At 44.6% G+C, this 121,896-nt stretch overlaps 1 protein-coding gene across 1 annotated transcript; it reads right to left on the bottom strand.

Moving 5' to 3' along the window:
- Nucleotides 1-253: 253 nt before the first annotated feature.
- ecel1 (endothelin converting enzyme-like 1) lies at nt 254-92,824 on the bottom strand. The gene is made up of 17 exons (XM_078410079.1): nt 91,974-92,824; nt 75,341-75,409; nt 67,776-67,886; nt 63,294-63,386; nt 63,071-63,195; nt 51,122-51,344; nt 50,914-51,012; nt 43,303-43,377; nt 40,911-41,014; nt 40,545-40,603; nt 37,610-37,661; nt 37,432-37,499; nt 32,527-32,651; nt 29,982-30,047; nt 29,800-29,895; nt 15,253-15,329; nt 254-634 (listed from the first exon to the last, which is right to left on the bottom strand). The coding sequence occupies exons 1-17, from the start codon at nt 92,727-92,729 to the stop codon at nt 535-537; spliced, it is 2,298 nt and encodes a 765-aa protein (XP_078266205.1). The 5' UTR covers nt 92,730-92,824; the 3' UTR covers nt 254-534.
- Nucleotides 92,825-121,896: the final 29,072 nt, after the last annotated feature.

The following is a 121,896-nucleotide window of genomic DNA, read 5'->3' as shown; positions in this document are numbered from 1 at the left end:
CCGTGAGAAACGTAAAACAAATCATTAGCTATACGTTCAGTTTTATCACAACCTTTGTAAAACTGTGTACTTCAGGTTTCTCAGTATTTTTTTCTTTCTGCTGTGTATTTAAAGTGACAAGAATCCGTTGATTTTCTTTTTGACATTTTTATTCATATGCTTTAGTAAAGTGCACAAAATAATCAACCAATTTAAGCCTCTTGGTTGATTTGTAATGGTTGATACACATTGAAATAGGATTTTGCTATGGCAACATGAACAGTGCAATTATGAGAAAAAACATATTGATCTCTTGGACCAGAGGAGTGACTTATTACAAGGCATGGTGAAACAAAATATATTATTTGAACAGAAGAACTGCTTACACAAAGATTTTCTTACCAAGTAATTAATAGAAGTATTCTGTTTTTCTTAATAACTAGAATTCATGTGTTTTTATTTTAGAAATTAAAAATGCAATCAAGACAATAAAAAGAACCAACCACATTTTATTGGACACTTAAAAAAACTGTTTCAAAGTATGCAAATTTGAAATCACCACACTGAACACTTTTCAATGGGATTCATTGGGGCTCCTTTTGGACAATGGAACACTCTTCCAAATTCATCAAATTGGGAAACACTTCCAAAAACCCTGTTAAAATAAAAAAGGAAAGTAACTACCTGTGCAAATATAACTGATTTTTCTAAATTTGTGCTTTGCCAACTCCATGTTTATAAACAACAACAAACATACCCAAGATAGATACAAATTGTTGGATTAACTCAGCGGGTCAGCAACATCTCTGGAGAAAAAGGATGGGTGACATTTCGGGTCGAGACCAGTCTTCAGACTTTAAAGAATCTAAGGACTCTAAAGAAGAAAGGTCCCGACCCGAAATATCACCCATCTTTTTTCTCCAGAGAGGTAGCCTGACCCACTGAGTTACTCCGGCATTTGTCTATCTTTGGTATAAACCAGCATCTGCAGTTATTTAGTTATTCGTTTCAACACACATACCTAGTTGAACTCTGGAAATGAGAGAGGTTTCATCCTGATCTCTTTTGGTTGAAAGAAGACGCATTACAATGGACCGTAGGAGGCAAAAGACACAGCTTCAAAGTTCCCAGTGTTAATTAGCAACCTCTGATGTAAGAGGTTATTGTGTGGGAAAACAGTTGAGCTTGGATGTCTTCCCCAGTCTGCTGACATGTAGACCTGTGTTGTGCTAACTGACAGTCAACAGGGCACTGGGGTTCAGTTAAACATGTCTCACCACATCCCAAACCATCACAGATGCATGGTGAAGGGCAAAGTTCTGAATCAAGCTGGAGGTCAGATACAAACCATATTGATCACTGAATTCACCATTTATTCACAAAATGCTGGAGTAACTCAGCAGGTCAGGCAGCATCTCAGGAGAGAAGGAATGGGCGACGTTTCGGGTCGAGACCCATACTTCATCTTCAATCGGTTAACCACTTGCATATTAATTGTGCTCTACTGCCTGATCGTTTGGCCCCTTTGTAAAGTTTCCATGCTCTGATGAGATACTTCATTGTGTTTTAGATTGCTTAAGAAAAACAGATGGGGAACGCAACAATGAAAATAAACTTGGGAAATAAAAAATTCTTACGAAGTATAAATTAGTTATAGTTAAGTAATCCACTTCATGTTTTATAGTTACAGGTATCAGTTTCAGGTTTCCCTGCTGTTAACAGGGGAAATTGGAATTCATAAAAAATTGGAGAGAAAAATACTTACCTGAAATTTGGTACTGATTTTGTAATCTAAGACCTATCTTTTAAATTATAGGAGAATTAAAGTGAAGAAGCAGGTCATTTAGCTGAACTTGTATGCTAATTGAATGGCCATACTGTCAGAGAAACAGAAAAATCAGCTGTGGACAACAGGACAGCATTAGCCGAGAAATGTAGATGTCATGCAGTCTCGTTACAGTCAGTCAGATGCACCAATTTTTACCAAATGATATATAATTCATGCTGCTAAATGCTTGGGCTTCTAACTTGTTATTTATTTTAAATAATTATTTTTTCTCTCATTTCAGAGTATTTAAGTAGATTTTATTAATAACTAAATATGTTAAGAACATTCTTCGCTAGTTCAATAAAATATTGATAAATTGATAAATATTTCAGTGAACTAGCAGATAAGTGAGGTGTTGCATTTTAGGAAGTCAAACCAGGGCAGGACCGACAGTGTATGGCAGGGCCCTGGGGAGTGTTGTAGACAGAGGGATTGAGGAGTGCAGGTACATAGTTCCTTGAAAGTGGCATCACAGGCAGATAGAATGGTGAAGAAGTTTTGAGTACATTGGTCTTCATCAGTCAAGATATTATGGAAAGACTTTGGTATGTTGGTATACATAACATATGGCCTCATACATTGATGAGGCCATATTTGGAGTATTGTGTTCAGTTTTGGAAGGATGTTATTAAGCTGGAAGGAGAGCAGAGAAGATTTATGAGGATGTTGCCAGACTTGAGGGGATGAGCTATAGGGAGAGGTTGGGCAGGCTAGGACTATATTCCTTGAAGCACAGAAGGATGAGGGGTGATCTTATAGAGGTCATAGTCATAATCATAGAGTCATACAGCACAGAATCAGGACCTTTGGCCCAACTCATCCATGCTGATTAAGATGCCTCATCTAAACAGGTCCCTTTGGCCCATATCCTAAACTTTTCCTATCCATACCTGTCCAAGTGACTAGGGATTAAAGTAAGAGGCTGAGGCGACGTGAAGTTTAGATGTAGGTTTGCGTGATGGACTGGGTTGCATCCTGTGCAATTTCCTGTGGGCTTGGGTTGTGTTATTGCCATAGCAAGCTACCATAGTATTCTGATAGAATTCCTTTTATGGTGCATTGGTGGAAGTTGGTAAGTCATTGGAGATATTTAGAAGGCGCTGGTCAGACTGCATTTGATATATTGTGAACAGTTTTGGGCCCCTTATCTGAGGTAGGATGTGCTGGCGTTGGAGAGGGTTCAGATGAGATTTACAAAAATTATCCTGAGATGGCGGCATGGTGGCGCAGCAGTAGAGTGCCGCATTGCAACGAATGCAGCGCCGGAGACTCAGATTCGATCCTGACTACGGGCGCCGTTTGTACGGAGTTTGTACGTTCTCCCCGTGATCTGCGTGGGTTTTCTCCGAGATCTTCGGTTTCCTCCCACACTCCAAAGACGAACAGGTATGTAGGTTAATTGGCTGGGCAAATGTATAAATTGTCCCTAGTGGGTGCAGGATGGTGTTAGTGTGCGGGGATCGCTGGGCGGCGCGGACCCAGTGGGCCGAAGGGCCTGTTTCTGCGCTGTATCTCTAAATCTAAAATCTAAAAAATGACTGGGTTAACATATGATAGCATTTGACAGCATTGGGCCTGTACTCACTGGAGTTTAGAAGGATGAGGGGGGGGGACCTCATTGAAACTTACCGAATAGTAAAAGGCCTAGATAGAGTGCATGTGGAGAGGATGTTTTCACTAGTGGGAAAGCCTAGAACCAGAGTGCATAACCTCAGAATAAAAGGACATACCTTTAGAAAGATAAAGAGGAATTACTTTTGTCAGAGGGTGGTGAATCTGTGGAATTCATTGCCACAGTTGGTTGTGGAGGCCAATTCATTGGGTGTTTTTAAGGTGTCTAGAGTTATGGGGAGAAGGCAATGGGGTTGAGAAGGAAAGATAGATAGATCAGCCATGTTTGAATGGTGGAGTAGACTTGATAAGCCGAATGCCTACTTCTGCTCCTATGATTTATGAACTTATTATGATGTAGAGTCATGGAACTCTACAACTTGGAAATAGGCCCTTCAGTCCAACATACCCCATCTACATTAGTCCCGCCTGCCTGTGTTTGGCCCATATCCTTTTAAACCTCTCCTTTGCATGTACCTGTCAAAATGTCATTTTCTTTAATGTTGTGATTGTACTTGCCTCAACTACCTCCTCTAGCAGCTCATTCCATATACCCACCACCCTTCATGTAAAAAAGGTGCCCCTCTTGTTCCTATTTAATCTTTCCTCTATCACCTTAAACGTATGTTCGCTGGTTCCTGATCCCCATATGTATAGTATCATGAGGAGAATGTGTGTAGGGGCCATTTATGTTTAGACCAGCTACTGTTGGCATATTATATTATTTTGTCTAGATATATCTTGCCATATTAATTTGGACACTTGGGGGCAGTCATTAGATGTACAGGGTGGTGTATATACATGGGCATAAGGGATAGGGAGTGCCGGACACAGGGAGGACGAGCATACAGTTCTCACCAGACCTAAACAGACCAACAACAGGACAGACCTGAGACTTGGGACCAAACCAGGGACAGAGCAGCCAGCTACGACTTGTATGTGAAATAAGTAAAGCCTGGTGTGTTCATGTCCTTGTTTGCACAACTACTTCAATAAACAACTAATTAAACTGGAAATAACGACTGGAAGATCTGTCTGTAGGGTCTGTGTAAGATCACTCCTACTTCCTGTGTAGTAATAGCAATTGGAAAGGAAGTCACTGGAAAAGTCCGGAAAGTTTCCATTACACTTTAAGTGAGATCTAGCTCTATGAGTGAGACTGGAGCTTGTGAATCAACTGGACGGAATAACGATTGTTTTATTTCACAAGCCTGACATCGCTATTCCTATTCCTCTGGACAAGGTCACCACCTGCGCTAATCTGACAAACGGAGATTGGAAACCCCAAAAGCCAACACGCAGGGAAAGTGAGTACGTACAGCATTAAACTTTATTGGAGAAGCTTGATGTGATATGCTGTATTGGAAAACGGCTACTGTAATGGAGAATTGAGAACAAAGAGGTGACCTTGAGAATCACAACGATATCAGTTGTTTGAAATATTTGTGCTGTCGGCTATGGCTTTCATGTCAATGTATCTTAAAGGGATAGTGTACAAGTATGTCTGCAGTCAGATCTGAGGCTCAGTCACAAGATGGCGATATCAGGAAGGATTCTGAAAAGGAAAAAAGGGTTATCAAATACACTGGCAAAGGCTTGGAATTGTTCATTCAAGTTAATGGAAATGGTGAAAGAGCTCATGAAATCAAAGGAAAATGTAAATGAAGTACAATCTAACCTGGTTGAATTAATCAAACTCTGATGAAGTCAAAGAAAATAACAAGTCATTGGTGCAGTTACCACTGCCTGAAGATAAACTCGAAAGGCAAAATCAGTGGATTCAACAAACAATGGAAGCTTTTAACGGTTTTATACAAGATGTAAAGGTGTGGTTGCCTGATGTTGGTCAGCAAACTACACACTCTATTGCTGGAAGTGCCATACAACAGAGTGTTGTAAACTCAGATGACATTTGACTTAATGACTGTTTCAATTGTGTCTTAAAACCTAAATTAAGCCACAAATCTAGTTCTTCATGTGCATCTTCAACGTTCTCTGGTCACATTAAAGCTCAGGCAGAAAAAGCTGCTCTCATGGAACGGGTGGCTGCCCTGAAAGACAAGCATGAGCTTGAGACACAAGAAGAACAATTGAAAAGAGAGGAAGAACAATAGAGAAGACAATTAAAAAGAAAAGAACAACTGAGAAGAAAGAACAATTGGAACCAGATACTGAACTGGCAGCAACCAATGCAAGAATCAATGTACTTGAGGCCATGGGATCAAGAAGCACCTCTAGAGTATCTGATGGGATAAACTCTTATTTGAGAAATGGAACTGCTCAAAAGGAAGCATCAGCTAAATTAGATCCACATGCAGATGAATACTTGCCTGATCAAGTGCAACAAAGCCAGAATGTGTTGATGGGAACTGAATCTTCCTCCCAGGAAAGGTTGTTTGACCAAAACAAACAATTCATGGACCATCCGCTAGAGCTCATGATAGGACTCATCTAACTCAATACTCTCTTCAAAGGCAAGACTCATATGCAAAAGGCTGTGCAGAAGCACTACCCCCCCCCCCCCCCCCCCCCCCCCCGCCCGTACTGAATGATGGAAACAGAGTTGATATCTGTAACCTAATTCAGAAGCAAAATGACAACACTGTTCTTCTGGCTCAAAAAAAATTCTCTTCTACTTTACCACCAAGAGGCATTCCTGTTTATGATGGTATGAAGTTTTCATCACGGCATTTGAGAGAGGAGTGGAAAGAAAGACTAATGATGCCAGTGACCGCTTGCATTTTCTACAGCAAAACACGAGAGCATCCAAAAGACTTAGTCCGTAGCTACTAACACTTGCCTCCAGGCCAGGGCTATCCAAGAGCAAAAGATCGGCTTAAAGAGCATTTTGGTAATGAACATAAGATTGCCACTGCATATATGGTCAAGGCATTTGCCTGGTCAGTGATCAGATTAGAGGATGTGAAAGCATTGCAAGCGTTTTCACTGTTCCTTGGAGGTTGTTGCAATGTTCTGGAACATCTCACCTATATGGAGGAAATGAATGTCGCTTCCAATATGAAGACTATCCTTCCAAAACTGCCTTACAAGCGCCCAGACAAGTGGAGGGATAGGGCATTCAGCTACAGGAAAAGTGTGAACATCAAGCTAAATTTGGTAGACTTCATGGAAAAACAAGTGAAGATACTATCAGATCCACGTTTTGGATATGTAGAACAATTAGGGGCCGGTGTGTAGGAGTCATTTATGTTTAGACTAGCTACTGTTGGCATATTATATTATTTTGTCTAGATATATCTCAAAATGGCGGCGCTGCACAGCGCAGCAACTGCGGCTCACCAGCAGTCTGTTTGTCTTTTGTGTTTTTTTTTGTTTTTTTGTCTTAATTGTAGTGTTTAAATGTGATGTAGTGTTTTTCGTGGTTGTGTACTATGTGTGTGGGGGGGGGGGGGGGGACTGTAAAATTGTCTCTTCCGAACGAAGACCCGACCCTTTTTTTCTGGGTCGTGTCTCCGTTCCTGCTGCGGCCTACCATTGGCCAAACACCTGGAGCTGGCGGCCTCCAGCTGGGACCACCTTGGCTCTGGTTCGCAGAGCCCATGGACCGGACTTACCATCTGCGGAGCTGGCTGCCTTCGGAGGCTGTGGTGGCGCTGCAAGAGCGGCTACGACTCGCCTTCGGAGGCTTCGGCCGCGGGCCGCGTGGATATCGGAAGCTCGCAGGCCCTGCCCTGGGTGGGGGCTGACATCGGGAGCTCCGGCAACGGCAGCGTCTTCGCCGGGGCTTGGGTCAGCCCAATGCGGGCCTTTCACCGTCTGGTGCGGCCTGAAATAGGCCGTGGGATTTTTCTCTGCCCGGCGGAGGCTTCAATGTCGAGAGCCAAGACCACCCCGACGTGCAGCGGTAGCGTCTTCGCCCGGCCCGAATCGCGGGGCTTGGGTCAGCCCGCTGCGGACCTTTCACCTGGACAGCGCAGCCTGGAACGTGGCAACTTCAACAGCTTGACTGCGGGAGAAGACGGCAGGGGAAGAGAAAAGACATTCTGGCCAACCATCACAGTGAGGAGGTGACTGGAGCAGGGCCGTCTTAACGCATGGGCCTGATGGGCACTTGCCCGGGGGCCCACGAGCATAGGGGCCCCATGCTGATCTGTGTATGTTAAGTGACTTGCAATAAATAAATACTACTTTAAAAATGTAGGTTCAATAAGTGCTTTTTTCGCAACATTTTCCATCCCTAAGTGCTTCTCACAGCAATCTGTAAGTGCTTTTCGCAACGATGAAGCACCCTAATTCCATCGCTAAGTGCTTTTCGGTGAGTGCTTTTCGCCGGCACGACGGGGGGGGGGGGGGGGGGGGGGGGGCTGGTAGGGAAAGGGGGGTGGGGGAGAGTAACGGTAGGGGCCCCAGTACACTGCTTTGCCCGGGGGCCCATAATGCTGTAAAAACGGCCCTGGACTGGAGGAGACCCCCTGTGATGGATGTTTCTTTTTTTTGTTTTGTGTTGGTTTGTGATTGTGTGTTTTATTGCTTATTTTTATTGCTCTTATTGTTCGACTGTGGGTAACAGAATTTCGTCCAAAAGACTTGTTTTTTTGGATGACAATAAAGGTTATTCTGATTCTGATCTTGCCGTATTATTTTGGACACTTGGAGGCGGTCATTAGATGCACAGGGTGGTGCATATATATGGGCATAAGGGACAGGGAGTGCCAGACACAAGGAGGGAGAGCATACAGTTCTCACCAGACCTGAACAGAACAACAACTGGACAGACCTGGGAACATATCTGGACAGACACGAGACCTGGGACCAGACCAGGGACAGAGCAGCCAGCTACGACTTGTATGCGAAATAAGTAAAGCATGGTATGTTCATCTCCTTGTTGTACAACTACTTCAATAAACAACTAATTAAACTGGAAATAATAACTGGAAGATCTGTTCTGTTGGGTCTGCGAAGATCACTCCTACTTCCTGTGTAGTGATGGCAAATGGAAAAGTCACTGGAAAAGTCAGAAAGTTGCCATTACAATATGACAATAGACAATAGGTGCAGGAGTAGGCCATTCGGCCCTTCGAGCCAGCACCGCCATTCAATGTGATCATGGCTGATCATTCACAATCAGTTCCTGCCTTGTCCTCATACCGCCTGACTCCGCTATCTTTAAGAGCTCTATCCTCCCTCTTGAAAGCATCCAGAGAATTGGCTTCCACTGCCTTCTGAGGCAGAGAATTCCATAGATTTACAACTCTCTGACTGAAAAAGTTTTTCCTCATCTCCGTTCTAAATGGCCCACCCTTTATTCTTAAACTGTGGCCCCTGGTTCTGGAGTCCCCCAACATTAGAGGCAGGAAACATGTTCGCAATATGCCCAATCCCTTAATAATCATATATGTTTCAAAAGATCCCCTCTCATCCTTCTAAATTCCAGCATATACAAGCCTAGTCGCTCCAGTCTTTCAACATACGACAGTTCCGGGAATTAACCTAGTGAACCTACGCTGCACGCTCTCAATAGCAAGAATATCCTTCCTCAAATTTGGAGACCAAAACTGCACACAGCACTCCAGGTGCGGTCTCACTAGGGCCCTGTACAACTTCAGAAGGACCTCTTTGCTCCTCCTCAACTCCTCTTGTCATAAAGGCCAACATGCCATTAGCTTTCTTCACTGCCTGCTGCACCTGCATGTGAATTTTAAGTGACTGATCAACAAGGACACCAGATCTCTTTGTACTTCCCCATTTCCTAACTTCACACCATTCAGATAATAATCTGCCTTCCTGTTCTTTCCACCAAAGTGGATAACCTCACATTTACCCACATTAAACTGCATCTGCCATGCATATGAATGAGTCTTTTACTCAGGGAGGGGGAATCTAGAATCAGAGAACACAGCTTTAAGATGAAACGGGAAAAACATTTAAAATACATTTGGACAGGCGAGACTAGTGTAAATGGAACAGCTTAGTTGGCATGAGCATATTGAGCGGAAGGGCTCGGCTGTATGACTCTAAACAGATAAGTTAGGCAAACAAATTCACAACAGCAATAACTAGCAGTTAACTTCTACCTTTGGTCTTGTTGCTGAGCAAATAAAGAGCTGATTTAATACACTGTAATGGAGGGAATGTTTTGAAACAATCAAGCTGATGTGATCAGTATCAGTTGTCCTTTATTTTTATTCTACCATGCTATCTGGTTTAGCCTATTCAATCCTATTATCTTGTTCTTTTCCACAATGTTTAAAACAAAACCGTCATCAATCAACTTCTAGTCTGGGCACCTCTGGGATCCACATGACCCCGTAAAGATCAGGAGTGAATCAAGTGCTTTCAAGCTGGAACAAATGTTTTCAGCTAAGGACTCTGGCATGATCTATAACTGTTATTTTGCTCTTGGTTTTTAAACAAAGGCCATCAGCATCTGCAATTTCTTGTCTGTCCATCATGATTTGAGAATGGCTGTGTAAAGAAAGACCATAGATTCAAGGAAGAACTGATCAATAACAGGACTGCTGATTATTTATTAAAGATGGTGCAGAAAAACAATTTTTAGTAAGCCTAAACAGATAAAAAAGAGAAAAAAAAGCATAGTTAAGAAGATATAGGTGCAAATAAAATAGCATAACAGGCATAAAAACAATTCTTTACAGAAAACTCAACTCATTTTGTTGGGCAAGAGACACAGAACAAATTTAGATGTCTCCAAAATGCTATCATGCTTTGAGTTAATTCTACTGCTCTTTCCAGATCATCGGCTTTATACCAACAAACTGAACTGTGTGTGCCACAAAACACGCAATAATTGAACACGAATAGTTTGCCAGAGTAAAAAGGTTTACAGGCCAGCGTTCCAAATTCTGGAAATTTACAAACACAAAGAAATGGAGACTGTCAGCAGATCAGGCAGCATGTCCAAGCACTCACAGGTACATAACTATCTGCACTTTAAGAAAAGCAATCCCTGCTGGGATTACATGCTATTTGGCCAAGAACCTTGGACAGGCATTCCCACATCAATAAATGTGCCGTACTTTGGTGCAATGTTGGGTGTGCTGGGATAAGAGCTGAAGTCACTCAGTGCTGAGAAGTGTGGAACAGAAGTGCACCTCATTGTTGGGTCCTGACATCTCCTACTTTGTAAGTTGAGAGACTTTTCGGATCCTGTTATCTGTATCATCACCTCATGTCCCACTTGCCTCTTCCCAACTGGACAGCTCTCTCCAGCTTAGATGTTTCAACAGTAATAAACTGAAGGATTCTCACTAGCTGTTGAGGTCTCCGTAGACAAATCTCTGGGCTGGTGCGAGTTGTGCAACCATGTGAGGAGGAGACAATCTTCCTTCACATCCAATAAACAATGAGAAAGAGACGCTAGGATCTGTGAGGTCTGAAACCCATAGAGCGGTTGCTGATAGATTAAATAATGGCTCATAGTTTAGAGATACAGCGTGGAAACAGGCCCTTTCGGCCCACCAGGTCCGTGCCAACCAGCGATCCCCGCACATTAACACTATCCTACGCCCACTAGGGACAATTTTTACATTTACCAAGTCAATTAACTTACAAACCTGTACGTCTTTGGAGTGTGGGAGGAAACCGAAGATCTCGGAGAAAACCCACGCAGGTCACGGGGAGAACGAACAAACTCCATACAGACAGCACCTGTAGTCAGGATTGAACCCATGTCTCCAGCGCTACATTCGCTGTAAGGCAGCAACTCTACCACTGTGCCGCCCTGGCCAGGTCTTTGATCTGGCCAGGGTACAGCCCTGGCCCCACATTTCAGCACTGGCCTGGCTAACATCAAGCCTCTCAGGTAGTGTGTCTACACTGAGTCATTAATGTGGGAATGTCAGCATAAGGCAGGAATTTCTGTGTGGTTCCATTTTAATATACATGAAGTAGCCTACATCGGTTGTATTACATAAAGAACATATCCATGAATTAGAATAACTGGATACCATGCAACTTGTACTGTAGGTGAGCAGCAAAGATTCACCAGATTGGTCTCAGTGATAACTCATCTGCCAAATGAAGCGAAGAATCGGGAGTTTAGAAGAACAAGAGGTGATCTCTTTGAAGCATACAAAAATTATTAGAAGGCTTGACAAGGTACATGCAATAAGGATGCTTTCCCCAGCTGAGGCACCTGGAACTCCATTTATCCCTTCTTTGAGGTCACTCCCTCAAAATAAATGATAAATCCTTTGGAAAAAGGTTTGTCACTCAAAGCATGTCAATTCATTGGAATTCTCCACTTCTGAGAGCTGTGAAGTTGTTACTGGTACATTCAGATCTGGGATCAATAGATATCTGAACATTGGAGAAAATGAGGGCCAGGCATAAGGTAAGCCACAGTCCATTGAATGGCAGTACTCCTGCACCTGTTTTTAGGTTCTCAAGTAATTAAAAAGATCACGTTCTGAAATGATGACAAGGACCACAACCCGATCATGAAAATTTGGTTGGGTTTTGAACATTATCAGGTGAAAAGGGAAAGATTTACTAGGAACCTGAGGGGCATTCTTTTCACTCTGAGGGTGAACACTTAAACTTGAGAAAATATTTGCCAAATGTTGCAAAAAGTAGACGTAATGAAAAAAGCACCAATATAAATATTAATTTCAACTTAATGAGATATCAAATTGATCTCAATAGAAAATGAAACCGAGAACAGTGCAGCACAAGAATTGGCCCTTCGGCCCACAATGTCTCAGCTGAACATGATGCCAAGACCAACCTTTATCTGCCTGCACATAATCCATATGCCTTCTATCCCTGCACATACACAAGTCTCTTATGCATCAACCACCCCCTGGCAGAACATTCCAGGCACACGCCACCCTCTGTGTAAAAAAAAACTTTCTTCACACATCTATATATACAGTGCATTCAGAAAGTATTCAGACCCCTTCACTTTTTCCACATTTTGTTACGTGGCACCCTTATTTTAAAATAGATTAAATTCTTTTTTTTTTAATCATCAATCTAGATACAATACCCCATAATAAAAAAGTGAAATCAGGTGTTTAGAAATTTTTGCAAAGTAATTAAAAAGAAATAACTGAAATATCACATTTACATAAGTATTCAGACCCTTTACTCAGTATTTTGTTGAGGCACCTTTGGCAGCGATTACAGCCTCAAGTCTTCTTGGGTATGACGCTACAAGCTTGGCACACCTGTATTTGGATAATTTCTCCCATTCCTCTCTGCAGATCCTCTCAAGCTCTGTGAGATTGGATGGGGAGCGTCGATACACAGCTATTTTCAGGTACCTCCAGAGATGTTCGATCGGGTTCAAGTCCGGGCTCTGGCTGGGCCACTCAAGGACATTCACAGACTTGTCATGAAGCCACTCCTGCATTGTTGTGGCTGTGTGCTTAGGGTCGTCAACATAGCAAAGGGTCTGAATACTTATATAAATGTGATATTTCAGTTATTTCTTTTTAATTACTTTGTAAAAATTTCTAAACACTTGTTTTCACTTCTTCATTCTGGGGTATTGTGTGTAGATTGATGATAAAAAAAAGAATTTGTAACAAAAAGTGGAAAAAGTGAAGGGGTCTGAATACTTTCTGAATACACTGTCACTAGAACTCTCATCTTGTACGTATGTTCCTGAAATACAGCCAAAACGGTACACGATAGCGCAACAATTTTAGGGGCACCTTACCATTCACCTGTGGTGTACTGTATCAAGTTTTGTTCAAATTGTTGCGCTCTCGTGTACCATTTTGGCTGTATATCGGGAACATACAAGATGAGATCGCTCGAGTCACAACGGGAACCCACCGGGTCGTGTGTGTGTGTATATATATATATATACACAAGATGAGTAGGAAATAACTACAGATGCTGGTGCAAATCAAAGGTATTACAAAATGCTGGAGTAACTCAGCGGGTCAAGCAGCATCTCAGGAGAGAAGGAATGGGTGACGTTTCGGGTTGAGACCCTTCTTCAGACTGAAGACGTTTCGGGCTGAGACCCTTCTTCAGACTGAAGAAGGGTCTCAACCCGAAACATCACCCATTCCTCGCCTGAGATACTGCTTGACCCGCTGAGTTACTCCCGCATTTTGTGATATATACAAGATGAGATCGCCATTTTGAGATCGCTGGTGTCACAACGGGAACCCAACGGGTCCACAGGTCGTCTAGTCTGCTTTAAATTTTGCCCCCTCACTTTAAAGTTATTCTTTCTAGCGTTTGATATTTACATACGGTTAAATTAGGTTCTGATGTCTACCCTATCCGTGCCTCTCATAATTTTATAAAGTCTCTCAGGTCTGCCTTCAACCTCCAGCGTTACAGAGAAAGCCATCCAAGTCTGTCCAACCTCATTTATATACAATACAAACAACAGAGGTCTCAGCACAGATCACTGAGGAACAAGGAACGATGACTTGAAGAGTTAAAGTGGGCGCAGTGAAACCTTGTCACTGAAGGGTCACGGCCCGAAACATCACCCATTCCTTCTCTCCAGAGATGCTGCCTGTCCAGTTGCGTTACTCCAGCTTTTTGTGTCTATCACTGAGGAACTCCACTGGTCACAGACTGCCAGCCTGAATATTGTCCTTCCACCACAACCTCCTATCTTCTATCAGTAAGCCAGTTCTGAATCCATGCGACCAAGTCATCCCGACCCTTTTAGATCAGCCTTACATGCAGATTTTATCAAATGCCTTTAGAAAATCCATGTAGACATCAAGCACTGCCCTACTCTCATTGATCACCTTCGTCACCTCCTCAAAAAACTCAGTGACGTTGATAAGACATGACCTACCATGTACAAACCCATATCGGCGATCCCTAGTTAATCCATTCTCTTCCATGGCATGAGAAGAAATTTGTCAAGGCACCTGCAATCTCCTCTCTTATCCCTTTGAATAACCTAGGATAATTTCCATTAGGTCCTGGGGATTTATCCACCATAATACTCTGCAAGAGCCCCAACACTTAATCTCAAACTGCCATTGTATTCTCCACTAATCTCCATTAAAATTCCCCACTGTCCTCTATGTTCTCCTTGGTGAAAACAGATGTAAAGTATTTGTTTAGTACCTCACCTACATTCCCTGACTCCAAGCACAAATTCCCACCTTTAAACTTGAGCAGACCTACCTTCTCCCTGGTTCCCCTCTTGTTTTCAATGAAGAAATAAAAAGCCTCAGGATTTTCTTTAATCCGATTTGCCAAATCCATTTCATGGCCCCTTTTAGTCCTTCTAATCACCTGCTTGTGGTATTTCCTCCTTTCTTTATATTCCTCAAAGGTCCAGTCTGATTCCATCCTCTTAAATCTTGAATGCACTTTTTCTTTTTGACTAAATTTACAACCTCTTTGGTCATCCAAGATTCCCTCATTTTTCCATCCTAATCCCGTCTCCATACTGGAACTTTCTGCTTTCTGCATACTGGAACAGTCCTGAACTTTGATCAACTGGCCTTTAAATGACTCCCACATGTCAACTGTGAACGTACCCAATAACAACTGGTCCCAGTATACCCTCCTGAGCTCCTGCCAAATAACATTGTAATTTGCCTTACGCCAATTTAGTACCTTCCCACAAGGTACTAAAACCTTCTTACTATTCAAAACAATCTTAAAACCTGTGGAGTTCAGATTATTATCCCCAAAAGGCTCTTCTTCAGACACCTGGCCAAGCTTACTTCCAGACACAGGGTTCAGCATGTTCCCTTTTCGGGTTGGACAATCCACGTACTGTTTCAGGGAACTCACATCTCATGTGCGGCTACATCTCCTGACTGATTCATGATCATTTGAGGAGTTCAGAATCTGCCATTATATTGCATGAAGCTGTTTTGTGCATTAGATAAAATGGTCAAACATATCATGACCGATACCTGTAGTGTTCTGGGGCATGTTTGTCAGTGAGTAGCTGTAAGTAGATGGATGGTGATCGCCTCTTCATGCACCAATTCTAGAGAGACAATGAAACAATTTAGAATACGATCAAGATTTAGTTGTGTCGCCTACATTAAATGCCATTATATCAAATTAAGGAACAAAACAATTTCAAATAAGTTATTTCTGCAGGAGATAGTTAACAGTTGTATAGTTACAGGCCCTCATCCGGTTATTAATGTCTAATTTATGAACATTATATTTACAAGCCCTCTCCGGTTTACTCATGCCCAGTGGACACCCCATATGTACGAGCAAGTGTTTGGCAGACTGGTGGGATGGATGGGGATGGATTTGCCGGCTACTGCGGGGCAGAAAGGCATCTTCTGCCGTGCAGGAATGGCACTTTTACTTGCCTTTCCTCCCCAACGCAACCCCTTGAACTTCAATAGTTGGGGGCTGTGTGGAGCCGAGCAGAACAAGGAGTTCTGGTCAAACTCGCTCCTCACTCAATGAGTAAGGCCGCTGACAGCTACTCTTCTCGCGCCTGTTCACTCTCCCGCCACTGATGTGTCTGATTCTCCTCACACACTGTTTTATTAATTTCCCACTTACCAACAGTTCTAGTTATGAACAGTTCTCAAGAACAGAACCTTTCGTAATAGAACCTTCACTTTGTAAAAGGTAAAATAAATTGCAAATTTCTGTATGCTCAGGTACTCCAGTGCTTCTCATGGGTGAGAGCATTACTGAAGCAGGTGGGATGAAGCATGGGACAGCATGCCCTGCACTGCATTGTACAATCCTACTTCAGGTAGCGTCTGGTGATGGCTGCTCCTGGGTCAACCTAGTGAGGTTCTCCTGATATTGCTCTGGATGTAGCAGTGCACCAGGAATGTGTTGGAAGGAACTGCAGATGCTGGTTTATACCAAAGAGAGACACAAAATGCTGGAGCAACTCAGCGGAACAGGCAACATCTCTGGAGAGAAGGAATGGGTGACGTTTTGGGTCGAGACCCTTCTTGAGACTCAAGAAGTCAGAAGAAGGGTCTGGACCCAAAACCACTAATTCCTTCTCTCCAGAGATGCCGCCTGTCCCACTGAGTGCCCCAGCAATGATCGTTTGTTACAACTATCAGACTGGAAAGTAGCCAGCTGTACTTCTGCAATGAAGTGAAGCAAGCTGGAAATGGTCATTAATGTGTCTCACTCGATGATCGGTATACTTTCAATTACAAAGCACTTAAGTAAATGTCACTGTATGACCTAATTTCTAGGTACACGATTGCATCTTCCAGATTTAAATTTCAAAGAGAACAAATCTAATCAATCTGTTGATATTCAGAGCTAAACAATGCTCTTTGGAATCACTCATGTTGTGTTCTCTGTCTGGTCTGCACTGTGAATCTACCAGGCTTAAACAGACCGGCTAGGCTTGGGGAAACATTGCAAGATTAATAATGTTAAGTGCTCTATATTCAAAAGTCAGTCATCCTCTTTGTCAGCTGGAATTTTATACTTGTTTGATTTCTGAGAAGCCTATCACAGTTTAGTTTCCTTTTACTAATCTAAATACCTTTGATAATCAAATTTACAGAAAGTGTAGCACAACTAAATAAAAACAAAGATAGACACAAAAAGCTGGAGTAACTCAGCAGGACAGGCAGCATCTCTGTAGTGAAGGAATGGGGGATGTTTCAGGTCGAGATGGCTGCCTCGCCAACAGTCTGTCTGTCCCTTTCTTCTTCGTTGTTTTTTTAGTATGTGTTAAATGTGTGTTTTTAGTGTTCTTTAACTTGTTTTATGTGGGGGTGGGGGAGGAGATTGAGGGAAACTTGTTCTAATCTCTTACATCGACGAAAATGTGATTTTTTTTCCATATCGTGTCGCCGTCCACACTGCGGCCTAACATCGAGGAGTTGGCGGCCTTTGCTGGAGACCAACGTCGAGAGTTCCACCGCGGGTGCCTGTGGGCATTTAACATCGCGGAGCTCGTGATCCCTTTGCCATGATCCACCTGAGATCTACCGCGGGAGCCTGCGGACTTTAACATCGTGGAGCTCGCAGTCTCTGGCTAGAGACCGACTTGGGGAACACCAAGCCGCAGGAGCTTCGACCGCCCCGACGCGGGACAATAAACAATAGGTGCAGGATTGGGCCATTCAGCCCTGCCATTCAATGTGATCCTGGCTGATCATCCACAATCAGTACCTTGTTCCTGCCCACTCCCCATACCCCCTGACTCCATTATCATTAAGAGCTCTATCTAACTCTCTCTTGAAATCATCCAGAGAATTGGCCTCCACTGCCTTCTAAGGCAGAGAATTCCACAGATTTACAACTCTGACTGAAAAGGTTTTTCCTCATCTCCTTTCTAAATGGCCTACCCCTTATTCTTAAACCGTGGCCCCTGGTTCTGGACTCCCCCAACATTGGGAACATGTTTCCTGCCACTAGCGTGTCCAATCCCTTAATAATCTTATATGTTTCAATAAGATCCCCTCTCATCCTTCTAAATTCCAGTGCATACAAGCCCAGTCGCTCCAGTCTTTCAACATACGACAGTACCGCCATTCCGGGAATTAACCAAGTGAACCTATGCTGCACTCCCTCAATAGCAAGAATGTCCTTCCTCAAATTTGGAGACCAAAACTGCACACAGTATTCCAGGTGTGGTCTCACTAGGGCCCAGTACAACTGCAGGAGGACCTCTTTGCTTCTATGCTCAACTCCTCTTGTCATGAAGGCCAACATGCCTTTAGCTTTCTTCACTGCCTGCTGTACCTGCATGCTTACTTTCAGTGACTGATGAACAAGGACACCCAGATCTCTTTGCACTTCCCCTTTTCCTAACTTGACACCGTTCAGATAATAATCTGCCTTCCTGTTCTTAGCAAATTTGCTAACGTTACTTTTAATCCCTTCATCCAAGTAATTAATATTTATTGTAAATAGCTGCGGTCCCAGCACCGAGCCTTGCAGTACCCCACTAGTCACTGCCTACCATTCTGAAAGGGACCCGTTAATCCCTACTCTTTGTTTCCCGTCTGCCAATCAATTTTCTATCCATGTCAGTACCCTACCCCCAATACTATGTGCTCTAATTTTGCCCACTAATCTCCTATGTGGGACCTTATCAAAGGCTTTCTGAAAGTCCAGGTACACTATATCCACTGGCTCTCCCATGTCCATTTTCTAAGTTACATCCTCAAATTCCAGAAGATTAGTTAAGCATGATTTCCCTTTGTAAATCCATGCTGACTCAGAACGATCCTGTTACTGCTATTCAAATGTTAGAAAATTACTTCTTTTATAATTGACTCAATCATCTTCCCCACCCCCAATGTCAGACTAACTGGTCTATAATTTCCCGTTTTCTCTCTCCCTCCTTTCTTAAAAAGTGGGATAACATTAGCTACCCTCCAATCCACAGGAACTGATCCTGAATCTATAAAACATTGGAAAATGATTACCAATGCGTCCACGATTACAAAAGCCACTTCCTCAAGTACCCAGCGATGCAGACCATCAGGCCCTGGGGATTTATCAGCCTTCAGTCCCATCAGTCCACCCAACACCATTTCCTGCCGAATGTGAATTTCCTTCAGTTCCTCCGTCACCCTAGGACCTCTGTCTACTAGTACATCTGGGAGATTGTGTCTTCCTTAGTGAAGACAGATCCAAAGTACCTGTTCAACTCGTCTGCCATTTCCTTGTTCCCCATAATAAATGCACCTGCTTCTGTCTTCAAGGGACCCACTTACAAAATTCTTAAGGGGTTGGACAGGCTAGATACAGGAAGATTGTTCCCGATGTTGGGGAAGTCCAGAACAAGGGGTCACAGTTTAAGGATAAGGGGGAAGTCTTTTAGGACCGAGATGAGAAAGTTTTTTTTCACACAGAGTGGTGAATCTGTGGAATTCTCTGCCACACAAGGTAGTTGAGGCCAGTTCATTGGCTATATTTAAGAGGGAGTTAGATGTGGCCCTTGTGGCTAAAGGGATCAGGGGGTATGGAGAGAAGGCAGTTACGGGATACTGAGTTGGATGATCAGCCATTAACATATTGAATGGGCGGTGCAGGCTCGAAGGGCCGAATGGCCTACTCCTGCACCTATTTTCTATGTTTCTATTTGTCTTAACTATTTTTTTCCTCTTAACATACCTAAAGCTTTTACTATCCTCCTTTATATTCATGGCTAGCTTACCTTCGTACCTCATCCTTTCTCCCTGTATTGCCTTTTTAGTTAACTTCTGTGGCTCTTTTAAAGTGTCCCAATCCTCTGGCTTCCCGCTCATCTTTGCTGTGTTATATTTCTCTTATTTTTATACTGTCCTTGACTTCCCTTGTCAGCCATGGTCACCTCTTACTCCCCTTAGAATCTTTCTTCCTCTTTGGAATGAACAGATCCTGCACCTTCTGTATTATTCCCAGAAATACCTGCCTTTGTTGTTCCACCGTCTTCCCTGCTGGGGTCTCTTTCCAGTCAGCTCTGGCCAGCTCCTCCCTCATGCCTCCATTGTCCCCCTTGCTCAACTGCAATACTCACACTTCCGATTTTCCCTTCTCCCTCTCAAATTGTAGATTAAAACTTATCATATTATGATCACTACCTCCTAATGGCTCTTTTACCCCGAGTCCCCTTATCAAATCTGGTTCATGACATAACACTAAATTCAGAATTGCCTTCTCCCTGGTAGGCTCCAGTACAAGCTGCTCTAAAAATCCATCTTGGAGGCACTCCACAAACTCCCTTTCTTGGAGTCCATTACCAAGCTGATTTTCCCAGTCTACCTGCATGTTGAAATCTCCCATAACCACTGTAGCACTACCTTTGCGACATGCCAATTTTAACTCTTGATTCAACTTGCACCTTATATCCAGGCTACTGTTTGGGAGCCTGTAGATAACTCCCATTAGGGTCTTTTTATCCTTACAGTTCTGTCCATACTGATTCTACATCTGATTCTATGTCACCCCTTGCAAGGGACTGAATATAATTCCTTACCAACAGAGCAACCCCACCCCCTCTGCCCACCTGTCTGTCTTTTCAATAGGTCATATACCCCTGAATATTCAGCTCCCAGTCCTGGTCCTCTTGCAGCCATGTCTCTGTAATTCCCACAACATCATACTTGCCAATATCTAACTGAGCCTCAAGCTCATCCACTTTATTTTTTTATACTTTGCACATTCAAATACAACACTTTAACTTCAGTATTCACCTCCCCTCTCTCACCAGTCACTATTGGCCCCGACCTTACTCTCTTATCCCTTCTCAAACTTTCCTTCCCATTAATTCAGGAGTCTTTTGCAACTTTTCCTGTAATCACTTCCCCTTTAACACCATCTTTATATTCCCAATTTGTCAATCCCTCCCCCCCACTATTTAGTTTGAACCCACACATGTAGCACTAGCAAACCTGCCTGCCTGCCAGAACATTGGTCCCCTTCCAGTTAAGGTGTAACCAATCCCTTTTGTACAGGTCACCCCTACTCCAGAAGAGATCCCAATGGTCTATAACTCTAAATCCCCTCAGCCATACATTCATATCTCCTATCTCCCTGCCCTCACCAGCACAAGGTACAGGAAGTAATCCAGAGATAACCACCCTAGAAGTCCTGCTTTTCAGTCTTCTTCCTAACTCTATAAACTCACAATGCAGAACCACCTTCCTTTTCCTCTCAACATCATTTGTGCCCACATGCACAACTACTTGTGGCTATTCACCTTCCCTCTTGAGGATGTTCTGAAGTCAGTCCATGACATCTTTAACCCTGGCACCAGGGAGGCAACAGACCATCCTCAAGTCTTGCCTGTCACCACTATGGCTCACCAGTCAATTGTCATCATTGGTATTGGAGCCACCGACCTGTCCACCATTCAGACTGGAAGCATCTTCTGCCCCAACAGGGTGTGTCTGTTCTCACTCAGCACAGCCACCAGGGTCTCCTGCTCTCCACTTGTACTGCCCTTTCGCACAGTCAACCACCTTTGCTCTTACTGTATCCTTGGCATGACAACCTCCCTGTAGGTCATGTCCAGGAAACTCTCATTTTCTCAGATGGATGAGGTCAACCAACTGCTTCGCCAGTTCCCCAACACGTTCACTCAGGAGCTGCACCTGGACACAATTCCTGCAGGTGTAGTTCCCAGACGCTGTTCCTAGAAGCTCCAGCAGTGTCCCTGCCTTCCCACATCCTGCACAAAACACACTGCACCAACATGCCTGCCATTTCTTCAGTGACAAAAATCACAAGTCAAAGTTCAAACAAAAGTAGTCTCCGTGCCTCAGCATCGAAGCCAAAGACTCACACTCCGCCTCCCGAGGCACTCTTGAGTCAAAGACTCGCCCTCCGCCCTCCGCCCTCCGCCCTCCGCCCTCCGCCCTCCGCCCTCCGCCCTCCGCCCTCCGCCCTCCGCCCTCCGCCCTCCGCCTCCACCTCCCCCAGACTGCTCCACTATAGCTGCACTTCCTTTTTATCTGCTACCCAATCAACTACTTTAGGGCTGATTAGTAAATTACCTGAACCTGGGTTTTGGTGCTCTTTTTAAACGGCCTTTATCTGTGAGTCACCTTCTTTTGTAACAAACTTTCCAGCCAATGAACTCTTTACTCTGTTTTTAAACTGCCTGCTTCTCTGAGCTCCATGCAAGTTTACGGGAGCCTCGATTGCCCTGACGTGGGGGCTTTGACCGCCGGCTGTGGGAGCTTCGATCCCCTCGATCGATGGTTCAACTGCCCCGACTGCGAGAGGAAAATGAGGGAAGAAGTTTAGACTTTATTGCCTTCGATCACAGTGAGGAATGTGGGGAATCCGCTGTGGTGGGTGTTTATGTTAACTTTTATGTAGTTGCGTGTCTTGTTGCTTTTTTAGTATGGCTGAATGGTAATTTGCATATCACTGTACCTTAATTGGTACACGTGGCAATTAAAGAGCTTTGAAACCTTTGACCTGAAACGTCACCCATTCCTTCTCTCCAGAGATGCTGCCTGTTCCACTGAGTTACTCTATTTTTTGTGTCTATCTGCAGTTTAAACCAGCATTTGCAGTTCCTTCATACACATAAATACATCCAAACCTTTGTTTAGATCACAAGTGTGTCAAATAACAGATTCCTCTCATTGTTCTGATGGGCCAGCCCTTCATGAACAGAGACTTCAAACATAAGTAAAAAAAGGAAAAAGGTTGTGTGTGTCCAGCAGACATTGCGCAACTTATCTCACAATGGGTTTAGTTTTGTTTATTGTGCGCAGACATGCAAAGGTTCAGGATAAAAATAAGAACTGAAAGTGTCAGAGTTATGGTAATAAAAGTTTAGCAGCAGACATGTTGTGCAAAAGACAAGAGACGCAGATAACAACATAGGCAAAGTGATGGATCAGTGTGGTTGCATGTGGACTGATGTCTGATCTTAGCTGCGATGTTGGTGGAAAGAATGGAGGAAGGTGTGAAGGGGAGGCCAGGTGTTTCCTGGATGGAACATTTAGTGAGTCACTAAACATTGCTTTGACACACCTCTCTGAATAGCCATTAATATTGAAAGGAGTGGGAAAGAGCTGCAAACATTTTGTCTGTTCCTGTGGGAGGGATGCAATTACTTTTGCAGGTTTCTGCAGAGCTTTGGTAAAAGGAGAACACAGAAGGATTTAGACTTGAATAAACATAGCTGCAATCTGATGTGAAAAACTAGTTTCCATTCATTTGAGGTTTTGTCCATGTTTTTCCTGGGAATTTGCATTTCCATGATCCTCCTAAGACCACTTAGTAAGGGCAGATATTTTCATTTAAGAGCCAACCTGCTGTCTTTTGGCTTGGCAAAGATGGAGAAATATTAAGATCTGAATAAAGGAAACTTAGACAATTTCTGCCAATCCTTTCACTGGATGAAGTCCTAAAACTGACTAATCTCAGTTCAATGATTGTACAGCATGCTCTTCTACCAAAAACTACAGCTATAGATTTGCTAGTGTGCCTAACAGTCGGACACAGGGGTGTTTAGTTAAACCTTGTACCTGTATGTCACTATACTCATACATAGGATAATTAGGGCGGCAGAGCAGTGCAGCTTGTAGTGCCGCTGCCTCACAGTGCCAGAGACCCAGGTTCGATCCTGACCTCAGGTGCTGTATGTGTGGAGTTTGTACATTCTCTCTATGATGGCGTGAGTTATCTCCAGGTGTTCCAATGTCCTCCCACATCTCAAAGATTGGCTCTAGTACGGAACATTGGAAACCCCAGCAGTACATTTACATTGCTGGTGTTAACTATACTCAAGGCTGTTGGAGTGTAAGGGAATTAAAGAGTATGGGTAAAGTGGAATTGAAACCAATCAACATTGCCATACTGGATGGAATAGCAAGCTGAGGGGCTCTATCCCTAACTCTGTCCTTGGTTCTTCAAATTTTGTATCCAGAATTTCTTGGGGGCAATTATTAGTTTCCTGACTTTCATCCCATCATAGGACTACAATTGCCAACATGTACTGAACACTCAACAGGTAATTCTGGATTTTTTAATCAGTCCTGGAAAAGTTTTTCACTGGTTATTTTTTGCCTCCATGTGCGGACATTACGCCAGAAAAGTTGAATAATTTGAAATAAAATGTGACTCTAAGACCTTGGTATAAAAGCTGCCTTCTTTTATTGAAGCAAGAGTCAGGGTCATTTCATAAGGCAGCACAGAGGCACAGCTAGTAGAACAGCTGCCTCCCAACGCCAGAGACACAGTTTCAATCTTAACCTCAGGAATTGTCAATGTGAAGTTTGTACGTTTTCCCTGTGATTGTGAGGAATTCCTCTTGGTTGAGCAGTTTCCTCCCACTTGCCAAACATCTTAACTGGACACTGTGAATTGCTCTTATTGTGTAGGTGAATGGTAGATTCTGGGGATCTGAAAAATATGTGGGGAGAATAAAAGAAAGTTATGTAAAATGGATGGTTGATGGTGGGTGTGGGCTCGACGGGCTGAAGGGTCTGTCCCCAAACTGGATCCATGAGTCATAACTACCACCGTTATGTTGATCAACTGTTTTAAAAGAAACATTCACAAAACTAGAAAAACCTGCTGGTTAAAAAAAAAAACCTTGGCCCAATGTCATCTGTTCCAAATAAGTACATGAAATGATTATGGTAAAAAGTATATATAAGGATTATAGGTTTGTCAAACGATTATCTCAATGGTGTCAGGTTAGGTATTATTATCTCAATGGTGTCAGGTTAGGTGTTATCTCAATGGTGTCAGGTTAGGTATTATCTCAATGATGTCAGGATAGGTAAGGGAAGTGCAGCGAGACCTGGGTGTCCTTGTACACCAGACGATGAAAGTTGGCTTGCAGGTACAGCAATGGCATGTTGGCCTTCATAACAAGAGGATTTCAGTATAGGAGTAAAGAGGTTCTTCTGCAGTTGTATAGGTCCTTGGTAAGACCACATCTGGAGTATTGTGTACAGTTCTGGTCTCCTAATTTGAGGAAGGGCATCCTTGTAATTGAGGCAGTGCAGCATAGGTTCACGAGATTGATCCCTGGGATGGCGGGACTGTCATATGAGGAAAGATTGAAAAGACTAGGCTTGTATTCACTGGAGTTTAGAAGGATGAGAGGGGATCTTATAGAGACATATAAAATTATAAAAGGACTGGACAAGCTAGATGCAGGAAAAATGTTCCCAATGTTGGGGGAGTCCAGAACCAGGAGCCACAGTCTTAGAATAAAGGGGAGGCCATTTAAAACTGAGGTGAGAAGGAATATTTTCACCCAGAGAGTTGTGAATTTGTGGAATTCTCTACCACAGAGAGCAGTGGAGGCCAAGTCACTGGATGAATTTAAGAGAGAGTTAGATAGAGCTCTAGGGGCTAGCAGAATCAAAGGATATGGGGAGAAGGCAGGCACGGGTTACTGATTGCGGATGATCAGCCATAATCACAATGAATGGCGGTGCTGTTTTTCTATGTTTCTATCTATGTTAAACTTTCGATTTATCTCAAGAATTATGTTTGTTATAATGTATGCAGATGGTTAAATGTGAAATGAACAATCCGCAAGTTAGTGGAAAAGTATATTCCAATTATTTTGCTATAAATCCTGGAGTAGGCAGTACAAAAATTGAGCAGGTTGCTGATAGTGAGGAAGGAAGCTATAGACAATAACTGAAATTGGCAAAGGGCATGAGGAAATTACTTTACAAAGGGGAAGTGAACACAGAAAAGGAACATACTGTCAATGATCAGATACTTAAAGATATACACTAAACAGGTGGTATTGTAGATAGTGAAGATGGTTGTCATAAATTGTGGCAGGATCTTCATCAGTTGGGCAGGTGGAGTGAGGAATGGTTTATGGAGTTTAATACAGAGAAGTGCAATGTGTTGCATTTTGGAAAGTCTAACCAGGGCAGGACCTACACAGTAAATGGTAGGGCTCTGGGAAGTGTTGTAGAGCAGAGGGATCTAAGAGTGCAGATACATATTTGCTTGAAAGTGTCATCACAAGTAGAAACGATGATCAAGAAGGTTTTTGCCACATTAGTCTTCATAGACAATAGACAATAGGTGCAGGAGTAGGCCATTCGGCCATTCGAGCCAGCACCACAATTCAATGTGATCATTCAAGATTCAAGATTCAAGAATGATCATAGCTAATCATTCTCAATCAGCACCCCGTTCCTGCCTTCTCCCATTCTGCATATTGAGTATATAAGACTGGAGGTCATGATACAGTTGTATAAGGCATTGGTGAGGCCACATTTAGAGTATTGGGTTCAGTTTTGGCCACCCTGTTCAAAAGAAAGAAAGACTTACATTTACACAAAGGCCTTCACACTATTTCTTCCAAAGCAGATTATAAGATCGTAAATGAAAGGAGTAGAATTAGGTCATTCGGCCCATCAAGTGTACGCCATTCAATTATGGCTGATCTATCTTTCCCTCCTAACCCCATTCTCCTACCTTCTGCCCATAACCTCTGTATTTGTACTAATCAAGAATTACAGATGGCAGTAGAGGCTAATTCACTGGATGAATTTAAAAGAGAGTTAGATAGAGCTCTATGGGCCAGTGGACTCAAGGGATATGGGGAGAAGGCAGGCACGGGTTACTGATTGTGGATGATCAGCCATGATCACAATGAATGGCCGTGCTGGCTCAAAGGGCCAAATGGCCTCCTTCTGCACCTATTTTCTATGTTTCTATGTCATCTATCTATCTCTGCCTTAAAAATATCCACTAACTTGGCCTCCACAGCCTTCTGTGGCAAAGAATTCCACAGATTCACCACCTTCTGACTAAAGAAATTTCAGTCCAGTGCCGACAAACAATAGGCAATAGACAATAGGTGCAGGAGTAGGCCATTCGGCCCTTCGAGCCAGCACCACCATTCAATGTGATCATGGCTGATCATTCTCAATCAGTACCCCGTTCCTGCCTTCTCCCCATACCCCCTGACTCCGCTATCCTTAAGAGCTCCATCTAGTTCTGTCTTGAATGCATTCAGAGACTTGGCCTCCACTGCCTTCTGAGGCAGTGAATTCCACAGATTTGCAACTCTCTGACTGAAAAAGTTTTTCCTCATCTCCGTTCTAAATGGCCTACCCCTTATTCTTAAATTGTGGCCCCTGGTTCTGGACTCCCCCAACATTGGGAACATGTTTCCTGCCTCTAACATGTCGAACCCCTTAACAATCTTATACGTTTCGATAAGATCCCCTCTCATCCTTCTAAATTCCAGTGTATACAAGCCTAGCCGCTCCAGTCTTTCAACACTCATCATAGGTTAATCTACTAATTCCTGGGATCATTCTTGTAAACCTCCTCTGGACCGCCTCCAGAGCTAGCACATCCTTCCTCAGATATGGTGCCCAAAATTGCTCACAATATTCCAAATGTGGCCTTACCAGTGCCTTATAGAGCCTCAGCATTACATCCCTGTTTTTGTATACAAACCCTCTTGAAATAAATGGTAGCATTGAGTTAGCTTTCTTCACAACCGATTTGACTTGCAGATTAACTTTATGGGGAATCTTGCACCAGCACTCCCCCATCTGTTCACACCTCCATTTTTGGATTCTCACCCCATCTACGCCTTTATTCCTTCTACCAAAATGCATGACTCCACACTTTGCTGCACTATATTCCATTTGCCACTTCTCTGCCCACTATCCTAACCTGTCCAAGTCCTTCTGCAGAGTCCCTGCTTTCTCTATACTACCTGCCCCTCCACCTATTTTCATATCATCCGCAAACTTTGCCACAAAGCCTTCAATCCCCTCGTCCAAATCATTAATATACAACGTGAAGTGTAGCGGCCCCCAGCATGCACTATTGCGGAACTCCAGTATTATAGGGAAGATGATGTTAAACTGGAAAAGGTGCAGGAAAGGTTGAAAAGAACAATTTTAGACAGGTACATGGATAGGATGGGTTTAGAGAGATATGGGCCAAATGCAGGCAGCTGGGACTAGTGTAAATGGGACTTTGGTCAGTGTGGGTAAGTTGGGCTGATGGGCCCGTTTCAACATTGTGTGACATTATAACTATGACTCGATGTGGGAATGCTTAGACGGGACATTCTCTAGTAAATCTAGCATCTGGTTATAGGTGATAGCTGGACCCACTGTCTGAGGTAGTGGAGGCAGAACCATAGTTAACAGGTACTGAGGTGTTTTAAACATACTGTGTTCTGGAGGGTAAGCGATGTATCTTTTAAATGATTGAGCATTTCATCACCTCATTTTCTCCATATTAACTGTTGTAGTGGTCTGGACTTGGCCAGAAATAGGCTAGGCGCCAGGCAGGTTTCAAAAGTTCTTTAATGAAGGTTGTGAGCATCCACTCACAACGGGTTCCACTGAAGGGATGAACCAATCCCCCAAAACCCCTGAGTAGAAACCCCATAGCCTGTGGGCAGTCCCTCATCCCTGTCCGTCAAGTGCCGAGGGGACTGACCCTAGGAGTGGCCTAATACCCAGGGACCGCCACAGGACCCCCCCCCCCCCCAAGAACCAGAGGCACGAAACGGACAGGAGGGCGCACGAGGCAACCAGCCTGGGTGCGCACCACGCCCGGCACAGGAACCGGCGACCGACCGACAGGTGGAGGGGATGGAGCAGACACTGCAGGAGGTAACCTAGATGGAGGGCGACCTTGCAGGCGGGGCCGCACAACCAGCACCGGCCGATCAATGTCAACATGCGCTGGCTTCAGCCGCGCAACCGAAACGGTCTCACTCCGACCCCCCCATGTCCAGGACGAATGTGGACAAGCCATGTTTCAGGACCTGGAAGGGGCCCTCGTACGGCTGCTGGAGAGGTGTCCAATGAGCGTCCCTGCGCAGGAAGATGAACTGGCAGTCTTGCAGAGCAGGAGGAATGTGCGGACGGAAGGACCCATGATGAGACGTGGGCACCGGCGCCAGCCTGCCCACCGTCCTGTGGCGGTAAGGTTTAACTCGCCTCGCAGTCGCCTGGTCCAGAGTGCCGACGACGTAGAAATATTTGGTTTCATCCAACGTCACGCCCTGCACAGCAAACTGTGCCTGTGCCTGCTGGAACCAGACATCAGGCTCTTCGGTCCACAAAGTTGGGAGCTTTAGCGTGACGGCTTTGAGGTCGACGGGACCGGGTTGTAAATCATCCTAGTCCATCACGACGCGTGATGAACGTCGGGGTCACCAGTTCAGTGGCCTGGACGTGGCCAGAAATAGGCTAGACGCCAGGCAGGTTTCGAAAGTTCATTAATGAAGGTTGTGAGCATCCACTCACAACGAGTTCTACCGAAGGGATGAAACACTCCCCCAAAACCCCTGAGTAGAAACCCCTTAGCCTGTGGGCAGTCCCTCGTCCCTGTCCGTCAAGTGCCGAGGGGACTGACCCTAGGAGTGGCCTAATACCCAGGGACGGACCGCCACACTGTAATGGTTATGGGGCATGAGGTGCTGTCCCATAGTGTGCATGGCCCTGGGAAGATATGATGGTACAGAGGCTAAAAATTGAGACTAAGCTGAATGCCTCCTTTTTTACTCAACACAGAGAAGATAAATTAAAATGGTGACACAAAGTGCTGGAGTAACTCAGCGGATCAGGCAGAGCATGAAAAAGGGTCCCAACCCAAAATGTCAACTGCCCATGTTCTCCAGAGATGCCGCCTGACCCACTGAATTACTCCAGCACTTTGTGTCCTTTTTAGTAAACTAGCATCTGCAGTTCCTTGTTTCTAAATTCATATGGTACCTTTTGCATAAAGATTTCCACACTTCCCCAAGTGTGTTTACTTGAATACATTGGTATATGACTTACCAAGCTTTGCCTTATGAATGGACCAGATCAATTCATATTATATGTAACCTTCTGAACTTTCTGAAAATGCTCCTCTTGAATCCCCTAAAACCCTTTTTATTGATTCAATCAATAACACTCAGAACAATTCGGACATGATTCTATTAATCCATAGGGATGTAAACAATTTCTTAGCAATGCTTTTCATCCTCAAGGCATTTTCATTCATTTAACAAAAATAAAAAGGATTTCATGGAAACCTTTTTTTTTTACCTGAGCAAATGCAATAAAGAGAAGTTGGTTGTGGTTGTATTTAAGGCCAGGAAGGAGACGTTCAGGACCATGATCTCGAATCCATTTCTGATAAGCCTGGAGTACAAAGGGGAAGGCTGTTGGCTTGGGTTCACACATTTATCAACATGACCACTTTGTACAACAACTGCAACTGTACTTACATAGTAGGCAAGTTTAAGGCCTCCCATGTCAGCGATGTTTTCTCCAAGTGTGAGTTGGCCATTGACCTGCAGAGGGAGACAAAGAGTGCTGAAGGAAATAGACCCAGGAACATCCTATAATGTACAATTATTCCCTTTCAAATCCAAATCGTTTTTTTAAAGATGACGCAAGCCTCCTGTAACTGTGTGTGGGTGCCGGGTGAGACAGGTATTTAATGTTGACTCAAATTCCTAGTTGTGCATGATCATTTCCATCTATTATGAAGAAAACTAGCAGATGATAGAGGTGTAGGAAACATAGAAAATAGGTGCAGGAGTAGGTCATTTGGCCCTTCGAGCCTGCACTGCCATTCAACATGATCATGGCTGACCATCCAAAATCAGTAACCCGTACCTGCTTTTCCTCCATAATCCATGGAAGGAACTGCAGATGCTAGTTATTGCAGAGTAACTGTAGATTTACTCCAGCATTTTGTATCCATCAGCAGATGATAGAGGTGGCTTTAGAGATTGTGGGGGGCTCATGTTGTCGACCTCCCCGTGGTGAGCCCTGTCAACTGACCTCAGTCAGGCGAACAACAACAAACAGCGACAGCAGAAGCAGCTTCATAACTTCTGCTGCCTCAAGAAGAAGAAGAGATTGTGGAGGTTCTGAAATAGGTGGCTTTAGAGATTGTGGAGGCATTAGCTGTGATCTTTCAGAGATCACTACAGTCAGGAATGGTTCCAGAGGATTGGAAAATTGCAAATGTTACTCCACTATTCAAGAAGGGAGCGAAGCATAAGGGGGGGATATGCAGTGAACTCTTTTCAGCTCACATTCTTCTATAGGTGTACTGTAGAGAGCATACTGGCTGATCACAACCTGGTTTGGTAAGGTGAACACCCAAGAATGAAAGAGGCTGCAGAAAGTGGTAGACATGCCCAGCCATCACAGGTACTGACTTCCCATCCATCGAAGGGATCTACAGGTGGCACTGCTTCAAAAATGCAGCTAATATCATCAAAGACCCACACCACCCTGACCACACTCTCATCTTTCTGCTACCATCAGAAAGATGGTACAAGAGCCTAAACAGCTTCTTTCCATCAACCATCGGACTCTTGACCACTGCACAACACTAACCACTACCTCAGTATTGATCTACTATAGAACTTTTACAGGTTGCAATTTGTATTTCAGCTTAGTTATTGAGTATAATTGATAATTTATTGCTCATTGCATATTTATTTGTTGTGTTGTTGCATTAAAGATGCTGCAAGTAATAATTTAATTATTCCAGTCCTGGTGCAGATGACAAACAACTGACTTTTTGCAATGTTGTTAAAAATAAATGATGAACAAATTCCATCGAAGCTTTATGACATCTGCACTCGGTGCTGTTTAATGTAAACAGAATACGGAGAAATTGGGCAATAATATTGTTTTACATAGAAAACAATATATGTGATCTGATATATGTGCCTTTTTTCGGTGTGGTAATAAATTGCGGCTCCACCCAATCACTTGAGTGGATGAAAAGATACCATGGATCTATTTCAGGGAAGAGCAGATGAGGGATTATCAGTGTCCTTGTCAATATTTAACCTTTAACCAAAACAGAATATTTGTTCATTTTCAGGTTGTTATTTGTGGGAATTCTCTCTATAGAAACTCAGACTCCAATATTTCCTACAATCGTGATTAGACCTCCAGAAGTACTTCATAATCTGCTTTGGAGAACATGAAGGCCTCTGTGTAAATGTAAGTCTTTCTTTCTTTGCTTTCCTTTAGGTAAATGATGGATTCAGAATGTAAGCTCAGATAATGAAAACAATGCAATGAAGCACAGATGCCAAAATGTGCACTGGGACATTTATGGTGTTGATTCCAGGGATATCTACCCACACTGCCCACACTATACAATATCAGGGAACTAACAAAGTTCGATGGCTTTGGTCATGGATGTAATGGATCCGCCTTGAACAGAATATCATCATGACTATTATGATTTAAATATTTTTATGTGTGATCTAAATCTTTGTGTTCTACCTCACTCTCCGTAGGTTGCGATGTTGTGCTGAGGACTGTACATTGGGGATAAGGTTGACGGCACATGTCTCAGTAAAACTGACGTCCTTGACAGTGTCTTGTTGGTTGTTTACCTTATGCCTGCAACATACAGGCCTGAAATGTGTCTTTACTAGTTTTGGAGGAATAGCATTGCCATCCATGCCATGCTGGGCATGTACACATTTCAGTTAATATTCTGCAAAACAAGAAATTAAAAATTTCCAACCAAAATCCTGAAAAGATTTAATTTGCACAGCTTAATCCATGGAAGCTATCATAATGACCACACCTAAAAAGACAATAGCCTGAGAACCTCTTCTTGAGACTACATTTATCTCTTGGGTTGCATACGTGGGCATCCTAGATATCTCAGCCATTTGTTACTTACTTTACCCTTGAATATTGTACAACACATGGTACAAATATATATATGTTTATTTTTTTAAAGTAACCTTTGTAAAATTTATGATTCACATGAAATAAACATCATACCCTTTGGTCATAGACAGTAAAGTTTTCATAGAGATTGGCAATGCAAAGTGCTCGTATTATAAATTTCTCGTAGGATTCTTCTGTCCACCATTTTTTCAGATTGCCATATTTATCATAATGACTACCTGAAATCAAAGATTTATAAAGTTACATCTTTACAACGCATGTTCCATTTTATTACTTACAAATGTGTTATCATAAGGAGCTCCTTACCACCATTTCAGTTCCCTCCACCCACCCTCCGTAGAGTTTACGGCTCCAATGAAAGTATCTCTTTAATATTTTATGTTTAACCAACAAAACCGTCACAGCTAAAGTTCCAAGAATGGAATTAGATCCAGAATCATTCAGGAGACAGTTATACTTTGACTTGGTTATTTTATATTTATATGTGGAAAATCAATGTAGAATGAGAATAGGATACTTTATGAAATTTTGCAACATTTTATGTAACTCTCTCAATGTACATCTCACATAATTATGCAAGTTAATAAAAGGAATGGCACTTAGTAATATTTATTTTATTCTCTTTTTGCAAAGAGTAAAGCAAGTCTGCCAACTTTTGTCACTGCTACCAAAACAGGTATCAGAACTGATTTTGGGTAGAGATAGTCAAGCCTCCAGATGAAAAGGGTGCAAATCGTCAAAGGTTTTTTTGGAATTTCTTCTTTGGATAGGTGATGTAAATGATAATATATATTTAAAACATCTTATATTATCATTAACTGAACACAAACAGTTTCATTTCTTGCTCTAAATGTACATCTCCATCCCATGGAATGTAACCTCCAGAGTGGCCATTAGAATATCTTCTAAACCAAATGTGCACATAAGAAAGTGCATTAATTAGCTTTCAGATTAGGGACTGTTAACAGAATGCTATTAGTTTATTATTGTCATGTGTACAGAGAAACAGTGAGAAACTTGTGTTTGCATGCTGTCCAGTCAAATCAGATCATACACACATGAATACAATCAATCCATACCCAAGTACAAAAGGAAGTGGAAAGAAAAAATATACCAGAGTGCAGAATATAGTGTTATAACATTGTCATGCATTCTCTTTATCATATCAATCCCTACCTTCTCTGCAATTTTCCCAATGAATGGCAGGGCTCTGGGGCGTGTTGCAGAGCAAAGGGATTTAGGAGTGTAGGTAGATAGTTTCCTGAAAGTGGTGTCACTGGCAGATAGGGCGGTCAAGAAGGATTTCAGTACACTGACCACATCAGGCAGGGTATTGAGTACAGAAGTTAGGATGTAATGTTGCAGTTGTACAACATGTTGGCAAAGTCGTATTTGGAGTATTGTGTTCAGTTTTAATCACCCTGTTATAGGAAGGATGTCATTAAACTAGAAAGAGTGCTGAGATTTATGAGAATGCTGCCAGGACTCAAGGGAGGCGTTGGGCAGTCTGGAACTTTATTCCTTGGAGCACAAGGAATTAGACCATATCTTACACTTGAGAGAACTCTCCTAATAATTTAATCCTATCAACGTTTTGCTAATTTTTTGTTGTACATCTCCAAGACGAATATATCTTTCTCGAGCTGCTTTGCACATAACTAGACACATGTTTCCACAAAGTCTAACTAGTGTTCTATAACACTTACCCTGTTGCACTGCAGGTCCTGTAAGATAAAGACGAAGCTTCTGATAGTTTAAAAACTTTTTTTGCTATTTTGCTATGAACCTTCAGAGATATTCTGATAGGTAAACAAATAGAGTCATAGAGTGATACAGTGTGGAAACAGGCCCTTCGACCCAACTTGCCCACACCGGCTAACATGCTCCAGCTACGCTAGTCCCACCTGCCACCATTTGGTCCATATCCCTCCAAACCTGTTCTATCCATGTACCTGTCTGACTGTTTCTTAAATGTTGGGATAGTCCCTGCCTCAACTACCTCTAGCAGGTAGTTGTAACTTTATTTGAAAGTGTACCTAGCCACTTGTGTCATGATCTTTACAGTGGAGGGTAATGATAAAGTGCAGAGTAACAGATAAATTAACAGCCAGAATTTATACCACTGTTTCCTTCCATAGAATAAAGTTACATCACAAACATACTGCAATGTTGCCAAATCTCAATCTACGAATAATAATATGAGAAAACACTACAGATACCAGAAATTTGAAAGATATGCAGATGACACTACCATTGTGGGCCGGATATCAAATAATGATGAGATGGAGTACAGGAAGGAGATTGAGAACCTCGTGTCCTGGTGTTGAGACAACAACCTTTCTCTCAATGTCAGCAAGACAAAGAAGATAGTGATCGACTTCAGGAAGTGAAGCGGTACACAGACCCCAGTTTGCATTGACGGTGCTGAAATAGAGATGGTTGAAAACCTCAAATTCCTAGGAGTCAATATCACCAACAACCTCTCCTGGACAACCCACATTGAAGCAATGACCTAGAAAGCACATCAACACATCTACATCCTTAGAAGACTTAGGAAGTTTGGCATGTCCCCAACAACTCGCACCAACTTTTACTGATGCACTAAAGAAAACATTTTATCAGGATGGTTTGGGAACAGCTCCATCCAAGACTGCAAGAAATTGCAGCAATTTGTGGATGTAGCCCAGACCATCACACAAACCAACCTCCCTTCTATTGACTCCATCTACACCTCACGTTGCCTTGGCAAGGCCTGCAGCATAATCAAGGACAAGTCATACCCTGGCCACTCCCTCTACTCCCCTCTCCCATCGGGCAAAAGGTATAGACGTGTGAAAATGCACACCACCAGATTCGGGGACAGATTCTTCCCAGCTGTTATCAGGCAACTGAATCATCCTACCACAACCAGAGAGCAGTGTTGAATTGCTATCTACCTCTTTGATGAGCCTCGGACTCTCCTTGATCGGACTTGCTGGCTTTACCTTGCACAAAGTGTTATTCTATTATCATGTATCTATACACCATAAATGGTTTGATTGTGATCATGTATTGTCTTTCTGCTGATTGGTTAACATGCAACAAAAAGCTTTTCACTGTACCTCGGTACACGTGACAATAAGATTATAAGATCATAAGTGATAAGAGTAAAATAGGCCATTCGGCCCATCAAGTCTACGCCATTCAATCATGGCTGATCTATATCTCCCTCTTAACCCCATTCTCCTGCCTTCTCCCCATAACCTCTGACACCTGTACTAATCAAGACTCTATATATCTCTGCCTTAAATGTATCCACTGACTTTGCTTCCACAGCCTTCTGTGGCAAAGAATTCCACAGATTCACCACCCTCTGACTAAAAAAAATCCTCATCTCCTTCCTAAAAGAATGTCCTTTAATTCTGAGGCAATGACCTCTAGTCCTAGACACTCCCACTAGTGGAAATATCTTCTCCACATACACGTTATCCAAGCCTTTCATTATTTTGTACATTTCATTGAGGTCCCCCTCATTTTTATAAACTCCAGCATGTACAGGCCCAGTGCCATCAAATTCAAATGTTCATCATATCTTAACCTACTCATTCCTGGGATAATTCTTGTAAACCTCCTCTGGACCCTCTCCTGAGCCAGCACATCCTTCCTCAGATATGGTGGCCAAAATTGTTCACAATATTCCAAATGCGGCCTGACTAGCATCTTACAGAGCCTCAGCATTACATCCCTGTTTTTGTATACAAGCCTTCTCGAAATAAAAGCAATAAACTAAACTGAAGCAGGTCACCATTTGTGACTGATGCCTAACTTCGACTGCTTCCAGGGTTTTACTCTTTATTCCATTACACTGTTCTGTTGGCACAATTAATATAACAATTAATATAACATTCATTTATAGATATTCCCAATTCAATCCAATGGATTGGATCTATTTCCACGTGCTCAGCATTTTAATTGATATTCCTTGGAGTGCAGGAGGATGAGGGGTGATTTATTGAGGTATATAAAATCATGAGAGAAATAGATCTGGTAGATGCGCAGAGTCCCTTACCCAGAATAGCTGAACGGAGGACCAGAGCGCACAGGTTTGATATGAAGAATTAGATTTAGCTCCTAGGGCTAAAGGAATCAAGGGATATTGGGAAAAAGCAGGAACGGGGTGCTGATTGTGGATGATCGGCCAAATGGCCTACTCCTGCACCTATTTTCTATGCTTCTATGAAGGGGAAAAGATTTAATAGGAATCTGAGGGCTAACTTTTATAGACAATAGGCAATATGTGCAGGAGTAGGCCATTCGGCCCTTTGAGCCAGCACCGCCATTCAATGTGACCATGGCTGATCCCCGTTCCTGCCTTCTCCCCACACCACCTGACTCCGCTAACATTAAGAGCTCTATCTAACTCTCTTGAGTTAGAGAGAGAGTTTTCCACACAAAGGGTGGTAGGTGTATAGAACAAGCTGCCAGAGGCAGTTTGAGGCAGGGACTATCCCAACATTTAAGAAACAGTTGGACAGGTATATGGATAGGACAAGTTTGGAGGGATATATGGACCAAACATGGGTACGTAGGACTAGTGTAGCTGGGACATGTTGGGCTGAAGGGCCGGTTTCCACACTGTATCACTCTCTGACTCGATATTGAATCTAATCAGTCAATCTTTTTTTTTTTTAAATCTTTCCTGTTGGATACTTTATCGTCTTCATTTTCTATGCAAACTGATATAAAGTAGCTGAACACTTCATATAAAGCTACTTCCAAATGGTATTCAGCATTGATGTTTTCTGTGCAGGTAATATTTAATTCACTGTTAACCTTGGCATTTCATCAAAGCACCACCACGTATACTGTCACCTTGTTTATGTGCAAGAATTTGACTATAATCAGCAAAGGATTTAATGATCATGCATTCCCAGAAACTTACAAAAGAAGTGGAAGTTACTTGATCCAATCATACAGCTCAGAAAGACAGTGCAAGATGCTGCTGAGCCTAAAACTTACCCCAGTCATCATAACCGTGGGTCAGCTCATGCCCAATGATAGTTCCAATACCTCCATAGTTAAGGGACCTAAAAACAGATTTACTGGACATAAAGCAACTTGTACTTATTTTAGATGATTATGAAAATTAATGTATACTGTATTTGTACTGGAAATATTTTGAACTTGTAATACTTACTGAGGAAATTCAGGATCATAAAGTGGAGGCTGCAAGATTCCAGCTGGAAATACTAGGAAAGAGAATACACATTCTGACTGCATCAGCATATTACATCTTGACATCTTGGTTCTTGATAAGTTTACTTCTGCCACTAGAATAAAGTTACTTTCCATTTTGTCAGTATGCCTGCAGCAAGTGTGTGTGTGCCCAGGATAAATACACTCAAAGGGAAGTAGATTGGACAAAGAAGAATATGAGGATGTCCTATTTTTGTCTTGTATTGCCTTGGAGCAAATATTTAGTTGCATCAAGATGAAATCGCCACAAGATGAAAGGTTCATTGTTGAAAACAATAGTTGTTCTATAAAATAATGGCAATTTAGAACAATGAAATGTTTGTGCGGGTTTGTGCCCAGTAATATGGAAGCAGAACCCTGATAAATGTAAGAAACAAATAAGAAACAAACAAATAAGGAACAAAGTCCGTACTTAGAATCATTTTTTATTCCATGTGAAAATCAAAAGACTGGAGTAGTTGGTAGTTTGAAATAAATCAGAAAATACTCAACAAGTCAGACAGCATCTGGATAGAGAAAGTGAACTACGTTTCAGGTCAAAAACACTACATCACAGCTGGAATGTAAGAATACAAGTAGTTTTAACTTACAGAGGGTGGGGAAGGATGGAGACTCAGGGATTGTCTCACAGGGTGAAGCCAACTTTGCCAGATTATCCCAATATATATGGAGCTGTTCAATAACTTAATGAAGGAAGTCAGAGAGGGAGAGAACAAATATGTAAAAACTATGGAATGCAAACTTGAGATGAAGATGAAGTCTGAAATCGAAAGGAGAAATCAGGTAGTGTCTGTGGAGAAGATAACCTAGAAGTTCACACAATTAGCCACTTCTGATAGAAACAGAAGAGGCAAGTTACTGATCTAAAACAAAGCACAAAGTGCTGGAGGAACTCAGTGGGTCAGGCACCATCTACGGAGAGAATAGACAGATAAGGTTTCTGATCAGGGCCCTTCTTCAGACTGATGTTACCTGATCTTGTTGAATTATTCAATAGTGTCCAACAGCTGAAGCATACCTTCTTAAAGACAGGCTGTGTTCTTTAAGCTTACATCGGGTATCTAGAACAGAACTGAATGCCAAAGGGAGATAGGTCAGATGGGATTGGGATGAAGAATTAAATTGATTGCCGAATTGTCGTTCAGGTGTCCTGCAGAGTGTCGCCCAATTTGCATGTTGTTTCTCCAGTGTAAGGGAGACCACTCCGTGAATTCCAAATGAAACACTAGAAGAGTGCATTGCAAGGGAATCACTGCTTCACCTGAAAAGACTGTTTTGGTTTTGGGATGGAGGGAAGGCAAATGGGTAAGTGTGGCATTTCCTGCAATAATGAGGTCAAGTATCATGAGAGGGAGACTGGTTGGTGGAGATACAAGTGTGAACCAGGTGGTCATAAAGGGAATGGTTCTTTTGCACTGCTCTAAGGAAAGGAGATGTGTCTAGCGCTGGAACCTCTGAAAGTGATGAAAATTATGAAGGACAAGACCAAGTGGACCCGTTGAACCCAAACCTCTCCTGCATTGGTGCAGCACCCTCATCTCCTCCCTCCCCCCTCCTCACCCTCACCGCTCTCCCCCACTCCCCCTCCCCACTCCCCCTCCCCTCTCCCCACCTCCCACGCTTCCCAACCCTCCCCCTCCCCTCCTCCCCCTCTCCTCCTCCCCTCCCCCTCCCCCCGCTTCCCCCTCCCCGTCCATCCTCCCTCCCTCCCTCCCTCCCTCCCTCCCTCCCTCCCTCCCTCCCTCCCTCCCTCCCTCCCTCCCTCCCTCCCTCCCTCCCTCCCTCCCTCCCTCCCTCCCTCCCCCTCCCACCACTTCCCCACTCCCATCCCACCCTCTTCCCCTCCCCTCCTTCCCCTCCCCCCTTCCCCTCCCCCTTCCCCACCCCTTCTTCCTCTCCCCTTCTCCTCCCCCCTTCCCCTCCCCCTTCCCCTCCCCCTCCCCTCCCCCTACTCCATCCCCCTCAACCCCACTTATCCTCCCTCCTCCCCTCCCTCCTTCCCCCCCTCCCTCCACCCCCCCCTCACTCTCCCCCCCCTCCCTAGGAGATAGATTTAAACTTTTAAATGTGAATAATTTAAAAAATATAACACCGATTTCAATGAAACTTCTTCCATTAGCACCAAAGGGACGACGGTGAGTAAGGTGGGCCTAAAATTGTCATGCTATCGTGAACCGTTTTGGCTGTAGTTCAGGAACAAACAAACAAACAAACAAACAAACAAGAGTTTTAGTATATAGATGATTGATTGCAAAAAGGTGAGAACCAGAGGAATCCTCTCCTTGCATTTATTCTATTCTCTTCTCATCTGAGAAAAAACAAAAGGAATGTATGACAGAAAAGAATGCAAAGTCCATCTGTGTAACAATAGCTGGTGATCAACTGCCAACACAACAAATGCTGCCTGAACAATCGTCATGTAATTTATCGGAGGTAGTGACAACCCTGTGTGGCTGTGGTGTGTACTTTGATGTTCATTGGGCACGATAAATCTCCACATAAAGTTTCTTGATAATCTCAAATCTGTGATATTGAGGAAATGTGAGGGCTTGGGGAATTATTATTAATGAAATGGTTTAAATGGGAACAAGGCCTTCTTAAATGTGCTCTGAATTAACTACTTCATGTTGCGTGGATGAATTGCTCCTTGAGAATTGATGCATTTGAAGGATTTCAGTTAACAAAAAAGATTGATCCAAGAAGAAGTAACAGCGATATGCAACCAATACACAGAACAAAGATGATGAAATGATTTATTTCACAAAACAATAAAGGTAGATGTACAGATCAACCATGAATATTGACTCACAAATATAGTACAAACTAAATCTTTATTCATTACCAGTACAATGAAATATTGATCTGTTTTCACTCACCCATTTGATTTTGTGTTGACAAGTAATAAGCATTTAGAGTTTGAGGAGGAAGCAGCCATCTGTAAGCAAAGATATATTGGATTATAAATGTTATACAATTCTGCACAGAACTATTTCAGTGGCGTTATGATCTTGAGAAATGAATATAACACAAAATGTTACAATTGTTAAATCCAGACGTTAGGAATGCAAGTGTGGCACTTGGTTTACTCAGTACTTCTCCACCACGACCTTGCAAAGATTGGTGGGATTCAAATATTAATTTCCTTCCATCACGTTCAGTTATAGATGGCACCACCACGACTCTGCTCGCAGTCTGGCTTTTATTACATAATGTTTGAAAAAGGAAATGAGCTGAATACTCACGCAGTTTTGTCCACTCGCTGCCGGACTTTTCTTAGTGAGAGTTGGATGTTGTGCTTTATGCTGTTAAGCATATTTTTAAAATAGGTTTTCTCATGCACTTCAAACTAAAACAAAAGAAGAACATTTGGGATTTATATAGGACTGAAAATCTTTATCTTATTTTTAAAGACTCACTTTTTAATTAACATATGGCTGTCAGGACTCTGGGGAGTGTTGTGGAGCAGATGATAAGGAGTCCAGGTGATTCTTTGAAAGTGGCATCACAGGTAGATATACTGTATGGTCAAAAAGGCTTTGGTACATTGGCCTTCATCACAGGGTATTGAGTTTAGAAGTTGGGATATTATGTTACAGTTGTACAATTCGTTGGGGAGGCCCCATCTTTGGGTTTGGTGTTCAGTTTTGGTCACCATGCTGCAGGAAAGATGTTGTCAAGCTGGAAAGAGTGCAGAGAAGATTTACGAGGATGTTGCAGAACTTTAGGACCTGAGCTATAGGGAGAGGTCTGGCCGGCTAGGACTTTATTCCTTAGAGCACAGGAAGCAGAGGGGTGAACTAATAGAGGTATATAAAATTAATTATGAGGGGAGTAGACAAGCTCCTTCTCCAGTCAGCTGTTTGAATGTCACCATCTCAGAAGCTTGCTCTACGCACCCACCACCCTCTGTGTGAGAAAGTTTCTCTTCAGATTCGTACTAAATCTCTCCTCTCGAACCTTGAGTCTATGTCCTCTGGTTCATGATTCCCCTACTCTGGGCAAAAGACCCGATGCACAGAGCTTTTCCCAGTGCATGGGAATCAAGAACTAGAGGACATAAGTTTAAGGTGAGACAGGAGAGATTTAATAGGAACCAGAGGGGCAACTTTTTTACTTGGAGAGTTGTGGATGTATGAATCATGTCACCAGAGGATGAAGTGGAGGCAAGTTCTATAACAGAATTTAAAAAACATTTGGACATGTAAATGGATAGAAAACATTTCGAGGGGTATGGGCTGGCAGGTGAGATTAGTGTAGATGGGGAATATTGGTCGGCATGGGCAAGTTGGGCCGAAGGGCCTGTTTCTGTACTCTATGACATTGCCGGCTGCATTTTCCACATAATTACAAAGATTACACTTCAAAAGTGCTTTATGTGCTGCATGTGTCTTGGGATGTATGAAAGGTGATTTAATTAATCAATTCTTTCATTTTTATCTTTAATTCCAAATCCAAATCATATTTAGCATTGACATCATTGATTGCCATTACATGCAGGTTTGAAGATAGTTCCAATTGTTGAAGATATTCTATCAATGATGCAAGCTTAACTTTCCAAAGAAGTTCCAGCATATTCTGTCCATCCTTACAAAAATTAATGTCAAAATATAATTATTTCTTGAGGAATGTACTCCAGTATTACTTTCTTTCAAATAATGTAAAATGTCATCATATATTGTACTTGACATTATTTTTAATCATCTCAATCCATAATCCTGTACATTTCATTGAGGTCAACTTGGAGTTGTGGAACTTTAACAACCCTAATGAAGTATAAATTTGAATAACATGAGACCTTCTGGCAAAAGTAGACATCAATGAAGAAATTAACAATAGCTATCCAAGTGCTAGTACTGATTGAGAATGATCAGCCATGATCACATTGAATGGTGGTGCTGGCTCGAAGGGCCGAATGGCCTACTCCTGCACCTATTGTCTATTGTCTATTGTCTACAGCCTTTGGTCCATTGAGGACAAGGATATTTGTAGATCGTGATCTCAGCCCTGACAGAAGATTCCTGAACTCAGGGCGGCAGTGATCCCTGCTTGCCTGTATACCTCTGAGATCTGCTCCACCTGCAGAAGGTAACTTGAAGCACTGGAAAAAAAAAAGTATCAGTGCTGTCTCTGGAAGGACAAGTGAAGCAATGTTACTGTCCTCTCCCAGACCCCTGGAACACTAATTACAGTCAATTGGCCACTATTTCCACGCTTGTCATTAGCCTCCAGAGCAAACAATTTACTTTGAGGTCGGTCTTGGGGAGAGGTTACCAGCTGGATAAGAGAAAAGATTCAAGGATATGCTCAAAATCTCCTAGAAGAAATGTAACATTGCCACCGACTCTGGCCCATGACTGCTCAAAGTGAAGAAGGAGATTTGGGATGTTATGGGAAGCTGAAGAACATGCATGAACAACACACAGGAGCCTTCCAGAATTAGCAGAGAGAATATCTCCCCTCATAAACCTGAGATGCCTTATTAACCACCTCAGTTCCAACAGGACAGATCTTCGATGACGACAGGCTGCTCAGATATGGTTAATATGACCTATTTGTCTAACCAGAAAAAATACATTAATGTTAAATTAACTTATTTTTCTTTGAAATTCTTAAGGAAAATGTTTCAGTACTTACACCATACTCACTATCAACAGCATTAGTAACCAGCAGGAAGTCCGGGTAGCCTATCATGACCATCATATACCGTAGCTGGAGGCAAAAAAGGAGATAATAAATTACTCATAAAAACATCGAGGCAGGGCAACTTTCTTGTGTCAAGCAAGGAAATAGATCCTAATAAATCTTTTCCAAGGATTCAATTGCAGAAACCTTCCATCAGCTGCAAACTATCCTCGCGGGTCAGAGCCCAGGCCAGAGCCCCTGGGTCGACGGAGCCCACTGCCGGGGCCTGGGCCGATGGAGCCCAGTGCTGGGGCCTGGGGCAACACAGCCCACTGCCAGGGCCTGGGTCGACGGAGCCTCCAGCTGGGGCCTGGGCCGATGGAGCCCACTGCCGGGGTCTGGGTCGACGGAGCCACCAGCTGGGGCCTGGGCCAATGGAGCCCACTGCCAGGGCCTGCGCTGACGGAGCCTCCAGCTGGTGTCTGGGCCGACGGAGCCCACGGCCGGGGCATGAGTAGACGGAGCCCGCGGCCAGGGCCTGAGTAGACGGAGCCCGCGGCCGGGGCCTGAGTAGATGCCATGGAGGGGACCTGGTGGCGATAGTGGAGAGGTTGGTGCGGCGGTGGATGAGGGCGCCGACCGATGAACGAGGACGGACATGTGCGAGTTAGGACACCGCCGCCGGGGGAAGGAACAAAGGAGGACCCGGTGTGGGGGACCACGGGAGAAAGGGGGGGGGGGGTGGGGGGGGAGAACAAAGATGGTCCTGGCATGGGATACTTTGTAACTTTGTAAACGCCCTTTATGTGGTGACTATTGCATACCTTGGGTACGCAAGCAAAGACTTTCACTGCGACTTGTCACGTGACAATCATTCATCCAATCATTCATTCATTCATTCATTCATTCATTCATTCATTCATTCATTCATTTATTCATTTATTATTACCCACACTGCCAAAAGCCTAAGTCGTATTTACTGCACAAAGATACTCTGAAGAATATACTAACTATACTCATATGACATGTGACTCTGCTCCATTGATCAGGCATTGAAGCTCCAATCTCTGCATGTTGGATGTGAATAAAGAACACAAAATGCTGTAAATACTCAGCAGGTCGGGCACAACTTTCTGGGCTTGTCATCTTGGTCGGCATTTTGCAACTTCCTCCATTCTTCCATGTCCCCACTTTAAATTACCTTGCATTTGAATGGACGTTCAAAGTCAAAACCATTTGTCACTGCTCCTCCCCCTCTCCCAACCTTTCCTTCTCCCCTTCTTCCCCCCCCCCACCCTATTTTCTCCTCCTTCCCTTTTCTCCTCGGTTGGTAACGGAAGACGTGCTGAAGAAGTTATTGTTGGTAAAGATAGAGCATGCAAGCAAACCATTTCTCTGTCAGTTTATTCACAAAATGCTGGAGTAACTCAGCAGGTCAGGCAGCATCTCGGGAGAGAAGGAATGGGTGACTTTTCGGGTCGAGACCCTTCTTCTTATACTACTAATTTCTCTGTCAGGACAGGTATAAGTAGCAGCTGTACATGTGACATTGGCAAGGATGGTGACCATTGAGATGGACTCTCAGAGAGTCAAGACCATTTGTCACTGCTGCAGTGTTTGACTCTCTCTGCTTTGCTAATGGTATTAGTAAGCGTATTGTGTTCTCCTAGCACTGAGCATATCTGTGTAACACTGAAGGCTTTTGCTCATATCCAGACATATTGATCTTTACATGAGCAATAGCATGTCCTACTCTTACTAATAAGATGTCAAATTGAATCATTCAGTGATACCTCTCATATCTCAAATAATAAGGCAGATGCAGATTACTCAGGCACTGACCTGCTCTTGTCACCACACATATCTGCTGTTGCGCAGAGAGGTTTCTGAATCAAAATGACCCCCAGAATCAGAATAGCCTCAGAATCAGAATAGCCTTTATTGTCCTCCAAAAAAAACAAGTCTTTTGGACGAAATTCCGTTACCCACAGTCCAACAATAAGCAATAAGCCCCAATTGCCCCCACCTCCTCAGGGTTAGCAAAGAGTATGTAAAGGGGATACTGTTGAATGTCATGGAGAGATGATTACACTTACTGTTGCTGGAGACTGATATTGCCTGGTATCTGTGGATACATGTTGTATACATACATATTATGGGATACAGTTTCTTCCCAGCTGTTAATAGGCAACTAAACCATCCAATCACCCACTAGAGAGCGGTTCTGAGCTACCATTCAAGATTCAAGATTCAAGATTCAAGATAGCTTTATTTGTCATCCAATATTGGATGAAATTCAGTCACCCACAGTCCAACAATAAAAGCATTAAATAGGCATCAAAATTACACAACCCCAAAAACACACAAAAAAAGAAACATCCATCAAAGAAACATCCATCACAGTGAGTCTCCTCCAGTCCTCTCCTCACTGTGATGGAAGGCCACAATGTCTTTCCCTTCTCCTGCCGTCTTCTCCCGCAGTCAGGTTGTTGTGGTTGCAGGCCGGCGCGGACGGTCCGCAGCGGCCCGAGCCGAAGGCGAGTCCCAGCCGCTCCCGCAGCCTCCGAAGATGGCGGCTCCGCCGATGATAAGTCCGATCCGGGCGGGCGAACACGCTGCTGCTGTTGCTGCACGTCGGGGCGGTCGTGGCTCCCGACATTGAAGCCTCCGCCCAGCAGAGAAAAATCCCACGGCATATTTTAGGCCGCGCCGGACGGTGAAATGTCTGCAGCCCAAGCCCCGCGATCCGGGGCGGGCGAACACGCTGCCGCTGCCGGAGCTCCCGATGTCGGCATCCACGCGGCCCGAATCTACTCATTGGAGATCCTCAGAGTATCTTTAATCGGACATTACTGGACTATCTTGGAATAAACGTTATTCCCTTTATCCTGTATCGGTACACTTTGGACGGTTTGATTGTAATCATGTATAGTCTTTCTGCTGACTGAATAGCACGCAACAAAAAGGCTTTTCACTGTACCTCGGTACACGTGACGATAAACTAAACTAATCTAAATATTGGCATAAATGCTATTGCCATGAATCACGTTAAATATGCTAATGCCATGTATGACATTAAGCCTGAATGTTAACAGATTTTGCCCCAATTAGTGTTGAACTGCTTTATTATATGAGCTGCCTGTGGAATCATCAGCCAACAACTGCTGGGATCTAATGAACTTGGAAAGTCCAGGAAGAACCCACTGAAGAAACTTGGGTTTTGGATGCTGTCTCACAAATTTCCGGTGATCTTTTGGAGAGACTGCGGTTTAGCCTTCCACAACAGTCATCTTTGTTCTGTATTTGACTATGACTGATGATTCTAACCAGTGGAAAGTCTTGGCATTGAATCCCAGTAACTTAAGTTTTACCAGGGTTCCTTGATGCAACAGTCTGTCAGCTGTGACTTGGATGTCAAGGACAATGACTCTCACCTCGGCTCTGGAATTCAGCTCTATCCAAGTCTGAAGTGGTGCTGGAGCCAAGTGATGCTGGCAGGAACCCAAATTGAGCATCAGTAATGAGGTTATGGGAGAGTTAAGTGCTGCTTGACAGCACTATCGACACATCTTCCATCAAAGCTGAGGACGCGTTGATGGATGGAGAGATAATTAGACTGATCAGAGTTTTCTTCTTTTGAAACAGAATGTACCTGGACAATGTTCTACATTGCAGCCAGGTCTCATTGTTGCAGCTGGTCAGGATATATGGCTAGAGACTTGGCTCTTTCTGAAGATGGTATCTTCTCCACTACAGCTAGGGCGTTTTCCGAGCCTGTAGTCTTCACTGTTCAGTGAGCTTTGTGCTTCATTAGATGGCATGAAGTGATTGAATTATGCTTAAAAATGGTTGAAAATGTTTGTGGAATCTTACAGTTTGCACTAACATGTTGACCTGTGCCTTTGTTGAGAGTGGTGATATTCAGAACACCTCTTCCACTCAGCTGTTTAATTGTCACTACCTCCCGATGCTGAATGCGCACCATCGCGGTACTTTGATCCATTGTTTGAGATTTTCAAGAGTAATGCCTATAGTATTCTTCTTCTGCATGTATAATGCCTCCTGTTGTAACATCACTTGCTTGGCATTGTTCTTTAGCTATTCAATGCTACTCTGGTATGCTCTTCTGAAATCCTTACTGAACCAGGGTGGTGACATGGACACATGGTCATAGAGTCATGCAGTACCAATACAGTCCCAACTTTGTCCCGACTTGCCCATGTCGACCAAGATTCACCATTTACACTAGTCTCACCTGTCAACATTAGGAGTCATAGAGTGATATAGTGTGGAAACAGGCCCTTTGGCCCAACTTGCCCACACCGGCCAACATGTCCCAGCTACACTAGTCCCACCTGCCCAAGTTTGGTCCATATCCCTCCGAATCTGTCCTATCCATGTACCTGTCTAACTGTTTCTTAAATGTTGGGATAGTCCCTGCCTCAAGTACCTCCTCTGGCAGCTTGTTCCATACAACCACCACCCTTTGTCACCCCTCAGATTCCTATTAAATCTTTTTCATTTCACCCTAAACCAATGTCCTCTGGTGCTCGTTTCACCTACTCTGGGCAAAAGACTCTGTGCATCTACCTGATCTATTCCTCTCATGATTTCCCCTCATCCTCCTGTGCTCCAATAATATCACCCCTCATAAGATCACCCCTCATCCTCCTGTGCTCCAAGGAATAGAGTACCAGCCTACTCAACCTCTCCCAATAATTCACACCCTCTAGCCCTGGCAACATCCTTGCAAATCTTCACTGAACCCTTTCCAGTTTGACATGTTTTCTATAACATGGTGCCCAGAACTGAACGCACTCTTCTAAATGCAGCCTCACTAACGTCTTATACAACTGCAGCATGACCTCCCAACTTCTATATTCAATGCACTGACTGATGAAGGCAATGTGCAAAAGCCTTTTTGACCACCCTATCTACCTGCGACCACCTTCAAGGAACCATGCACTTGTACTCCTAGATCCCTCTGCTCCACAACGTTCCCTAGAGACCTACCAATCACTGTGTAGGTCCTGCCCATGTTAGACTTCCCAAAATGCAACACCTCTCATTTCTCTGTATTAAATTCCATCAACTATTCCTCAGCCCACCTGGCCAATCGATCAAGATCCTGCCTCAATTTTTCACAACCGTTTTCACTATCTGGTCCCTATTTGATTTGATTCATATTCCTCTAAACCTTTCCTAACCATGTATCTGTCCAAAAATGTTTCAAATATTGTTATAGGACCTGTCTCATCTGCTTCCTCTGTCCTCTGCTTCAGCTTGTTGCATACACCCACCACCCTCTGTGTGAAAAAGTTGCCCTCAGATTCCGAGTAAATATTTCCTTTCTCATCTTAAACCAATGTCCTCTGGTTCTTGATTCCCCTACCCTGGGTAAAACACTGTGCATTCATGGTGTTGAATGGTGTGCTCAGTGAGGAGTTACAATGTATGAAGGAGTTACAATGTATGAACAAATATGATTTCACTGTTGATGATGGGTAGTGCTTCACAGAAGCCTTATCTGAAGCTGTTAGAATCAAACCTAACTCATGTCATATATTGATGGTACCACATCAAATGATGTAGTATCCTCGGTGTACTCACAGGACACTGTCAACGATGCTGTAAGTCTTTATCAGGCTGTTTAGTTTAATGCAAGACTGTTTAGTCTGAAGAAGGGTCTCGACCCGAAACGTCACCCATTCCTTCTCTCCCGAGATGCTGCCCAACCTGCTGAGTTACTCCAGCACTTTGTGAATAAATACCTTTGATTTGTACCAGCATCTGCAGTTATTTTCTTATATTAGTTTAATGCTTGTTGGCTAGCTTCCCAATACCTGGCACAAGATTGCTATAATAGTGGAGGGGAGTGCAGAATTGATTGGGCTGGGTGTGATGCTGTTTTGTTGAGTCTGGGGCCAAGATCAATGCTTGGTGATGCATTCAGCCTATTCTAATTATTATTTGTAACAATGTTTTTCTGGATTTGGATGGCTGCCAGGAAAGTTCAGAGAGTAGTTGTAGTGCATCTGGGTACTACATAGGCAAATAGGATTTCTTCTCCTGAGGGAACAAGATGGGATTTTATATGCCCTGTTTATTTTTCTAGATGGTTCAAGCTTGTTTTACATTCCAGACAGAATGTCATAATAAGATTGGCTCAAGTCTCTTGATTAAAAGTCAAGACCTCTGAACTAAGGAACTGGAGCTGCTGGAATCTTGTGTAGAACACAAAGTGCTGAAGTAATTCAGTGGGTCAAGCAGCATCTCTGCAGGGCATGAATAGGCAACATCTCAATAGACAACAGACAACCGACAATAGACAATAGGTGCAGGAGGAGGCCATTCGGCCCTTCGAATGATCAGCCATGATCAATATGATCATGGCTGATCATTCACAATCAGTACTCCGTTCCTGCCTTCTCCCCATATCCCTTGACTCCGCTATCTTTAATTTCAGGTCGAGACCCTTCTTCGGATTGACAGAGGGAAGATAGCTGGTAGTAAAGGGTGGGCAAGGACTGGCAAAGTTCTTGGTTAGTACAGGTGTCAGAGGTTATGGGGTGAAGGCAGGAGAATGGGGTTCGGAGGGAGAGATAGATCAGCCATGATTGAATGGTGGAGTGGACTTAATGGACCGAATGGCCTAAATTCTACTCTTATTCATTATGACCTTAAATGATAGTTGGATTCAGGTAAGTAAGGGTTGATAGGCAGGTGATTCAGGTGAGGGAAAGAACTATTAGTTAACTATTATTATCTTAACTACAAATTAAGTACCTTAACTACTAGTTAAGATACTGGATGACTTGTAGATACAAAGCCATACTGGTCCAGGACAGGAGTACTTCAACTATACTTAGATGCACAGAGTCGCTTGCCCAGAGTATGCAAATCGAGGACAAGAGGACATAGGTTTAAGGTGCAGAGGAAAAGATTTAATAGGAAAAGGTGTACCTTTTTCACACAAAGGGTGCTGGGGGTATGGAACAAACTGCCAGAGGAGGTAATTGAGGCAGGGACTATCCCAACATTTAAGCAACAGTTAGACAAGTACATGGATAGGACAGAAGATTGACACAAAAACCGGAGTAACTCAGCGGGACAGGCAGCATCTCTGGAGAGAAGGAATGGGTGACTTTTTGGGTCGAGACCCTTCTTCCCTAACCAGTCTGAAGAAGGGTCTCGACCCGAAATGTCACCCATTCCTTCTCTCCAGAGATTCTGCCTGTCCCGCTGAGTTACTCCAGTTTTTTGTGTCTATCTTCGGTTTAAGCCAGCATCTGCAGGTCCTCCTTACACATGGATAGGACAGGTTTGGATGGATACGAGCCAAACGCGGACAGCACAAACATGGTACATGCACAATGTAACTCGTACGTGTGAAGCACCATAGACTATACGACGATTAGCTCTTTCTTCTTCACATGCAAATAAGTCAGCCTGACAATGTACAGTTGTAATCTAATTATAGACACAGACCAGAACAGATATTTCATCATAGATCTTCCGCTGGGTTTCATGTCAAAGCTAATTAGATGATTTAAAATCCAATATAAAAACCCAATATTATTTAGTGCTGCTTAATGATATTTCAGATAGATTCCTGGAACAGACCTTTGCTCTTGCTGCTTCTTTTGTCTCTTCATCCATCCAATCTAATTCATCTAGCCGATGATCAAATGCATGTTTAATGTCTTCAACCAGTTGTTGAACCTTATCAGAATAAAAATAATAATCGTTCTACAAGCTGATGCCTTATTTGCATGATAATTCAAAAATATTGAATTAATCTGCTGTTGGAATCTTAATGGAAAATACTTACTTTCATTTTGCTGGAAGATGAAAAGTATTCCTCAACAAAAAGAGCTCCCAGCGCCATTCCGAACTGCTTATTGGCTTGGTCCAAGCACATCTTACCCAGATCAAGCTGTTTCTCGGCACCATCCAATTCTTTTGAGAAGATATGGATTGCATCTCTGAATGGTGTGGACAGATGCTCACTCAGGGCAACCACAATGCGCCAAATCACATAGTTATGCAGCACCCTGAAATTACAGATGGAAGACCACAGGTGTCAATGTTACACATTCTTCAATTAATTCTGCACATTATTTACTTCTGTTGTTAATATTTTCACATGAACACAATTAACTGTTCAGAGCCATACCTGGTGAAATATCTAAACATTTAACACCAGGTTCGCTTTCTTCTTTGGGAAATGAGTCCTTCAAGTTACTTTCAAATAATCGGATTTATACTCTATGATTGGATTACTTCTTACATATTCGTTCATGGATCTCTCTTCATCTCAGGAGACAAACTATCCGTCAAAATCTTCTGTAAATATACAGACTCTCACACCAACCCCCACTGCACCTTTTCCAACTCTGTCTCTTGTAAGGTTGCTATCCACTGCTCTCAGTTTCTCCATCCCCACCACATCAGGATGGCATTTTCTACACTAGGACTGCCAAAATATCCTCCATCAGGTAACATGGCTTTTTACCTGCTGTAGTTAGTGAAGCCCTCACACACATTGTCTTGGTTTCCCTCACATTTGCTCTCCCAACCTCGCATCCAGACAGAACAGAGGTCCTCTGTCCTCTCCTTTCACCTCACCGCTTTGCATCTAGCACATCATCCATTGTCACTTCCACCTGCTCCAATTGGATCCTACCACCAGCCAAATCTTCCTTTCTCCCCTCCACCCCCTTCTGCTTCCTGCAGAGACCAATCCCTCTGTGACTCTCTTGTGGTCCCATCTCTTCCCACCCACCCACTGGCATTTTCCCCTGCAATCACACTAAACCACTTCCTCTTCACTTTCTTGGAGAAAAAATAGCTTTTCAGATGAGGCGGAGATTTGTGTGAACCTCCTTCCACCTGCTAAAGTGCAGTGGATGGTTGAAATGTGGCCTCCACTATGTTGAAGGGACCAAGCACAAACCAAGCCACCACTGTATTACAGAGTACTTGTGCACTATGTGGCCAAACCCTAACTAGAACAGTACCTTATATTCTATAGACAATGAGGTACTATCTCATATTCTGTCGAGCTAGTGTATTCTTGGGTAGTCTACAACCCAATCTATGAACTTTCCAATTTGAATTTTCCAATTTCAGGTAACCCACTCCCCCTGTGTTCCTTCCCCCCTCCCCCTAGCTCATCAGGTTCTCTCCCCTGTGCTCATCTTTTCTATCCCTTCCATTCCCCTACTACCACCCTTCACTCTCATAGAAACATAGAAACATAGAAAATAGGTGCAGGACGAGGTCATTTGGCCCTTCGAGCCAGCACCGCCATTCATTGTGATCATGGCTGATCATCCACAATCAGTAACCTGTGCCTGCCTTCCAGTGAATTGGCCTCCACTGCCTTCTGTGGCAGAGAATCCACAAATTCACAACTCCCTGGGTGAAAAAGTTTTAAATGTCCTCCCCTTTATTCTTAGACTGTGGCCCCTAATTCTGGACTCCCCCAACATCGGGAACATTTTTCCTGCATCTAGCTTGTCCAGTCCTTTTATATTTTATACCTCTCTATAAGATCCCCTCTCATCCTTCTAAACTCCAGTGAATACAAGCCCAGTCTTTCCAATCTTTCCTCATATGACAGTCCTTCCATCCCAGGGATTAACCTCGTGAACCTACGCTGCACTGCCTCAATAGCAAGGACGTCCTTCCTCAAATTAGGAGAGAAAAACTGCACATAATACTCCAGATGCGGTCTCACCAGGGCCCTATACAACTGCAGAAGGTCCTCTTTGCTCCTATACTCAAATCCTCTTGTTATGAAGGCCAACATGCCATCAGCTTTCTTCACTGCCGGCTGCACCTGCATGTTTACTTTCAGTGGTTGGTGTACAAGGACACCAAGGTCTCGTTGCACTTCCCCTTTACCTATTCTAACACCACTGAGATAATAATCTGCCTCCTTGTTTTTGCCACTAAAGTGGATAACCTTACATTTATCCACATTATACTGCATCTGCCATGCATCTTGCCCACTCACTCAACCTGTCCAAATTACCCTGCAACCTCCTAACATCCTCTTCGCAGTTCAGACTGCCACCCAGCTTTGTGTCATCTGCAAACTTGCTTGTGTTACTTTTAATTCCATCATCCAAATCATTAATATATATTGTATATATTCGTTGTCTCTGTACTTGTACACTGCACAATGACAATAAAGTTTGTATTGTATTGTATTGTATTGTAAATAGTTGCGGCCCCAGCACCGAGCCTTGCGGCACTCCACTCGCCACTGCCTGCCATTCTGACAGGGACCCGTTTATTCCTACTCTTTGCTTCCTGTCTGCCAACCAATTCTCTATCCATGTCAATACCCTATCCCCAATACTATGTGCTCTAATTTTGCTCACCAACCTCCCGTGTGGGACCTTATCAAAGGCTTTCTTAAAGACTAGATACACTACATCCACTGGCTCTCTTTCATCCATTTTACTTGTCACATCCTCAAAAAATTCCAGAAGATTAGTCAAGCAGAATTTCCCCTTCGTAAATCCATGCTGACTTGGACCAATCCTTTTACTGCTATCCAAATGCGCCATTATTACCTCTTTAATATTGACTCCAGCATCTTCCCCACCACCGATGTCAGGCTAACTGGTCTATAATTCCCCATTTTCTCTCTCACTCCTTTCTTGAAAAGTGGGATAACATTCGCTACCCTCCAGCCCACAGGAACTGATCCTGAATCTATAGAACATTGGAAAATGGTCACCAACGCATCCATGATTTCTTGAGCCACCTCCTCAAGTACCCTGGGGTGCAGACCATCAGGCCCTGGGGATTTATCAACCTTCAGTCCCATCAGTCTACCCAATACTATTTCTTGCCTAATGCAAATTTCTTTCAATTCCTCTGTCTCCCTTGATCCTCTGTCCACTAGTACATCTGGGAGATTATTTGTGTCTTTCTTAATGAAGACAGATCGGAAGTATCTGTTCAACTCTTCCGCCATTTCCTTGTTACCCATAATAATTTCACCCGTTTCTGCCTTCAAGGGACCCACATTTGTCTTTACTAATCTTTTTCTCTTAACATACCTAAAGAAGCTTTTACTGTCCTTCTTTACATTCTTGGCCAGCTTCGCTTCGTACCTCATCTTTTCAGCCCATATTGCCCTTTTTGGTATCATCTGTTTTCCCTTGAAAGTTGCCCACTCCTCTGGCTTCCCGCTACTCTTTGCAATCTTATACATCTTTACTTTTAGTTTTATTCCATCTCTAACTTCCCTTGTCAGCCACGGTTGCCTCTTACTCCCCTGAGAATCTTTCTTCCTCTTTGGAATGAAATCATCCTGCATCTTCTGGATTATGCCCAGAAATTCCTGCCATTGCTGTTCCACCGCCATTCCTGCTAGGATCCTTTTCCATTCGACCTTGGCCAGTTCCTCTCATGCCTTCATAGTCCCCTTTTTCAACTGCAACACTGACATTCCTGGTTTAACCTTCTCCCTCTCAAATTGCAGATTAAAACTAATCGTATTATGGTCACTACCTCCAAGCGGTTCCTTTACCTTGAGTTCCCTTATTAAATCTGGTTCATTAGACAACACTGAATCCAGAATTGCCTTCTCTCTGGTAGTCTCTCGTACAAGCTGCTCTAAGAATCCATCTCGGAGGTACTCTGCAAACTCCCTTTCTTGGGGTCCAGAACCAACCTGATTTTCCCAGTCTACCTGCATATTGAAATCCCCCATCACCACAGCAGCACTACCTTTGTAACATGCCAGTGTTAACTCCTGCTGCAACTTATACCCTATATCCGGGCTACTATTTGGGGGTCTGTAGATAACTCCCATTAGTGTCTTCTTACCTTTACATTTCCTCAACTGTATCCACAGTGACTCTACATCATCAGTCCTTATGTCACCCCTCGCAAGGGAATTTCATCCCTCACCAACAGAGCTACCCCACCTCCTCTGCCCACCTGCCTGTCCTTTCTATAGGACGTATAACACTGAATATTCAGTTCCCAGTCCTGATCCTTCTACAGCCAGGTCTCTGTAATCCCCGCAATGTCATGTCTACCAATCTCTAACTGAGCCTCAAGCTCATCCACTTTACTTCTTATACTTCGCACATTCATATATAGTACTTTTAATCCTTTGCTCATCTCACCTTTCACATCGATTCCTATTACACTTGGCCATTCTCTCCTATTCCTTCGTGAGCTTTCTGCCCCCTTTAATTCTGGGGTCTTTCTTAACTTTTCCTATACTCTCTTTCCCTTTAACTCCATCCTTGTCTATCCCATTTGAACCCCCCCCCCCCCCCCCACTATTTAGTTTAAAACCACCCATGTAGAAGTGGCAAACCTGCCTGCCAGAATGCTGGTCCCCCGCCTGTTGAGGTGCAACCCGTCACTTTTGTACAATTTACCCTTACCCCTAAACAGATCCCAGTGGTCTAAGAAACTAAATCCCTTCACCAGCTCCACAGCCACACATTCAGATCCACTATCTCCCTGTTCCTGCCCTCACCAGCATGAGGAACTGGAAGCATACCAGAGATAACCACCCTGGAGGTCCTGCTTTTCAGCCTTCTTCCGAGCCCTCTAAAGTCAAGCTGCAGAATATCTTTCCTCTTCTTCCCGACGTCCTTTGTGCCGACATGCACTACCACTTCTGGTCACTTCATGACCAAGACTCATTGTGCTCCCTACCTGGTTCCATCTCCTCATCACCCACATACCCTTCAATATGATAATGGCTGATCATCTAAAATCAGTACCCCGTTCCTGCTTTTTCCCCATATCCCTTGATTCCTTTAGCCCTAAGAGCTAAAACTAACTCTCTCTTGAAAACATCCAGTGAATTGGCCTCCACTGCCTTTGTGGCAGAGAATTCCATAGATTTTTTCTCATCTCAGTCATAAATGGCCTACCCCTTATTCTTAAACTGTGACCCCCTGGTTCTGGACTCCCCCAACATCGGGATATTTTTTCTGCATCTAGCCTGCCCAATCCTTTAAGAATATTATGTTTCTATAAGATCCCCTCTCATCTTTTTAAATTCCAGTGAGGCTCATTCAAGCTCTGCAGAACTCGGGAAGTGCTGATTGAGATTTCCCAGGAAGGAGTACTCTGTACCTCTGGGTTAGCCTCAGTACCTCTGGGTTAGCCTGGACAAACACTAGCTCCCACTCTTGTAGCCAGTTATAATGGAAGAGACTGCCAAGAGTTATTGCAGAGAGTTGTGCATGTGGCCCAGTCCATCATTCATCACACTGACCAGCCTCCCCACCACCAACTCCAGCTACCAGAAAGGAGGCAACATAATTAAGAACCTCTGTCATTCCCTCTTTCAACGGGCAGAAGATACAAAAGCTTGAAAGCACGCACCACCAGATTCAGGAACAGCTTCTTCTCCACTCTAATCAGACTACTGAATGGTCTTCCCATATGCTACGGTGTAGTCTCGATCCTCCAACCTACCTCATTGTGGACGGTGGACGTTTTCCTTTGTAACTGTAATGCTTTAATGCTGACACATTACATTCTGCACTCTGATGTTTTCTCTTATAGTATGATCTAATCTGACTGGATATGCAAACACAGTTTTTCACTGTACCACGGTACATGCACAATATACCATTACATGCTAGGATACAAAGTGCTGCAGCAGGTCACACAAAGTGCTGGAGTAAATCCAACACATTGTGTCCTTTTGTGTAAACCAGATCTGCCGTTCCTTGTTTCTACCAATACATGCTTGTTAAGGTGCGAGAGAGGGTCTCCCACCGAATGTCCTTGTCTTGGACAGAGGGGATCAGTGTGAAGTGAAACCCAGCATTATACTCCCACTCATAGACATCTGCAGTTCCTTCCTGCAACATTATACTCCCCTGCCTTTTAATGAGAGCTTTGACCTGATGTTTGTAATCAGTCTCGGAGATTTTGTCACGCTGACTGTCCCCTTGTGCCAGAGGGAGCGACTCTATCAGAAGATGCAAACACATTTGTTTTTTATTTAATAAATCAGTCCCGAATATTTTTTGCTGGTTTGCCTTTTACTCAACAATCAGATTTAAGAATCGGTCATGGACACAAAAAGCTGGAGTAACTCAGCGGGTCAGATAGCATCTCTGGAGAAAAGGAATAGGTGACGTTTCAAGTTGAGGCCTTTCTTCAAACTCAGTCTATTGCTTCACCTAAGAAAAACTTTTGCTCTTAAAACTAACACATCCACCTGTGAAGCCAAAACTCTGCTAGCAACGAAATGGTAAATGGGTCAAACGCACGTGAGTCTGTAATGTGTTTAAATCACTTGTGTATTCTGATGTTCTGTTTGAGTGCAAACATTTGGAATTATCATTGATGGCCTGTCATGGAGAGTGAGAAAACAAATATAACGCTTCACTGTCGGCTGTCACTGAATTCCTCGCAAGATACAAGCTGTGGAAATAAACATTATCATTTTTATGAGGTAACAGATTACATTACAAGTGTCCATGGGCCCTCCCTTATGTTTACCATTGTTTAATGTAATTTGTTTAGTTATATTCACCCATCTCAAAGCTTTCCCTTCTGCCTTTGATTCTGGAGGCAGGCGGGAAGCAAACCGCTCGAATGCCTCTCCCATTAGAGGCGGCTTTGAACACGGACTCTAATGGGAATCGTGCCAAAGGCACAGGCAATGCACACGGGTTCTTTGGACAGGGACATTGGGAAATAATGGGCATCATGGAAAATGAATCCAAAAAACATCCTCAGGGATATTTACCCATAAAGTTATACTGGAAATGCAAAAGATAACTACTATGAGTCATAGGACTCCATTAAATTCACATCAGAACATCCAGCCGCCACAATCCAGTGGAGTTGGAGGCTGGGTTTAAATGTAAAAATATGAATTATTTTAATATATGTCAATTTCTGATACAATCAGAGCAATGTTTAGGATTCATTATGAAACCAGTTCTGGAGATACTAATTTACTCCAATGTGCCAACGAGATTATGTGCCTTCAACTCCAACACATTATTGGCCCCAGGAACTGCATGTGCAATTTCCCAAGTTTCTGGAAAACTTTGCAATTAAAGTGAAGCAGGAAGGCTCAGAGTTTATCCCTGGATCTGTGCAAAACAAAACCAATTCACAAGACCTGTGATCATGCCTATTCGGTCATCATTTAATCCACAGCACAAACTCTTCAAACGTCCAACCATCCGGGTATGCCACAATCTTCCACAGGCACAGTTGCACTCTGTCCCTCAGCATCACTCCAAATATATGGGAACATCACCTCATCCACTTCCCAAAAGGACAAGCAGTAAAATGGATGAAAGGTCACAATCTGAAATGTTCAATCTGTTTCTTCCTGCATGGATATAGTCTAATCTCAAAAATATCTCTGGTCACAACCTCTACTTTCAGTTCAACCTCATATACTTGTTAGTGAGATGCGATGTGTGACTATTTATCAATTCTGAAGGCAGTGCCCAGAACCACAAATGTTCCTCCCATCCAATGTTGCAAGTTATGTTTCCTTTCATCTGATGTAGTGTGCTCTTCAGTCTGTGTCCTACATGAAGGCAGCTACTGAATGTAGGAAAATAACTGCAGATGCTGGTACAAATCGAAGGTATCACAAAATGCTGGAGTAACTCAGCAGGTCTGGCAGCATCTAGGAGAGAGGGAATGGGTGACGTTTCAGGTCGAGACCCTTCTTCAGACTGATGCGTTTCGGGTCGAGACCCTTCTTCAGGCTGATGCGTTTCGGGTCGAGACTGAAGAAGGATCTCGATCCGAAACGTCAGCCATTCCATCTCTCCTAGATGCTGCCTGACCTGCTGAGTTACTCCAGCATTTTGTGATACCTTCGCAGCTACTGAATGTGTTTTCCTATCCACAAGCCAGACCTTGATCTTCCCATACCTTGCTGTCTTAACTCCCTCCTCAGCTCCCATTCTGCCACTGTTTTCCCAGTAATGTTCTGTTCAACCTCACTCGCAGGTTTTGGAAAGGTATTTGGACAGGTACACGGATAGGAGAGGTTTGGATGGCTATGGGTCAAGCATTGGCAAGTCAGATTAGCTCAGTTGGGTGACCGACTTGCACCAAAGAGCCTGTGTCCATGCTATGTTTTAGGACTCAGATTTATTTTTTTCACCACTTCTGCAGCTTCCCGATCTGAACTTTGGTCCAGATTTTGCGATTGAAATGACAGAGTGAAAATGACAGCAACTTATGCAGTTCATGCAAGTGGCTGATACTGTCAATAATAACTCTGTGCAGAGTTACTCCAACTTAATCTTTTGTAACCAGTTAACTGAGAACTTAAGGTATTTACACCATGCTTTGCTGTAAAAGAAGGAGTATTGCTGGCATGGCAGCAATGTAGGGGATTGGGTTTTAGAGTTCCTGATGATGCTTCTTGACTTGTGTAGTCCTGGAATGAAATTCCCATTTGAATCATCATTTCTTCAGATATTTAAACAATCTTCATTTTTTAAATGATTTAATTTTTATAGGTTTTAGCATAGTTCAGTTTCTCCCTTAACTTTACTTCCTGATGTGTAAACTATTTAATGTTTTGCTGTTGCTGGGAGGTCTCACCTGTGTGGACTCAGCTCATTGGATGCCCTCCGGCAAATTTACAGAGTTAAAGGTGAATCGATCAGTGTTTGCGATAAAGGTCTGTTTTAAGCTTCCAATCAGTGTAAACATTCTGAATCTACACTGTCTATTTTCTCTTTTGCATGCCCAACAAAGTTTCTCACTGTATCTCAGTACATGTGACAATAATAATAAAATAAATTAAACCAAGATCTCTCACAGGATATACTGAATTGAGAAACATCTGCCACAGAGCTGCTACTGAAAACTGGTACAACAGAATCATTCATATTTGTAACTTAAGTGATTGAAATCCCTCTACTGAAAACAGATTATAATTTTAAAATGGAATGCAATCAAGGCTGAATTTTACATAACGATGCCATTTTATAAAATTAATCCCAATTGTAATTTTAGAAAGGGGCTGTGAGACCTAAACTCTGCACAGAGCTCCGGGACAGAGACCTCACAAGGCCCTGTGCAGCTGCTTCAGTGCAAATCCTCTTGCAGTGAAGCCTAACATATCATCTGTAATCTTGGACTCATTACATGCAGTTCCCTCAGCTGATTCAGGGCCACGAAGGCATGATTCCCTACCTCGCTGGTCAGTGGTGGCCAATGTGAAATAACCACTTCATTCCAACTCTTCTTTTCCCTGTCACCCGTCTTAGTCTGCGCAGCTCATTATTTCCCAAGCCGAGATGCTTTAATTTTGAACATCAACCTCTCACACGGGATTTTGTCAAAAGTGTTTGAAAGCTCAAATGTGCCACATCTGCTAGTTCTTCCCTATCTATTCTATGCATTACATCTTCACAAAACCTCCAACAGATTTGTTAAGCATGATTTCCCTTTCATAAATCGAAGCTGACTTTGTCCAATCCAATTAATGTTTTTCCAAGTGTTGTGTTATTACATCTTCTCTTATTGACAGGTTGTATGGAGGGGGGAGGGGGGAGTGCTGAGGACACGTGGTGTTACTCTGCAGAATTAATGAATACACACAACCCTGGCTTCTTGGTACAGTGTTGCAGTGTTACTCTGTTACACAGCAGAGTGAATGTGCTTATTACAGCCTTGGCTTGTTGTTCCACTGTTGCAGTGTTACATTATTACACGACACAGTGAATGAGCACACAGGCCTGACTTCTTCCACAACCTAGATGTTGATTCAACAATCTTTGTCCCAAGAATCTCAAACTAAACTGCATAAAATAAATTATTTCTGTGCAATCCCTCCAGCCCCAAAGCCCCAGACTGAACAAATAATCGCTGTTGTACAGGAAAGGCAAAACCTCTGCAGAGCCTGGAACATTGCAACAGGGAGCCCCACTGATACAGAGGGGGGTGCTCTCTGGTTGCCAACAGCTTACTGAAGGTATGGTTGGAGAGTGAGGGACCCAGGAGGAGAGGCTAGAAGATTCAGAGGAGTAATATTGTTCAGGGACTCCACGCCACAGCTGGTAAACCCACCTTTCATTCTAGAGAACACTTTAAGTTGTTACCAAAAACTGAAAGTTTCAGAAATGGTGCAAACGGCTACCTTCTGTGGTCATAAAGAGAGCAAGTTTCAAGGATGAGATTGAAGTAGTGAAAGAGTTTCTCTCAGCTTCAGTAAAATGTCAACATTCTGTTTATTGTCTTGAATGTAATTGAATGCTTTTCTTTAATGAGTTATCTGTAGAGATAATGACCATTTATTTGTAATAGATATCCAACTGCTGTGAAATCTTTACTCCCTGTGCATTTGTAAACTCTGGCAGGTATTCAGGGTTTTATGGTTTATTTTTTATCTTTGTAAATCTAATACAAATAGCTCGACATAATGAGCTGGAGCTAACCAGGAGAGAAATATCCGAGCAGCCTGCTGGTTCACAGTGTCATGGCAAGGAAACAATCACCACCCTCGTGTAATGCATCAGGATAGATGAAATCTGGAGTGTTTCTCAATTCAGTGTTGGTGCTGTTTCAGGACAGTCCGCAGTGCCACACACCCTTGGCCCCACACCCCTCTGGCCCCACACCCCACCACCTTCACCCCTGGCCCCCCATCCCTGGCCCCACACCCCACCTCCCCCACCCCTGGCCCACACCCCACCTCCCTCACCCCTGCCCCCCCCATCCCTGGCCCCACACCCCTCACCCCACACCCCATCTCCCTCACCCCTCTCCCCACACCCCACCTCCCTCACCCCTGACCCCACACCTCTCACCCCTCGCCTCACACCCCACCTCCCTCACCCCTGGCTCCCCATCCCTGGCCCCACACCCCATCTCCCTCACCCCTCTCCCCACATGCCATCTCCCTCACCCCTCTCCCACACCCCACCTCCCTCACCTCTCGCCCCACACCTCTCACCACTCACTCCCCACCTCCCTCACCCCTTGCCCCACACTTCCTACCCCTCACTCCCCACCCTTGACTCTTTGTTCCACTATCCCTCATTACCCATCTCTCACCCAACCTCTGAACTTCTAAATCTGAGGTGTACTCCTTAAATAAAAACACTCCTTAATTTAGCCTCCTTGCGAACTAAACTCAGGCTTAATCTACACAAATATAAGGAAGACGAGAGGTCTACTTATTGCATTGGGAAGTATCAAAAAAGTTAGCTCAAATTCTACGGTTTTACATCATGTGTCAAAAATTCAACTCTTTCACTGAAAGAGGACAGACCCAGTGGAAGTCTGCAGAATGTCATTTATCCAATTTGGAAAGAAAACTCATAAATGAGTCTCATTGTCTGTAACTTGTTTTCACCGAGCACACAGTTAACAATGGCCTGTTTCCTTCATCATTATTTTTGCATACCTTTTCTATATCTCTCTATGTCACCATCGAAATCTCGTTTCCCTCTCCCCTGACTCTCAGTCTCAAGAAGGGTCTCGATCCAAAACGTCACCCATTCCTTCTCTCCGGAGGTGCTGCCTGCCTGTTGAGTTACTCCGTCTATTTGTGTCTATCTTCAGTTTAAACCAAGATCTGCAGTCCCTTCTTATACAATTTGTGAATTGGTTTGATTTGTATCCCGGTTTCTACAAGCTAAATTGACCATATTATAATCCTGTTAAATGCATTGTTTGCACAAAGCACAGTTTAGTAAATAATATACTGAGAATGACAAGAGAACCATGGGAATTAGGTTACATAAAATTATATAGATCTCATATTTAAGAAACAGTTTACCTTGGAGAAGTCTTCGATATGAGTTCTGAAACTTTCTGCATGTAGTCGGTGGCAAACACTACAATTTCTTCATCCTCTGAAAGATTATCGTGAAATATTCGGTCCAGTAAATGCTTCCATTGAACCTGTGAAATTAAATGAAAGATAATTCCCAGATTTTAAATTTGATATAAAGGTGAGTAGATTATCTCCACCTTTCACAAACGAGCGAGCGGCTACTCACGGCGGGGGCTGTCCGCTGCAACTCCTTGATGGTCACCCTGTTGTACACGCTGTTGATGTCTCTTCTCACAGAATCAGACTCAGACATTGTTATCTTCAGCCACGTTTTTGGGGAAAAACACAAAGTTAGACAATGTGAATGGTTGCAAGATATTGTACTTAAAATGACCTGTTACATTGAAACAATGAAGAAAACAAGGAGACAAATTACTGCTGACCCTGGCACTGGGGGTCTTGACAAAAGTAGCAATGGTCATAAACTAAACTCCCAATGAAGCAATTGTTCTTACAATCCAGGTACAATCTCCCAACTGTGTTGTTCTTCCTGTTGGGTCTTGCATGCAAAACATCAAAACAAAGGTGCAAGATTAAGGCAGTGTCCCCATTCCGACTACTTTCTTTGATTTGTGAAAGTTTTAATGCTTACAACACACATTTAAAGTAAATGCAACACGGAAGAAAGGACACAGAGTGCTGGAGTAACTCAGCGGGTCAGGCAGCATCTCCGAGAACATGGGTAGGTGACGTTTCACAGAGTGCTGGAGTAACTCAGTGAGTCAGGCAGCATCTCTGAGAACATGGGTAGGTGATGTTTCAGCTCGGGACCCTTCATTGAGATGTTGCCTGACCTGCTGAGCTACTTTGTGCCCTTTTGTATAGAGAAACATAGAAACATAGAAAATAGTTGCAAGAATAGGCCATTCGGCCCTTCGAGCCATTCAATATGATCATCGAAAATCAGTATCCCGTTCCGGCTTTTTCCCCATGTCCCTTGATTCCTTTAGCCCCAAGAGCCAAGTCTAACTCTCTCTTGAAAACATCCAGTGGATTGGCCTCCACTGCCTTCTGTGGCAGAGGATTCCACAAATTCACAACTCTCTGGGTGAAGGTTTTTCCTCATCTCAGTCCTAAATAGCTTACCCCTTATTCTTAAACTGTGATCCCTGGTTCTGGACTCCCCCAACATCGGCAACATTTTTCCTGCATCTACTCTGGCCAGTCCTTGAAGAATTTTATATGTTTCTATAAGATCCCTTCTCATCCTTCTAAATTCCAGCGAATACAAGACCAGTCGACCCATTCTTTCATCATATGTCAGTCCCGCCATCCCGGGAATTAACCTGGTAAACCTACTCTGCACTCCCTCAATAGTAATAATGTCCTTCCTCAAATTAGGAGACCAAAATTGCACACAATACTCCAGGTGTGGTCTCACCAGGGCCCTGTACAACTGCAGTAGGACCTCCTTGCTCCTAAACTCAAATCCTCTTGCAATGAAGACCAACATGCAATTAACTTTCTTCACTGCCTGTTGTACCTGCATGCTTACTTACCCAGATCTTGTTACACTTCCTTTCTCCAAATCTGACACCATTCAGATAATAATCTGCCTTCCTGTTCTTGCCAGCAAAGTGGATAATCTCACATGTATCCACATTATACTGCACCTGCAATGCTTCTGCCCACTCACACAACCTATCCAAGTCACCCTGCAGCCTCATAGCATCGTCCTCGTAGCTCACACTGCCACCCAGCTTTGTGTCATCCGCAAACTTAGAGATATTACATTTAATTCACTCGTCTAATCGTTAATATATATTGTAAACAACTGGGGTTCCAGCATCGAGCTTTGCGGCACCCCATTAGTCACTGCCTGCCATTCTGAAAAGGACCCAATTATTCCTACTCTTTGCTTCCTGTCTGCCAACCAGTTTTCTATCCATGTCAATACCCTACCCCCAATACCATATGCTCTACTAATCTTTTGTGTGGGTCCTAGTCAAAGGCTTTTTGAAAGTCCAGATACACCACATCCACTGGCTCTCACATATCCATTCTACTTGTTACATCCTCAAAAAATTCCAAAAGATTAGTCAAGCACGATTTCCCCTTCATATATCCATGCTGACTTTGACCGATCTTGTCACTGCTTTCCAAATACGCTGCTATAACATCTTTAATAATCGACTCCAGCATCTTCCCCACTACCGATGTAAGGCTAACTGGTCTATAATTCCACGTTTTCTCTCTCCCTCCTTTCTTAAAAAGTGGAGTTACATTGGCTACCCTCCAGTCCGCAGGAACTGATCCAGAGTCGAGAAAACATTGGAAAATGATCACCAATGCATCCACGATTTCTAGGGCCACCTCCTTGAGTACTCTGGGATGCAGACTATCTGGCCCTGAGGATTTATCTGCCTTCAGTCCCAACAGTTTACCTAACACCATTTTCTGATTAATATGGATTCCCTTCAGTTCCTCCCTCCCACTAGATCCTCGGTCCCTTAGCATTTCCAGGAGATTGTTTGTGCCTTCCTTAGTGAAGATAGAACCAAAGTACTCGTTTAACTGTTCTGCCATTTCCTTGTTTACCATTATAAATTCACCTGTCTCTGACTGTAAGGGACCTACATTCGTTTTCACTAATCTTTTCCTTTTTACATGCCTATAGAAACATTTAGTCAGTTTTTATATTTCCCGCTTTCTTTCATGCTCTTTTTTCTCCCTCTTAATTAACCTCTTTGTCCTCCTCTGTTGAATTCTAAATTTCTCCCAGTCCTCTGGTTTGCCGCTTCTTCTGGCCAATTTATATGCCTCTTCCTTGGCTTTTACACTATCCTTGACTTCCCTCGTCAGCCACGGTTGAACCGCCTTCCCAGTTTTATTTTTTCACCAGACAGGGATGAACAATTTCTGGAGTTCATCCATGCGGGCTTTAAATCTTCCTCATTGCATCTCCACTGTCAACCCTTTAAGTATAATTTGCCAGTCTATCCTAGCCAATTCCCGTCCCATACCTTCAAAGTCTCCTTTATTCAAGTTCAGGACCCTCGTCTCTGAATTAACCGTGTCACTCTCCATCCTAATGCACAATTCCACCATATTATCGTCACTGTTGCCCAAGGGGCCTTGCACAACAAGATCGCTAACTAATCCTTCCTCATTACACAATACCTTGTCCAGGATGGCCTGCCCTCTTGTCGGTTCCTCCACATATTGGTTTAAAAACCCATCCCGTATACATTCCAGGAAATCCTCCTCCTCAGCACTGCTACCAATTTGGTTCGCCCAATCTACATGTAGACGAAAGTCACCCATGATAACTGCTGTACCTTTGCTGCCCACATCCCTAATTTCCTGCTTGATGCTATCCCTAACCTCCCTACTGCTGCTTGGTGGTCTGTATACCACTCCAACAAGCGCTTTCTGCCCTTGGCTATTTCGCAGTTCTACCCAAACCCATTCTACAGCATCCAAGCTAATGTCTCTCCTTGCTACTGCATTCATCTGCTCTTTAACCAGCAATGCCACCCCACCTCCTTTTCCTTTCTGTCTATCCTTCCTGAATATCGAAAAACCCAACATGTTTAGCTCCCAGCCTTGGTCACCCTGAGCCACGTCTCCATAATTCCAACTATATCATATCCATTAACTACTAACTACTATTAACCATCATCTTCAGTTCCTTGTTGCTTCATGGAAGAACTCTGGTTTCTTTCTCCGGGGACCTTGAATGTAAAACCCGCAGTGTGCTGGCAACCCCCTGCCATATCAACCACTGGCACAAAGCACTTTCTGTGGCTACACGCTGTCATCTGCACCTTTTCCTGCAGTTGTTTGTTTTTCTATTTTTTTAGGCAAGTTTCTTGCTGAATCGGTCTTTGCCTCAATCACCCTGAATACACATACCTCTCCAGAGCAAATAAGGATAATTGAAACATTGAAACACATCACACCTACAGGTCTGAAGAAGGGTCTCAACCCGAAACGTCACCTATTCCTTCTCTCCAGAGATGCTGCCTATCCTGCTAAGTTACTCCAGCTTTTTGTGTCTATCTTCGGTTTAAACCAGCATCTGCAGTTCCTTCCTACGCACCTACAGAAACCATGTGATCAATCATCTTTGCTGACTTTTCCAATCAGTCACCTCCTTGGTACATGACCCCACAGATTTGTATTTTTCAAGTGTTTTTATACGTTCCTTTTGAAAGTTACGAAATAATCTGCTTCCACCACACAACCACAAACTGGCAGATACAACCTTTGGAAATACTGGCATTGTAGCTTCAATATTTGCTTTACTGTACCTGTGCACTGATAAACATCTCATCTCATGCACATTCCTCCTTCACAGATCTCAGCAAACTTCAGCCATATTTCACTGATCTTTGAAAACATTGCTATCGTTATCTGTATTAATTATATTTTCAATTTGATCCCAAGTAGCAACAGATGGTCAATCAAACTGCTGTAATGTCAAGACTGAGAATTGAATATAGATCAAGAGTTTCTAACATTATTTAGTGGTATCTATTGGATTCTCGTATTTTGACTGTGTAGATTATTTATAACCTATTATTATGGTAATCCAGTGGATGTTTCTAATGATTGTGATTAGATGTAAAACAGGCAGAATAAATCTTAAACAGATCCATGTCAGAGGCTTACAGACTTTGGCAGTCAGTTTTTGCGTTTTACTTACATTTGCTAACTGTATCTCTAACTGTAATATTTCTTCTGTCTTCTTTTTGACATTCTCTCCTCCAAGAAGACTTATTAATTTCTCCATCAGGTCTTTATATGCGATTAAAATCTGTGTAATGTAAAATATACATTGACAAGAAATGAGTTGAGTTTGTTTTTATCAAATCATAATATTTAGTTAATTTTATGGATTTTATGCTGCTTCCAAATAAGAAGATGGAATGACTGATGCATGCCAAAAGGGGAATTATTGAGATTTAAATTGATTTTCCTTCTCTGACACCTTTCCACCAATCAATAAAAAAACATTGGTTTGCTGCCACATCTGTAAATCGCTAATAGGAAAGCAGACACAAATTGAGGGAACTGGCCATGGTGTAAACAGACTGGTGCTGGAGAAGTCAAACTATTTCCTGATATTCTTTTTTTTTGTGAAAACACAGCAAAGAACCCAACATTTATTTGATGTAATTTTATTGTTTTACACAAAAATCCGTTACTTGAATCTATCAAATGCCAACAGCTGAAAAGGGAGACAGGAAAATGACGGATTCATATTATTTTCAGTGACGGAGCACAATAAATTGTCAATGTCAATTTTGATACCTGAGTTTGAAGGCAGATTGTTTTTTTTGAAACAGCAGATGAACAGTTCTTTTGACCGATGCTTGTAAATGTCTGAAGTGAAGTAAAACTGGACATTCTAAAATGACTCTTGATTTGCCAAGAAACCTCAGGAAATGACATTCAGGCAAGAGACCTGCAACAACATTGCTTTACAATAGATTACACTCTCCACTTCAGCTAGTGTCTCCACTAGTGAGGAAGCCTGGCTGGAGGTTTGGAACTCAAATTCACCCACAGGCAAATGGTGAACGAACCTTTTACCTTCAGCTGGAGATCAGGCAGAAGCTGATAAAAAGTATAAAGAGTCTATGTGATTTATTTCTGAAATTGCAGCTGACATTGGAAGATTGTCACCCATTGCACCTTTCATTATTTAAAAAACTTTAACCCAGTTAATCCAATTATGTGATACAACAAAAGCTAGATCATTCTGATCCATTGTCAGTTTCACACAATGAGATCATAAACTGGAGGGAAACTGTAAAGTACACAAAGCGTCCGAGATGTCTTCATTCTTTAGGGAATGGGGGGAGTTCCCCTCTTCCATCATAGTTGAGGCCCTCACATGTGTCTCCTCGGTACCCCGCTGCTCTCGCCCTCCCCCGAGTCACAACAGGGACAGAGTCCCCCTAGCCCTTACCTTTCACCCCATCAGCTGTCGCGTACAACCCATAATCCTCCGATATTTTCGTCACCTCCAACGGGATCCCACCACTAATCACAGGTTTGTGATGTGGGGACACATTCAGCAGAAGGACAGCTGAGATTGAGGAAGGCTTCCCAAGGGAAGGGAAGGATTGGAGACAAATATCAGCTTGCTTGGTGAAACCGACATCCTATCAATAAAACAGTGGTGGAGGAACACTAATGCAGACTGGCAGTTGCAATAAATGGCCTGTTTCTTTGCTGTCATTTCTAACATTCCAATTAATTCCAAGTTGTCTGTTACTCAAGCATGCTAGAGTATTATTTCCTGTGGGTTGAAATTTAAAAATACAACCGCTGGTTCATGGAAGCCTCCGTTTCCTGCAGATCAAGAGACTTAAATAAAAATTGGAAAAAAAACAAGAAATGCTGGAAATACTCGGAAGGTTGGGCAACATAAGTACAGAAACTCTGTTCAGCTTTTATGTCAATGACTTTTCATCAGGAAATGTTGGAGACCAATCATGTTTCAAGTTGCAGAGAACTAGGGGACTGACTGTGTACAGATGGGGAGCACAAAACTGACTGACCCTTGGCCCTGGGGCTGACTGAGGGAGGTGTGAAGACCTGTTAATGGCAGCAGACCTGTCGAAGGGAGGTGAGAATAGGAGATAAATGAGAATGCCCTCGTTAAGAGTGCATGTGTTCATGAATCCCTTTAAGAATCAGTCATATCTACAAGCAGCGTAGGTAAAGTCAGAGAGTTGTACAGCACGGAAACAGGCCCTTTGGCCCAACTTGCCCGTGCTGACCGAGATACCCCATCTATACTAGTCCTACCTGCCCACATTTGGCCTGTATCCCGCTAAACATTCCCTATCCATTTACAACATGAAAAAGATTAGAAGATGAATTTCCTCTCCAAGGAGCATGTGAGCATTGGGACAATCGCCACTTGTCCTTCCCGCAGTATGGAAACCTGTACGTTAGGCCAAAATTCAGTTTTCAAGAACGACTCCTCACATTCTATATCATAGAATGGACACTGAATCCTCCAGTTTCAGGTAACTCTTACCTCCTGTGTTCCCCCACTCTCTCCTTTTAGAGTAATAGAGTGATAGTGTGGAATCAGGCCCTTCGGCCCAACTTGCCCACCGGCCAATATGTCCCAGCTACACTAGTCACACCTGCCTGCGCTTGGTCCATATCCCTCCAAATCTGTCCTACCCATGCACCTGTCTAACTGTTTCTTACACGTTGGGATAGTCCCAGCCTCAACTACCTCATCTGGCAGCTTGTTCCACACACCCACCACCCTTTGTGTGAAAAAGTTACCCCTCAGATTCCTATTAAATCTTTTCCCTTTCACCTTGAACTTATGTCCTCTGGTCCTCAATTCCCCTACACTGGGCATGAGACTCTGTGCATCTACCTGATCTATTCCTCTCATGATTTTGTACTATAAGATCACCCCTCATCCTCCTGCGCTCCACGGAAGAAAGACCCAGCCTACGCAACCTCTCCCTATAGCTCACACCCTCTAGTTCTGGCAACATCCTCAGAAATCTTCTCTGAACCTTTCAAGCTTGACAACTTTTTCCAATAACATGGTGCCCAGAACTGAACACAATATTCTAAATGCAGTCTCACCAACGTCTTGTACAACTGCAACATGACCTCCCAACCTATACTCGATACCCTGACTGATGAAGGCCAATGTGCCAAAAGTCTTTTTAACCACCTTATCAACCTGCAACTCGACCTTCAAGGACCCATGCACCTGCATTTGCCACCTCCAGTCTTCCGGCACCTCTCCTGTATTTATGGACGACTTGTAAGTTTCAATCAGGGCTCTCGAATTTCCTCTCTAGTTTCCCACAATGTCCTCGGATATATCTGATCAGGCCCTGGAGATTTGTCTACCTTCATACATGATAGCACCTTCAGTAGTTCTTTGATGGTAACACTGACTGCTCTCAAGACACTTCCATCGACTGCCCTAATTTCCTCCATCCTACTGTCTTTCTGCTCGGTAAATACAGAGGAGAAATACTTCTCATTCTTGTTCTATTTCACATTCTTCCCACCCCAGCCCTCTGTCACCAATTTATTTTCCAACCGTTTCATCCACATGCAACAAACACTTAACCCACCAGATCCTCCCCACCTGGTCCCCTCTGCCATTTGTCTCTACTTTAATGGTTTCCATTGTCACCTTACTTCATCAGCAGATTCCCTACGGAGACTGTGTCCTTATTTATCCCCTCGAGACTCTATCTCCTTACTCCACCCTCCCCCTCCCTCACCTGGCTCCTTCTACCTATCCCTTACCCTTCCTTTGTTCACCCATCGCCTCGCCCCCTCCACCTCTCCTCTTTCTCGGCTATCTTCCCTCTCCACTCCCAGTCTTGAGGCAGTTTTTATCCCCTGCGGATGGAGCTTGACCTGCGAAGTTCCTCTGGCAGTTTGCTTTTTGCATTAGTTCTATACGCCCTTCTTCCCGAGACCAAGCACCAATCAGAAAGAGATTGCACCCTTCAATGTTGACCTACTAAAAGCATGGTCACCTTTCAACATCAGACCCTGGTTAACTGGAGCTGCAGAAAGCTTCAAGACAATCAAAGTAATTGCTGTGCAGTATGGGGGTCGGAACAAATCAATACCAGTCAAGGAATTGCTGGAATCTAAAAACAAGTTACTTTTGAGAAATCTTTTAATTTAGCAGCAAATTCATTAGAACCCAAGGACAAAGCAAGGAAGGATTATATGCTTCAGCCAGCTCTGAAATATTCAGATCCTTGCCCAGAAGCTGATGTAATCCTCCATTTGAAGAAGTAATTTACCTGTCTCTTGACAAATCCCCTTCGTCCACTGAATCAGGATGAATATGATTACCTCCTCAGCATATCAGTGGAGGATTTACATCAGCTGGTTCCATAAATCAGTGGTGAAGGTTAAACTAATAGCTTGCTTAGTTAATGACCACGTTCCATTGTACTTTTACACAAAGTACCTTGATATATCAAGTTATCTGTAGCCTGAATACTGGAAGAAATTGAGTCATATCAACCGTAATCATTTTTGTAATGGAATAGGTTTAAATTGCTTTTATAAAAAATGTGGAATATTTTGTGTCGCTTCTGAATCCTTTCCACTCACTCACTCACTATCATCTTTATGTATGAAATCATAGCTTGACACAATACTCATCTCTAGCTTTTCTAATGTTTTATAAAATGTCAGAGTCACTTCTTTAGATTTATATTTCGTGGAACCGCTTGGATAACAGGTTGTGATATTTTTCTTTGCAGCTGCTGTCATACATTTTACCGATATCTGTCAACTCTCATTTTTGACATTAAATGCCATTTGCATTCCAAGTGATGCAGGTTTCAGGATTGAACTCTGGAACACTGCTGATCAGTGCTGGCCAATTAGAATTACTACCTTTGGTTTACAATTATGAACTCAGTTTATGATTCAACTTGCAACATTCTCCTTTATTGTAAGAACTTTCATTTTAACCACATCTCGAATGGGATAAAGAACTGAATTTTCAGGAGGCAATTGATAGCTTTTCCTTTCACCAGTTCTTGTTCGTTATCTCCAGCTGTCTGCATTGTGTAACTGCCATGGATGTACGGCTGTAATGCGTTCATTTAATGTTAATCATCAATCCATCTTCAAGATTGTGGTGCATTGGATTTTGCCTTCATTGCTGGCTGACCACATTTAAATAATCAGAGAAAAGTAGGCCGAATGTTCATCCTTCTCCTCAAGGTCAGCATATCCTGAGAATGTGTTCAACCACCAGAAGGTCACAAAGCAATATTTTCCTGTATGCCATGCAGGGGAGGCTGTTGTGTCTATCTAGCTAAAGGAGAAGACCTTAAATGTGGCATCACAGGTGGATAGCGTGGTCAAGAAGGCTTTCAGCACATTGGCCTTCATCAATCAGAGCACTGAGTATAGATGTTGGGAGGTCAGGTTACAATTATATAAGACTTTGCCAAGGCCACATTAGAGTTTTGTGTTCAGTTTTGGTCACTATGTTATAGGAAATATGTTGTCAAGCTGGAAAGGGTGCAGGGAAGATTTACAAGAATGTTGCCAGGATATGAGGGCCTGAGCTATTGGGAGAGGTTGAGCAGGCTAGGACTTTATTCTTTGGAGCGCAGGAAGATGAGGGGTGATCTTAAAGAGGTGTATAAAATCATGAGAAGAATAGATGCAGTAAATGCACAGAGTCTTTTGTCCAGAGTAGTGGAATCGAGAACCAGAGGACTCAGGTATAAGATGAGGCGGGAAAGATTTAACAGGAACCTGAGGGGTAACTTTTTTCACACAAAGGATGCTATATGCAACGAGCTGCTGGAGGAGGTAGTTAAGGCAAGTACTATCATAATGTTTAAGATACATTTAGGCAGCTAATGGATAGGATAGGTTTAGAGGGTTATGGGCCAAGCACAGGCAGATGGAACTAGTGTAGGTAAGGCATGTTGGTTGGTGAGGGCAAGTTGGGTCAAAGAGCCTGTTTGCACTCTGTATGACTTTATTATCTGGGGCCCACACTGGCCCACTACTCCAACCCACACAGTGGTTGCAGCAGATAAACATAGAAAATAGGTGCAGGAGTAGGCCATTCGGCCCTTCAAGCCATTCAATATGATCACGGCTGATCATCCAAAATTAGTAACCCGTTCTGTCTTTTTCCCCATATCCCATGATTCCCTTAGCCCTCAGAGCTAAATTCAACTCCTATCCATTCATTACATGGGCTCTTTATCCAGATACACTGCTGAGGTAAAGAGTGATTCACTGAGCAGCAACACACAAAGAGTCATAGAGTGATACCGTGTGGAAACAGGCCCTTCGGCCCAACTCGCCCATACTGGCCAATATGTCCCAGCTACACTAGTCCCACCTGCCTGAGCTTGGTCCATATCACTCCAAACTTGTCCTATCCTGAAGTGCTGGAGTAAATCAGTGGGCCATAACCCCGAAGAAGGGTCCTGACCCAAAACATCGCCTATCCTTGTTCTCCAGAGATACTGCCTGACCCACTGAGTTATTCCAGCACTTTGTGTCTTTTTGTGTGAACCAGCACCTGTATCCCTGTATCTCCAAGAATGTAACATCTCTCATTTCACAGGTAATGGAAATATCTGAGACAAACTGGGCCCACCGTCGTTAAGCATGTTTGCAAATACAGGAAAACTGATACTTTACTAGTTCTTCAGCAGCCTGTTATGTATTGGACGAAAGTCTTGGACAAAGTGGCAGCCACAGGGCTTACACTTCTCTTGAGGTTCACAGACCTCTGTGATCTCAGACAAGTTATTAATAGCTGTGATATATTTATTGAGAAGTAGACAGCCTTATAAGGCTCACGTGTGTAGGTCTGAACAGGGAAAGGGAGCTGAATAATGTCCGTTTGGACCCATTTTTCAATGTGAACTCCATGAGAGACACGTGTTCCCAGCTTTGGAATTGAGATTACGGGGCTGCATCAAAGTGCACACAACCAGCTGGGAGTCCAACATGTGGCATGTTGCTACCTGATACTGTGGTGCAGAATGCCACGTTAACATTTCCATGGCATCCTTCCTTAAAGCTTCTTGTTTTGGTAAAAATATCCTTGTATGCTTTTGTTGAGGTCAGTCACATATGCTGATTGGAGTCAATATATGACTCTCGGGAAATCTGAAAAGGGATCATAAAACAGTGGTAGGTTGATTAAGTTGACAGGATGTTTCCAGTGTCAGCTTAACCTAGAGATGTGGGAGACTTTGCCCCAAAACAGCAAGAATGTACACAAACAACCTTTAGCCTGGGAATGATTAAGTGACACATGGGTACAGGAGCAGACACAAATGCAGGCAGAGCAGATGAAAGCAGCCGAGAACACTGCTAATGTTACTCTCAAGATGACATTTTCATGCGGCTGCTTCCTACATGGTTTCTGCAGCTTACCAAATCAGATATTCCTTGAAGATGCACAGGGGATATTAAATGAAGATTGATTTCACTCATAATATCTAAATTTAAACTCAGATCCCAACAGCGGCAGTGGAATGCTATAAACCTGTGTAGCATACTTTCCCAAATTAAGTTGGTTCTTTAAGATGTGCACTGCAGTATTCTGATTCATCCGTTCTCTGCAAAATTGAACCCTTTATCCTGTGCATATGTCCAAAGCCCAATTGAACCGGCACAGGCAGTTTTCTTCCAATTATTTTGTGATGCTAATTTTGCATTCAAAATTATTTAAGAGATTTAGGGTGACATTACCTTTTCACTTTCTTCATCCTCACCAAAATAAAGTGTACGCTCTGGCAGAGTGAGTCCATCTTGATCAATCTGTAAAATATGGCAAGAGATTAATTCCATTTTTAAAGTGATTGTGAACTGAAATGTTAATTATGGATTGTCTTCAGAAAGATACAAGCCCCAGTTAGTGGCTTTTGAAACAAATGGTGCAGCAGACTCGGGGCATTCACACTGAATATTGAAAATGACTGCAATGGTTTGGTTCATGTGTTCGGATTTATCTGTGATTTCTTTTCTGACTCTACAGTATTTGTTGCTGGATTGTCATAAACAGGGCTGCTGTGGAATGAATAAGGTTTTTAGTTTTTTTAGTTTAGAGATACAGTGCGGAAACAGGCCCTTCGGCCCACTGAGTCTGCGCCGACCAGCGATCACCCCGTGCACTAATATCATCCTACACACACTAGTTTACAACTTACCAAAGTCAATTAATCTACAAACCTGCACGTCTTTGGAGTGTGGGAGGAAACTGCAGATCTCGGAGAAAACCCACAGGTCAAGGGGAGAACGTACAAACACCGTACAGACATCACCCGTAGTCGGGATCAAACCCGGGTCTGCGGCACTGCATTTGCTGTAAGGCAGCAACTCTACCGCTGCGCCAGGTGTGTGTATGCTTGGATTTACAGTGTTACGGTAACACGACACAGGGCTGGGAATAAATGCACAATGACAGGGTGACAATGATCATACCTTTAGTCTTCAAGCTGCTGAAACTAAGAACTAGCATCTATCACCAACTATAAACCTTTCTGATGAAAATGTCATTGCTGCTCACTAGCTCAGAGTGGTGCAGGGATGTCCTGTTCATTGTGGGTCCCTCTGTCCAGTGATAACATTACACAGTACAAGTACAATCAGATAACAAGAACTAAATCATCTCAAGATTAAAGAAATATTTAAGTTTGGTCTTCAAGAGAATGTTCTCTTTTTTCTGCTTGCATTTTATTGTGTGTTAATCAAATGGAAATCAGTGGGTGCTTGCTTCTGACAGGTTAAAGATATATGAATCTGGTGCTTTACTGGTAAAACCTGGTCAATGACAAAGCACCTGCAATTAGACAAGTTCCACCTTCATCAGCAGCCCATTAGTTGCTCAATGGCTCTCAGCCCCCACCACTATCAGTCCACTGTGTGATGGAGTGTTTCACCAAAGTAAGTCGCTGAAACTTTGGGCTGAGTGTCTGGAGATTGTGATGTCCTGTCTGATAGGTAGCTGCTGCAGAGATGGCCAGTGAGCACTTTGCTTCCCTTCTCACCAACAATAACAGCAGGGCAGTGTGTGGGGTGATGAGATATTGTGGTTAAAAAGGAAGGTTAAATATTACACATAATAAACACAAATGAGAGGATAGATTAAGTTTAACCTCTTACAAAGTAAATAAATTGCCTGGTCTGGGTATAATATATCTCAGGCAAACATGAGACAAAATAGTATGACATTGTACAAAATAATTCAACACAACTGTTGTGAAAGGGTTATTTAAAATGGTCGAATATTGTTACATGACCTTTGTTTGGTATTGGCATTATGTTCAGCATAGACATTGTGGGCTGAAGGGCCTGTTCCTGTGCAGTACTGTTTGTTCTATGTTCTATGTACCTGATCTAAGCCCCGCCATGCTGTGTTCCTATAAACGTAACCTCCAACACTGGTTCATTACTCAGACACAGTCTCACTCACAAATCAATAGCATTTGTACATTATGTCCCTAGTGGGTGTAGGATGGTGTTGAAGTGCGGGGATCGCTGGGCGGCACGGACTTGGTGGGCCGAAAAGGCCTGTTTCCGGCTGTATATATATGATATGATATGATGATGTTCATGACATCACAGTATTGGAAAATGGTTGATAGATAATGAATACATTTATAATTGAAGTCACTGGAAAACAAGACATGATAGCACTTCCTACACTCGCATTCATATAGAAAGGTACAGTACAGGAACAGACTCTTCAGCTCACAATCAGCTATCAATTTAGTTTATTGTCACGTGTACCGAGGAACAGTGAAAAGCTTCTGTTGCGTGCTAACCAGTCAGCAGAATGTTTATGCCGAACATGAAGCTAATTAAACTGAAATCATCTGCCTGTGCATGATCCATGCCCTTCTGTGTGCCCAACCAAAAACCTCCTAAATGCCACTATCATATCTGCCTCCAGCACCAATCCCACCAGCCACCACCATTCTCTGTGTACAAAACTTGCCCCACACATCCCCATTAAACTTTGCTCCCCTTTCCTAATACAGTAGTTATGCCCTCTAAGTGTTGGACATTTCCACCTGGGAAAATGGTTCTGACTATCTAAGCCTCTCATTATTTTCTATACTTCTATCAAGTCTCCCCCTCAACCTCTGACATTCCAGAGAAAACAATCCACACTAAACAATATTAGCCAGGCCTTTTCACGGTCAAAGTAATGTTGATGTTCAACTGAAATAGAACACTGAGCTTCACTTTAACATCTGATTCAGAAGTTAATATTGTGATGAAATTTTGGAAATAAATTCAATTAGTAAATTTCTTGTTATTATTGAGTGATTCTGAAACTGCTGCAGGTTTCCTGGAAAATATTCTTACTTCCTGAAAGCAATTGGAAACACAGATCAGTCTGAAGAAGGGTCTCGACCCGAAACGTCACCCATTCCTTCTCTCCCGAGATGCTGCCTGACCTGCTGAGTTACTCCAGCATTTTGTGAATAAAGCAATTGGAAACAACAGTCAGAGAAAACTAATTTAAATTCAACAACCTGCCTCAAGACACGCCAGTCAAACTGCCGCGAGAGACGGCACCAGTTTGTCAGGAAAAGTGTAGGGAGTGAGGTGGTGGCATGTGAGCTGGGGTTAGGGTGGTCAGAGAGGCTACATGTATATGGAATGAGGTGGTGGGTTAGGGTGGTGGGAGAGGCTACACTTTGTATGGAGTGAGGTGGTGGTGTGTGAGCTGGGGTTAGGGTGGTGGGAGAGGCAACACTTGTGTATCATGGTATTATTTCAGATAAACCCAAAACATGCCCTTTAATATCAACCCTGCCAAAGGCTTCAGGGGGTTGACCAAGTTCTGCTTGACCAACTGCCTTGAATCATTTTGGGGGAAGCTGACCAGAGCGTACACAGGTTTACGTTGAGACTTTCAAACAGCTTTTGCCAACACTTGCACAGAAATCATCTCCTTAATCTTAAAAATATTTAGAAATTAGTCATATTTGGATGTGAATTTTGCAGATGGATTTTGATAAAAATGTTTTGAGAGTCAGTACTGTTTTTATACTGATCCCTGTCATGGTGACGTTATTGACCTTCAGCGCCTGTTGGTTACTTGCTGCCTGAATGTTGTTACATATGACTGTTGCAATTCACACACAACTCAACAATGAGCAGATCACACTGAATCTCATTAGTGAATCTCACACGTTGAAACTGTCCCACCGGGCCACGACTCCCACCTGTTATTATAATGCGTTAAACATCCGACACTCCCAGTGCAGACCATCGGTCGAAGCTTCAGTGTGCTCATGTATTCAGTTCACCCGAGATGTCCATCTTCATCCAGGCCAAGGTGTCTGGATCGGAACCACCCAACTTCCAAAACTTTCATTACTACACCGCTGCTGCACAGCAACTGAACTGTGACATTGATCGCTGATATCTCTTTGCCTCTTCTCTGCTGAGACAACTCCCAAACCTGCATCCTCTAGTCCAGGAGGGACAAGGGGAGACACTGCCTCCTGCAGGTTCCCCTCAAAATTACGCAACATCCAGGTTCAGAAATGTATTGTGGTAGGAAGATCAGCATCTTTGGACAACAGCCTGGAGCTCCCTATCCCATTGTGGAGGAACACCAACAGAGTGACTGCAGGGGTTCAGAGAGGTGGCACATTGCTGGGCAGGCAGGGATGGAGAGTAAACTTTGAAAATAAGTTCTTCTTGTTGGATATACAAACAGGTGTGTTACACACGTCAACAACCCAAAGCCAGCAGTTCAACAGAAGACTGGTCATTCCGTCTGGTCAACAAGACTGGTCATTCTGTCTGGTCAATGGAAGACTGGTCACTCTGTCTGGTCAATGGAAGACTGGTCATTCTGTCTGGTCAATGGAAGACTGGTCACTCTGTCTGGTCAATGGAAGACTGGTCACTCTGTCTGGTCAATGGAAGACTGGTCATTCTGTCTGGTCAATGGAAGACTGGTCACTCTGTCTGGTCAATGAAAGACTGGTCATTCTGTCTGGTCAATGGAAGACTGGTCATTCCATCCGGTCAATGGAAGACTGGTCACTCTGTCTGGTCAATGAAAGACCGGTCATTCCATCTGGTCAATGGAAGACTGGTCATTCTGTCTGGTCAATGGAAGACTAGTCATTCCATCTGGTCAATAGAAGACTGGTCATTCCATCTGCTATCCTTGGTGGAGGAGGTAGACAAGCCAGTCACTCAAACCAGAACAGTGCGATCTTAAACCACCTGCAGATGTGGAGGGAACTATGATAGAACCTCCAGGAATTAAGACTCCTTCAACACTCTGATTAAGCAGACTGGATTTTGTGTTAAATATGAATAGGGTTTCATCCAGAACCTTCCGATTCCAAGGTAACCAATTCACCTGAGCTGGTGCAAAGCAATCAACTCAATAATTCAAATAAAATAAAAAGAATAAGGCACTAAACCTGGCATTAAAAATAGAATTGCAATAAATGCCCTGCAGGTGAGTTAAAAAATGCAAATAAAAATGAATGCTTTCAGCAAAGATTACAGCTGGAAATATCAGAACCTGCCCTTTGTATTTGGGGATGTTATTCTGTCGGCTGTGCATTTCGGGCAATTTCCATTTTGATTTAAGCAAATAAAATAGCAGATCAGACAGTCAGAAGCATAAATACAAGGCAGGGATGATGCATAGAGCTATGCAAGAAAGGGAATAACACAGTTTCAACATAAAACATATGAAGGACCAAAATTTAGAACTGAAATGCACACATAAAATGAATGGAAGCAAAGAGCTTGGATTTGTTTAACAAACTATCATCATGTGCAAGCTGGTGAATTATCAGTCTCAGTCTGCCCAAATGTGTTTTTTTCTGATCTAAGTTGCATTATCTTATATTACTCTGAAATAGTTCATATAAGCAGAATTTGTTGGACTAATTTTATAGCACCGGGAGCTTTTGTCACTTTCCTTTGGTACAATATTATGTTTACTGTACACAAACCTAGACTTAAATCTTTCCATTACCACACTGCCTATGAAGTTCAAGTTATTGTCTTCCACCTCCTTCTCTCTTCCCCATAACTTTCCTTGTCCACTACTGTTATGTTTGGATCAGTTAAAAAAAAACTATTTTTTGCCAATATTCTCCCTGCACAATCTCCATTGTTCTGTTGAAGAGTGTTCCCCAACATATATTCAGGAAGATGTACCTGAACTCACCCAACCTCCTTTTAAGAAAGATATATCGTCACTGCAAATCTGACAAATGTTGACTACTGCTGTTTATTAGAAATCTCTCTCCACCAAACACTGCCCATTACACTGTTCCTAAACATCACTGTCTTAGGTTCTGAGCCGTTCCAAATTTATCTTGAGCTGCTCAATCCCTGGGAGACCAACCTAACAGGTTTGACAGAATACAAAAGAGAACGCACAGACCTGATAAAGCTCTAATCATAAAATCTAGAGTAAAATGCAGGATTCAGTTCAGTCCTGTGCTAAGTCGACACTGGGGTGAACACTCATGGAGACCTTCTCACTAAGTGTTCAGGAAAACGCAGGATATCTGAGAAAAAAACAGAATCTGCCATAAATATCTTCTTGTGTTCAGCGGCACTAAAATTACTTCGGTAAGCAATTTGGGTGTCCTGATCCTTGGAGATTTCAATATGCAGGTAGACTGGGAAAATCAGGTTGGTACTGGACCCCAAGAAAGGGAATTTGTAAAGTCCCTCGAGATGGATTCTTCGAGCAGCTTGTAGTGGAGCCAACCAGGGAAAGGCAATTTTAGATTTAGTGTTGTACAATGAACTGGATTTGATAAGGGAACTCAAGGTACAGGAACCATTAGGAGGTAGCGACCGCAACATGATAAGTTTTAATCTGCAACTTGAGAGGGAGAAGTGATATTGGATGTGTTGGTATTGCAGCTGGGAAAAGGGGACTATAGAGGCACGAGGGAGAAGCTGGCCAAAGTTGGACAAGAGCTGAACAAAGTGCAGTTTTGGTCTCCTAGTTTGAGGAAGGGCATTCTTGCTATTGAGGGAGTGCAGCGTGGGTTCACCAGGTTAATTCCCGGGATGGTGGGACTGACATATGATGAAAGAATGAATCGACTGGGCTTATATTCACTGGAATTTAGAAGGATAAGAGGGGATCTTATAGAAACATATAAAGTTCTTAAATGATTGACCAAGCTAGGTGCAAGAAAAATGTTCCTTATGTTGGGGGAGTCCAGAACCAGGGGTCATAGCGGGTAGGCCATTTAGGACTGAGATGAGGAAAAACCTTTTCACCCAGAGAGTTGTGAATCTGTGGAATTCTCTGCCACAGAAGGCAGTGGAGGCCAATTCACTGGATGTATTTAAGAGAGAGTTAGATATAGCTCCTGGGGCCAACAGAACCAAGGGACATGGGGAAAAAGCAGAACAGGGTACTGACTCTGGCCATGATCATATTGAATGGCGGCGCTGGCTGAAAGGGCCGAATGGCCTACTGCTGCACCTACTTTCTATGTTTCTATGTTTCTGTGACTGGAAAAGGACCCCAGCAGGGATGACAGTGGAACAGCAATGGCAAGAATTTCTGGGAATAATCCAGAAGATGCAGGATCTTTTCCTTCCAAAGGGGAAGAAAGATTCTAGGGGGAGAAAGAGGTGACCGTGGCTGACAAGGGAAGTCAAGGACAGTTTAAAGCTAAAAGAGAAGGTGTATAACATAGCAAAGATTAGTGGGAAACCAGAGGATTGGGAAGCTTTTAAAGAACAACAGAGGGTAACTAAAAATAAAATATGGGGAGAAAAGATGAAATATGAAGATAATCTAGCCAATAATATAAAAGAGGATAGCAAGAGTTTCTTCAGTTATATAAAGAGCAAGAAAGAGGCAAGAGTGGACGTTGGACCGCTGGAGAATGAGGCTCATAGATATTGGCAAGTATGATGTTGTGGGAATTACAGAGACATGGCTGCAAGAGGACCAGGGCTGGGAGCTGAATATTCAGGGGTATACAACCTATCGAAAAGACAGACAGGTGGGCAGAGGGGGTGGGGTCGCTCTGTTGGTAAGGAATGATATTCAGTCCCTTACAAGGGGTGACATAGAATCAGGAGATGTAGCATCAGTATGGACAGAACTGAGGAATTGTCAGGGTAAAAAGACCCTAATGGGAGTTATCTACAGGCCCCCAAACAGTAGCTTGGATATAGGGTGCAAGTAATGCTACAGTGGTTATGGGAGATTTCAACGTGCAGGTAGACTGGGAAAATCAGCTTGGTAATGGACCCCAAGAAAGGGAGTTTATGGAATGCCTCCGAGATGTATTCTTAGAGCAGCTTGTACTGGAGCCTACCAGGGAGAAAGCAATTCTGGATTTAGTGTTGTGTAATGAACCGGATTTGATAAGGGAACACGAGGTTAAAGAGCCATTAGGAGGTAGTGATCATAATATGATAAGTTTTAATCAACAATTTGAGAGGGAGAAGGGAAAATTGGAAGTGTCAGTTTTGCAGTTGAGCAAGGGGGACCAAGGAGGCATGAGGGAGGAGCTGGCCAGAGTTGACTGGAAAGAGACCCCAGCAGGGAAGACAGTGGAACAACAATGGCAGGTATTTCTGGGAATAATACAGAAGGTGCAGAAACAGTTCATTCCAAAGAGGAATATTGATTCTAAGGGGAGTAAGAGGCGACTGTGGCTGACAAGGGAAGTCAAGGACAGTATAAAAATAAAAGAGAAGAGGTATAACATAGCAAAGATGAGCACAAAGCCAGAGGATTGGGATTCTTTTAAAGAGCAACAGAAGATAACTAAAAAGGCAATACAGGGAGAAAAGATGAGGTACGAAGGTAAGCTAGCCAAGAATATAAAGGAGGATCACAAAAGCTTCTTTAGGTATGTGAAGAGAAAAAAAATAGTTAAGACAAATGTGGGTCCCTTGAAGACAGAAGCAGGTGAATTTATTATGGGGGACAAGGAAATGGCAGACGAGTTGAACAGGTACTTTGGATCTGTCTTCACTAAAGAAGACACAAACAATCTCCAAGATGTACTGGTGGACAGAGTTCCTAGTGTGACGGAGGAACTGAAGGAAATTCACATTAGGCAGGAAATGGTGTTGGGTAGACTGATGGGACTGAAGGCTGATAAATTCCCTGGGCCTGATGGTCTGCATCCCAGGGTATTTAAGGAAGTGGCTCTAGAAATGGTGAACACATTGGTGATCATTTTCCAATGTTTTATAGATTCAGGATCAGTTCCTGTGGATTGGAGGGTAGCTAATGTTATCCCACTTTTTAAGAAAGGAGGGAAAGAGAAAACGGGAAATTATAGACCAGTTAGTCTGACATCAGTGGTGGGGAAGATGCTGGAGTCAATTATAAAGGAAGAAATTGCGGAACTTTTGGATAGCAGTAACAGGATCGTTCCAAGTCAGCATGGATTTACGAAGGGGAAATCATGCTTGACTAATCTTCTGGAATTTTTTGGAGGATGTAACTAGGAAAATGGACAAGGCAGAGCCAGTGGATGTAATGTACCTGGACTTTCAGAAAGCCTTTGATAAGGTCCCACATAGGCGATTAGTGAGCTAAATTAGAGCACATGCTATTGGGAGTAGGGTACTGACATGGATATAAAATTGGTTGGCAGACAGGAAACAAAGAGTAGGGATTAACGGGTCCCTTTCAGAATGGCAGGCAGTGACTAGTGGGGTACTGCAAGGTTCGGTGCTGGGACCGCAGCTATTTACATTACATTAATGACTTAGACGAAGGGATTAAAAGTAACATTAGCAAATTTGCAGATGACACAAAGCTGGGTAGTAGTGTGAACTGTGAGGAGGATGCTATGAGGATGCAGGGTGACTTGGACAGGTTGTGTGAGTGGGCAGATGCATGGCAGATGCAGTTTAATGTGGATAAATGTGAGGTTATCCACATTGGTGGTAAGAACAGGAAGGCAGATTATTAGCTGAATGGTGTCAAGTTAGGAAATGGGGAAGTACAAAGAGATCTGGGTGTCCTTGTTCATTAGCCACTTAAAGGAAGCATGTAGGTACAGCAGGCAGTGAAGAAAGTTAATGGCATGTTGGCCTTTATGACAAGAGGAGTTGAGTATAGGAGCAAAGAGGTCCTTCTGCAGTTGTACAGAGCCCTAGTGAGACCGCACCTGGAGTACTGTGTGCAGTTTTGGTCTCCAAATTTGAGGAAGGATATTCTTGCTATGGAGGGAGTGCAGCGTAGGTTTACTAGGTTAATTCCCGGAATGGCGGGACTGTCATATGTTGAAAGACTGGAGCGACTAGGCTTGTATAAACTGGAAATTAGAAGCATGAGAGGGGATCTTATTGAAACATATAAAATTATTAAGGGATTGGACTCGCTAGAGGCAGGAAACATGTTCCACAAGTTGGGGGATTCCAGAACTAGGGGCCACAGTTTAAGAATAAGGGGTAGGCCATTTAGAACGGAGATGAGGAAAATCTTTTTCACTCAGAGAGTTGTAAATGTGTGGAATTCTCTGCCTCAGAAGGCAGTGGAGGCCAATTCTCTGGATGCTTTCAAGAGAGAGTTAGATAGAGCTCTTAAAGATATCGGAGTCAGGGGGTATGGGGAGAAGGCAGGAACGCGGTACTGATTGTGAATGATCAACTATGATCACATTGAATGGTGGTACTGGCTCAAAGGGCCAAATGGCCTGCTCATGCACCTATTGTCTATTGTATGGCCTAATTCTACCCCTATTCCTTACGACTTTATATTCTGAGACAAATCCAAGCTACAGCAGTTCACTATTTCTGAAATGTGTTCCTGATTTTTTACATTAAAAGCAGCCGTTTACAAGATTGCGTTCCATAAACATAAAAGTATTTGTTTCTGCTGAGAAATGTGCTGATTGAAGGGTAATTATTGGGCAAGGGGCATCTTCTCTTTGTCACTGTGTGCCAAGGACATCAGGTTAATTTTACAGTTAAAAGATAAAGCTCTCTAATTACAACTCTAGTTGTTTCCCCAGGTGTGGGTTTGTGGAAAGGTGAGTGAACAGTGAAGGGATAGTAATTGGCTGCAGTCAGCTGGTGGTATGGCTGAGAAATGCCATGCAGTAATGTGCTAAGTGAATGAACATAGACCGTGAATGAACATAGACCGTGAATGAACGTGGACCGTGAATGAACGTGGACCGTGAATGGACGTGGACTGTGAATAGACATTAGACAATAGACAATAGGTGCAGGAATGAACGTAGACCGTGAATGAACGTAGACCGTGAATGAACGTAGACTGTGAATGGACATGGACCGTGAATGGACGTGGACCGTGAATGAACATAACCTGACAGAGTCACACTAATAATCCAAACCATCTCACAGACACATTTCCCAGACACATATTTTGCTTTAAGCACCCTGTTAGGTTTTCATCCTGTTTATGAAGACTGCAAATGTAGAATTTGTTAGCAGCTTATCTTAGATGTTGACGTAGACGGGTTGGTTGGTAAGCTTGTAGATGATACCAAGGTTACTGGGGTCACAGACTGTGAGAAAGGCTGTCAAAGTATACATCGGGATATAGATCAGCTACAGAAATACATAGAACAGCAGAAGAACAGGCCCCTCGACCCACAATGAGGTTCAGATAGGGAAGTCAGTCAGAACTTTTTTTCCCAGGATAGCAAATTCAGATACTAAAAGTCATAACGTTAACGTGAGAGGGGCAAAGTTTAAAGGAAATGTGTAGGACGTCTTTTTTTACACAGAGCGTATTGTCTGGAATGAGCTGCCAGGAATGATGGTGAAGGCAGATACAATAATGGCATTTACGAGGCTTTTAGATAGGCACGTGGATATGCAAGGAATGGAGATATATGAATTATGCGCAGGCAGATAAGAGTTTGTCTTGGCAGTATGTTTGGCACGGACATTGTGTGTCCAATGGCCTGTTCTTACAATAGACAATAGACAATAGACAATAGGTGCAGGAGTAGGCCATTCAGCCCTTCGAGCCAGCACCGCCATTCAATGCGATCATGGTTGATCACTCTCAATCAGTACCCCGTTCCTGCCTTCTCCCCATACCCCCTCACTCCGCTATCCTTAAGAGCTCTATCCAGCTCTCTCTTGAAAGCATCCAACGAACTGGCCTCCACTGCCTTCTGAGGCAGAGAATTCCACACCTTCACCACTCTCTGACTGAAAAAGTTCTTCCTCATCTCAGTTCTATTGCTGTGCTGTTCTACATTCTAGTCATATTAATACCAAGAGCAAATTTTTATTTCATTATATAAAAAATCTGTGGACCTCTCCTTTCAACTGGGTCCTGGGAAATCCCTGCTGTACTTTTTCCATCCATCCTACAGCAGGGCAACCAGAACTGCGCACAGTGCCCCTGAACAACCACAGCAGCATCTTTGAACCAAGCCCCCTTTTAGGAGTGTATACACGTGAGGGGCCGGAGAACCTAGGGTGATGGAGGAACTGAAGGAAATCCACATTAGGCAGGAAATGGTTTTGGGTAGACTGATGGGACTGAAGGCTGATAAATCCCCAGGGCCTGATGGTCTGCATCCCAGGGTACTTAAGGAGGTGGCTCTAGAAATAGTGGAAGCATTGGAGATCATTTTTCAATGTTCTATAGATTCAGGATCAGTTCCTGTGGATTGGAGGATAGCAAATGTTATCCCACTTTTTAAGAAAGGAGGGAGAGAGAAAACGGGTAATTATAGACCAGTTAGTCTGACATCAGTGGTGGGGAAGATGCTGGAGTCAATTATAAAAGACAAAATTGCTGAGCATTTGGATAGCAGTAACGGGATCATTCCGAGTCAGCATGGATTTACGAAGGTGAAATCGTGCTTGACAAATCTACTGGATTTTTTTCAGGATGTAACTAGGAAAATTGACAGGAGAGTCAGTGGATGTGGTGTACCTCGATTTTCAGAAAGCCTTCGACAAGGTCCCACATAGGAGATTAGTGGGCAAAATTAGGGCACATGGTATTGGGGGTAGGGTACTGACATGGATAGAAAATTGGTTGACAGACAGAAAGCAAAGAGTGGGGATAAATGGAGCCCTTTCGGAATGGCAGGCAGTGACCAGTGGGGTACCGCAAGGTTTGGTGCTGGGACCCCAGCTATTTACAATATACATTAATGACTTAGACGAAGGGATTAAAAGTACCATTAGCAAATTTGCAGATGATACTAAGTTGGGGGGTAGTGTGAATTGTGAGGAAGATGCAATAAGGCTGCAGGGTGACTTGGACAGGTTGTGTGAGTGGGCGGATACATGGCAGATGCAGTTTAATGTAGATAAGTGTGAGGTTATTCACTTTGGAAGTAAGAATAGAAAGGCAGATTATTATCTGAATGGTGTCAAGTTAGGAGGAGGGGGAGTTCAATGAGATCTGGGTGTCCTAGTGCATCAGTCAATGAAAGGAAGCATGCAGGTACAGCAGGCAGTGAAGAAAGCCAATGGAATGTTGGCCTTCGTACCAAGAGGAGTTGAGTATAGGAGCAAAGAGGTCCTTCTACAGTTGTACCGGGCCCTGGTGAGACCGCACCTGGAGTACTGTGTGCAGTTTTGGTCTCCAAATTTGAGGAAGGATATTCTTGCTATGGAGGGCGTGCAGCGTAGGTTCACTAGGTTAATTCCCGGAATGGCGGGACTGTCGTATGTTGAAAGGCTGGAGCGATTGGGCTTGTATACACTGGAATTTAGAAGGATGAGGGGGGATCTTATTGAAACATATAAGATAATTATGGGATTGGACACATTAGAGGCAGGAAACATGTTCCCAATGTTGGGGGAGTCCAGAACAAGGGGCCACAGTTTAAGAATAAGGGGTAGGCCATTTAGAACGGAGATGAGGAAGAACTTTTTCAGTCAGAGAGTGGTGAAGGTGTGGAATTCTCTGCCTTAGAAGGCAGTGGAGGCCAGTTCGTTGGATGCTTTCAAGAGAGAGCTGGATAGAGCTTTTAAGGATAGCGGAGTGAGGGGGTATGGGGAGAAGGCAGGAACGGGGTACTGATTGAGTGATCAGCCATGATCGCATTGAATGGCGGTGCTGGCTCGAAGGGCTGAATGGCCTACTCCTGCACCTATTGTCTATTGTCTATTGACAGGGTGGACAGTGAGCAGCTTTACCCGGGGTGGAAACATCACATGCTGGAGGGCAGAGCTGTGATGTGATCGGGGATGTAAAGGAGATGCGCATGGCACACTGAAGTTGGTGAGTGCCTGGAACACGCAGCGGGGAGTGGGGAGGGAGGGGGGCAGACGCGATTGCGCGATCGTGTTTAAAAGGCTTTGGTGTGGTGGAAATTAAGGGATGGGGATTATGTGCAGGCAGATAAAATGTAGTCTTGGTATCATGTTCGGCACAGACATTGTGGGCCAAAGAGCCCGTTCTTGTGCAGGAAGGAACTGCAGATGCTGGTTTAAACCGAAGATCGACACAAAACGCTGGAGTCACTCAGCATCGGTGGAGAGAAGGAATGGGTGACGTTTCGGGTCGAGATCCTTCTTCAGGCTGAGAGTCACGGTCTGAAGAAGGGTGTCGACCCGAAACGTCACCCATCTTTTTTTCTCCACAGATGCTGCCTGACCCGCTGAGTTACTCTAGCATTTTGAGCCTGTTCTTGTGTTGTAATGTATGTTAATTTTTTTTTTTTAAATCTATTTTATTTCAAAATTGTTTGTCTGCATAACAATCTTTCAAAACTTTAGACTTCAGAGATGCAGCGCAGAAACAGGCCCTTCGACTCACCCGTACACGAACACTATCCTACACATCAGGGACAATTTTACCGAAGCCAGTTAAACTACAAATCTGTACGTCTTTGAAGTGTGGGAGGAAACCGGAGCATCCGGAGAAAACCCACACGGCCACAGCGAGAAGGCACGGCCTCCTGACAGACAGCACCCGTAGTCTCTGGTGCTGTGAGGCAGCAACTCTAACCGCTGCGCCACCAATAAAGGCCGATGGCATTCTGGCTACAACTTGGTCGTTGTCCCTGGGTGGGATGCATGTTATTGTCGACATGGATGGCAAGGCCAGCGCCTAATGGCCATCACTAATTGTGATGTGATGCAGCAGCGTGGGTGGGGACAGGGTGGCCGGAGATATGACATCTAATCTGCCGCCCGGCAACCCAAGGCGTGGGATAGTCTGACGGCCACCAGTCTCCAGAGTAGCCTCTTATTCCACAATGTATTGGATGGCGAATTCCGTGGCTGTCGCAGTGGACTGAAGTCACGCTGCTCGTCCAACATGAATAACTCATCTGCCCAAGGCAACGGATTTCATATCAAATCAATTACAATCTACTCTTCAGTTTAGCTAACACTTTTATGTGGTGATTTATTTTCCTGCTTATTCGCTTTTCAGACTTGAGTATATTTTATTTCGGCATTAGCGCGTTTAAAATAAAGTGCCCAGTCGTTCACTTCACCGGCGGTGAGCGGTGGCGGTTATAAATTATTTTTAAATGCTTGTCTTCTGCAAATGGCAACATGAAGCTTGATTTTTATGAGATAGGAATAAAGAGGAAATAACGGGGAAAGGTTTAGTCGGGTGGGGAATATGTTCCGAGGTGTGAGCCTGGTGATTTGTGGAGAGAGTTTATTCTTTTGCCTGGCGGAGGCGGGACCGCGACACCCAGATGGACCGGGTCTAGAGTCATGGAGAGTCAAAGAGTCACTGGTCCTTCTACAGAGGGTGCAGGAAAAGGTGCAAGGAAGGACCACATCAGGGTCACGAAAGATCAAAGAGAAGGACAGACCATTCAGGGCAGGTGTTGAGTCGCTGCCGGGGCGGGGCGGGGCGGGGCAGGCTGTTGCAGGTGGGGGGGACGGGGTGGCATTTGTACCTGGCAGAGTTGGCATCTTTCAACCTAGGGACTTGCCACCGGTGGGTAACGATTTTATCGTCAGTCACATGAAAAGCCCGGCGTCTGTAAAGAATCGCAGCATCTATCTCCGGCATAAATAACAATGCTTCAAACAAAAATGTCAAACGGAGCGCAGTCAAGAGAGGAATGTGATTTGCAGCAAACACCTCGGCCGATATTCTGTTGACGGAAAAGATCATCATGTCCAATATCTGGTCACGTTTCTAAAAGCGGGAGAGAAATCACAAAGCCGAAATGTATTTACTTTAAACTATGCATCATTCCACACCGATCCATGTAAGGCCGTCTGTGAACTATTTTGTTACACTTATTTATAGGAGCAAGGAGGTAGGACTGCAGTTGTACAGGGTCCTGGTTAGATCGCACCTGGAGTATTGTATGCAGTTTTGGTCTCCTAATTTGAGGAAGGACATTCTTGCTATTGAGGGAGTGCAGCGTAGGTTCACCAGGTTAATTCCCGGGATTGCGGGACTGACATATGATGAAAGAATGGAACGACTGGGCTTGTATTCACTGGAATTTAGAAGGATGAGAGAGGATCTTATAAAAACATATAAATTTATTAAGGGATCGGAGAAACTAGATGCAGGAAACATGTTCCTGATGTTGGGGGAGTCCAGAACCAGGGGCCACAATTTAAGAATAAGGGGTAGGCCATTTAGAACTGAAATGAGGAAAAACCTGTTCACCCAGAGTTGTGAATTTGTGGAATTCTCTGCGTCAGAAGGCAGTGGAGGCCGATTCACTGGATGTATTCAAAAAAGGGTTATTAGATAGAGCTCTAGGGGCTAGCTGAATCAAGGAAGATGGGGAGAAGGCAGGAACGGGGTACTGATTGTGGGTGATCAGCCATGATGACATTGAATGGCGGTGCTGGCTCGAAGGGCCGAATGGCCTACCCCTGCACCTATTTTCTGTGTATCTATGTATTTCACAAACATTAAATCCCTTGTCTCCGGGAGCGGTACGGGATGGGGACTGTTCGTTCGCCGCTGGGATACGGGAGGTCGTGACTCACCCACCCGGTGCCACAGACTGGAGTCTTGAACAAAACACAGCGGGTAAGGCAGCGTCTGTGGAGGGAATGGGCAGGCGGCTTATCCTCAGTCTGAAGAAGGGCCCCAACCCGAAACGCCGTCTGTCTATTCGCTGTAGACACTGCCTGACCCGCCGAGTTCGTCCAGCACTTTGTGTTTTGTTTAAGATCCACAGGTCCGTGGGTAAGTTATCCACGCGTTCCAGCAGTTCAGACCAATCACTATGTCAGTGGTGACATAGAGTTGGTGAAGGAGGGCAGCAGGTACAGACACAAGCGGGTAGACCCTGCCTCTCCACTGCCCGTTCATCCAGAGTTGTCCCAACACGGGAACGGTTCCCGGGCGGTGACCCGGCGGCACCTGTGCGGCATTGACCTGGTCCCGTGTCGGTAAATGATGCCCACAACCTCCCCCGTCCTTTATAAAGTTACTAAGACTTACCCTGATCACGTTCCGCGAAGAGTTGCTGTGGTCCACGTTGACACTGAGTGAGAAGAAGGCGGCGGTGCCGTACAGCACCTGGCTTCTGTAGAGCAGGTCACGGAAGCGGCCGCTGCCCCCGTCCCTGCCCCCGTCCCAGCCGCCGCTCTGGCCGAGGACGTGGAGCAAAGGCCCGGCTCCCAGCCGCTCGATCTCGCCCAGGTCGGTGCAGGAGCGGTAGAACTGCTTCACCTTCCTCTCGGCGGAGCGGCGGTGGAGCCGGCGCACGGGTTGTGTGAGAAGCCGCTGCAGTTTGTGGCGGTTGTTGCGGGCGATGGCGGCGACTGTGCCGTAGCTCAGGGTGTCCTCGGGGATGGCGTGTCTGCTCAGCCAGCCGCCGCAGGAGAAGCTGTAGAAGTCGCGGCACGGGTCGATGCTGGCGTCGATGTTGCTGGCGATGAGCCGCGCCGCCTTGGCGAAGCCCCCGCGGCGCCCACCCTCCTCCCGGCAGCCGGCGTCGGACGCGGGCCACAGGTACTTGAGTAGCAACATACTGCCCAGGATAACGCACAGTCCCACCGCGAACACCAGCGCCGACAGCAGGCAAACCTCACGCCGCTTCCAGCCGCCGCCGCCGCCGCCGCCGCCGCCGCGCTGCCCGACCCGCTCCGGCCTCCGGTTCAAGCCGCTGTGCAGCGTCCCCGAGCTCAACCTATTCACGTACTTCACCTCCTGAAACTCATCGTAATGGGCTGTCAGCGAGTACGTTGTCTCCATCGTCCCCACGAACCGCGCTAACTCTGGGCGGCAGCGGGCACACAACTTCGCAACAGCCGCCGGGACGGGACAGGACAGGGGGTCCGGGACGGGACAGGACAGGGGGTCCGGGACAGGACAGGGGGTCCGGGACAGGACAGGACAGGGGGTCCGGGACAGGACAGGACAGGGGGTCCAGGACAGGACAGGGGGTCCGGGACAGGACAGGGGGTCCGGATCAAGACAGGGGGTCCGGGACAGGACAGGACAGGGGGTCCGGGACAGGACAGGGGGTCCGGGACAAGACAGGACAGGGGGTCCGGGTCAAGACAGGGGGTCCGGGACAGGACAGGACAGGGGGTCCGGGACAGGACAGGACAGGACAGGGGGTCCGGGACAGGACAGGACAGGGGGTCCGGGACAGGACAGGACAGGGGGTCCGGGACAGGACAGGACAGGACAGGGGGTCCGGGACAGGACAAGACAGGGGGTCCGGGACAGGACAGGACAGGACAGGGGGTCCGGGACAGGACAGGACAGGGGGTCCGGGACAAGACAGGGGGTCCGGGGCAGGACAGGGTGGTGAGCCGAGCTGGGCTGAGATGGGGAGAGGGGGTCCGGGCGTTGCCTTGTGTGCGGGCTGAGCTGAGCCGAGTCGGGCTGATCAGATCTGGTCTTGGAGAGGGGGTCTGAGCGTTATGAGCTCAGCTGAGTCGAGGCGGGCTGGTCTGGTCTGGGGTCTGGTCTGGTCTGGTCTGGTCTAGGCGAGGGGGTCCGGGCGGTGTGAGCTGAGCCGGTCCGGGCCGGGCTGCAACACCTGCCAGCCTCTCTGCAGCGGGTTAAATACTGAGCGCGATGGTTGACATCCCTTCAGTCTGGCACCAAATGCGACGAGATCGGCGTCTCACGGCGACAGCGCGGGGCTGACACCAACATCGGCTCCGTGCCGTATAAAAACCGTACAAGCCCCCTCCGGCGCCTCTTTAACACCTGACAAGGGGGAGAATCGCGAGCTTACAATTTGAACCAATTGATCGCGTAATTGTTTAAAGTGTGCGCAAAATATTTTAGAAAACACTCACCAAGTGATTTCATTCGATGGCTTCACTGTCTGGCAGATTATTGTTCATATTGACTCCAGTAAGACTTTGTGAAAAAGGACACTGCGCTGGAGTAACTCAGCGGGTCAGGCAGCATCTGTGGGGAACATGGATAGGTGACGTTTCACAGAGTGCTGGAGTAACTCAGCGGGTCAGGCAGCATCTGTGGAGAACATGGATAGGTGACGTTTCACAGAGTGCTGGAGTAACTCAGCGGGTCAGACTCAGGCAGCATCTGTGGAGAACATGGATAGGTGACGTTTCGAGTCGGGCCCTTCTTGTGAAGTGGGAAACATTCAAATAAACCGATAGCAACACGTGCCGCATTTATATCCAGAAGGTCGATCACTTATGGAACGCTTCGCAGAGAATTCTAACAATTATCAGCGTAGTAAATACATAAAATAAAACTTTAGTGCTCCAAGCGATCATTGTTTTGGAGACATTCAGTGGAAAGGCAATCTGTAGCTGTAATTATGAAAATCACATACATTATTCATGACCCGCGATTGTAGTCGCGTTAATTGTTTCTGGTTAATTGAGTATTCCTTGATTTAAGCGAAGCCCCCAGCGGTGACCTGAGCGGGCCAGTTAACATTAACTCGTGTTAATAACTGGTTGCAGCAACAGTTTGCGAATGAGAAGTGGTTTTGGACTAAGACTTGAGAGGAGGAATGAGTGACGGGAGAGTGGAGGGAAGATAGACACAAAATGCCGGAGTAACTCAGCGGGACAGGCAGCATCTCTGGAGAGTAGGAATGAAGGACCTTTTGGTTCGAGACCAATCTTCAGACCCGACCCGTCACCCATTCCTTCTCTCCAGAGATGCTGCCTGTCCCGCTGAGTTACTCCAGCATTTTGTTTCTATCTTCCCTCCATTGATGCTGCCTGACGCGCTGAGTTTATCCAACACTCTGTGGGGTTTTTTTGCTCAAGATTCAGTATCTGATATTCTTCGCGTTTTCTGTAATATTGGAAGCCCCGCGGGTCAGGCAGCGGCGGTCCCGTTACCGTGTGTACTGGAAAGGCTGAAATGGTTGGAGCCCCTGAGATACAAACGGGTGGAGATCACGGATACCGGACGAAGGTAGAACAAGTGAAATCAATTCATGCCGGCGCTGGGATTGTGTGCCTTCTGATTCCAGCTCCCAATGAGGAGCGATCACAGACACAGACACCAGTCAGCAAGGTTGGCCTTTTCTGCAATAAATCTAAAATTAACATTTTCAATAATACTAAGGTTACACTTTGTTGATCGGGTAAATAATAAAACTTTGCGCGTCGGGTTATGAACCTGCGGAGTTTAGGACCCTTCTTCAGCTCAGCGCTGGAGCTAAAGGGCCGTCCCGGGACTTCCCCATCGCTCGGGGTATGAGATACCTGGACGTGTCCAGAGTCCCGGGACCGGGCGACCGCCGCTCTCCACACTCTCTGGGGACGTGTCGGAGCGTGGGGAGCGATGCCCGAGGGAGGGGTGTCCGAGAGTTACAAATGTTTCTCTGCTCACTTCACATCGCTTTAATGGCAAAAGGGTTTTACTTTCAAAATTATTATTTACTAACTCTAATTGAATCAAACTCAATTGCCCTGAAACGTAATTTGAATTGCAAATGACTCGGGTTCTCGGGCGACTCATTCTTCATTTAGTGGCACCTTCTATTTTATTCTAAACCTTTCCATAAATAATTATAATAATATTCAAGCTACCCAGCCATGAAACAACGAAAACAGAGTTGTTTTAAAATGTGACAAATGCATTTCATGCTGCTCGGCGCAATCATAGATCAGGTGCCATAATTGTGAGCGGCGCTGCCGAGGAGGTGGCGAACCCGAGAGGTCGTTCACAGCAGCGAGTGTTTACCGACCCAGGCAGCGCAGTCGCCGGCCACACGGAGCGGCAACACCGGACCCGAGGGCAAACGCGTCAGCGTGGGGCAAACGACTGGTTCACTTCCACCCGGTGACACGGAGCTGAAGCGGTAACAGGTGGTGCTCAGTTATAGTCTACAGGTTCTGCTCAGGTTCATTATTGCCACGTGTACCGAGGTACATTGCAAAGCTTTGTTCTGCACGCGTTCTGACTGTTCCAATCAGATCAGATACTGTACATAAATACAATCGTCAAACTACAGTCCAGTAGGTAGAGCAAAGGGGAAGATGCAGAGTGCAGAATAGAGTACCCAGCATTGCAGCGCATACGGTCTATAGACAAAGTCCAGAGTCCGCAATGGGGGAGAGGTGAATCCGACAGTACCCTGGCTTATGAAAGGATCGTTCAGAAGCCTGATAACAGAGGGGATGGGCTGTTCCAAACGGGAGAAAGAACGGCTTTGAATCAATAGGATGAGACGCGCTCATCAGGAATGAGATGAGGAAAATGTCTTTAGTTAGAGGGTGGTGAATCTGTGGAATTCTTTGCCACACAAGGCTATGGAGGCCAAGTCCGTGGATATTTTTAAGGTAGAGATAGATAGATTCTTGATTGGAAACGTAGAAACATAGAAACATGGAATTCTCTGCCACAGAAGGTAGGAGGAGGCCATTTGGCCCTTCGAGCCAGCAACGCCATTCATTGTGACCATGGCTGATCATCTACAATCAGTAACCTGTGCCTGCCTTCTCCCCATATTCCTTGATTCCAATAGCCCCTATAACTCTATCTAACCCTCTCTTAAATTCATCCAGTGAATTGGCCTCCACTGCCCTCTGTGGCAGAGAATTCCACAAATTCATAACTCTCTGGGTGAAAAAGTTTCTTCTCACCTCAGTTTTAAATGGCCTCTCCTTTATTCTTAGACTGTGTCCCCTCAGTCAGAGAGTTGTGAATCTGTGGCCTCAGAAGGCAGTGGAGGTCAATTCTCTGAATGCATTCAAGAGAGAGCTATATAGAGCTCTTAAGGATAGCGGAGTCAGGGGGTATGGGGAGAAGGCAGCGACGGGGTACTGATTGAGAATGATCAGCCATGATCACATTGAATGGCGGTGCTGGCTCGAAGGGCCGAATGGCCTCCTCCTGCACCTATTGTCTATTGGTTCTGGACTCCCCCAACATTGGGAACATTTTTCCTGCATCTAGCTTGTCTAGTCCTTTTATGATTTTATACGTCTCTATAAGATCCCCTCTCATCTTTCTAAACTCCAATGAATACAAGCCCAGTCTTTCCAATCTTTGCTCATATGACAGGCCCGCCATCCCAGGGATTAACCTTGTGAACCGATGCTGCACTGCCTCAATAGCAAGGACGTCCTTCCTCAAATTAGGAGACCAAATCTGCACACAGTACTCTAGATGTGGTCTCACCAAGGCCCTATGCAACTGCAGAAGGACTTCTTTGCTCCTGTACTCAAATCCTCTCGTTATGAAGGCCAGCATGCCAATAGCTTTCTTCACTGCCTGCTGTACCTGCACGCTTACTTTCAGTGACTGGTGTACAAGGACACCAAGGTCTCATTGCACTTCCCCCTTACCTAACCTGACACCATTGAGATAATAATCTGCCTCCATATTTTTACCGCCAACGTGGATAACCTCACATTTATCTACATTATACTGCATCTGCTATGCATCTGCCCACTTACTCAACCTGTCCAAGTCATTCTGCAACCTCCTAACATCCTCTTTGCAGTTCAAACTGCCACCCGGCTTTGCGTCATCCACAAACTTGCTAGTGTTACTTCTAATTCCATCATCCAAATCATTAATATATATTGTAAATAGTTGGAGCCCCAGCACCGAGCTTTGCGGCGCTCCACTCTCCACTGCCTGCCATTCTGAAAAGGGCCCGTTTATTCCTACTTTGCTTCCTGGCTGCCAACTAATTCTCTATCCATTTCAATACCCTATCCCCAATACCATGTGCTCTAATTTTGCTCACCAACTTCCCGAGTGGGACCTTATCAAAGGCTTTCTGAAAGACTAGATACACTACATCCACTGGCTCTCCTTCATCCATTTTACTTGTCACATCCTCAAGAAATTCCAGAAGATTAGTCAAGCAGGATTTCCCTTTCATAAATCCATGCTGACTTGGACTTATCCTTTTACTGCTATCCAAATGCGCCATTATTACCTCTTTAATAATTGACTCCAGCATCTTCCCCACCACCGATGTCAGGCTAACTGGTCTGTAATTCCCCGTTTTCTCTCTCGCTCCGTTCTTGAAAAGTGGGATAACATTAGTACGGGTGTCAGATGTTATGGGGAGAAGGCAGGAGAATGGGGTTAGGAGGGAGAGATAGATCAGCCTCGATTGAATGACGGAGTAGACAAGATGGGCCAAAAGGCCTAATTCTACTCCTATCACATGACTTTATAACCTCACGTTTCTTCTTCCAAGGGTCTGTGATTCGACCCGAAACGTCACCTATTCATTTTTCTCTACAGCTGCTGCCTGACCCGCTGAGTTACTCCAGCATGCTGTGTCTATCTTCGGTATAAACCAGCATCCGCAATTCATTCCTACAAGGTTTAGAGGGATATGGGCCAAACACACGAAGATGGGATTGATGTGGATGGGGCATGTTGGACGGCAGGGGCAGGTTGGGCCGAAGGGCCTGTCTCCGTGCTGTATGACTCTGTGACTTTCCCCGGGCGAGAATGGTGAATAGTTTCTGTACATTCAGAATCAAATTCATTTGGCGTTGAGAGTCATCGATGTAAGCTGCCATGCGCTGTAGAAAGGCGTGTGTGTGTATGTGTGTGGGAGGGGAGGGGGAAAGAGAGGGGAGGGGGTGAGGGCGAGGAAAGCCCCGCTCTGAGAAGCCGAGCAGAACTCCGCGGGGGGGGGGGGCACTTCGGGTTTGCACCGGGATAAACCCGGTCATTTCTATGAGGATCCGCAGTCGGAATGAGCGGGAGCCGCCCGGGGGTGATGGAGTCCGGGATAATTGAGTTTTCTTCTGTGCTTTGGGGCCTATTTTTGAACGGATCCCGCGGGACGAGATTACATTTACTGAGGAGAAAGAGGTCACAGAGTGACCCAGGCGGAGGAGCCGAATCCCCGCGGGCATTGTAATAGAGCAGGCGGCTGCCGCAGGAAGATTAGTAGCAATACATTTTATCCATTATTTTAATAAGCATTAAATTTAATGGATCATGTCGGCCCATAGCTTTACATGAATTGTATTACATTCGGAATAGATCACACACATTTCAACGCAGAAAGTAAATAATTTTACTAAGTGCCCTCACACATTGAAGTGAGCGAACGTGAGGTCGCTTCACTGCAGAGAAAAATATTCCATAAATTCCGGGAAATCTGGCCTGGAACCAACTGTCAATTACAGATTCATTCAGTCACACAGCGTAGAAACAGGCCCTTCGGCCCAACTTGCCCACACCGACCAACATGCCCCACCTACACTAGTCCCACCTGCCCGCGTTTGGCCCATATCCCTCGAAACACATCCTAACCTGTCTAAATGTTCCTTAAACGTTGCAATAGTACATGACTCAACTACCTCCTCTGGCAGCTTGTTCCATGCACCCACCACACCCTTTGTGTAAAAAAGTTACCTATGGTTGAGCATCCAAAATCAATACCCCGTTCCTGCTTTTTCCCCATATCCCTTGATTCTGTTAGCCCTAAGAGCTATATTTAATTCTCTCTTGAAAACACCCAGTGAATTGACCTCCACTGCCTTCTGTGGCAGAGAATTCCAGAGATTCACAACACTCTGGGTGAAAAAGTTTTTCCTCATCTCAGTCCTAAATGGCCTACCCCTTACTCTTAAACAGTGACCCCTGGTTCTGGACTCCGCTAACATCGGGAACATTTTTCCTGCATCTAGCCTGTCCAATCCCTTAAAATGTTTATATGTTTCTGTAAGACCCCCTCTCATCCTTCTAACTTCCAGTGAGTACAAGCCCAGTCGACCCATTCTTTCATCGTATGTCAGTCCCGCCATTCCGCATGCAGATCACTTTGTAAAGACTAAACAGTGTTTTCTCTGGGTACCAGGGGAACACTTTCAATATCTGGAATTTTAGCAGATGATCATTAGAGAAATTGATGCCTTGACAAAGGCATTGTCATCAGCAGCACAACTTACACCTTGTTGTGTATTTCCTGTGTGAGTGATTGTGCATTGGTAAATACAGATGACATGCGTATCTGTCTTTTTCCATTATGCATATCCATCATGAAGGAATTTGTCCTTAAAGAGGAAATACACATGTCAGCCGATCCCATCAATCACAGCTTCACCAAGAGTACTTTTACAACATTCATAAAAATAGATAGGTAATCCATTTCTGCAATTTACTGCTTGTGTTCCCATTGTTGTACGAGTCGCACACACTTACTTCAAAGTACAAATCCAACGGCACATTTAAAATGCATCATAAAACACTTCCTCTTAAAGGAACGGAAATCAAATTTCCCAACTAAATGGAATTAGGCAACAAAATGCTTAATGATTTGGATGAATGGCAAAGCTCACACATCACACGTGAACCAGCAAATTCAACAACGGATAACATAAGATTCTTAATAGGTTTATGTAAATTTAAGAATTTGAAGGCATATTCTGTTCATTGAGACTGTTTTATATGTTGTTATGAACGTTTTAAGGTTTGTTACAACTTAATTTCAGATGCAGAAATCAAAAGACAAAAATAAAGAATCAAGTTATCATATTCTTCAGTGAAGGAAAGCAAAACCTAACAGTGAGCCGAACTTAACCCGCCGAATAACCGCGCCGCCGACCACAATGTGCACCGGTAAACCCGACTCGCCCCACAGGGGACTGTGGAGAAGCCGGGCGGCGAGGCCTGTCCGGGGCGAAGGGGCCTCTGTGGCGGCGGCGATGGGAGCCACGGTGGCGGCAGCATGAGCCTCGACGTAAGCGGCGGTTGGGCCTCGGCGGCACCGAGAGCGCCTCGGCGGCACCGAGAGCGCCTCGGCGGCACCGAGAGCGCCTCGGCGGCACCGAGAGCGCCTCGGCGGCACCGAGAGCGCCTCGGCGGCACCGAGAGCGCCTCGGCGGCACCGAGAGCGCCTCGGCGGCACCGAGAGCGCCTCGGCGGCACCGAGAGCGCCTCGGCGGCACCGAGAGCGCCTCGGCGGCACCGAGAGCGCCTCGGCGGCACCGAGAGCGCCTCGGCGGCACCGAGAGCGCCTCGGCGGCACCGAGAGCGCCTCGGCGGCACCGAGAGCGCCTCGGCGGCACCGAGAGCGCCTCGGCGGCACCGAGAGCGCCTCGGCGGCACCGAGAGCGCCTCGGCGGCACCGAGAGCGCCTCGGCGGCACCGAGAGCGCCTCGGCGGCACCGAGAGCGCCTCGGCGGCACCGAGAGCCTCGGCGGCACCGAGAGCGCCTCGGCGGCACCGAGAGAGCCTCGGCGGCACCGAGAGGGCCTCGCGATTGACCTGCGATCAGTGGTCGATGCGCGTGAGGGGGGGGAGGGGAAGAGAATGGGGAACCAGTGTGGTGGGGGGGGGGGGGACCGCTGTGAAGAACAATGGGGACCCGGAGTGAGGGGGGGGGGGGGTGGGGGGGGGCGCCGTGAAGAACAATGAGGACCCGGAGTGTGGGGGGGGGGGGGGGGCGCCGTGAAGAACACGTGAAGAACAATGGGGACCCGGCGGAGGGCGGACCACCGTGAAGAACAATGGGGACCCGGAGTGTGGGGGGGGGGGGGGTGGGGGCGGGGCGCCGTGAAGAACAATGAGGACCCGGAGTGTGGGGGGGGGGGGGGGGCGCCGTGAAGAACAATGAGGACCCGGAGTGTGGGGGGGGGGGGGGCGCCGTGAAGAACACGTGAAGAACAATGGGGATCCGGCGGAGGGCGGACCACCGTGAAGAACAATGGGGACCCGGAGTGTGGGGGGGGGGGGTGGGGGCGGGGCGCCGTGAAGAACAATGAGGACCCGGAGTGTGGGGGGGGGGGGGCGCCGTGAAGAACACGTGAAGAACAATGGGGACCCGGCGGAGGGCGGACCACCGTGAAGAACAATGGGGACCCGGAGTGGGGCGCCGTGAAGAACAATGGGGACCCGGCGTGGGGGGACCGCCGTGAGGGACGGTGGGAGAACAAAGGGGGACCCTGCCCGGTGGGAGGGGGGGGGGGCACTCTAGTTTAGAATTCTCTGCCGATGGGATAAGCCTTCGTTTGTTTGTTTGTTCGTTCCTGTTTAGGCGCCGTGCGCACAGCAGTCAGACAACAGTCGCTTGTTTTTTTACTTTTTTGTTTCACTTTTAATTTAATTTTAATTTCAAGTATACCTTGTGTGTTGTGACTGTTGGCTGACCAATTAGCCTCTGGGAATGAATAAAGTTATATCGTATCGTATCGTGACCATCAAATGATCTGCTGTAGTAAGAAGGAACTGCAGATGCTGGTTTATACCAGTCTGCTGGAGTAAATCACCGGTCAGGCAGCACCTGTGGAGGGACTGCATTGTCAACATTGCAGGTTGAGACCTGTCATCTCAGTGCTTACTGTCATCTCATTCTTAATATTAAATCAGATAGAACACTCTTGAAAATATTTGAAGGTTCGGATCAACCGCTATATTTTAATCAATAAATTAAAATGTGAAATCTATATATGTGTTGTTAATTTGAAATGCGATGTGCCTCATGGTTATATCCCTTGTTTGGTCTCAGACAAGGAAAATTCTGCAGCTTTAATTTGAGCAGTCACTAAACATAAAGGCATGACGAAAGGTCAACAGTTGAATCAGGCAGGCACTTAGGAACGAATAACCAACCACCATTACTCTGACAACTGCATTTTTTCACAGATGATTGAATCAAACTAATTAAAACGAGTGATTTCCTCTGAGAACCAGCAGGACATTAGAAAAGCTGCCACTTATCAGATTTATTTTCAGGTAAATGATTCAGATGGTGTTTAGTGCTTCTACATTAGCAGGTTATACTCCGTTACATCGTTACAGCATCACTGTGCAGTGCCCATTTGTTCCAACAATGTTAACTTGTTATGACAGCCTTGTTGTATTCCTAGATACCAGTTGAATGGCAAGATCCAGGCATTGAAACTGATATCAATAATCAATTTCCATCAGGCTTTCCCAATCATTATCAACAAATTCACTGTATTTCATATCCAGTGAGATCTCTACACGTCTTATCATTGAGTGTGAATTGAAGGCATTAATAGGAACTCGCCAATAACTCGTCAAGTGGGCGGAGGAATGGTTGATGGAATTTAATACAGAGAAGCGTGAGGTGTTGCATTTTGGGATGCCAAACAAGGGTAGGACCTACACAGTAAATTGTTGGCCTCTGGTTAGTGTCGTAGAACAGAGGGATCTAGGAGTACAGGTGCATGGTTCCATGAAGATCGAGTCGCAGTTAGATAAGGTGGTCAAAAAGGATTTTTGCACTATGGCCTTAATCAGTCAGAGTATTGAGTTTAAAAGTTGGGAGGTCATGTTGCAGTTGTACGAGATGTGGTTGAGACCGCATTTAGAATATTGTGTTCAGTTCTGGGCACCATGTTATAGGAAAGATATTGTCAAACTTGAAAGGGTTCAAAAAAGATTTATGAGTATGTTGCCAGGACTAGAGAATGTGAGCTACAGAGAGAGGTTGAGTAGGCTGGGTCTCTATTCCATGGAGCGCAGGAGGATGAGGGGGGATCTTATAGAGGTGTACAAAATCAAGAGAAAAATAGATCAGGTAGATTCACAGAGTCTCTTGCCCAGAGCAGGGGAACCGAGGAACAGAGAACATAGGTTCTAGGTGAAGGGGAAAAGATTTAATAGGAATTCGAGGGGTAATTTTTTCACACAAAGAGTGGTGGGTGGATGGAACAAGCTGCCAGAGGAGGTAGTTGAGTCTGGGACTATCCCATCGTTTAAGAGACAGTTAGGTACACGGATAGGACAAGTTTGGACCAAGCGCAGGCAAGTGGAACTAGTGTTGCTGGGACATTGTTAGCCGGTGTGGGCAAGTTGGGCTGAAGGGCCTGTTTCCACGCTGTATCACTCCGACCTACTCGTAATGTTTGAAAATTAAGAGAGTTTTAACATTTGACTTAGTGATCAAGGAATGAGTTTGGAATGCCAAAGGCCAATGATTAGCCCACTATCTATAAATTCCGACACATGATTTCTAAGAGTCAAGGCTCTGGCTATGTTTAAATAAACACGTTGTAGACCATGCAGTGAGGACCTAAATGAAGAAGCAAGATTAAATTTGGAGGATTCTTACTGTGAGACTGTGGCAGACAATTATTGTTCTATATTCAGATAGAACTATTCTGCTTTCAGATTAAATAAAATATTAAGAGTGTTTGCCATTGAAATATACATTCCAACAGCAGTATGTGTGTGTCAGATAAAACATGAATTGCTGGAGCAGTACAACAGAATGGGCGGTCAATATCTATGGTAGGAAGATCAGATACTATTCTTAGTAGATTTCTATAGAAATTAACATAGTTAAATAACTGTAATAGGAAAAAAAGAAAAGAGAATCAACAGACTCACAAAACAAACTACTCAATAGAACAATCTGTGACAGTTTAAAATAATTCAGGAACTTATTTGTGATGTATACATGCAACAATATGGTAAAGCTGTGCCTGCGCATTGCGTATAAATACACAGAGAGTTAAAATGGCAATCTTGTGTCCAGACGTGTCATGTTCTGGTCTCCAACTTAATGCGGGCTTTTGAGAATGATACTGAGTAGAACGTATCATTAATTGGCGACGAGGATAAACTTGTTTTGAAGTTTCGCCTGGTGACTTGCTACCATGGCAACTTTTGACTCAATAGGGGAATTTGATGTTGCACATGGCGAATGGGTGCAGTACACCGAGCGCATTGAACATTACTTCCTAGCCAACGACATTACAGATGCGGGAAAGAAGAGGGCCATCTTGCTTTCCATGTGTGGAGGACCAATATACAGACTCATCTCGAGTTTACTTGCTTCACAGAAACCTGGGCAAGTCGAATATTCTGAGATGGTGTCAACAATCACGAATCACAAGGTCTCGAAACCGTCGGTCATTGTCCAGCGTTACAAATTCAACTCTCGTCATTGTCAACCGGGTGAGTCAGTCGCTGATTATGTGGCCGAGTTACGTCACATGATCGTTTGGTGTGTGGGATTGATGATGACCGCATTCAGCGTCGATTATTGTCGGAAGCCATGCTGGATTTCGACGAGGCACTTGGTATCGCCACCGCTATGGAGACGGCAAACCGCAACACGGCTGATCTCCGTGACGGGAAACAAAAGCCCAGCGAAGCGATAAACAAAATTGCAAAATCAAGGGGGCCTCACAGTGGTCAGCCCAAGCGGGGAACCATAAGAGGATCTTCGTGTTATCGCTGTGGTGGCTCTCCCCACACTGACCCGAACGTGGATTGTTTCAAATGCGGGAAAAAAGGGCATTTCCCACGGGTGTGCAAGTCGAGTGGGAAAAATGCTCAGAGTGGAAGGAAAAAACAGCAGAAAAAGCAGTCAGCCGGAAAAATGGGAAAAACAACCAACTGACTGAGGAACGTGATGAGTATGGTTCATTATCATACTAAAAGTGAGAAGAAGAAAGTTACTCCTTTTACTGTGGACATGTGTGTGGGGGGAAAGACTATCCCCATGCAAATCGACACCGGAGCTGGAGTTACGCTTATCATTGAAGAGACGTGGAAGGACCAGTGGCGAAAAGGTGAAAGGTTACGCCTTCGTGATAGCACCTCGGTTCTCCGTACTTACACTGGAGTGAAAGTGGAATTGTTGGGAGAATGTTTGGTGCACGTCTCTCACAACCAGCAAACAGCGACGCTCAAGCTGCTGGTAGTGAAGGGGGCGGGACCAAGCCTACTTGGCCGTGATTGGGTGAATGTTCTGCGACTTAACTGGCAGGAGGTGAACCAGGTCAACGTGAACGACCGCCTGCAGAGCCTCCTCTCCAAATACGGTCACCTCTTCAAAGCGGAACTCGGGACGCTCAAGGGCGTCGAAGTCGACATCTACATTGATCCGGCCCCGGCCGTACCACCAAAATTCATCAAGGCTCGACCAGTGCCGCTGGCCCGTCGCGATCGCGTTGATCGCGAATTAGATCGCCTACAGGAAGAGAAAATCATAGAACCCGTTCAACACTCGAAATGGGTGGCACCGATTGTCTCCATTGACAAGGCAGACGGTAGCGTGAGAATCTGCGGAGACTACAGGTTAACGGTGAACACAGCAGCTCGATCTGTTACGTATCCGATACCTCGGATTGATGAGTTGTTTACGAAGCTGGTGAAGGGGAAGCAGTTCACCAAACTTGACCTGTCGCACGCTTACCTGTCGCACACTTACCTGTCGCACGCTTACCAGCAGTTGGTTTTGTCGTTCAGATCCCGTGAACTGGTGACGATAAATACCCATTGCGGTTTGTTCCAATACACCAGAATGCCGTTTGGCATTTCAACAGCACCGGCTGTATTTCAGCGTACGATGGACAATCTTCTGGCAGGGATTTCTGGGGTTGCTGTGTACCTGGACGATCTGCTCGTCACAGGTAGTTCCGGGGAAGAACACCTCGACAACCTCGAACAAGTCCACCGCAGGCTCCAAGATGCAGGCCTACGACTGAAACGGGAAAAATGCGCCTTTCTCGTCAATGAAGTCCAATACCTGGGCCATAAGGAGAGTGCTGAAGGGCTGCAGCCAGTGGATGAACGAGTCAAAGCCATCGATGAGCTGGCTGAACCGAAGAACGTCAGAGAACTGAAGGCGTTCCTTGGGATGCTGAACTATTACGGCAAATTTCTGCCTGATCCCTCAACCATGCTCGAACCGCTTCATCAACTGCTGCACAAAACGGTTCGATAGCACTGGGGACCAGCGCAGCGGAAGGCGTTCGCACAAGCTAAGCAAAGCCTGAAATCATCCAAAGTTCTGACGCACTACGACAGCAACAAGCCGCTCGTTCTCTCCTGCGATGCCAGCCCTTACGGAGTAGGGGCAGTGCTGTCACACGTCATGGAAGATGGCACGGAAATGCCAATAGGCTACGCTTCACGCAGTATGAATAACACCGAACGCAACTACTCGCAGCTGGATAAGAAGGGTCTAGCCATAGTCTTCAGCGTCAAGAAGTTCCACACATACTTGTACGGACGATGATTCATAATCAACACCAACCACAAGCCGCTTCTTGGATTGTTCCATAACGACAAGGCCATTCCGCTAATGGCTTTGCCGCGAGTGATTCGCTGGTCGCTAACACTGGCAGCATACAATTACGCCATCGCGTACAAACCAGGCTCAGCCAATGCCAACACAGACGCGCTTAGCCGACTCCCACGACGAGCAACGGTATCGCAAGTGCCAATACCAGGAAAAATCGACTTTCTGATGAGTGAGTTGGAGAAATCGCCCATCGCTCCGTCACGTGTTCGCACCATGACGCAGAGGGATCCGATTCTGTCTCGTGTTCGTGAATACATCATGAGCGGGTGGCCAGACAAACCACCAAATGATGATTTCAAGCCCTACTTCAGTCGCAAAGTGGAGTTGAGCGGTCACGAGGGTTGTCTTCTCTGGGGTAGTCCTGTTGTACTACCACCCCAATGTTGCTTGCAAATGATCGAGGAAGTGCATGATGCCCATCCGGGAATTGTGAAGATGAAAGCGATCGCTAGAAGTTGTGTGTGGTGGCCTGGAATCAATAAGGACTTAGAGCACAAAGTCCGAGCGTGTTCAGAATGCCAAATGCATCAGTGGGATCCGCCCAAAGCACCATTGCATTCATGGGAGCATCCTAGTCAACCGTGGTCGCGAGTTCATGTCGATTATGCCGGCCAGGTACAGGGAAAGATGTTGCTTGTTCTCTTCGACGCATATTCAAAGTGGATTGAAGTGCATATCACAAGTGAATCAACCAGTGACGTCACGATCGACAAGCTTTGCTTCATGTTCGCGACACATGGCCTTCCGCATACACTGGTTTCTGACAACGGCCCATGTTTCGCTAGCGAAAAATTTGCAAGGTTCATGAAAGCGAATGGCATTCGTCATATCAAAAGTGCGCCATACCATCCAGCAACCAATGGTCTCGTAGACCGCGCCGTGCAGATGGTGAAGGCAGCACTCCGCAAGATGTCGGGACCGCTGCAAACGCGTGTCGCTCGATTCCTCATCTCATATCGTTTAACGCTGCAATCTTCTACAACGCAAACGCTGGCTGAAATGCTGATGAAAAGGAAAATTCGCACGCGTCTCAACATCGCGGTGCCAGATGAAAGAGCGACCATTGGTGACAAACAATTCTCGCAAAAGTTGCACCACGATTCACGCCCAGCTTGAGAATTTGAGGAGGGAGAGAGCGTGCTAGTGCGCAACTATGTGAGAGGGGAGAAATGGGAACCAGGACGCATCGCAAAGAAGCTAGGTCCTGTCTCGTACCAGGTCGAGGTTCACGTCAACGGGGTAGAAATCTGGAAACGTCACGCAGACCAGATTCTGAAATGCAAAATCGACTCTCCCACAACCAATAAAACAGGAGATTCGATAGATTTAGACATGGGTACGCCCACAGTGCGCGATGAAGACGTCAACGAAAGAAGCTTTGCACAGGAAAACTTCGACGAAAGCAACCACGATGACACCGTCGAAGACGCAACATCAGAGTGCAACGAAGAAAGCAATTCAGGGCGTAAGCAGTACCCAAAGCGAAATAGAAAGCGACCAGATTACTACGGATTCTGAAAACGGAGGATTTTGATAACGGACTTGACTATACGGACTCGGTTATATGGACAATGTAAACGTAACGTAAATTTGCTTATCATTAATGGAAAGGATTGTAGCATGAATACTCTTACTCGGCATTTTGGGTTGGTTAGCGTTATTTGATTGATAGAATTACATTGAAGATGATACTCACAATCAAAATAAGAATTGGATATGCAAACTTTGATTTGGATTTAATTGGATACAAAATGATGCATATTTTTGGACTTACTTAAATTGGATTTTGTTATAGAAAAATACTTTGGAAACATAATGGATATAAAGATCATTATGATATTGGATTGTTTTATATGTATTAGTATGCTTTAGATGGAAGAAAAGTATCACAATTCCAAGGGGGGAGATATGTGATGTATACATGCAACAATATGGTAAAGCTGTGCATGCGCATTGTGAAAATACATAGAGAGTTAAAATGGCGATCTTGTGTCCAGACGTGTCATGTTCTGGTCTCCAACTTAACACGTGCTTTTGAGAATGATACTGATTAGCAAGATGAAAAAGTTTGGTCACGGACTCATCTGTGGGACTGTCAGTGCTCAAATAAATGGAAATCTAGAAAGGAAAGTGTGAAAATGCTAGGTTAAAATTCAATTGAAGTGATGGAAAGATGCTGTGGGTTCATCTAAACTGGGAACAAAACCCTCTCCTCCTTCTGTTAATTCCTAAAAATCATTGATCACACAGTCTTTTCTTTAATTAGAGTCCCAACTGTTCATTTTCATCAGTTTTTAATCCCAATTGTTCCAATAACCAATTTATTCTCTGGTATATTATTCTATATTTCTATCAATCCTTTGTGCTTGAAATGCTGGTGCTTGAAATGCATCTTAGTTTACATTCTATCAGAATAAGAGGGTTATTTGGGATTCTATGACCTTTTAAAAACGTTTTTGATTGCAGACATGAAGATCAAGAACATTGAATAAGTGACAGCATTGTATGGATCCAGTGTGTTCCCTCAACTTCACACTTAAGTAGTTCTCCTGCCAAATGTAGAAAGGGACTCCCAGATGAAGCTTGGCAGAGGGAACCCACATCACTTGGGAAACTTTCATCAGACGGACGAAAGGTAATTCAGCTCCACAGATTCTATCCAACCTGATCAGTATCTCCAGCATTTGTTAGTTTCAGATTTCCACATACAAATAACCCATACAAATATTGAGGTGAAGTTATTTGGGGCATTTTGTGAGGCAGTGGCACTGACATTGCTTCTGGTTATTTGGAAATTGCAGGCAGGATATTCAACCAATCACACCCATGGTGGCACATATGTTTAAAGTGAGAGTGACAAGATTTAATATTAACCTGAGGGGCAACTTTTTTGACTCAGAGGTTGGTGGAAAGAACTTCTGAGCCTAATCCACCTTCCCATTCTCAGTCTGTGGGTCACAACACACATCATCTGGACAATTTGTTCACTGATGTGGATATCAATAGCAAGGCCAATATTAATTGTTCATCCTGAACTGTGTTCTGAACTGAGTAGATCCAAGGGCAGTAAAGAATCAACTACAATGCAGGCTTCACATAAACTGTTAACTTAGAGCCACTGCTCAATGAGTGGGTGTTGTTTAAGAGCTGTGATGCAGATTATTATGCAACATTGACCATAAATCAGGAGCAGCGGCTTGTACTACAACAGCACGTTCCACTGCTTGGCCCGTGCAGATAGAACATGAAGGAGAAAGTTGATCATCATCCCCACACCAGTTCAATCCTCTCTATGCAACACATTTACCATTACAATTCACACATACAATCTCAAAATTGACCCCAGCCATATGTCATTAATTTTGTTTGTATTTAACTTAACAAAAATCAGTTATATGACTATTTCCAGACATATTTTCCTTCACAGAGGTTACAAATTCAATTAGAAAAAGTATTGCTCTGAATTATACGCTAACCCTAAGTAAAGAGTTGGGAGAAGATTAATGAGGATGTTGCCAGGATCGAGAGCCTGAGCTGTAGGGAGAGGTTGGGCAGACGAGGACTTTATTCCTTGGAGCGCTGGAGGATGAGGGGTGATCTTGTGGAGTAGTATAAGACCATGAGGGGAATAGATGGGTTTAATGCACAGACTCTTTTACCCAGAGTAGGAGAATCAAAAAAAGAGGATATATGTTTAAGGTGAGAGGGACAAGAGTTAATATTAACCTGAGGGGCATCTTTTTCACTCAGAGTGTGATGGTAATGTGGAATGAGCTGCCAGAGAAAGAAGTTGAGTCAGCAACTATAATGGCATTTAATAATAATAATAATGCATTTTATTTATATAGCGCTTTTCATATACTCAAAGACGCTTTACAGAGATTTTGAGAACATAGGGAAATTAATAAATAGATAAATAAGTAAATAAATAAATGAACAGAGAAAGGAGACAGAAGGTGAGGTGACCTTCAGTGGTTGAAGGCAGTACTGAACAGGTGAGACTTCAGTGATGTTTTGAATGTGGTGAGTGTGGAGGAGTCTCTAACGGTTTGGGGTAGTGAGTTCCATAGGGTGGGAGCAGCGATGGAGAAAGCCCTGTCCCCCCAGGATCTGAGTTTGGTCCGGATGTGGGGGGATAGGAGATTGGCAGCGGCAGAGCGGAGGGTGCAGGTGGGAGTGTGCCTGTGGAGGAGGTCGGTCAGGTAGGGTGGGGCCAGGTTATGGAGGGCTTTGTATGTATTGAGGAGGATTTTGTACTGGATTCTCTGGGGGATGGGGAGCCAGTGGAGTTTATAAAGGACGGGGGTGATATGGTCACGGATCGAGGTGTGTGTGAGTAGACGGGCAGTGGAGTTTTGAATGTTCAAAAGACACTTGGGCAGGGACTGGGATAAGAAAGATTTAGAGGGATATGGGCCAAACGCAGACAAATGGGACCAGCCTAGATGGGGCATCTTGATTGGTATGGACAAGTTCAATGATATTTTATTGTCACATGTACCTAGGTACAGTGTTTTGCATATAACCTGATAAAATCATGTAGCAGACCTCACCTGGGCAGTGCACGTGTCACAAGATTGGTGCAAGGACCTGTTACAATGCTGCATAACCATAACAGTTAGGACCTGTGCAGTGTGGAACTTCCTAAAACATATCATGGAAATGGGTTTCAATGAAATAGACGGCCCAAAATCTAAAGTGATACTCTAAAAAAACCCTCGTCCGTGCAATTTCTAAATAACCAGAAGCGATGTCATTGGAACAATGTAATACGACATCGCTGGGATCTCGAGGGCTACCCCTAACCTGGGGCAACCCAATACAAGAGATGAAATAATATAAGGGTACCAGCCAAGATAGCAATAACAAAATCACAGGCCCGGATTTAAGCAATCCTTCAGACCTATAAAAAGTATAGGGGAGGTGAGCAGTGAGCAGTAAGCAGTGTAACTTACTGAACAGAGGCGGCAAAACGGGTAACAGCCTCAGAGTCAGGCTGACAGGACACCTCAGCAGCATCACATGAGGAGACCAGTCCATACCCATTAGCAGACACTTCCAGCAGCACGAGATCCAGTCCCTAGAAATCATGGGCCTAGAAACAAACATAAATTGGTCAACCGGGCGTAGGGAAGAGGGTAGAGAGGAAATGAAGGGTATTGACCTGAAACGTCACCTATTCCTTTTCTCCAGAGATGCTGTGTGGCCTCGCTGAGTTACTCCAGCTTCTGGTGTCTATCTTCATCATAAGTACACACTTCCTGATTCTTCCCTCACTCTCCCTGCTCTGATGCAACATCTTCACACTGAAAGGTTAACACTTTTTATTCAAACTCATTTTGCAAGTGTCTCCTGCATTTGCTGTTTGTATTTCAGAATTCTAGCATATTCAGATTTTTGAACTAAACAATTATGTCCCATTTTAGCCAATATGATCACAGGATTCTTAATACAACATCCAGTCTGAACCGAAGTGCCTGTTGGTCTACTTATTTCAGAATAAAAGCAGCTAAACAAAAATAAAATAAAAAGGAAGACACATTTTGAGAAATGGGAGATAAAATTAAAATTTTGACAATAATTTAAACTTCTGCTCATCTATTAGTATCATACAGTATGGAAACAGGCCCTTCGGCCCAACTCAACCATGCTGACCATGATGACCCATCTAAGATAGTCCATTTTTAGGTTCCAAGTAGGTTCCAAGTATCACCCAATCCTGAATTCATATCATATCATATCATATCAATACAGCCGGAAACAGGCCTTTTCGGCCCACCAAGTCCGTGCCGCCCAGCGATCCCCGTACATTAACACTATCCTACACACACTAGGGACAATTTTTACATTTTACCCAGCCAATTAACCTACATACCTGTACGTCTTTGGAGTGTGGGAGGAAACCGAAGATCTCGGAGAAAACCCACGCAGGTCACGGGGAGAACGTACAAACTCCTTACAGTGCAGCGCCCGTAGTCAGGATCGAACCTGAGTCTCCGGCGCTGCATTCGCTGTAAAGCAGCAACTCTACCGCTGCGCTACCGTGCCGCCCACAAACTAATCCAGTATTACAACAACCTGTCCATGCCTCTCTGCAGATCTTCCACAAGTAGAGATTATCTCACTGTTGTTAGAGCCAAGTGACTCTTTAGTCATCATTAACCCCAGCGTGCTTGGATTCGACATTTCCCTCCATCAGTTGTACATTTGGCGCTTAATTGAATGAGGAAATTCAATCACATTCATCAACCTTTGCAACAATGCCAACTATTAAATGTTTCTAACATTTTCTCTGAGCTCAATTGCAACCAACATAATTCCATACACATTGCCACTCAGTGTTTGCATCTGAATAATTAACTATGGTATATCAATCATCTGTAATAGAAACATAGAATAATAGAAAATAGATGCAGGAGTAGGTCATTCGGCCCTTCGAACCAGCACCGTCATTCATTATGATCAAACACAAACGCAAGAAGAAGTATCCTGCTACGGCTTTTTCCCCACATCCCTTGATTCCCTTAGCCCTAAGAATGCAGATTACAAAAGCAGTCAGGCGTTATGTGTTTTACTGAATGTGGATTGGGTGCTTCTAGAACAATGTTTGTACGTAGCAACATGAGCAGGAGTGAAAATCTCACTGCTCCACCACACCTTCAGATCTCGGAGTTTGAGTTTTTTCCCCAGGAGCGGGCCTTTTAAAATCCAGTCGGGGCTCGTTTCCAACAGTTACCTTGAAGTTGGTCAGAGGATCACAGCTGAAGGATCATGGCTGTCCTTTTCACTCAACGCCACCTCACAGTCCTCTTCCCATGACCTCCCCATGATCTTCCAGGAATCTATTGATCTGTATTTTGATTGGGAGCAGTGACTTGCAGCAGCCTGAGTGGGGAATTCCAAACTTGACCAAAGAGAAGCGATTTTCCCTCATTTCAGCCCTGACCCCTGACCCTAGACTCATCACCCAGCTAAACATCCTCTCTCTATCTCACCTTTCAAAGCCCTTTAAAATGTGGTGTGATTGGATGCTCACCATCCAATCTCTGGACAACACAGGCCCATACGCACAGCAAAGCTCGACCTCTCACCTGCATCAATCTTGATGGTCTCCCCAATGCTGTGCTTCCAGAACCAGGGGCCACAGTTTAAGAATAAGGGGTAGGCCATTCTATTGTCTACTAGCTAGCGAGTTAGTACGAGCTAGTAACACTAGCAAGTTTGCTGATGACACAAAGCTGGGTAGTAGTGTGAACTGCGAAGAGGATGTTAGGAGATAGGAGGGTGACTTGGACAGGTTGAGTAAGTGGGCAGATGCATAGCAGATACAGTATAATGTAGATAAATGTGAGGTTATCTACTTTGGCGGCAAAAATAAGGAGGCAGATTATTATCTCAACGGTGTCAGATTAGGTAAAGGGAAAGTGCAACGAGACCTTGGTGTCCTTGTACACCAGTCACTGAAAGTAAACGTGCAGGTACAGCAGGCAATGAAGAAAGCTAATGGCATGTTGGCCTTCATAACAAGAGGGTTTGACTACAGGAGCAAAGAAGTCCTTCTGTAGTTGTATAGTAGGCCCTGGTGAGACCACATCTGGAGTATTGTGTACAGTTTTGGTCTCCTAATTTGAGGAAGGACATCCTTGCTATTGAGGCAGTGCAGCGTAGGTTCACAAGGTTAATCCCTGGGATGGAGGGACTGTCATATGAGGAAAGATTGGACAGACTGGCCTAGTATTCACTGGAGTTTAGAAGGATGACAGGGGATCTTATAGAAACGTATAAAAATATAAAAGGACTAGACAAGCTAGATGCAGGAAAAATGTTCCCAATGTTGGGGGTGTCCAGAACCAGGGGACACAGTCTGAGAATAAAGGGGAGGCCATTTAAAATTGAGGTGAGAAGAAACTTTTTCACCCAGAGAGTTGTGAATTTGTGGAATTTTCTGCCACAGAAGGCAATGGAAGCCAATTCACTGGATGACTTTAAAAGAGAGTTAGATAGAGCTCTAGGGGCTAGTGGAATCAAGGGATATTGGGAGAAGGCAGGCACAGGTTACTGATTGCAGATGATCAGCCATGATCACAATGGCTCAAATGGCCTCCTCCTGCACCTATTTTCTATGTTTCTATTGAATCTCCACTGTAATGGCTAACATCTTGACTGCCCTTCTCACTGCTCGCTCCATCTGCAAATTGGCCTTCAGTGACAGCACATCCCCATGTTACCCATGTTACCCAAACTAGCACATATCCAGTATTCCAGTTGTATGTTGTCTCCAGCAGTGTAACCACAGTGTAACCACGTGCCCTGCTCTCGCCGCTCATTCAGTTTGGCTGCATCTCCTCGAACCCTCTGTACATCCTCCTCCAACACCCCAGTTTGAAGTAATTTTGTGCTGTCAGCAACCTTGGATATATCACCAACCTATTGATTTACGAAAAGTTGGGACCCATGCCACGAATCATAGCATGTCACTTGCTTTCTGTGTAGGGAGGAACTGCAGATGCTGGTTTACACTGAATACAGACACAAAGAATACTGGAGTAACTCAGCGGGACAGGCAGCATCTCTGGAGAGAAGGAATGGGGTATGTAGTTGTGTAAAGAATATTTTTAGATTTGTTTTGCAATTCCCGGGAATTTGGGTTGAAGTAACCATGCAATGCTCAGTGCTCGCTGCTATCAAAGCACCACTCGGGCAATGGCTGTGAGCTCCATTAAGTGTTGAGACCAGGACGTTGGACTATGTGCAACTTCCCGCTGACAGAATTACAATTCACGAATCTGCTGGAATTTAAATGCGTACGAAACTCAACAGAAAAAAACTTTGAACACACAATTCAAGTGCGGGCAACATTGTTTCAACAGGATTATGTGTTAATTTTTATCAAACAATCTGCAACGTTCCCAGTTAAGGGGGAGTATGAGTGCTAGGGCAGTTTATTGTTCTGGGTGTCGGATGTGGGGAATCTGGGAGTCTGATAGTCTTCCAGACATCCACATCTGCGCCAGGTGCGACGAGATGGGGCTCCTAAGGGACTATATTAGGAACCTGGAGCGACAGATTGATGACCTCCGTCTGGTCAGGGAGAGTGAGGAGGTTATAGAGATGAGTTATGGAGAGGTGGTCACTCCAAGACCACGGGAGGTAGACAAGTGGGTCACGGTTAGGGGGGGCAAGGAGCAGAGGCAGGGATTAGAGAGTACCCGGGTGGATGTACCCCTTGGCAATAAATACTCCTGTTTAGGTACTATTGGGGAGTACAGCCTACCTGGGGGCAGTGACGTCGCCCGGGCCTCTGGCACGGAGTCCGGCCCTGTTGCTCAGAAGGGTAGGGAAAGGAAGAAGAGAGCGATAGTGATAGGGGACTCTATAGTGAGGGGGTCAGATAGGCGATTCAGTGGACGCAGTCGGGAGACCCGGATGGTCTGTTGCCTCCCTGGTGCCAGGGTCAAGGATGTCAGGGAACGGCTGCAGGGCATCCTGAAGGGGGAGGGGAACCAGTCAGAGGTCATTGTACACATTGGAACCAACGACATTGGTAAAACGAGGGATGAGGTCCTGAAACAAGAATTTAGGGAGCTAGGTAGAGGATTGAAGTGCAGGACCTCTAAGGTTGTAATCTCTGGATTACTCCCTGTGCCACGAGCTAGTGAGTATAGAAATAGGATAGAACAGCTTAATGCGTGGCTCAGGAGTTGGAGCAGGGGGGAGGGATTCGTTTTTCTGGATAATTGGGCCTGTTTCTGGGAAAGGTGGGAACGGTATAGGCCGGACGGTCTCCACCTTAACCAGAGGGGGACCAATATCTTGGCGGGGAGGTTTGCTAGCACTGTTGGGGAGGGTTTAAACTAATTTGGCAGGGGGTTGGGATACAGCATGGAGCTAGTATAGGGGGTGAGGAGAAGGTAAATATAGAGGAAAAAACTGGTCAGATTGGGAGGCAGAACAAGAATGCCCCAGCACAATGGGGTAGGGCAAGTCTGAACGGCATTTATTTTAATGCAAGGAGTATTGGAAGCAAGGGGGATGAATTGAAGGTGTTACTGAACACATGGGAGTACGACATTGTTGCCATTACGGAAACATGGTTGAAGGAAGGGCAGGACTGGCAGCTCAATATTCCAGGATATAGAATCTTCATGAGAGACAGAGAGCAGGGAAAAAGGGGAGGGGGTGTTGCAGTATTAATCAAAGAATCCATTTCTGCTGTAAGAAGGGATGACATATTAGCGGGTTCCTCAAATGAGGCTATTTGGGTGGAATTGAGAAATAGAAAAGGGGCATGCACCTTACTGGGTGTATACTACAGACCCCCAAACAGTCAGAGGGAAATAGAAGAACATATTTGTAGGCAAATCTCGGGGGTGTGTGAAAACAACAGGGTAGTAATAGTAGGGGATTTCAACTTCCCCAATATAGATTGGGATAGCCAAAGTGTCAAGGGCCCAGAGGGTGCAGAGTTCCTAAGGGTCATCCAGGAGGGCTTTTTGTGCCAATATGTTGAAAGTCCAACAAGGGAGGGGGCGGTATTGGACTTAATCTTGGGAAATGAGGCCGGACAAGTGGCTGAAGTGTCAGTAGCAGAGCACTTTGGTGACAGTGATCACAATTCAGTGATATTTAAGGTGGTAATGGAAAAGGATAAAGAGGGACCAGAGGGAAAATTTCTAAATGGGGCAAGGCCGATTTTAATCTGATAAGGCAGAAGTTGGCCCTGGTGGACTGGGATCAGCTTCTCATGGGGAGGACCGCATCAGAACAGTGGAAGTTATTCAAAGGAATAATTGAAAAAGTACAGAGGAAGCATGTTCCCCTAAGGTTTAAGGGTGGGACAAACAAGTCCAAAGAACCTTGGATGTCGAACGATATAGTAGGATTGATTTGAAAAAAAAGGGAGGCTTTTGGAAGGCATAAAGAACTTAAGGCACAGGCATCATTAGAGGAATACAGAAGGTGTAGGGCGGTTCTTAAAAAAGAAATGAGGAGAGCAAAAAGGGGCCATGAGATAGCACTAGCGGGCAAAATAAAAGAAAATCCCAAAGTGTTCTATAAGTATATCAAGGGTAAGAGGATAACGAGGGAAAGAGTGGGGCCCATCAGGGACCATAGTGGAAAGCTGTGTGTGGAGCCAGAGGATGTAGGAGATGTTTTAAATGATTTTTTTGCATCTGTTTTTACGAGGGAGGAGGGCGATGCGGACTTAGAAATGGAGCAGGAGGGTTGTGATGTTCTTGAGCATATTGCTATTGACAGGGAGGCGGTGCTGGAGGCTCTGGCAGGCTTAAAAGTGGATAAGTCTCCGGGCCCTGACGAGATGTATCCCAGGATGCTGAGAGAGGCAAGGGAGGAGATTGCGGGGGCTCTGGCACAAATTTTCAGAGCCTCTCTTGCAACAGGGGATGTACCGGAGGACTGGAGGATAGCTAATGTGGTGCCATTATTTAAAAAGGGCAGTCGGGATAAACCTGGGAACTACAGACCGGTGAGTCTGACATCGGTGGTGGGGAAGCTGCTAGAAAAGATTCTGAGGGACAGAATCAGTCTTCACTTGGAGGATCGAGGGTTAATTAAGGATAGTCAACATGGCTTTGTTAATGGAAGGTCGTGTCTGACTAACTTGATTGAATTTTTTGAAGGGGTGACCAAGGAGGTAGATGGGGGTAGTGCAGTGGATGTGGTATACATGGATTTCAGTAAGGCTTTTGACAAGGTCCCACACAGGAGACTAGTCAAGAAGGTAAGAGCCCATGGGATCCAGGGCACCTTGGCAAAATGGATAAAAAAACTGGCTTAGTGACAGAAGGCAGAGGGTGATGGTAGAAGGTTGCTTCTGTGACTGGAGGCCGGTGTCCAGTGGGGTGCCGCAGGGATCGGTGTTGGGTCCCTTACTGTTTGTAATCTACATTAATGATCTGGATGTCAACGTACAGGGCATGATTAGCAAGTTTGCAGATGACACAAAGTTAGGGAGGGTGGTGAATAGCGAGGAAGGGATCTGCAAGCTGCAGGAAGATATAGATGAGATGGTCAGATGGGCGGAGCAGTGGCAGATGGAATTTAATCCTGAAAAGTGCGAGGTGATGCACTTTGGCAGAAATAACTTGGAGAGGGAGTACACCATGAATGGAAGGACCCTAGGGAAGACAGGGGTACAGAGGGACCTTGGAGTACAGGTACACAAGTCCTTGAAGGCAGCAGGACAGGTGGACAGGGTGGTCAAAAAGGCATATGGGTTACTGGCCTTCATTAGCCGGGGCATCGAATATAAAAGTAGGGGGGTAATGATGGAATTGTACAGAACACTGGTGAGGCCACAGCTGGAGTATTGTGTACAGTTCTGGTCACCACATTATAGAAAGGATATGATAGCTTTGGAGAGGGTGCAGAGGAGATTCACCAGGATGCTGCCAGGGATGAAGGGCCTCGGCTATGAGGAGAGACTGAGCAGACTGGGGTTGTTTTCCCTGGAGCAGAGAAGGCTGAGAGGGGACATGATCGAGGTGTACAAGATCATGAGGGGCATAGATAAGGTAGATGGCGGGGAACTTCTTCCACTGGTGGAAGGTTCAACAACGAGGGGACATACATACAGGGTAAGGGGAGGCTGGTTTCAGGGGGATGTGAGAAAGAACTTTTTCACCCAGAGGGTGGTTGGAGTCTGGAACTCACTGCCTGGGGTGGTGGTGGAGGCGGGAACACTCACACGTTTAAGAGGCATTTGGATGGGCACTTGAAATGCTACAACATTCAGGGCTACGGTCCAAATGCGGGAAAATGGGATTAAAATTAGACTGTGTTTGGTAACGGGCGGCGCGGACACGATGGGCCGAAGGGCCTCTTTCTGTGCTGTAGGACTCTATGACTCTATGACTCTAATCTCTCTGCTCTAAAACTCTTGGATTGGGACTCTTCTTCAAAGTGATTAGAGGGACACGAAGATGGAAGAGAGAGTGGGACGTGAGTGATAGGTGGATACAGGTGAGGGCAGTCAAATCCCTATCACTTGTCAGGATGTAAACCAGCATCTTCTCCTCCTTGTGACTACATTTGTCAAACTTTGACTTGGTTCCATAAACTCCAACTGGCGCCTTGTCCCGATGAACAATCCACTCAACATGGCGGCCCAGCACTAACAATGCGTTGGTCTACCTCCCCTGTCTTCACAATCAGCTCTCCACAACTCTCCCAAAGCACCACCACCACCTGCTCCTTTACCTGCCAACAAACATCAACCGTCACATAATGTGTAGAGATATTTCTACTTTTCAGTAAGAGGAGAAAATATCCCACTGTATTGATGAGAATTACAATTTTAAAATAGAATAAAATGTCACAGCACTTTTCACCAGGCTCTTAAACAGCCATAAAACGGAATTTATTTATTGAGTTATTTATTCAGACTTGTTTGTGGAAATGTAAATACAAATATATTGGTCTTTCACATTTATATTCCACGCAGAAACAGATTAAATGAAATCGCATTGCTCAGTCACCAGCTGCATCTACTTACTTCACTGAAATTACTTCACAGGATCCTTTGAGTTTACTCTGGGTTCAGGAGTAGCATTTTAAAGAGAGACTAAAGTGCATGTTAAGAGACTATAGTTTATGGTTTATGGTCATCAGTTTTTTTGCAATGATTTGCCATATTGGCTTTATTTGAGTTTGATTGAACAGATTCCCCAGAATCAAGCTCCATAACCGGCTTGATCCCAGCTGAGACTCTGTTGATTTCAACCTAAGCGTTGAATCTCCACGCCCCTCCTGCGCCCTGCAACATCTACAGCGTTCTGCCTCATCGCCTCCAGAGACTGATTTCCCATCATCACAACTTCAATTAACACGAGCCACGTTACGATATCGTGTCTATCCACGATACTGGAAGCTCTGCGGTATCTGTAGATCTGGCAAAACATTTGCATGGATCTCTCTGTAAGCTTCGATTTATGTTCCTGTATTTGCAAACCCTTCTGGTGCCACGTTTGCAGGTTTTTGTTTGTGGTTTAAGGCTGGTCCAGTGCTGACTTTAGCTATTACACCCCTTCCTCCTGGAATTCACTTCCAAAAACACTCACACCAAGCTCTCCTCGCTTTCTAAAACCAGGCATCCGAAAATCTTTGCTGCACTCCATTTTTTGCCGATAACGCGCTATTAAATTTGTTAGTTTGCACATGGAGCAGGAACTGAATGCAAGGGATTTTCTGTTAAATATTCTGCACTGCCGCCCAGCTGCGATTAAGCCAGTGTAGAAAGCACGTTTATCTGCCTGGCAGGTGGGCAACTTCATTCAGTAAAGTTACAACAGAGAAGGATACTATTTGGCCTGCAGAGTCCATACTAGCCCTCTCTTGGTCCTGCCCCCCTATCCGGTGGGTCCTGCAAATCATTTCCTTTCAATGCTACTCCAGCACCGCTTTAGGTAACCTTTGTTAATATTTATCCAAGTTACAGCTTGATTTAGGGGTTAAGGTGAGAATATTTTACGTAAAAGAACCTTGTGCCGGTGGGAATCGGATGGGGTTTGTACAAGTGCATAACTAGAATGGATACTTCTGGCAGGAGCAAAAAGACTCGCACAAACGTGAGGATTCATTTAGCATTTGGAAATTGTAATTTGCGTTTTTATAGCAAAACTATTGCCGTATTTTTGCAATTTCTGAGATGAGAGATTTCAGAACATCGCGATTAATAAAAGGACACATTGTGTTACAGTCGGAGCCGACGGCTCACAAACCTTCTGCTCATCCAATAAATAGACCTCAATCTAACGTGGGATCCGGGGTCAGTCTGAGGAAGGGCCCCGACCCGAAACGTCACCTATCCATGTTCTCCACAGATGCTACCTGACCCGCTGAGTTACTCCAACACTCTGTGAAACGTCACCTATCCATGTTCTCCACAGATGCTGCCTGACC

This window comes from Rhinoraja longicauda, chromosome 13, assembly GCF_053455715.1.
Source record: "Rhinoraja longicauda isolate Sanriku21f chromosome 13, sRhiLon1.1, whole genome shotgun sequence".
NCBI lineage: Eukaryota > Metazoa > Chordata > Chondrichthyes > Rajiformes > Arhynchobatidae > Rhinoraja > Rhinoraja longicauda.
This window is presented reverse-complemented; position numbering and strand designations above follow the sequence as displayed.

Coding starts and splice junctions, on each gene's coding strand:
- ecel1 (XM_078410079.1), bottom strand. CDS start 92,729: ATGGAGACAACGTACTCGCTGACAGCCCATTACGATGAGTTTCAGGAG. Junction 32,652..37,431: donor CCACGGTTATGATGACTGGG/GTAAGTTTTAGG, acceptor CTTTGATTTCAG/GTAGTCATTATGATAAATAT. Junction 635..15,252: donor CATGCCCCAGAACACTACAG/GTATCGGTCATG, acceptor TTATTTTAACAG/GGTTTTTGGAAGTGTTTCCC.